This window comes from Danio aesculapii, chromosome 3 (genome assembly GCF_903798145.1).
Source record: "Danio aesculapii chromosome 3, fDanAes4.1, whole genome shotgun sequence".
NCBI classification, from domain to species: Eukaryota; Metazoa; Chordata; class Actinopteri; order Cypriniformes; family Danionidae; genus Danio; species Danio aesculapii.
The window spans coordinates 40,439,329-40,583,507 of NC_079437.1; the positions used below are offsets into that span (position 1 = coordinate 40,439,329).

The 144,179-nt window shown below is 35.4% G+C and overlaps 9 protein-coding genes across 10 annotated transcripts in view; 6 read left to right on the top strand and 3 right to left on the bottom strand.

Moving 5' to 3' along the window:
* Positions 1–38,695: 38,695 nt before the first annotated feature.
* On the top strand, positions 38,696–42,152 carry atp5mf (ATP synthase membrane subunit f). Its single transcript, XM_056451807.1, has 4 exons — positions 38,696–38,784; positions 39,825–39,932; positions 41,806–41,922; positions 42,013–42,152. Exons 1-4 carry the CDS (start codon positions 38,769–38,771, stop codon positions 42,039–42,041), a joined length of 270 nt encoding a protein of 89 aa, XP_056307782.1. The 5' UTR covers positions 38,696–38,768; the 3' UTR covers positions 42,042–42,152.
* A 1,413-nt stretch (positions 42,153–43,565) lies between these two features.
* On the bottom strand, positions 43,566–48,468 carry cpsf4 (cleavage and polyadenylation specific factor 4). 2 transcript variants are annotated; one of them, XM_056451827.1, is made up of 8 exons: positions 48,055–48,468; positions 47,898–47,948; positions 47,652–47,804; positions 47,350–47,445; positions 45,781–45,874; positions 45,601–45,673; positions 44,496–44,669; positions 43,566–44,404 (listed from the first exon to the last, which is right to left on the bottom strand). In XM_056451827.1, the coding sequence occupies exons 1-8, from the start codon at positions 48,155–48,157 to the stop codon at positions 44,336–44,338; spliced, it is 813 nt and encodes a 270-aa protein (XP_056307802.1). In that variant the 5' UTR covers positions 48,158–48,468; the 3' UTR covers positions 43,566–44,335. The 2 variants fall into 2 exon arrangements, with proteins under 2 accessions (XP_056307802.1, XP_056307794.1); XM_056451819.1 differs by having other exon boundaries at positions 44,496–44,672.
* A 1,827-nt stretch (positions 48,469–50,295) lies between these two features.
* bud31 (BUD31 homolog) lies at positions 50,296–53,920 on the bottom strand. Its single transcript, XM_056453982.1, has 4 exons — positions 53,724–53,920; positions 53,382–53,504; positions 50,643–50,809; positions 50,296–50,522 (listed from the first exon to the last, which is right to left on the bottom strand). The coding sequence occupies exons 1-4, from the start codon at positions 53,815–53,817 to the stop codon at positions 50,472–50,474; spliced, it is 435 nt and encodes a 144-aa protein (XP_056309957.1). The 5' UTR covers positions 53,818–53,920; the 3' UTR covers positions 50,296–50,471.
* A 230-nt stretch (positions 53,921–54,150) lies between these two features.
* Positions 54,151–61,523, top strand: pdap1b (pdgfa associated protein 1b). The gene is made up of 6 exons (XM_056453979.1): positions 54,151–54,451; positions 54,676–54,767; positions 56,319–56,414; positions 58,401–58,519; positions 59,269–59,420; positions 61,026–61,523. The coding sequence occupies exons 1-6, from the start codon at positions 54,439–54,441 to the stop codon at positions 61,088–61,090; spliced, it is 537 nt and encodes a 178-aa protein (XP_056309954.1). The 5' UTR covers positions 54,151–54,438; the 3' UTR covers positions 61,091–61,523.
* Positions 61,524–66,431: 4,908 nt separating this feature from the next.
* shmt1 (serine hydroxymethyltransferase 1 (soluble)) lies at positions 66,432–80,363 on the top strand. Its single transcript, XM_056453978.1, has 12 exons — positions 66,432–66,535; positions 67,786–67,884; positions 71,879–72,024; positions 72,189–72,304; positions 72,692–72,852; positions 72,957–73,038; positions 74,079–74,291; positions 74,371–74,487; positions 76,971–77,093; positions 77,345–77,461; positions 77,578–77,688; positions 79,937–80,363. The coding sequence occupies exons 2-12, from the start codon at positions 67,798–67,800 to the stop codon at positions 80,107–80,109; spliced, it is 1,446 nt and encodes a 481-aa protein (XP_056309953.1). The 5' UTR covers positions 66,432–66,535; positions 67,786–67,797; the 3' UTR covers positions 80,110–80,363.
* Positions 80,364–80,521: 158 nt separating this feature from the next.
* smcr8a (Smith-Magenis syndrome chromosome region, candidate 8a) lies at positions 80,522–87,673 on the bottom strand. Its single transcript, XM_056453983.1, has 2 exons — positions 85,208–87,673; positions 80,522–83,478 (listed from the first exon to the last, which is right to left on the bottom strand). Exons 1-2 carry the CDS (start codon positions 87,304–87,306, stop codon positions 83,031–83,033), a joined length of 2,547 nt encoding a protein of 848 aa, XP_056309958.1. The 5' UTR covers positions 87,307–87,673; the 3' UTR covers positions 80,522–83,030.
* A 377-nt stretch (positions 87,674–88,050) lies between these two features.
* top3a (DNA topoisomerase III alpha) lies at positions 88,051–107,148 on the top strand. Its single transcript, XM_056453984.1, has 19 exons — positions 88,051–88,435; positions 88,513–88,572; positions 90,085–90,158; positions 90,540–90,615; positions 90,712–90,820; positions 91,461–91,604; positions 91,693–91,863; positions 93,305–93,408; positions 93,526–93,600; positions 94,021–94,103; positions 94,188–94,395; positions 94,710–94,895; positions 96,972–97,101; positions 97,198–97,311; positions 99,353–99,518; positions 99,644–99,790; positions 99,884–100,006; positions 104,388–105,088; positions 106,886–107,148. The coding sequence occupies exons 1-19, from the start codon at positions 88,259–88,261 to the stop codon at positions 107,038–107,040; spliced, it is 3,003 nt and encodes a 1,000-aa protein (XP_056309959.1). The 5' UTR covers positions 88,051–88,258; the 3' UTR covers positions 107,041–107,148.
* A 4,088-nt stretch (positions 107,149–111,236) lies between these two features.
* Positions 111,237–138,798, top strand: flii (FLII actin remodeling protein). The gene is made up of 30 exons (XM_056453985.1): positions 111,237–111,365; positions 113,559–113,669; positions 113,768–113,839; positions 116,655–116,735; positions 116,953–117,038; positions 118,880–119,041; positions 119,200–119,303; positions 119,390–119,565; positions 120,447–120,604; positions 120,681–120,765; positions 121,866–122,013; positions 122,120–122,253; positions 122,331–122,543; positions 126,644–126,823; positions 126,915–126,997; positions 127,089–127,163; positions 127,252–127,335; positions 127,414–127,585; positions 127,666–127,770; positions 129,626–129,817; positions 129,908–130,096; positions 131,729–131,868; positions 132,058–132,265; positions 132,352–132,506; positions 133,785–133,845; positions 133,964–134,092; positions 134,177–134,283; positions 135,167–135,272; positions 135,368–135,433; positions 137,124–138,798. Exons 1-30 carry the CDS (start codon positions 111,303–111,305, stop codon positions 137,256–137,258), a joined length of 3,780 nt encoding a protein of 1,259 aa, XP_056309960.1. The 5' UTR covers positions 111,237–111,302; the 3' UTR covers positions 137,259–138,798.
* Positions 138,799–140,974: 2,176 nt separating this feature from the next.
* Positions 140,975–144,179, top strand: part of znf598 (zinc finger protein 598) — a 19,209-nt gene continuing 16,004 nt past the window's right edge. The window contains 3 exon segments of the mRNA XM_056453986.1: positions 140,975–141,180; positions 141,182–141,280; positions 142,318–142,430. Of these exon segments, the coding sequence (XP_056309961.1) occupies positions 141,106–141,180; positions 141,182–141,280; positions 142,318–142,430 (287 nt within the window). The 5' untranslated portion in view covers positions 140,975–141,105.

Genomic DNA, 144,179 nt, shown 5'->3' on the forward strand with positions numbered 1-144,179 from the left:
ACTAAACTGGAAAAGGTGTGCAACATAATAACTTTGGAAACATAAGGTCTGAACGCGTAAGCTGTATTTAAATTCAGAGGATGCATCCTATTAAGAACAGACCTGCAAAGTGTATCTTCTGAAGTCCACGAACTGAATTACTTTGGAAAATAGGATTGTCTACAATTGGTTGTTTTTGTTGCCTAGCAACTTGTGACAACATGCCATTGATAAAAGCAGTAATGTTTGTACTGAACTTTTTAGATTGATATTAAACTGACATTTAAATTCTCTAAAAGCAAACAGTGTTTAAAAGCTGTCTAAATATGAAAGCATATGAGTAGCATAATTCATTGAATTACATTGACAGAACCAAAACGCACTGTAATGCAAAGCAGAAATAAGTATTTCTAGAAGATTCCAGTAAATGATTATGCACACATGATGCACTCCATACATGCGCACACATGATATATACTATATATATATATACACATGAGAGACCAAACATATACACACAAGTCAGGGATAAAGGTGAGTCACATAACCAATGAGCTGCTGTGAGTTGATGAACACATACAACGAAAAGCAACTTGCTTGCACACATGATACAAATACACACTCTATACATATGCACACATACACACTTGTCATGGTCTGGAATAGAACCCGGGTCTCTGGCGGGAGAGGTGAGTGACGTATCATTGAGCTACATATGCACACAGGATACCCTCTCTACATATGCAGACAAGGCAGACTCCATATATACAGTTGATTATACACTCTATACATATACACACCATACTTATGCACACATGATGCACTCCATACATATGCATGCATGATATGCTTCATACATATGCGCACACATGATATACTCCATACAAATACATAATAACTCCATACATATACACACATGTCAGGGTCTGGGATAGAACCCGGGTCTCAAGCGTGAAAGATGAGTCACATACCTACTGAGCTACCAGAGGTTGATGTACCCACGTAACGAAAGGACATGATACACTCTATACATATGCACATTCTATACACACATGATACACTCCGTACATATACAATCATTACATTTGTACACTATGCATATACACTCATGTCAGGGTCTGGAATAGAACCCCGGTCTCTGGCGTGAAAAGTGAATCACATACCTACTGAGCAACCAGAAGTTGATGTTCCCTTGCAACGAAAGGACATGATACATTCTATACATATACACACATGTGAGTACCAACTGAGCTACCAGAACTTAATGTACCCTTGATACATTTGCACTCCATACAAATACACACATGAAACTCTAACACATAAGCACACATGATACATTCTATACACACAATACATATGCACACATGATACACTCCATACAGATGCACATATGATACATTCTATACACACATGATACACTCCATACATATGCACATATGATACATTCTATACACACATGATATACTTTATACATATACACACTATACAGATGCACACATGATACATTCTATACACACAATACATATGCACACATGATACATTCTATACACACATGATACAAGCCATACATATACAATCATTACATATGCACTCATGTCAGGGTCTGGAATAGAACCCGGGTCTCTGGTGTGAAAGGTGAGTCACATACCAACTGAGCTACCAGAAGTTTATGTACCCTTGCAACGAAAGGACATGATACATTCTATACATATACACTATAAACTCTATACATATGCACACATGATACACTCTATACAGATGCACATATGATACATTCTATACACACAATACATATGCACACATGATACAATCCATACATATACAATCATTACATATGCACTCATGTCAGGGTCTGGAATAGAACCCGGGTCTCTGGTGTGAAAGGTGAGTCACATACCAACTGAGCTACCAGAAGTTGATGTACCCTTGCAACGAAAGGACATGATACATTCTATACATATACACTATAAACTCTATACATATGCACACATGATACACTCTATACAGATGCACATATGATACGTTCTATACACACAATACATATGCACACATGAGACACTCTATACATTCTATACACCCATGATACACTCCATAAATATGCACACATGATAAATTCTATACATTCTATACACCCATGATACACTCCATACCTATGCACACACGATACACTTATACATATGCACACATGATACATTCTATACACACCTGATACACTCCATACATATGCACACATGATACACTCCATACAGATGCACACATGATACACTCCATACAGATGCACATATGATACATTTGCACCATACATACATTTTACCATACATTTGCACACATGATAAACTATACACTCCATACAAATACACACATGAAACTCTAACACATAAGCACACATGATACATTCTATACACACAATACATATGCACACATGATACACTCCATACAGAGTTACATATGATACATTCTATACACACATTATATACTTTATACATATACACACATGATACACTCCATACAGATGCACATATGATACATTCTATACACACAATACATATGCACACATGATACATTCTATACACACATGATACAATCCATACATATACAATCATTACATATGCACTCATGTCAGGGTCTGGAATAGAACCCAGGTCTCTGGTGTGAAAGGTGAGTCACATACCAACTGAGCTACCAGAAGTTGATGTACCCTTGCAACGAAAGGACATGATACATTCTATACATATACACTATAAACTCTATACATATGCACACATGATACACTCTATACAGATGCACATATGATACGTTCTATACACACAATACATATGCACACATGAGACACTCTATACATTCTATACACCCATGATACACTCCATAAATATGCACACATGATACATTCTATACACACCTGATACACTCCATACATATGCACATGATACACTCCATACATATGCACACATGATACACTCCATACATATGCACACATGATACACTCCATACAGATGCACACATGATACACTCCATACAGATGCGCATATGATACATTTGCACCATACATACATTTTACCATACATTTGCACACATGATACCTTCTATACACACCTGATACACTCCATATATATGCACATATGATACGCTTCATACATATACACACATGATACACTCAATACATATGCACATAAGATACACTCCATACATGATACACTCCATACATTGTGTGAAAGGTGAGTCACACATGATCACAAGTCACAAATGATACGTTCTATACACACAATACATATGCACACATGAGACACTCTATACATTCTATACACCCATGATACACTCCTTAAATATGCACACATGATAAATTATATACACCCATGATACACTCCATACCTATGCACACACGATACACTTATACGTATGCACACATGATACATTCTATACACACCTGATACACTCCATACATATGCACACGATACACTCCATACATATGCACACATGATACACTCCATACATATGCACACATGATACACTCCATACATATGCACACATGATACACTCCATACAGATGCACATATGATACACTCCATACATATGAACACATTATACACTCTATACATATGCACACATGATACACTCCATACAGATGCACATATGATACATTTGCACACATGATAAACTATACACTCCATACAAATACACACATGAAACTCTAACACATAAGCACACATGATACATTCTATACACACAATACATATGCACACATGACACACTTCATACATATACACACTCTGATACACTCCATATATATGCACACATGATACACTCCATACATATGCACAGATGATACACTCCATATATTTACACACATGATACACTCAATTCATATGCACACAAGATACACACAATACCTATGCACACATGATACACTCCATATGAAACTCTAACACATAAGCACACATGATACATTCTATACACACAATACATATGCACACATGATACACTCCATACAGATGCACATATGATACATTCTATACACACATGATACACTCCATACATAAGCACACATGATACATTCTATACACACAATACATATGCACACATGACACACTTCATACATATACACACTCTGATACACTCCATATATATGCACACATGATACACTCCATACATATGCACAGATGATACACTCCATATATTACACACATGATACACTCAATTCATATGCACACAAGATACACACAATACCTATGCACACATGATACACTCCATATGAAACTCTAACACATAAGCACACATGATACATTCTATACACACAATACATATGCACACATGATACACTCCATACAGATGCACATATGATACATTCTATACACACATGATACACTCCATACATATGCACATATGATACATTCTATACACACATGATATACTTTATACATATACACACATGATACACTCTATACAGATGCACATATGATACGTTCTATACACACAATACATATGCACACATGAGACACTCTATACATTCTATACACCCATGATACACTCCATAAATATGCACACACGATACACTTATACATATGCACACATGATACATTCTATACACACCTGATACACTCCATACATATGCACACGATACACTCCATACATATGCACACATGATACACTCCATACATATGCACACATGATACACTCCATACAGATGCACACATGATACACTCCATACAGATGCACATATGATACATTTGCACCATACATACATTTTACCATACATTTGCAAACATGATACCTTCTATACACACCTGATACACTCCATATATATGCACATATGATACGCTCCATACATATACACACATGATACACTCCATACATTGTGTGAAAGGTGAGTCATATACCAACTGAGCTACCAGAACTTAATGTACCCTTGCAACGAAAGGACATGGTACATTCTATACATATACACACATGAGACAGTCCATACAGATGCACACATGATAAATTCTATACACCCATGATACACTCCATACCTATGCACACACGATACACTTATACATAAGCACACATGATACATTCTATACACACCATACATATGCACACGATACACTCCATACAGATGCACATATGATACACTCCATACATATGAACACATTATACACATGCACACATGATACACTCCATACAGATGCACATATGATACATTTGCACACATGATAAACTATACACTCCATACAAATACACACATGAAACTCTAACACATAAGCACACATGATACATTCTATACACACAATACATATGCACACATGATACACTCCATACAGATGCACATATGATACATTCTATACACACATTATATACTTTTTACATATACACACATGATACACTCCATACAGATGCACATATGATACATTCTATACACACAATACATATGCACACATGATACATTCTATACACACATGATACAATCCATACATATACAATCATTACATATGCACTCATGTCAGGGTCTGGAATAGAACCCGGGTCTCTGGTGTGAAAGGTGAGTCACATACCAACTGAGCTACCAGAAGTTGATGTACCCTTGCAACGAAAGGACATGATACATTCTATACATATACACTATAAACTCTATACATATGCACACATGATACACTCTATACACACATGATACAATCCATACATATACAATCATTACATATGCACTCATGTCAGGGTCTGGAATAGAACCCGGGTCTCTGGTGTGAAAGGTGAGTCACATACCAACTGAGCTACCAGAAGTTGATGTACCCTTGCAACGAAAGGACATGATACATTCTATACATATACACTATAAACTCTATACATATGCACACATGATACACTCTATACAGATGCACATATGATACGTTCTATACACACAATACATATGCACACATGAGACACTCTATACATTCTATACACCCATGATACACTCCATAAATATGCACACATGATACATTCTATACACACCTGATACACTCCATACATATGCACATGATACACTCCATACATATGCACACATGATACACTCCATACATATGCACACATGATACACTCCATACAGATGCACACATGATACACTCCATACAGATGCGCATATGATACATTTGCACCATACATACATTTTACCATACATTTGCACACATGATACCTTCTATACACACCTGATACACTCCATATATATGCACATATGATACGCTTCATACATATACACACATGATACACTCAATACATATGCACATAAGATACACTCCATACATGATACACTCCATACATTGTGTGAAAGGTGAGTCACACATGATCACAAGTCACAAATGATACGTTCTATACACACAATACATATGCACACATGAGACACTCTATACATTCTATACACCCATGATACACTCCTTAAATATGCACACATGATAAATTATATACACCCATGATACACTCCATACCTATGCACACACGATACACTTATACGTATGCACACATGATACATTCTATACACACCTGATACACTCCATACATATGCACACGATACACTCCATACATATGCACACATGATACACTCCATACATATGCACACATGATACACTCCATACATATGCACACATGATACACTCCATACAGATGCACATATGATACACTCCATACATATGAACACATTATACACTCTATACATATGCACACATGATACACTCCATACAGATGCACATATGATACATTTGCACACATGATAAACTATACACTCCATACAAATACACACATGAAACTCTAACACATAAGCACACATGATACATTCTATACACACAATACATATGCACACATGACACACTTCATACATATACACACTCTGATACACTCCATATATATGCACACATGATACACTCCATACATATGCACAGATGATACACTCCATATATTTACACACATGATACACTCAATTCATATGCACACAAGATACACACAATACCTATGCACACATGATACACTCCATATGAAACTCTAAACACATAAGCACACATGATACATTCTATACACACAATACATATGCACACATGATACACTCCATACAGATGCACATATGATACATTCTATACACACATGATACACTCCATACATAAGCACACATGATACATTCTATACACACAATACATATGCACACATGACACACTTCATACATATACACACTCTGATACACTCCATATATATGCACACATGATACACTCCATACATATGCACAGATGATACACTCCATATATTTACACACATGATACACTCAATTCATATGCACACAAGATACACACAATACCTATGCACACATGATACACTCCATATGAAACTCTAACACATAAGCACACATGATACATTCTATACACACAATACATATGCACACATGATACACTCCATACAGATGCACATATGATACATTCTATACACACATGATACACTCCATACATATGCACATATGATACATTCTATACACACATGATATACTTTATACATATACACACATGATACACTCTATACAGATGCACATATGATACGTTCTATACACACAATACATATGCACACATGAGACACTCTATACATTCTATACACCCATGATACACTCCATAAATATGCACACACGATACACTTATACATATGCACACATGATACATTCTATACACACCTGATACACTCCATACATATGCACACGATACACTCCATACATATGCACACATGATACACTCCATACATATGCACACATGATACACTCCATACAGATGCACACATGATACACTCCATACAGATGCACATATGATACATTTGCACCATACATACATTTTACCATACATTTGCAAACATGATACCTTCTATACACACCTGATACACTCCATATATATGCACATATGATACGCTCCATACATATACACACATGATACACTCCATACATTGTGTGAAAGGTGAGTCATATACCAACTGAGCTACCAGAACTTAATGTACCCTTGCAACGAAAGGACATGGTACATTCTATACATATACACACATGAGACAGTCCATACAGATGCACACATGATAAATTCTATACACCCATGATACACTCCATACCTATGCACACACGATACACTTATACATAAGCACACATGATACATTCTATACACACCATACATATGCACACGATACACTCCATACAGATGCACATATGATACACTCCATACATATGAACACATTATACACATGCACACATGATACACTCCATACAGATGCACATATGATACATTTGCACACATGATAAACTATACACTCCATACAAATACACACATGAAACTCTAACACATAAGCACACATGATACATTCTATACACACAATACATATGCACACATGATACACTCCATACAGATGCACATATGATACATTCTATACACACATTATATACTTTTTACATATACACACATGATACACTCCATACAGATGCACATATGATACATTCTATACACACAATACATATGCACACATGATACATTCTATACACACATGATACAATCCATACATATACAATCATTACATATGCACTCATGTCAGGGTCTGGAATAGAACCCGGGTCTCTGGTGTGAAAGGTGAGTCACATACCAACTGAGCTACCAGAAGTTGATGTACCCTTGCAACGAAAGGACATGATACATTCTATACATATACACTATAAACTCTATACATATGCACACATGATACACTCTATACAGATGCACATATGATACGTTCTATACACACAATACATATGCACACATGAGACACTCTATACATTCTATACACCCATGATACACTCCATAAATATGCACACATGATAAATTCTATACATTCTATACACCCATGATACACTCCATCCCTATGCACACACGATACACTTATACATATGCACACATGATACATTCTATACACACCTGATACACTCCATACATATGCACATGATACACTCCATACATATGCACACATGATACACTCCATACATATGCACACATGATACACTCCATACAGATGCACACATGATACACTCCATACAGATGCGCATATGATACATTTGCACCATACATACATTTTACCATACATTTGCACACATGATACCTTCTATACACACCTGATACACTCCATATATATGCACATATGATACGCTTCATACATATACACACATGATACACTCAATACATATGCACATAAGATACACTCCATACATGATACACTCCATACATTGTGTGAAAGGTGAGTCACACATGATCACAAGTCACAAATGATACGTTCTATACACACAATACATATGCACACATGAGACACTCTATACATTCTATACACCCATGATACACTCCTTAAATATGCACACATGATAAATTATATACACCCATGATACACTCCATACCTATGCACACACGATACACTTATACATATGCACACATGATACATTCTATACACACCTGATACACACGATACACTCCATACATATGCACACATGATACACTCCATACATATGCACACATGATACACTCCATACAGATGCACACATGATACACTCGCACCATACATACATTTTACCATACATTTGCACACATGATAAACTATACACTCCATACAAATACACACATGAAACTCTAACACATAAGCACACATGATACATTCTATACACACAATACATATGCACACATGATACACTCCATACAGATGCACATATGATACATTCTATACACACATTATATACTTTATACATATACACACATGATACACTCGCACCATACATACATTTTACCATACATTTGCACACATGATAAACTATACACTCCATACAAATACACACATGAAACTCTAACACATAAGCACACATGATACATTCTATACACACAATACATATGCACACATGATACACTCCATACAGATGCACATATGATACATTCTATACACACAATACATATGCACACATGATACATTCTATACACACATGATACAATCCATACATATACAATCATTACATATGCACTCATGTCAGGGTCTGGAATAGAACCCGGGTCTCTGGTGTGAAAGGTGAGTCACATACCAACTGAGCTACCAGAAGTTGATGTACCCTTGCAACGAAAGGACATGATACATTCTATACATATACACTATAAACTCTATACATATGCACACATGATACACTCTATACAGATGCACATATGATACGTTCTATACACACAATACATATGCACACATGAGACACTCTATACATTCTATACACCCATGATACACTCCATAAATATGCACACATGATACCTTCTATACACACCTGATATACTCCATACATATGCACACGATACACTCCATACAGATGCACATATGATACACTCCATACATATGAACACATTATACACTCTATACATATGCACACATGATACACTCCATACAGATGCACATATGATACATTTGCACACATGATAAACTATACACTCCATACAAATACACACATGAAACTCTAACACATAAGCACACATGATACATTCTATACACACAATACATATGCACACATGACACACTCCATACATATACACACTCTGATACACTCCATATATATGCACACATGATACACTCCATACATATGCACAGATGATACACTCCATATATTTACACACATGATACACTCAATTCATATGCACACAATATACACACAATACCTATGCACACATGATACACTCCATATGAAACTCTAACACATAAGCACACATGATACATTCTATACACACAATACATATGCACACATGATACACTCCATACAGATGCACATATGATACATTCTATACACACATGATACACTCCATACATATGCACATATGATACATTCTATACACACATGATATACTTTATACATATACACACATGATACACTCTATACAGATGCACATATGATACGTTCTATACACACAATACATATGCACACATGAGACACTCTATACATTCTATACACCCATGATACACTCCATAAATATGCACACACGATACACTTATACATATGCACACATGATACATTCTATACACACCTGATACACTCCATACATATGCACACGATACACTCCATACAGATGCACACATGATACACTCCATACAGATGCACATATGATACATTTGCACCATACATACATTTTACCATACATTTGCAAACATGATACCTTCTATACACACCTGATACACTCCATATATAAGCACATATGATACGCTCCATACATATACACACATGATACACTCCATACATTGTGTGAAAGGTGAGTCATATACCAACTGAGCTACCAGAACTTAATGTACCCTTGCAACGAAAGGACATGGTACATTCTATACATATACACACATGAGACAGTCCATACAGATGCACACATGATAAATTCTATACACCCATGATACACTCCATACCTATGCACACACGATACACTTATACATAAGCACACATGATACATTCTATACACACCATACATATGCACACGATACACTCCATACAGATGCACACATGATACACTCCATACAGATGCACATATGATACATTTGCACACATGATAAACTATACACTCCATACAAATACACACATGAAACTCTAACACATAAGCACACATGATACATTCTATACATATGCACACATGATACACTCCATACAGATGCACATATGATACATTCTATACACACATTATATACTTTATACATATACACATATGATACACTCCATACAGATGCACATATGATACATTCTATACACACAATACATATGCACACATGATACATTCTATACACACATGATACAATCCATACATATACAATCATTACATATGCACTCATGTCAGGGTCTGGAATAGAACCCGGGTCTCTGGTGTGAAAGGTGAGTCACATACCAACTGAGCTACCAGAAGTTGATGTACCCTTGCAACGAAAGGACATGATACATTCTATACATATACACTATAAACTCTATACATATGCACACATGATACACTCTATACAGATGCACATATGATACGTTCTATACACACAATACATATGCACACATGAGACACTCTATACATTCTATACACCCATGATACACTCCATAAATATGCACACATGATAAATTCTATACATTCTATACACCCATGATACACTCCATACCTATGCACACACGATACACTTATACATATGCACACATGATACATTCTATACACACCTGATACACTCCATACATATGCACATGATACACTCCATACATATGCACACATGATACACTCCATACAGATGCACACATGATACACTCCATACAGATGCACACATGATACACTCCATACAGATGCACATATGATACATTTGCACCATACATACATTTTACCATACATTTGCACACATGATACCTTCTATACACACCTGATACACTCCATATATATGCACATATGATACGCTCCATACATATACACACATGATACACTCAATACATATGCACATAAGATACACTCCATACATATGCACACGATACACTCCATACATTGTGTGAAAGGTGAGTCACACATGATCACAAGTCACATATGATACGTTCTATACACACAATACATATGCACACATGAGACACTCTATACATTCTATACACCCATGATACACTCCATAAATATGCACACATGATAAATTCTATACACCCATGATACACTCCATACCTATGCACACACGATACACTTATACATATGCACACATGATACATTCTATACACACCTGATACACTCCATACATATGCACACGATACACTCCATACATATGCACACATGATACACTCCATACATATGCACACATGATACACTCCATACAGATGCACACATGATACACTCCATACAGATGCACATATGATACATTTGCACCATACATACATTTTACCATACATTTGCACACATGATAAACTATACACTCCATACAAATACACACATGAAACTCTAACACATAAGCACACATGATACATTCTATACACACAATACATATGCACACATGATACACTCCATACAGATGCACATATGATACATTCTATACACACATTATATACTTTATACATATACACACATGATACACTCCATACAGATGCACATATGATACATTCTATACACACAATACATATGCACACATGATACATTCTATACACACATGATACAATCCATACATATACAATCATTACATATGCACTCATGTCAGGGTCTGGAATAGAACCCGGGTCTCTGGTGTGAAAGGTGAGTCACATACCAACTGAGCTACCAGAAGTTGATGTACCCTTGCAACGAAAGGACATGATACATTCTATACATATACACTATAAACTCTATACATATGCACACATGATACACTCTATACAGATGCACATATGATACGTTCTATACACACAATACATATGCACACATGAGACACTCTATACATTCTATACACCCATGATACACTCCATAAATATGCACACATGATAAATTCTATACATTCTATACACCCATGATACACTCCATACCTATGCACACACGATACACTTATACATATGCACACATGATACATTCTATACACACCTGATACACTCCATACATATGCACACGATACACTCCATACATATGCACACATGATACACTCCATACATATGCACACATGATACACTCCATACAGATGCACACATGATACACTCCATACAGATGCACATATGATACATTTGCACCATACATACATTTTACCATACATTTGCACACATGATACCTTCTATACACACCTGATACACTCCATATATATGCACATATGATACGCTCCATACATATACACACATGATACACTCAATACATATGCACATAAGATACACTCGCACCATACATTGTGTGAAAGGTGAGTCACACATGATCACAAGTCACAAATGATACATTCTATACACACAATACATATGCACACATGAGACACTCTATACATTCTATACACCCATGATACACTCCTTAAATATGCACACATGATAAATTCTATACACCCATAATACACTCCATACCTATGCACACACGATACACTTATACATATGCACACATGATACATTCTATACACACCTGATACACTCCATACATATGCACACGATACACTCCATACATATGCACACATGATACACTCCATACATATGCACACATGATACACTCCATACAGATGCACACATGATACACTCGCACCATACATACATTTTACCATACATTTGCACACATGATAAACTATACACTCCATACAAATACACACATGAAACTCTAACACATAAGCACACATGATACATTCTATACACACAATACATATGCACACATGATACACTCCATACAGATGCACATATGATACATTCTATACACACATTATATACTTTATACATATACACACATGATACACTCCATACAGATGCACATATGATACATTCTATACACACATGATACATTCTATACACACATGATACAATCATTACATATGCACTCATGTCAGGGTCTGGAATAGAACCCGGGTCTCTGGTGTGAAAGGTGAGTCACATACCAACTGAGCTACCAGAAGTTGATGTACCCTTGCAACGAAAGGACATGATACATTCTATACATATACACTATAAACTCTATACATATGCACACATGATACACTCTATACAGATGCACATATGATACGTTCTATACACACAATACATATGCACACATGAGACACTCTATACATTCTATACACCCATGATACACTCCATAAATATGCACACATGATACCTTCTATACACACCTGATATACTCCATACATATGCACACGATACACTCCATACAGATGCACATATGATACACTCCATACATATGAACACATTATACACTCTATACATATGCACACATGATACACTCCATACAGATGCACATATGAAACTCTAACACATAAGCACACATGATACATTCTATACACACAATACATATGCACACATGACACACTCCATACATATACACACTCTGATACACTCCATATATATGCACACATGATACACTCCATACATATGCACAGATGATACACTCCATATATTTACACACATGATACACTCAATTCATATGCACACAAGATACACACAATACCTATGCACACATGATACACTCCATATGAAACTCTAACACATAAGCACACATGATACATTCTATACACACAATACATATGCACACATGATACACTCCATACAGATGCACATATGATACATTCTATACACACATGATACACTCCATACATATGCACATATGATACATTCTATACACACATGATATACTTTATACATATACACACATGATACACTCTATACAGATGCACATATGATACATTCTATACACACATTATATACTTTATACATATACACACATGATACACTCCATACAGATGCACATATGATACATTCTATGATACATTCACTCGCACCATACATACATTTTACCATACATTTGCACACATGATAAACTATACACTCCATACAAATACACACATGAAACTCTAACACATAAGCACACATGATACATTCTATACACACAATACATATGCACACATGATACACTCCATAAAGATGCACATATGATACATTCTATACACACATTATATACTTTATACATATACACACATGATACACTCCATACAGATGCACATATGATACATTCTATACACACAATACATATGCACACATGATACATTCTATACACACATGATACAATCCATACATATACAATCATTACATATGCACTCATGTCAGGGTCTGGAATAGAACCCGGGTCTCTGGTGTGAAAGGTGAGTCACATACCAACTGAGCTACCAGAAGTTGATGTACCCTTGCAACGAAAGGACATGATACATTCTATACATATACACTATAAACTCTATACATATGCACACATGATACACTCTATACATATGCACACATGAGACACTCTATACATTCTATACACCCATGATACACTCCATAAAAATGCACACATGATACCTTCTATACACACCTGATATACTCCATACATATGCACACGATACACTCCATACAGATGCACATATGATACACTCCATACATATGAACACATTATACACTCTATACATATGCACACATGATACACTCCATACAGATGCACATATGATACATTTGCACACATGATAAACTATACACTCCATACAAATACACACATGAAACTCTAACACATAAGCACACATGATACATTCTATACACACAATACATATGCACACATGACACACTCCATACATATACACACTCTGATACACTCCATATATATGCACACATGATACACTCCATACATATGCACAGATGATACACTCCATATATTTACACACATGATACACTCAATTCATATGCACACAAGATACACACAATACCTATGCACACATGATACACTCCATATGAAACTCTAACACATAAGCACACATGATACATTCTATACACACAATACATATGCACACATGATACACTCCATACAGATGCACATACTGTATGATACATTCTATACACACATGATACACTCCATACATATGCACATATGATACATTCTATACACACATGATATACTTTATACATATACACACTATACAGATGCACACATGATACATTCTATACACACATGATACATTCTATACACACATGATACAAGCCATACATATACAATCATTACATATGCACTCATGTCAGGGTCTGGAATAGAACCCGGGTCTCTGGTGTGAAAGGTGAGTCACATACCAACTGAGCTACCAGAAGTTGATGTACCCTTGCAACGAAAGGACATGATACATTCTATACATATACACTATAAACTCTATACATATGCACACATGATACACTCTATACAGATGCACATATGATACGTTCTATACACACAATACATATGCACACATGAGACACTCTATACATTCTATACACCCATGATACACTCCATAAATATGCACACATGATAAATTCTATACATTCTATACACCCATGATACACTCCATACCTATGCACACACGATACACTTATACATATGCACACATGATACATTCTATACACACCTGATACACTCCATACATATGCACACATGATACACTCCATACAGATGCACACATGATACACTCCATACAGATGCACATATGATACATTTGCACCATACATACATTTTACCATACATTTGCACACATGATAAACTATACACTCCATACAAATACACACATGAAACTCTAACACATAAGCACACATGATACATTCTATACACACAATACATATGCACACATGATACACTCCATACAGAGTTACATATGATACATTCTATACACACATTATATACTTTATACATATACACACATGATACACTCCATACAGATGCACATATGATACATTCTATACACACAATACATATGCACACATGATACATTCTATACACACATGATACAATCCATACATATACAATCATTACATATGCACTCATGTCAGGGTCTGGAATAGAACCCGGGTCTCTGGTGTGAAAGGTGAGTCACATACCAACTGAGCTACCAGAAGTTGATGTACCCTTGCAACGAAAGGACATGATACATTCTATACATATACACTATAAACTCTATACATATGCACACATGATACACTCTATACAGATGCACATATGATACGTTCTATACACACAATACATATGCACACATGAGACACTCTATACATTCTATACACCCATGATACACTCCATAAATATGCACACATGATAAATTCTATACATTCTATACACCCATGATACACTCCATCCCTATGCACACACGATACACTTATACATATGCACACATGATACATTCTATACACACCTGATACACTCCATACATATGCACATGATACACTCCATACATATGCACACATGATACACTCCATACATATGCACACATGATACACTCCATACAGATGCACACATGATACACTCCATACAGATGCGCATATGATACATTTGCACCATACATACATTTTACCATACATTTGCACACATGATACCTTCTATACACACCTGATACACTCCATATATATGCACATATGATACGCTTCATACATATACACACATGATACACTCAATACATATGCACATAAGATACACTCCATACATATGCACACATGATACACTCCATACATTGTGTGAAAGGTGAGTCACACATGATCACAAGTCACATATGATACGTTCTATACACACAATACATATGCACACATGAGACACTCTATACCTTCTATACACCCATGATACACTCCATAAATATGCACATATGATAAATTCTATACACCCATGATACACTCCATACCTATGTGCACACGATACACTTATACATATGCACACATGATACATTCTATACACACCTGATACACTCCATACATATGCACACGATACACTCCATACATATGCACACATGATACACTCCATACATATGCACACATGATACACTCCATACAGATGCACACATGATACACTCCATACAGATGCACATATGATACATTTGCACCATACATACATTTTACCATACATTTGCACACATGATACCTTCTATACACACCTGATACACTCCATATATATGCACATATGATACGCTCCATACATATACACACATGATACACTCAATACATATGCACATAAGATACACTCCATACATATGCACACATGATACACTCCATACATTGTGTGAAAGGTGAGTCACACATGATCACAAGTCACATATGATACGTTCTATACACACAATACATATGCACACATGAGACACTCTATACATTCTATACACCCATGATACACTCCATAAATATGCACACATGATACCTTCTATACACACCTGATATACTCCATACATATGCACACGATACACTCCATACAGATGCACATTTGATACACTCCATACATATGAACACATTATACACTCTATACATATGCACACATGATACACTCCATACAGATGCACATATGATACATTTGCACACATGATAAACTATACACTCCATACAAATACACACATGAAACTCTAACACATAAGCACACATGATACATTCTATACACACAATACATATGCACACATGACACACTCCATACATATACACACTCTGATACACTCCATATATATGCACACATGATACACTCCATACATATGCACAGATGATACACTCCATATATTTACACACATGATACACTCAATTCATATGCACACAAGATACACACAATACCTATGCACACATGATACACTCCATATGAAACTCTAACACATAAGCACACATGATACATTCTATACACACAATACATATGCACACATGATACACTCCATACAGATGCACATACTGTATGATACATTCTATACACACATGATACACTCCATACATATGCACATATGATACATTCTATACACACATGATATACTTTATACATATACACACTATACAGATGCACACATGATACATTCTATACACACATGATACATTCTATACACACATGATACAAGCCATACATATACAATCATTACATATGCACTCATGTCAGGGTCTGGAATAGAACCCGGGTCTCTGGTGTGAAAGGTGAGTCACATACCAACTGAGCTACCAGAAGTTGATGTACCCTTGCAACGAAAGGACATGATACATTCTATACATATACACTATAAACTCTATACATATGCACACATGATACACTCTATACAGATGCACATATGATACGTTCTATACACACAATACATATGCACACATGAGACACTCTATACATTCTATACACCCATGATACACTCCATAAATATGCACACATGATAAATTCTATACATTCTATACACCCATGATACACTCCATACCTATGCACACACGATACACTTATACATATGCACACATGATACATTCTATACACACCTGATACACTCCATACATATGCACACATGATACACTCCATACAGATGCACACATGATACACTCCATACAGATGCACATATGATACATTTGCACCATACATACATTTTACCATACATTTGCACACATGATAAACTATACACTCCATACAAATACACACATGAAACTCTAACACATAAGCACACATGATACATTCTATACACACAATACATATGCACACATGATACACTCCATACAGAGTTACATATGATACATTCTATACACACATTATATACTTTATACATATACACACATGATACACTCCATACAGATGCACATATGATACATTCTATACACACAATACATATGCACACATGATACATTCTATACACACATGATACAATCCATACATATACAATCATTACATATGCACTCATGTCAGGGTCTGGAATAGAACCCGGGTCTCTGGTGTGAAAGGTGAGTCACATACCAACTGAGCTACCAGAAGTTGATGTACCCTTGCAACGAAAGGACATGATACATTCTATACATATACACTATAAACTCTATACATATGCACACATGATACACTCTATACAGATGCACATATGATACGTTCTATACACACAATACATATGCACACATGAGACACTCTATACATTCTATACACCCATGATACACTCCATAAATATGCACACATGATAAATTCTATACATTCTATACACCCATGATACACTCCATCCCTATGCACACACGATACACTTATACATATGCACACATGATACATTATATACACACCTGATACACTCCATACATATGCACATGATACACTCCATACATATGCACACATGATACACTCCATACATATGCACACATGATACACTCCATACAGATGCACACATGATACACTCCATACAGATGCGCATATGATACATTTGCACCATACATACATTTTACCATACATTTGCACACATGATACCTTCTATACACACCTGATACACTCCATATATATGCACATATGATACGCTTCATACATATACACACATGATACACTCAATACATATGCACATAAGATACACTCCATACATATGCACACATGATACACTCCATACATTGTGTGAAAGGTGAGTCACACATGATCACAAGTCACATATGATACGTTCTATACACACAATACATATGCACACATGAGACACTCTATACCTTCTATACACCCATGATACACTCCATAAATATGCACATATGATAAATTCTATACACCCATGATACACTCCATACCTATGTACACACGATACACTTATACATATGCACACATGATACATTCTATACACACCTGATACACTCCATACATATGCACACGATACACTCCATACATATGCACACATGATACACTCCATACATATGCACACATGATACACTCCATACAGATGCACACATGATACACTCCATACAGATGCACATATGATACATTTGCACCATACATACATTTTACCATACATTTGCACACATGATACCTTCTATACACACCTGATACACTCCATATATATGCACATATGATACGCTCCATACATATACACACACGATACACTCAATACATATGCACATAAGATACACTCCATACATATGCACACATGATACACTCCATACATTGTGTGAAAGGTGAGTCACACATGATCACAAGTCACATATGATACGTTCTATACACACAATACATATGCACACATGAGACACTCTATACATTCTATACACCCATGATACACTCCATAAATATGCACACATGATACCTTCTATACACACCTGATATACTCCATACATATGCACACGATACACTCCATACAGATGCACATTTGATACACTCCATACATATGAACACATTATACACTCTATACATATGCACACATGATACACTCCATACAGATGCACATATGATACATTTGCACACATGATAAACTATACACTCCATACAAATACAAACATGAAACTCTAACACATAAGCACACATGATACATTCTATACACACAATACATATGCACACATGACACACTCCATACATATACACACTCTGATACACTCCATATATATGCACACATGATACACTCCATACATATGCACAGATGATACACTCCATATATTTACACACATGATACACTCAATTCATATGCACACATGATACACTCCATACAGATGCACACATGAGAAACTCCATACAGATGCACACATGATAAATGATACACTCTATACATATACACTATAAACTCTATACATATGCACACATGATACAATCCATACAGATGAACATATGATAGATTCTATACACACAATACATATGCACACATGAGACACTCTATACATTCTATACACACCAGATACACTCCATATATATGCACACATGATACACTCCATACATATACACACATGATACACACGCACACAAGATACACTCCATACATATGCACACATGATAAACTCCATACAATCATTACATATGCACTTATGTCAGGGTCTGGAATAGAACCCGGGTCTCTGGTGTGAAAGGTGAGTCACATACCAACTGAGCTACCAGAAGTTGATGTACCCTTGCAACGAAAGGACATGATACATTCTATACATATACACTATAAACTCTATACATATGCACACATGATACACTCTATACAGACGCACATATGATACGTTCTATACACACAATACATATGCACACATGAGACACTCTATACATTCTATACACCCATGATACACTCCATACATATACACACATGATACACACAATACAAATGCACACAAGATACACTCCATACATATGCACACATGATAAACTCCATACAAACAGACCATACATTTGCACACATGATACACTCCATACAGATACACACATAAAACTCTAACATATAAGCACACATGATACATTCTATACACACAATACATATGCACACATGACACACTCCATACATATACACACTCTGATACACTCCATATATATGCACACATGATACACTCCATACATATGCACACATGATAGACTCCATATATTTACACACATGATACACTTAATTCATATGCACCCATGATACACTCCATACATACAGACCATACATTTGCACACATGATTCACTTTACACTCCATACAAATACACACATGAAACTCTAATACATAAGCACTCATGATACAGTCCATTCAGATGCAAATATGATACATTCTATACACACAATACATATGCACACATGCCACACTCCATACATAAACAAACTTGAGACACTCTATACATATCCAATCATTACATATGCACACTATACATATACACACATAAATATACATACATATGCACTCATGTCAGGGTCTGGAATAGAACCCGGGTCTCTGGTGTGAAAGGTGAGTCAAATACCAACTGAGCTACCAGAACTTAATGAACCATTGCCACGAAAGGACATCATACATTCTATACATATACACACATGACACACATGCACACGTGAGACAGTCCATACAGATGCACACATGATAAATTCTATACATTCTATTATACACTCCATACCTATGCACACATGATACATTCTATACACACCATACATATGCACACATGACACACTCTATACATATGCACACAAGAATACTCAATACATAAACACACAAATCATACACATATGATACATATACACACATGAAACTCTAATACATAGAGACACATGATACACTCCATACATATACAATCATTACATATACAGTCATGTCAGTATGCACTCTCCATACATTAGCACACGTGATACACATACACACATTTTACACTCCATAGATGTGCACACATTATACACTCCATACATATGCACACATGATACACTCTATACATATACTCCATGCAGACTCACAAATGATACACACGATACATTTACAGACATGACACACTCCATACATATGCACACATCGTACTCCCTATACACATGCACACATGATACACTCTATGCATATACACTTTATACTTATGCAAACAAGATACACTTCATACATATACACACAAGTCATGGTCTTGGATAGAACTCAGGTCTCTGGCGTGAGAAGTGAGTCACATGAGCTACTGGGAGTTGATGAACACATACAACAAAAGGGAACTTGCTTACACACATGATACACTCCATACACATGATACACTCCATACATATACACACATAATACACTTCGTACATATACAGACATGATACACTCCATACATATGCTCACATGATACACTCTATACATCCACACTCCATACATATGCACACATGATATACTCCATACATATGCACACATGATACACTCTATACATATGCACACATAATACACTCTATACATAATCACACATTATACATTCTATACATATACACACTCCATACATTTGCACACATGATACACTCCATACATACAGTTGATGATACACTCTATACATATACACTCCATACTTTTGATACACACATACACACACATGATATACTTTAAACATATATATGATACATACTTGCTTTCATACATATACACTCTATACATATACATTTGCACACATGTTTCACGCCATACATATGCACACATGATACACTCTATACATAGGCACACATGATATACTCCATACATATACAAATATGATACACTCCATACATGATACACTCAATACATATGCACACCTGTTACATATACACACTTGACATACTCCATGCATATACAGACATGATACACTCCATACATATGCACACATGATACACTCATGTATACATTCTATACATATACACTCTAAAAATATGCACACATGATAGACTCCATACATATACACACATGATATACTCCATACATATGCACACGATACACTCTATACATAGGCACACAAGATACATATACACACACTTGATACATATACAACATGAACTTGATACATATACAGACATGAAACACTCCAAACATATGCACACATGATACAATCTATACATATACGATACACATATGTCAGGGTCTGGGATAGAACCAGAGTCTCTGGCGTTAGAACCCGGGAACTTGCTTCCATTCATAAACACACATGATACACTCTATTCATAGGCACACATGATACACACACTCCATACATTTGCACACATGATACATTCTATACATATACACACACTCTATACATATGCACACTTGATACATTATACACATATACACACTTCATAAATATGCACACAATACACTCTATAAATATGCACACATGATACACTCTATACATATACATATACATATACATATACATATACATATACATATACATATACATATACATATACATATACATATACATATACGATACACATAAGTCAGGGTCTGGAATAGAACCTGGGAAGAAAAGTGCAGTGTGACCACAGCTAGAGACTCTATCATCTGATGTCCATGGACTGAATTGCTTTGTAAAATAGAATTGTCTACATGTGGTTTATTTTGTTGCCTAGCAACTTGTGACAACATGCCACTGATGAGAGGCAGAAATGTTTGATATTAAACTAACATTTAAATTCTCTGAAAACAAACATATACCTTTACATCTAAAATATGAACCCACTTAGTCCTAAAATGATTATAATATTTGTTGTTTGTATTTTTAGCATCTGCATTTTTAGATATCCAACTAAAATGAAATGCAAAACTTGTGATCTCATTGTTTTTATTTGATTATTTTTGTCAAAATGTACAGTTTTTCAACTGCACACAATGAATCCTGGGTATTCTGGGCCACAAATGATCTGTCAGTTGTATCCTTTATTACCCAGGAAACAAAAAAACACACATTTCAAGGCCACATTTACAGGAGGTTTTGAACTGAGACAGCCCTTTTTCCTCCAAAATTAAACGAAATTTATTTTTAGCAATATTAACCATTTTTGACATTTTCTAGATAATCAATGTGTTGTACTCCTCAAAACATTATAGGGCAGCATTCAGATGTCCAGACAGACAGCATTACTGGGAGAGCTCAACAGGGACAGTCGATTGGGAAGGGCCCTATGATAGATTGCTTTATTTGCAATATTGATGCATATCATTTTTTAAATTATATTTAATTGTATATATATATATATATATATATATATATATATATATATATATATATATATATTATTGATGTTTTGAACAGTTTTTACAAGCAGGTCTAAATATGTAATCATATTGTTTGTTGTTTGTATTTTTAGCAGATGTAATTTTAGACATCCAACTAAACTGAAATGCAAAACTTACATGCAAAATTTTAATCTCATTATATATTTTACTTTAGTCAAAATGTACTGTTTTCAACAGCACACAATGAATACTGGCATATTCTGGGGCACAAAAGATCTGTCAGTTGTATCCCTGCAGGCACAGGATGTCAACATGAGGTCATATTGACGTTGTATCCCAACGTCATGGGGCGTTGGATTTTGTTGGGAAATGAAAGTCAGGTTGACGTCAGACCCCAACATCAGGCCGATGTCAATGTCCAACGTCCAACCTAAAATCAACCAAATATCAACGTCTAATCATGTTACACCTTGACGTTGTGTGGACGTTTTCACTATGACATCTATCAGACGTTGGATTTTGGTCACTTTCCAACCCAACCTAAAATCTCCCAAATATCAAATAACATTGTCCATAGACGCTGGCTAGACATTAAAATTTGGTCACCTGACGTAATGACCTGTATCTAACTTAAAAGATGTTGTGTGCCTGCTGGGATCCTTTATTACTTAAAAACAGATTTGAAGTCCACATTTGAACGAGGCATGGAATTGAGACAGCTTTGTCCCTTCAAAATGAAACAATATACATTTATTGTTAGCATTATTAACCGTTTTGACATTTTTTATATAGTTAATGTGTTGTACTCCTCAAACTATTACAGCATTCAGCCTTGAACTTAATTTTGCAGTAGATGTCCAGACAGCATTACTGGGGGAGATCAACATTGACTGTCGATGGGGAAGGGCCCTATGATAGATTGCTTTATTTGCAATTTAAAGGAATCAATGGGACACCTTTGCATATTGAACGTACTGACTCCACATGCTACATGCATAATACACAATACTACTGAAGTGTCTGTGATCACCTATTGATTGAGAGAAAACAAGTTGAGCGTGCAGTGTTCAGCTGTCAAATGACCTGCCGAAAAAAAACAATGCGTTATAAAGCACTCTCTGTGTAAACACAGAATGACTTTTGTTTCCTGTGTATGATAAACAGCATATCACTCTTGTTCTGTCACTACGTAAAAGTGAAAGTCAGCTTTATTTTTCTTCTTTGAGGTAAACAATTCAATCAGCTATGAGAAACTGCAGACAGATTTCAAGCTCAGATAACAAAATGTAAAACTGCTTTAAGCTAAATTGTGCATTATTAATCCCTCGAAGATGGTCTACATTTAATCACACTTATATAGTCATCAATTTTCATCAATTTTAACTTCGTTTACTGTTAACTGTGAAAATGGGCAGTTCTGAGATTCAACAGTGCAAGGTAACCATCTTGTTTCCATGCATGATTGATTCACAATATCACTACCCACATGGAAAGAACCCATATGAGGATGCATGCTCGTATATGAAACCTATGTGCAGTATATATGCACATATATGATAATATGCTGCATATATGTGTATATATGCCACATATAGGAAGAATTGAGGTGCATATATGTGCATATACAAGCCAAATAGGTCTCTTGTATTGCTTCTTCATATCCACATATAAGCCTTTTATATTCATACATGTGTCCTATATAGCTCATATCTCACTTTGGCAACTGTCATGCATGATGCCTTGCCTATAGGTCATATTTTCTATTATCAAAGCAGTAACTACCCAGATAGCAGAGTGGCATTAATTCACTGGTGAAATTCTATCAGAATCATTATTTTGGTTGAGGTTTAATATTCAGCATTGAATTAAATTATTCACTCCCCATTGTTGTAAACTCTTACATCGAACCAATGTTGATAATTTACACATTTCTTAGCACTGAAAATACTTGCATTGAATTAACGTTGATATTTTTGTCATTTACTTGTTGGAAATACTGACATTGAATCAACATTGATAATTAAATCATTTAGCCATTGTTGAAAATACTGATATTGGATAAATGTTGATAATTTACCCATTTCCCAACGTTGAAAATACAGTGAATCAATGCTGATAATTCAATAATTTGCCTTTGTTGAAATGACTTACATTAAATAACTGTTGATAATTTACCCATTTCCCAACATTGAAAAATACGTACATTGAATCAACAATGATAATTCAACAATTTGATGAGTTTTAACATTGTTTCAGTGATAGTTTGGTCGATGTTTTAACATTTATTCAATGTTAATTTAACTTAGGTCTGCTATCTGGTTAAGAACTGACTTTAAAAAAATGCAAAAAACTTGTGTATGTGCCACTTAAATTTGGTATCGCTTGTAAATGGCATGTTATGGATTTTAACTATGGCAAATAAGTGAGAGGAGATGGTAAGCTATGATGTCTACTTGTTTTCCTGAAACATTTACAAGGCCATTTCTTTCTTGTATGAAGATAGTGGAAAAGAAAGAAATGTATAACAAAATAGTTTGTCTTTTTTTTTCTTTATTGTTGTTTTTTTTGCCTTATTTTTGTTCTTGTACTATATATATATTTCTTGTATTATTTGATTAAGTAAATAAAAATTTTAAATTATTTTAAATTATGTTGTCCAGCAGCTGTATTTTAATACTTTTACAAACATATAGGCGAACATATATGTACCCATATATGTGCATATATGTACATATAATATAGGAAAACTGCCAATTATATATATATTTATATTTTATACATATATCAAAGACCTATATCAAAACCTATGTTAAAACATATATGATTATATAGGTTCTTTTCATGTGGGTAAAAACTCATGTGGCGATTGTTTTGTTTGGCTGATTGATAGGAAGCAAGTCAATATCATTCAGTCAATAAGTCACCAGTCTATATATTTCCTTCATTTTCACATGCAGCATTTGCAAGCTTAATGAACTGGGGAAATTAATCCTTCCATGAGTTAAATGAGTGCGTCCTTACTCTAGATGCTATGTTAACCCAGTGGGAATCTAATTTCCTTCCCAATGTCATTTCCCCAGAAGGCCTCTCTGTGCTTGTGTATTCACAAAGCTGACTGGGCTGTTTCATTAACTCCTCTATCACCTGCTCTGTTTTGCTGTGTAGTGTTACCATACAAAATAGCTTAAAGGCATTTGCCCAAAGGCATTTTGAAGATTTCATGCCAGATGGTAATGCCACTCTTTACTTTAATTTGTATTTTTCCATATTCATATTGACAGAACGAATATTGTATGTCTGTTTGTTTCTTTATTAAGACTTGGTTATACAAGAGAGAATAAATAGGTGTTTACACCATGTGAAAATAGAGCCTAAGGATTAAACTAGAGTCAAATATTTGGACATTATGGCACAGTAGGCAAACAATCAACATAGGCTCATTCTGAAAATGTAGCCCTATATACGTTTCTGGAGATCACTAATTATGTAGCCAGAAGTACGTATGACTGCATTTCATTTTTAAATGTTGAACACATACAGGGCGGTTTGACACTGTTCCTTTTCACGTTTATCAGCTGACCGCTTGCCTCCTATGGACGGCTTCCCTGCTGTTACCTGTTTGTCCAGTTAGCTCGCCATGTATGTCGGGAGACCTGAGATGCAGAGAGGAGTTGACCACGACAACGTGGTAAGACATAAACAAAAGTAAATAACAGGGTGAGACTGTGGTAAAATCTGAGAATGTGGTAAAAAACAGGCAAGGACTTTTCTTTTTCTGTATTGTTTTTGAAAATTGTTGGTTGGGTATGGGAAGTGGGTGGGTGGGTGGGTCAATCAATACAATTGGTTGGGTTTAAGGAAGGATGAGGGTGGGTCAGTCGATTGATCAGTCAGTCAAACAGTCAGTCGACAGCGACCTCTGGTGGGTTTACGTGAACAACAGGCGCGAGAGAAATTTAAGCTCTCAAAAAACATACACAGCGGCCTTTGATGGATCACGACAATACAAACTGCAAAAAAAGTAGCTCCTGGGACGTTTTTGGCGCTTTCCAGAGAAGTATGTAGAGGTACTTTTTCAGAATGAGCCTGGGTTGCAAACAATGAGAAGGAAATTAACCTACAATTTACAGTAAATAGACACATTTCAGGAATTAGTAAATAATAAAACCAACAGGACCTTCTCTAAACGTAGAGAAAAGCCACTCGTTTGATCAGAAATAACCAGCAATGAACTTAAGAAAAAGGGAGTAAATTAACAAAGCACATGTGGACACAACTGGTAACCATGGTAACAAACAAGAACACACTTGGAAAATAAGCAACCCAGGCTCATTTTGATTACGTACCCCTATATACATTTCTGGAGAGAGCAAAATACGTCCCAGGATGTACGTTTTTTTGCTGTTTTTGCAAATCCGCCAGAGGCCGTTGTGTATGTTTTTCAGATCTCAAATTTCTCTCGCAAGTGCCATTCGTGCCTGTTCTTCTTGCATAAATCCACCAGAGTTCACTATCTGACTGATTTACTGACTGTTTGGACTATTGGACCAAGTCTGTCGACGTACATGTCGAGCCATTGGACAAACTGCTAACAGCTGAAAAGCAGTCCTTACGGAGGTAAGTGGTCAGCTGTTAAATAAGAAAAGAAATGGCATCCCGTAGCGCTCATTTTAAAGACAAAATTCAGCTATACGTAGCTCTGGTTACATAATCTGTGATCTTCAGAAACATATATAGGGCTACGTTTTCAGACTGAGCCTATGTTAAAATAAAGGTTAGGCTGCTGACTTGTTGCCTCGCTGTTCTATCAGACATCTATGTTTTCACTCACCTATTTTTATGCACATTTTGGATTATCGCATAAACAATGTGCATAAACTAGGATGGAAACAAATTTACCGAATAAATTTCAGTATTTGCGTTAAAAAAAGCTATGTGATTTACTGTAAGACATCATATAATGATAAAAATGGGTGCAGTGGACAGCTATAATAGACAAACCAGCGGGCTGACTGTCATCACCGTAGTTCAGTAGTATTATTATTAGATTGGCAGAGATGTACACAGTGGCCTCTAGTGGATTTAAGATAAATGGCACATATGAGAAAACGTGCCCACGTAATTTGAGATTGTCAAAAATGTACATAGCAGCCACTAGTTAATTTGTGTAAATAAATACGGCACGAATATATAGTCCAGGCTTCATATTTCTTGGTTCTCAAAAATGTAGACCTGGGCACATATTTCCAATAAGCCTGGTGTGGAAAATAAAAATAAACTCTATGGAAAAGTTAAAAACACCATTTTATTTCCTCAAGAGCACATTCAAACATGGTTCTTATGAATAAAGTTCTATTTAGTAAGAGGTTTGTTACTGTTACACAAGCAGTAAACCCTATTTGGGATAGTTAAAGGGATAGTTCACACCAAAATGAAATTCTAACAAAATGTACTCACCCTTCACTTGTTCAAAACCTATTTGAGTTTCGTTCTTCAGTTGAACACAAAGAAAGATATTTTTTTTTAAATGCTAGCTGACACCCATTGACTTTCATAGTACATTTTTCCTATTAAGGACGTTGAACCAACATTCTTCAAAATATCTTCTTGTTCAATATGGGTTCAACAGAAGCAAGAAAGTCATAAAGGTTTAAAACCACACAAGGGAGAGTAAATGATGAGGTAATTTTCATTTTGGGGTGAACTATCACTTTAAAACTAATGTTTTGTGTGCAAGGGTTAAACACATAAAACTAAAGTATAACAGAACATAAGAAGTTATTTTAAGTTAAATTAATGGTTCCTTGATAAAAGCAGCTATATCAACCAGCGCACAATCAATCAATATTTAGGACTGCACATTCTACTAAAAACTAAAATTCAACTAACAAGGACCTGAGTTTATCTTAGTATATAGTTGGCCTCCAGCTGAGGTTTGAGCTGATTGCTTCTTATTTAGTTAAGTGCAAGTAGCAGGGCTGCTGTTTCAGCATATGGTGCTGCAGGAAACGAATGATGAACCAAATCATGCAGAAACAAGATCCAGATCTGCTAGAGAGTAATGAGATATAGCTCAAACACGGTGCGATCATTAATCGCATCTAACATTGTGGTTTGTAAGACATTCTGAGCTGAGCTGAAACTGGTACAAACAAAAAGTATATAAGCTTCATAAGCTACAACTTACCATTACAACATTTTCCAAACTGACTTCACATGTATTACAAATCCCATATATCAAAATGAAAAATATATCGTAATAACAATGTAAACACTACATGTAATAACTAAATTAGCATTCACGACAGCAGGCAAAATGTTTATTATTATTAGCATATTGTCGCTTTAAATGTTTGCAGTCTTTAGAGATGGATTATGATCGCCTGTGAGTGTTTTTATTGTACAAGAAAGAAGTTGTATTGATTAAAGTTCTGGGTAAAGTTAAGAGACAACACTACAGTACTTTTGGTGTCTGCTATACTCTTCAACATTTTTGGAATTATATCACTATCTTTATAGCTGTAGTTGTTATTATTAGTTGTTTATTATTGTCCTTGGTGTAAACAACTATTATAGTATGTTTGTTACAGCACTTTAAATAATAATTCATTCATAAACTACATTCATTAATACGAAGAAACAATGAAGAATTAATCTACATTCTTATTTATTGTTCCTTTCGACATTTGCCAGTGCATTTTTTAATCATGTGTGATGCAAATGAAATCAAGATTAAAGTTTTTCTGTGCTATTATCAATATGTTAGTCAAGGTGATGTGCTCCAAAACAGTGGCAAAATGTACATTCAGAAGATATAAATGTTCAAAGCTTGTAGTTTATCACTTACACCAAAATGGATCAACAAATTTCTAACGTCATCTTTAACTAATCAAATTTTCTGACAGAGCAAATGATTTCTACTCTCTGACATGCCCTGCCTACTTCAAGACACTATAAAGCATGAACACAAAACATCTCTGAGCCATTTGAATTACACAAAAACGTATTTTAAAGCAGAGAAATGGTCAGTATTGATATTACAGACTGTAGATATCATGAGTCTGATACACTTTAGCTCAACAGCTCTGACTGAGAGTGATATTAACTAAATGCTATTGGTTATTTTCAAAAAGGAGGAGGAGCATTGATTAAAATGCTTTAAACCAAAAATGTGCGGTTTTGGTGACTGTTGCTTTAAATTTAAATGAGGTTGTGCTCTTTTCAAAAGAGGGCGGGGCTACAAACACCTGTCCATCAGCAGAGCAGCAGATTTAAAACAGGACTAACCTTATTTCTGTGAAAAACTGAAAATGTTAAAAGAAGTGGCTCAGAAGAGGACAGTCTATGGAGACAGACATTTGTGCATCCTAAAATTACATTTATAATCCTTCTTAGGATATACGTCACTAATGGGCAGGACTTTGATGACACATACAAAGGGAGAATGTCAATCAAACTGTTTCTGCAGTTTCTTTTTATCAAGTGTGATTATAAAAAAAGGAATGAATCAATATTTTACCATTAGAGACTGGCTTTATCCACACACTGTTGCCACACAAGTGCGTTTATACTACACTATAAAAAGTTTTTTGCGTAATAGGTCACCTTTACCGTTTAAATAATAATTGAGCTGACTTTGTTGTAAAGTCTTACCAATAACACTAAAAAATAAGACATTATATATGACAAAGACAAATTATAAAACTGAAATACCCACTATTGTCACAATCAACAGCGATCTAATCCTGGCAGATCACACACAGATTACATAGAACTACAAATCTGCCATTATATGGACTACAAGATCCAGTCATGCACTTTACTCCCACACCTGGCCTAGATCCCCATGATTGCAAATAGATAGACACAGCTGAAACTGTTCAGGACTAATGACAGACTATTTATATACCTCTCAAACAAACACACATTGCTTGTTATACGTTACTGTGAACATTACGACACGTTTCCCTTGCCTAGTCTTGCACCAATCTTCGCTTTGTTTTGTTTGTTTATTCTTGTCTGCTGCCTGCCTTTGACCATCCGCCTGCTTTTTGACTACGATTCTGGATTGCCTGTATAAATCTGTATGCTCCTGTGTTGAATGTTGCTTGCCTGACCATTCTCTGCATAATAAAACCTGTGTTTGGATCCGTATGGATCCACACCCTTGTTGTCAGTGTCAATTCACATTACAACTATCATCAAACACTCAACAATAAAATTATATGAATTTACAAACAGTATTTCAGTGTGTTTGAGTAAATACTTTTGAATTAAGAAATATTACCTCTTTCTAGACCTTCCTCTATATTAATAATGTATTCTAAGCACTTTATGTTTATTATTAGCAATGTTCTGTAAACACTGCTTGCATAATCCTGCAATTGCAACTGCATTTAATGATTTTGTAACATTATATCACACTGTTGTGATTGTAAATCTCATTTTGATTTATTGTTACATTATTTTAACACTAAATATTGAATGGTGGTCCCCAAACAAAGCTGTGCCTGAGGCCCTCGCAGAACCACAATCCATCATGAATCTGAACATATACTCAGAGTGCAAGTAGACTTCATCAGAACAGTGTGAACGCTGCGGGGAATTAAAACATGGGTTCAATTTAAATCATTTTCTTAGAATTGAAATTAGGTACGAGGGCGTTAAGACTCCTAACAGCCTCAGGGAAAAGCTGTTTGAGAGTCTAATAAAGTTAGTCTGTGTACTATAATATCATTTGTGGGACTGTGGGAGGGTGAAGGGCTTTCAGAGGTGGCATTTATCATACTGTAGGCCTTGTTCATCCAATTTAAGCAGTCTAGGTCATTACAATATTTTTTTCATGTATATGTAATGAGATTGAATATCGTAAATTAAAAATCATTAAGCTGTGTGCGTTAATTCCTAACTCATACCAGTATTTAGCACATATGTTTTAGCATGTCACAAAGTACTCTAAATAAGTACATTATCAAGAATCTCATCCAAAAAATCCAATTCTGGATGTGTGTCTTGGAAAATGCCGTAGGACATCTAAGTGCCATATGCACAGAAAACTATTACTTTACTGCAACAGTAGAATGCGTAGTATGATATAACTGAGTTTGAAACAGTGCTAGCAAATATTACCAGAACGGTTCTGCTATTATTCAGCCTCTAGTTTGAGTTTCTTCTTCTGTTGACCACAAGGGAAGATATTATGAAGAATGTTGGAAGTAAAAAGCAGCAATTGGCTTATATAGTATTTTTGTTCCTACTACGAATGGCTGTTTTTTTTCCCCAAAATTCTTCAGAATATCTTGAAGACAATTTGTTGCAATACAAAAAGAACAAAAAAGATAAAGACAGAAAAGGCATTTCAATTCATATATTTTTCGTGTGGCAGACGAACAAGCTAGAACAATAACATTCCTTCCATTACCTCATATTCCTAATCATGGGGATTATTAACTTATTGAATTAGAGTCTGGAATTGATATTGGCCTGATCCTCCATCTGTCAGCAGACATCGTGGATGAACTAATAAACCCGGTCCTCTGAAAACGTAGATTAGCAATAATATTATTTTAAAATGTGATAACCCAACTATCATGTGTCCTGGAGCAATGAAAGAATAATATTTGAGCAGCAAACATACGGATAGAGAAAATCAGAACAGGCATGTGAATGATGAAATCAATATAATGTAACTGCACGCTGGACAGTTCTGAAAGCCTACCAACCCGGGCGTCCTTTGATGTCACTGCTGCACCATCTTAATTAAAATCTGAAAATTATCATTCTGCCTGGGATTTGTTTTTATGGCGGAACGGAGTAATGAATGGCACTTATGCCTTTGACCTCCTGTCTAAATGCATCCACCATAGTGAATCATGCAGCTGCGTGTGTCTCATCCATTCTAATGAGATCTCATTTACCCAATGTTATTATTGAACACTGGTGCAAAACCATGGAGAGAAGATATAAAGACAATAATCGCACATTTTGAATGTAACAAAACACCTATCATACTGTCTTAAGAGAGATTCCACCATACATAAATTGACATTGCACATGTTATTTAACGAATATTAGCATACATACAATAAATATGTTTTCTAAGATATCTTTCCACTCAAAGGCTTTCAGTTGGCATGAAAGCTTTTGGTCTTTTGCCATAAAAGAAGATCTATGAGCACCTAAATGCGAATGGCAATAAGAAAGACTTGGATTGAGGTTTACTCTGGGCCTTCAATTAAGGAAAGAGCCTATAAATAGCTATGATGCCATTTTTTGTCACCTGTAGTACTCTGTGACTTTGAAAACTTTATAATTATAAAATCTTGAATGTAACTCAACCCACATTGAGTCTAGGCGCTGAATCATCATGTTCAAACTCAAAAGATTTATTTATCAGATTTTTGTGACCGTTAACAAACAGAAAATAACGAATCATCACATTCTGTTACAGTAACACAACAAAATGAATCTTGTCCATATTTAATGAAGAGTACTTGTTTATTAACAAGTCTTATAGAAGATCCCAGTTTTAATAAGAAAGTGCAAAGAATATGCCTAGCCAAAAACCTCACCTACTGCAAAGTCATATATATATATATATATATATATATATATATATATATATATATATATATATATATATATATATATATATATATATATATATATATATATATATATATATTTGTGGATAAACAAAAAACAATCTGATCTGATTCTGCACAGACATCCGAAGGCACATGCCTGAGATCGTACTACAATAAACCAACCAGTATTTCGAATACTTATCAATAGGCACATGCTTTAGCACAAGAAAGATGGACGATATGTTTTGATTCGTTTTCCACATGCCTGTATTATCAACGAGTCTGGTCATGCGGTAAATATCTCCCTCCAGTGGTAACTGTGTATAAATGCAAGGCCTAATAACATTTTGTCCAAATGTTCCTGTCTGGTCCCTGTCCATAAAAATGTCATGTGTCTATGACTAAGTGTGTGTAAACTTAACTTTGAATAATAAGCTAGTAATATTTTTCTGATTTAATTTCAGCTTATTTTATCATTTTAGTTAACTAAGATTCATCCATCCATCCATTCATCTTCCTTCGGCTTAGTCCCTTTAGTCATTAGGGTTCGCCACAGTAGAATGAACTGCCAATTATTCCTGCATATGCCCTTCCACAGCGGATGCCCTTCAAGCTGCAACGCAGTACTGGCAAACATCCATACACACTCATTCACACATACATTACGACCCATTTAGTTTATTCAATTTACCTACAGCACATGTTTGGACTGTGGGGTAAACCTGAGCACCCGGAGGAAACATGCAAACTCCACACAGAAATGCAAACTGGCATAGCCGGGTCTCGAACCAGCGACCTTCTTGCTGTGAGGCGACAGTGCTAACCACCGAGCCACCGTGTCACCCTAAATAAGAAAACATTTTTATATAACAACAACAACAGTTCCATCATACTCTCTCTCTCTCTCTCTTATTATTTTAAATAAACCATATACATGATGTCAGAGACCAAAGTGCTCAAACACACTAGAATTTTCTTGTCATGTGTACCAAAGGAGATATATCACCCTACAAAAGGCACTTTGAAGTGAAAACAATCATGGCTGCCATAATGAAGTATCATTCTAAACCGAAGTTCTCAAATTGACCACTTCAAAGGGCCCTTTGAAATGAAGGATTTGGTGATGGTCACTTTCAGCCCCCTATGATCATTTCCAAAGAAAAGTCATGGCTGAGTTTCTTCCATGGTTTTTCTTCATCAATTGGTGAACTTTGTTCCGTGTTCCTTCACCTCTGGCTTGTTTTGTTGGGGCTGGTGAATTTGTGCATCTCTGGATTTACTCTTCTGTGGATCGTCAAAGTGGTCAATAAGGAGTGTAAACACTTCAGTTTTACAGGGGTAAACATTTCTGAAACACTTCAGGGGCGGGAGGGGGTGGGTGGGATGTGGTGGGGGGGGGGGGGATACGTCCCCCTCACTTTTAGAGACAGACCATTTAGAAACAGGTGATTAATAATTATATGAACCTATGATCTCAACCAGCCATCCCCCCCCACTTTTAAAATGTCCGCTACGCCCCTGCCCAATGTTAAACGTGATGCTTAGAATAAGGATAACCAGAAGATTGTTTTTCATGCAAACGCAGTGTGAAAAGCCTTTGCTTAATTTGTTTACTTGCATCTGGGATGCTTTTTGATGTAAGGCCCAGTTAAGGCAAAATAAAAATAATAATTAAGAATTATTAAACAATAAAAGCATGCATGCTAGATTTCTCCAAATCATACTTGCACTAGAAAATTGTAGAAAACATAGTGTATTATTACAGTATAAATTGTTTTAGGGCGACACGAGAAGGTCACTGATTTGAGCCCCGGGTCAGTTGGCATTTCTGTGTGGAGTTTGCAAGTTCTCCCAGTGTTTTACTCCGGGTGCTCCGGTTTCCCCCACAGTCCAAACACATGTGGTATAGGTGAATTGAATAAACTAAATTGGTCGTAGTGTATGAGTGTGTGTGTGAATGAGTGTGTATGGATGTTTCCCAGTACCTGGTTGCAGCTGGAAGGGCATCCGCTGTGTAAAACATATATGCTGGATAAGTTGGCGGTTTATTTCACAGTAGCGACCCCTGATTAAGCCGAAGGAAAATTAATGAATGAAATTATTGTTTTGCAGCCCTGTATGGAATTGTACTAGATAAGATATATTAACAGATAAGATCGTTTTACTTTTACTAAACTACAAGATGTTCCATAACATTATGATAAGATTTTCATACATCTCCTCCATTCAGCAGTCCCTCACCCTCACTCAATCGATCTCTAAACCCCGCCTCACAGCTTGTCCGTTGACGTCACTCCATTTTACTCCCAGCATTCCCCGCTACAGCTCTCATCTTGAGGTTCAGAGCAAGATGGCGGATAAAGCAGGTATGGCTCAATGAGATGTGCATAGCTTATTGTATTCCACTGTTTGATGCGATGCTTTTATAAAACTCTGCGTTTTAATTGTTCACTGCGCCGTGAGATGTGTTTGCAGTGAATCTTCAGTGTGTCGTTTGTGTGTAATGGCGCTGAAGGCCTCCATGAAGGCAGACGCGAGTCATGTCAAGGACTTTCAGTAACATTGACTGTCAGATTACATTAATGACTGAATATAAAGTCCAGGACGTGTATGTTTTCTTTTAGCGTTTGTAAGAGGTTGGTTAGTTAAGCCTGTTGCTTAGCCAATGAGATAAAGCAGAATTAATATGCTAACGTTAATGCTTGACGCCTTTCATTCAACATCTGAGAGTTTTAAAGCGACAGTGTTTAGTTTTGTACATTTTAAATTGTCATTGACTTGTGCACACGACTAAGTTCTATAAATGTTTATAAAATAATTATGCAAATGTTTGTATTTGTGGTCGAATTGTTTATTAATAATAAAAACATTATTATAGTCCATCTATTTACACTATTAAAACCATTATTATTTTAACCAAATAATACTGTCATGCAACAAACACACTTACAGTATTTATGATACAGTTGTTTGGATAATTTGCAAAGAAGTTTTTTTTTTCCATAAGCTTCAGTGTCAGTGTGACATTTCTTACAATAAATAAATACATACAGGGGCGTAGTGGACATTTTAAAAGTGGGGGGTGGGTGGCAGCTTTATGGTTTTGTACTGTGGGAGAAAACGGAGCACCCGGAGGAAACCCACACGAACACAGGGAGAACATGCAAACTCCACACAGAAATGCCAGCTGACATAGCCGGGGCTCGAACCAGTGACCTTCTTGCTGTGAGGTGATCGTGCTACCCACTTCGCCACCGTGACGCTCATAGCAATACATATTGTTTAAAAAAAAAGTTAGTTATAAACTTAATTTGGATTCACAAGGATACTATCTTACTGAGATAATAAAATTTAATACCCCTTTTTTTCCCTTCCTCCTTAAACTTAATTGTGTCTTGTTTGTTAGTGGCCCTGGCCGAGAAGAGGCTTATGGACGTGAAGCTCGGGCAACTGCCAGCTTGGCTCGGAACAAGAGACTTCACACCAAATGGAGTTGTTAGAGGAATTCGTGGAGGTACATTTCATTGTATTTCACCCTCATAACCCATTTGTGACTCTTTTGGATATGTAGGAGAGTAATAAATGGCTCAAGTTTGATTTAAAGAGTTTTAGTAAGATAATGAAGCTTTATATAAATGCTTTCAACCCAATTTCCATCAAATTACTTAAATCTTTTTTACAAAAAAGCGACACCATGTTCTGTAGTTTTATGGTTGTGAAATACATTTAGCCTTTATCCCATATCGAACATAGTTTTGGAATGAATATTGTAGATTAACAAATACACTTACTGGCCACTTTATTAGGTACAACTTACAGAACTGCCTTAATCATTTGTGGCATAGATTCAACAACGCACTGATAATATTCCTCAGATTTTGGTGCATATTGACATGATCGCATCACACTGTTACGGCAGATTTGTTGGCTGCACATCCATGATTTGAATCTCCCTTTTCACCACATCCCAAAGGTGCTTTATTGGATTGAAATCTGGTGACTGTGGAGGCCATTTGAGTACAGTGACATGGTTTCCGCTACATTCATTCTTCCATGGCAGCGCGCTACACCGAAATTCATCCGGCCATTGCTACATTACAGCTTCTCATTCAAAACATTCAGTGGTTTCTTTTACAGTTTCCATTATTATACTTTATAGATTAAGGTCTGTGGTTCTGCAATTAATTATTTTATCTTAATGGAGTTTATAGCCGTTTCACTTTACTTCAGGACGCATTAATGCCGCTCTGTAGGTCTATTGGAGACATTAATAAATATTCCTAGCAAGCCTGATAAGTCTTGGAGACGCACTCGTTATATAAACACACTGAATCGCATTTGAGCAGCATTTATTTGAGAGCGCACAAGAAAATCTGCACTTGAGCAGCGTATATTTGCACGAACAGAGGAAATTGAGATTCGCATGCTTGTATTACATGAATGCGATCTCAACTTGTAATACTGCACTCACGACATTTGTCATTGAAATAATGGCATAGGTAGTTGGTAGATCTGTGTAAAAGGCCTGCCGCCACAGCTGGAAAAAATCCTAGAGAAAACACTGTGTGAACTCATTGTCATGTTCAAGAAACCAGTCTGAGATTATTCACTCTTTATAAAATGGCATGCTATTCTGCTGGAAGTAGCCAGTCTGGCCATTCTCCTCTGGCATCAACAAGGCATTTGAGCCAACAAAACTGCCGCTCCCTGGATATATTCTTTTTCTGACCATTCTCTGTAAACCCTAGAGATGGTTGTGCATGAAAATCCCAGTAGATCAGCAGTTTCTGAAATACTCAGACCAGCCCATCTGGCAACTACAACCATGCCATGTTCAAAGTCACTTAAATCACTTTTCTTCCTCATTCTGATGCTCGGTTTGAACTGCAGCAGATCGTCTTGACCATGTCTACATGCCTAAATGCATGAAATTGCTGCCATGTGATTGGCTGATTAGAAATGAGCAGTTGGAAAGGTGTACCTAATAAAGTGGCCAGTGAGTGTATTTATGGCTAATATTGACAAATTCAACAAAACACTCATCACTTTTTCATTTGGAAACTGTTCAATTTGATATGTTAATATAGGTTTCTTAAACTTGGACTTTTGAGCAACCATGAGTAATAAATTCTGAGAAATATAATGATATAAAAAAATTCGGGTAATACTACTATGTTCATAATGATGATAATATTATGGCTCATAATTTGCATATAAAGAAATTCCACGTAAGTAATAAACATGCTGACGAGTTAAAAATAATCATACCTTGTGTCTGAGTACAAATTCAAACCGTACAGATTTTGAATGCATTTTGAGGATTACTATTAGACAAACGTCTTGATCAAAATCTGTTTGTCATTTGGCTGTGCTATAATCATTCTTAGGCTATGACAGATATTACAACAAATACATCAATGTGAAGAAAGGTGGCATTGGTGGAATTGCCATGTTCCTTGCTGGTTACGTTATCCTGAGCTACGCCTGGGAATACGACCACATCAGTAAGTACAAACCTAATGAAGACCGTTTTATTATCCTTCACTTTTGTCAGCGTCACTAAAGAAGTGTTTCCTTTTTCTGTTCATCTATAGAGCACGACAGGTGGAGGAAGTACCACTGAAACCAATGGACCACCGGGCCGCTCAAATCTATCTTCTGCAGCAGTGTGATCCCCTCTCAGCTTTCTCTTTGTGACTGTTGTGACCAAGAATAAAATGACATTTATTTAAAATGGACTCTTTATTGAACGCATAAAAATGCAGACTATTAAAGCTGCAGTTCACTTGAATGAAAAAGTTCCCACCTTTTACTCCAGTGGTTATAAACTTACGAATTTCTTCTGATATTTTAATAGAAGATATTTTGAAGAATGTTGGGGGGGAAGCAACAATTGACTTCCATAGTAAGTCAATGGCTGCTTTTTCTCCCCCAACATTCTTCAAAATATCTTCTTTTGTGTTCAACATAAGAAACTCAAACAGGGTTAGTACAATTATTAAATTTTTTGGGGGGTGAACTGTCACTTTAAGTACTGGAGCTTGACAATTCATGAGATTAATGTCTTGTATTATATAGGCTGGCTTTAAGATTTTTCTCTGGTGATTGGATAATTTCTCTGAGGGTATGTTTGCACAATGCTTGTGGGTAGGGGCGAATTTAACCAGTAAGCGAGGTAAGCGGCCGCTTAGGACCCCAGGAAATCTGTGGGTGCAAATTATACCTATAAACGATATATAATGTTGTTTTCTATCATATTTTGTATGGTAAGTGTCACACAAATAAAATACAGCAATTAAATATTATTTAATATAAAATAAAATGTCATATAATGTTATGTAATAATAATAATATTATAAAATATTATTACATCTGCACAAATTTGTCCCCAATCATGGAGCAGTCCAGCAGTCAAATGTATCATTTTTAAAATTGTTAGTTTAAAATCTACATTTAAAATGTACAGATTGCATTGAGATAAAATGTAGAAAATAAGTTCAATGAGTGATATTAAAACAGCTAAATAAATAAGTAGAAAGGGTGCATATTAGGACTTTTGGCCCCATGGCTGGAATTGCTTAGGGCCCCCAAATCCCTAAATCTGCCCGTTTGTGGGGCTTTAATAAAACTTTTGAATGGATTTCAAATAGTAATCTTTAATAAATATATATATATATATATATATATATATATATATATATATATATATATATATATATATATATATATATATAAAACTGATTGTCTTTATGTACATTTCAAAATTCTGTATTATGGCATCGTGCAAATTTGTATTACATACTGGATGACCCAAACAAGAAAGGTGGAAATTACATCAACTACTGTCATGCCTGTCATGAACACAACAGTTTAGTCTTTTTGATTAATTTCAACATTGAAAATATCCCAAAGGAAAACTAGTATAAAGTACATCATTGTCATGTAAATATATGCAGATTTTAAAACACACAATTCAGTAAAGTGCAAAATAATTTGTTGAGAAACACATGAACACTATTTTTAAGGTGAAAAAAATAGTCTCATATGTAAAGCACCAAGATCTGAAAGAGCGACTATCTTTTCCGAGATTAAAAGCTACAACATATTTCCAAATCATTGTCTAATATAGATAAAAACAAGACCATGGTTTCATAAATCCAGTTAATCTTTATTGTAAGTACAACCCAAACATCTGTTTTAAATGTAATTAATATAAACAAGCCATTTTGACACTGCAAAGTGGTCCTCTTCTTCAATTACAGATCACACTGGCTGCTACTGGCAATACTTCCCCAAAAGACTTTCATATATTTTGCTCTAATTTCAGAATTGCTTTCAAATTTAAAGAGATAGTTCACCAAAAAAGAAAATTCTGCCATCATTTACTTTCCCTAAAGTCTATTTGAGTTTCTTCTTTTAAACACAAAAGAAGATGTTTTGAGAAATGTTAGTTACTAGCACCCCATGACCTCCATAGTAATTTTTCCCCACTAAGGAAGACAATAAGTGATAGCAACCAACATTCTTCAAAATATCTTCTTTTGTGCTCAACTGATGAAAGAAACCTTTATTAAGGTAAAAAAAAATTGCATTAATTTCTGTGTGAGCTATCCCTTTAAGCATTCAAAATCCTTCCTGCTCCAAACAGAAGAGATTCGCATTTCAGAGCATGAAAGTGGGTATGTAAGGTTTCATGTGAAAGAAAAACAAAACTCAATATAAAAAGCGCTTTTACTGATCATGTTCTACCTGTTGAATGTGTTGTGACTGTGATACGCTTGGCACACGTGATGGTAGTGAGGTAGAGCCACATTTATGCCACACAACTACACCCTTCTCAGCGAAAGGTTAATGTACCAGGAATCAAATACCTCACGTTGTAACCACATTTATTGGAGATCCTCTTTACAGAAAGCTTCACTGTCCACTCAAAAACGCCAGGTGTCCTTTTGTGCATTTGTTTGCGTAATGGCCCTTTTCACCACACTGCAAGAAACAAGCAGACGCTGAATGTGATGGCACAATTGTGAGGAAAATAAGTGTGTATTTTATGCATGGAATCAAATAGAGCCTGTACCTTGTAACATGTAACTTGGTCCAGTGGGCGAGGGCCGCGAGCTCCACCCATGTGGCTGTTAGAGTGCACTATCCCTACAGCGTTTGGAATTCTCTGGTGGTTGTTGTTGCTGATGTTGGGGTTGGTTAACTGGATGAGTGACTGTGTTGACCTGTTCATGGGCTGCATGTTTTGCTGCTGGAGAATCAAATTTAAATGATAAATTTGTATTAAGGTAAGGGCTACAATCACCATGAAATCTGCTTTCTTTATAATTTATCCTTTTTAATAATAAGCTTAACAATAAATTATAAATAAATAACTATTTTAAGTTCATGACTGCTTATTATCTTTAAAGCGACGTTCCAATTTTTTTCATTTTACAACTCCCTAGAGCTGAACAGTTTGAATCCATTCAGCTGATTGATGAGCCTGGTGGGAGCACTATTAGCTTAGCTTAGCATAAATCATTAAATTGGATTAGCCCATTAGCATCTTGCTCATAAAAATGTTTTGATAATATTCCTATTTAAAGTGTGACTCTTCTGTAGTTACATTGAGTACAAAGACCAACAGATAATGAAAAGTTACTGTTTTCTTGGCCAATACGACTAGGCACTATACTCTTATTCTGGTGTAATAATCAAGGAACTTATTATTATTGAGCTGCCGTAGCATGGCTGCAGCAGGCACAATGATATTACACACTGAAATATCAAAATTCGTTGGCCATCTTGGAGTGAGAAGCTAATGGTCTAATCCGATTCAATAATCTATGCTAAGCTAAGCTAAAAGTGTTTCTGCCAGACCCAGAAATCAGTGAACGGATCAAAAAAATTGTCAAATTCAACTGTTAAATGCTAAAATTAGCCTATTTAAAAAAAAAAAACGCAATATGTTCCTTTAATTTAATCTAAAAGGCATTTAATGATGCCTTCTGAAGCAGGACAATAACAATCATTACAATCCTGAAAAACTAAATTAAGCCCCACCCAAAAACTCTCATTCGAGAGGCCGATTCATAAGCCATTTTTATATCACAGTAAAGAAGAAAAGATGATTACAACCTCAATTTTAATGCTAACTTTAAACACATTTTGAGGAAAAAAAAAAAAAGATTCAAAACCTTTTGCTGAGTCTGTGCTTGTTGTGGCAGTGGTGGCTGTTCAGTCGCACCCATCGGAAGTTCAAATCTTGGGCTAGGAATTACAAAATACAAATTCAAATGATTAATTGGAATGAATACAAAAATGTTTATTTAAATTACATATATGAATGTGCATAAGATGAAATCAGGGTTACTCACTGCATAAATTTGCACGACTTGCCCTCTGGACAAAAGCCAACCAGGTAATTTACACAAATGACTCTTCTAGTGTGTCTGTGCCTGCAATCCGGACCTTAAAGGAAGATGAGGTAAACAGATTTTATTTTGATACTAATTTCGAAATAATCTTTATGTATTGGTGAAATGAGGTGTTCCTCGAAGCTCTGTGTTAGCTTCAACCTAAATTTCAGTTTTTATTAATAGTAGAAAAATTCTAATTTATCCTATTGAAAAACAGGTGACACTATCTATATCATGCAGTATCATCATACAATAAAGTTAAAACGGTTAAAGACAGATTTCATATCAGTCAAGGAACTTTTACAGATTTAACAGGCCATGACTTTTAAATAGCAGGACATTTAAGGTAATATGGTACAGAATAAACCAATCACATCACACAGATGTACTTGAATGAATCAAGTGTTCTCTTGATAGGTTTTATCACTTTTAGAGCTTGAAAAAATCTCATTGAAACAGTTTGACCATTATTTACTTGATTCTCAGGTGTATAGAAATGCATACATTTTTTTTTATGTGCTACAGGCTCCATCTGATAGACTGATTACTAATGCAGCTTACTGAAAGCATCACTGATTATATTTCCTTTAAACTAAACATCACTATAGAGAGGAACTAAATTGGTATATTTTTTATCTATAAAGCCCTATGTTTGTGTATACACAAATAGACAATACAATCATATTATTTGGTAATTCCTAAAATGAGCAAAATTACACATTGAGTGTTTTTCACTGTGTTGCACTGATATTTAAATTAATTATTTGATAAGGTGTACTTTTATGCACATTATGGTTTTACTTTAAGTTCATCTGCAATTATTATTTATTTATTATAAAATAACTGTAAAATTACAGTTTAAGTTTAATATTTTAACAAATGTATTTACTAGAACATCATAAACACAATACACTGTTGTTATTCTTTCAGGTTTGACAAATGATTGCAATGTAAATATTGGAATTACAGGGAAAGTTCACCCAAAAACGAAATTCGTCATCATTTACTCACCGTTTACTGGTCTCACCTCTTTATGTTTGGTTTAACACGAAAGGAGATATTTTGAAAAATGTTGGAAACCTGTAACCATCGACTTCTATAGTGTTTGTTTTTCCTACTATGGAAGTCAGTGGTTACAGGTTTTCAGCGTTCTTCAAGAAATCTTCTTTCGTGTTCAACAGAAGAAAGAACTCATAAATGTTTGAAACCATTTAAGGCGGGAGTAAACAAGTGAGTAAATTGCATATTTGAGTGAACTATCCCTTTAATGTCTGCTATTTAAACATTATTAGTGTAGTGAACTAGCTCGAGGGGCAAATATTAATAATTAATCATAATTAGTTACAATTCATTATAAGATGTAGATAAGCTATATGCTTTTACTTGACATATTTGGGTGACACAAATTCTTACATGAGTTTTTTTGTTGTTGTTGTTGGTAATATTATTAAATGTTTTGACTTGCGTGCATATGAATGTATGTATGTCATCCTTGGCAATATCTGAAAATTGGAGAAAAGAACTTACCATGTTTACAAAAACCTCTATCATACCATGGACAATCTTTAATCTTAGATTCTGGGTCAATGTGCAAGAATGGACACTCTTTATTACTGCACTCCCCTGCAAAACAATACAAACATTGTATTAGCATTATTAACACACACACACAAAAGATGGATGGATGGATGGATGGATGGATGAATGGGCGGGTGGGTGGATGGATGGATGATTGGATAGATGGATAGATGGATAGATAGATAGATAGATAGATAGATAGATAGATAGATAGATAGATAGATAGATAGATAGATAGATAGAATACTAACCAAATTTAGAATAGAAATAACACTCAGGCATCTTAGTCATATCGTACTCGTGTAAAAATTCACATTGGTCTCCTTTCTTGCATAAGCCTCTAAGCCAATGCTTGCACACAACAGTCTTTTCTCCACTGATGTGTCTGAAGGGACACATTCCACCTGTCAAAAAAGGGTAAGTAGAGTCACTGAAGGTAAATAATAATCTGATTTGCACATGAACACTTCAACAAGCTTCAGAAACGCACAACTCACCCTTCATACAAGCAGCTCTCATGAAGTACTCACACACAGCAGCGCCAGATTCTGAAGAGAGAGAATATTTATCATTATTAAACGGTTTTCTGTACTTAATTCGTCTGATGTTTTGAAAAATAGACGAACATAACCAAATATTATTTCATTAACTTACTATCCATTCCTGGAAATGGCAACGGCTGAGCGCCTAATTGTTGTTCAACAGCGATTTCAAGATCAAACTTGATGTGATCGACAGTGGCGATTAATTCCTGCATTCTGGAATTATTTTGTGTTGTCTATATTATAGATATTTTAACCAGCAGCTGTACCTCTTCTCGTTATAACACTTGATCAGAAAAGTCTTAGTGGCTAACAAGTTATCAGTTAGGATTTGTTGTGGTTTAATATCAGACGTAATAAGAGAGAAATGCGGAGAAAGCACGCAGATATATTATCTATGTAAACGGGTTTTAATGTAGCGCATGAGTGAATCGGTAAAGCAGAAAAAACATTGTAAATAAACAGTTGGTTTCAGAAACGTCCACTTCCACAGCGCTGCTCGAGTGTGAACTCTGACCCACGAACTTCAGGCTCTATAATCGATCACAGCAAAATGGTGGTTTCTGGAAATGCAGGAGTGCGTTTTAAAACAGTTTGCGCAATTTTGTACTGAAAATATATTTAAACGTTATTTAATGTTATTCTGACAATTAATTGTTAGATGGTGGCATAAACAACACCGATTATGTGAAACGCTGCTGTTGATCAGTGTGTTGGTCGTTGATTAAAAGGTCTGCTGTAGTCACTCGCGCCATGCAGCATTATAAAGGAGTGCTGACAGTGGTGTGGCAGGAGGTTCCTATTGACAAAGGGAACTAGGATTTTAATCTGATAAATACGTTTGTATGTTAAACAAAATATGACAAAACGTAGCTTTATACAATCTAGAAGCTATTTTTCAATTTTTCTTCCAAGAAATCTATATTAAATTGTGTTATTGGGAGCTTATTAAAACTAATTTTGAAACGTATGTTGTATTTCTACACTCTAAGAAAAACTTATTTATACCTTTGGCTACTATTAATATTAAGATGGAAAGAAAACTTTTTTTTCAGTGGCATATATCTGTTGTGCATAAAGTAATAATGAAACCATGATAATCTCATCATTGTTTAATCAGTATTGAGTAAATATTATCAGAATGATGTAGTTATATTAAAATATGAAGAGTTTAGATGCAAAAGCCTCTAAATGGCGTCTGAAATTCTTAAAAAAAATTTTTTTTCAGGATCCTGTGCTTATGACCACTTATTTCTCTTTTATGATGACAAATATTTTATTTTTATTGACTTTAAAGTAAAATAACTGACCATAAACAGGAGACTGAGTAAGATGCAAATTTTAGAAGAAAATTTCAGACGGCAGACGGCTTTTGCATCTAAACTCTTCATAAATTTGCTATATTTATACATTTGCTCAGCTGAATGGGTGTCCTGAACTTCAGGATTTCGGAATTCCTGATCTGCTAAGTCCAGCCTACTTGAAATAAATGAATACATAAATGTATAACATAAAATAACATTTAAAGAGTTTTCACAGAAATCCCCATTTGTCTTATTTTTTTCCTAAGCTTGAACTTTGTTTATTCTAATAATAAAAAACAACAACTTTCGTCTCATTCTGAATCTAAAAAAAGGAAATACTATCAATGTATTAAACAGATGTAGCTGAACCCCTAGTTTTTAGTTTCTTTATTTTGAATGCAAAGGGGAATCTAATTGTAATAACTTTGTACTGTAAATATGGATCATGTTACATTTATGGCAGTGATTTCTAAACAGTAGTTTCATTTCTTTTCGGCTTAGTCCCTTTATTAATCTAGGTCGCAACAACGAAAAGAACTGCCAACTTATCCAGCATTTGTTTTACGCAGCGGATGCCCTGGAATCAATAGCCAAAAAGTTGATAAGGGGGAAAAAAAAAGTTTTAAATGGGTAAATGAGGAATTGTGTACCAAAAAAAATTTAATTGTGAAAAAAATCAGGGTGAAAAATGATAGAGTGGGTATGCAGCTATCAATGAAGACAGAAATGAATCAAGACTCATACAATCTACACATTTACAAAAAAAGAAACTGCTAAAGACACACTTTGCACTCTAACACTACTACTATGTACTTTTATCTAGAATTAAAACAACATTGTTGCTCTTAAATCAGCTTGGTTGTTTTTTTTCTTTTGTCCTCATTTCCAAGCCAGTGTAGGTAAACGTGTCTGCTATTAAACATGATGAAAATGTAAATATTTTGGTTTGTATAGGATGAGAATCCCCATCTTAACCCTACCTCATTCTTTTCTTCAGAGCAAAGCTATATAAAGCACATTTAAAGCACAAGATTGATAAACAAGAATGATTAAGATACAGCACAATTTAATAAAAATACAGAAAAAAAAAAAAAAAAAAAAAATGCATTCACAAACAATAATCATACGATTACAAGAGATCCAACGTCATAAATGACAAACCAATAAATGTATTAAAAATACAAAGCAAAAGTTCAGTAAAGTCAAAAAGCCTGTTCCTGCGGACTCATCCAGAACATCCTCTGCATCCGCAGTGAGTGCACTCAATGATACGACCCTTAGAAAACAGAGAACAAAACAGATTCAGCACACACACAGTTGTTAATAATAAAACTGAATTTCCAACACATGAATGCACTGAATAACTCTTAATTGTCTTTATAAATTCATAACTTACCACTTCGAGCTTGCCCTTAGGAACCCTACATATGCAGTTTGTTCCAAAGTTAGTGTCCCGTGTCTGAATGCACCGCAGACAGCACAGATTTTCATAGCCCTGTTTCTTCCATTTGGCGATCAGATTCTTGTCTGCATAACCCTCTCTGATGCAGTACTCATAGAGCTCTACAGAGGAAAATAAAAGATGATTTAACTTGCAAAAAACAACTGTAAGAAAAAAAACAGTACTAAGCAGCACCTAGCGTACTTTAGTTTGGAAAACCTTTACTTCACTACATTCCAAAACATAATCTCACACTTTCTCACACAAATAAATATAACAACATGTTTGTTTTTCATAATTTAAAGGGATAATATATATATATATATATATATATATATATATATATATATATATATATATATATATATATATATTTTTTTTTTTTTTTTTTTTTTTGACATCTTAAATAATTGTTATTATTATTTTCAATTAAAAACAAAATGATTTATTATCAAAGAATTAATTATTCTTTGTTGACGTTGTGGTTATTGATAAAACCTTACCAAAATATACAATTATACCTAACATTAGCGCTGCACAATACAACGTTTCAACATCGATATTGCAATGTGTGCATCCACAATTGTCACATCTCAGGATTTGCAATGTTGAGTCTGGATTATAGCTGACCAGGAGCTAGGGTTGGCCAATGTCGACCAATTTGGCATTGTACGTTGTCTAATGTGAAACATCACCATGGACGATGGCATCGTCGTCATAGATGGCAGTGAATTAATTATATGTAGCCTACCGTTTCAACTACCTGACCCGCATGGTCTTTGTTTTACCCATAACCAAATCAAAAATAAATAAAGACAAATTACATATTACCACCTGTCAATCACTTATTCCACTGTTCTCTGGCATGAATAGGCAGAGTGATCTGTGTCATTATAATGGCATCAACAAACTTGGTTGGTAAAAAACGTGCACAACCAACAGGAACCAACAGTATCTGAGGTTTTCACTAAAATGACTAAGTACAAGTGTGAAAGCGAAAGATTGATGCAGTGTACTGATGCTGTGACATGTTACCTGATGGATTCAAAAGACGTCGTCAGATAGAGACTAGATTAATTCAATATCACGTTTAACAACTATAGTGAGATGCGATCCAGCAGTACACCCTTGATAAACTGTCCAACGTGCACTGCTCTCTAAGGTTTTGTGCTCAAAGCACCCGCTGACTGCCTGGAGCTCAGACGTGTACATACACTGCAGCTCATGCACACGAGTGTATGTGTGGTCAGGTGATGTGCGTTTTCAGCAGTTTAGTGTGGAAGGAGGGCTTTTCAGAAAAGCTAGTTGAAAGGCCAGTGTGGACGTGAATCGTTTTTATTTTAAAATGCCATTTTAAAACTAAGACGTATTACTGTAAACGGGGTCTAAGTGTGTGTTTTTCACGAGCGGGATGCTCCTGCAACGGGGGTGGAGGATTGCGATGCTGGTTCAGAGATACCCGGAGCCACAGATCAAAACACATGAGATTGCAGAGACACTGCAGAATTAGACCATGATATAGTGTTTTAAGGCCTGTTACTGTGTGAGCATTTTAAGAGAGTTTAAAGCATTTTAATAACACAAGAAGCTAAATAAAGATTAATTTAATTATTCATGAAACTTATCCAATGTTATTTTACATTTTATTATACACTTTCTGTGCCTGAATACAGTTAGACTTAAAATACAAAGCACTGTTTATTTCACTTTATTATTTGCTCCATGGTGGGGTTTTTTTCTGACTGTAGTTTGTTTGTTATATGCATATAATATATTACCCTACAAAATCATCACAATCAATCTAAATTAATGACTTTCCAAATAAAACTACTTAAGTCATCTGGTGAAATTGTATTTATATTGCAGAAAAAAATATATTGCAATGTCAATTTATGTTTCAATATCGTGCAGCCCTATTAGGCCTGGGCCAGTATAAGATTCTGATGGTATGTTAACCTTGGATAAAAATATCACGGTTTCACTGTATTGTGATTACTAGGCATGGAACGATAATCGTTTTCAAGCTATACTGCGGTTTAGAAAAGTCAAGGTTTTAAAACGTCAAAATTTTATGTTATACTGTTCCTAAAGCATAAATAAGGTTGTTTCAAATGTTTTTTTTTTATTTGTGTTTTTTAGACAACAGTATATCCAGCAGAAAAGATGTCGTTATAATTGTTAAGAGATCTGTGTTTTTGAAACTAATGAATACAGCAGAAGTCAATGATTCATTTTATCATTTACACTGACATGTTTACTGCTCAAAAATATTTTAAAAGTTTCTCGAAATAAAATATATTGTGTTCAAACGGGAAAATTGTTTTAGTTTTTTTACCCAGACATTTAAAAAGAATATATTTCAGAGCAGTAATCACAATACCGTCAAATTGTGATATTTTTATCCAAGGTTATCATTCCATCAGATTACAACAAAAGTACATTTGTAGTCCAAAAGAATATATTTCAGAGCAGTAATCACAATACCGTCAAATTGTGATATTTTTATCCAAGGTTATCATTCCATCAGATTACAACAAAAGTACATTTGTAGTCCAATTACATAAAAAATGGTACATAATATTTTGACGGGAGCAATACTTTAGATTTATTAGTCCTCTTAAGAAGAACTTGATTTGTGCACTTCGTCCCCCACTGATAAAACTGATGTCGACAAAACTCAACCGAAATTCATACCTCGACTGATGGCCTTCCTCTTGTAGAAAAGGTCGAAGATGTAACGGCTACGTTGGTGGTGAAGTCGGAAGATTGGCCACAGAGACTCAACTTTACGTTTGCCTTCATGTGGCTCGGTTTCAGCTGGGAATTGAAAGCTTCAGTTAATCACTCAGTAGCAGACTCAAAATATGAAATCATTCATATCATTACAGTCTAATTACCTATTTTATTCAACATGCTAATTAGCCTATAGTTTTTCAATTGCTCTAACATTCGGTCTAGTAATCAACAATCAAAATCAAGTAAACAATCGTTAGCGCTTGCTAGCATTCTGGCAAGCTCGTCGATGGTAAAACAAACCTTCGCGCATTTTCTGATCCAGCTCGTCAAGAGTCGGTTCTATAAGCTCCCACCCATCTGGAGGAGGTTTTCTACTCCTTTTTACTTTCGGCATTATTTTATTTTCGGAATTTACAATCAACTCGACGCTATTAACCAAAAAAAAACGAGCTGCTGCTCTAGAACATCCCCGATCTCAGGCGCAGAGTTATGGCGTCACACCAAAGGTCCTTTCAGTATTTCATTACACTAAAGTTACGTCATCAAGCTGTCTTTGTTCTTACACATAAAAAACCAACTACAATTATTGTCAGCGTTATATTTTGACGCATCCAAAAGCTGACATTGTTTGTTATAAATTCCAGACTATCTCAGATATCAGTAACAGTTTTATTATGGTACAGCTGTAATAGTTATTATGTGGTCCACCATATTGCATCAGGCTAGGTGTCTGATCGTGTGCCTGCATGTAAATATAAGAACATGGACCCGCTGGCTAAATGCTAATCGATGACTACCTACATAATCGTGGGATTTTGTGTTGGTGTCATTTACTGTATATCACCCGAGCCGATTAAAAACACGAGCAATTAAATACTGGCATTCAGTACTTAAGTTAAATACGCGAGGTTGTGGACTGTGGCAACCTGATATCATCAGTGTACCAAGCCTTTATTGGGACTGCTACTGTGTTTAACTCGATTATTTTTATATCAAGTCAAGTTTATTCTTCACTATGCCTAAAGGAGGTAAGAGATTGTTTTGTTTTTTGTGTGGTCAGTGACTGAGCACGTTCACACGGTACACGTCATGAGCTCGTGCTCGTGAACGCTCTGCTGTCACAGTCTGTTGTTATGACTGATAATACGTGGAGACTATATAGATATATTAACTTTTTACTGCGTTGTATGAATGTTTTCTAAACTTGAAAACAATGTCGTTTGAAAATGGTTACCCATGTGTTTTACAATAGGGAAAAAAGGTGGCCATAAAGGTCGCATGAGAACCTACACAAGTCCCGAAGAAATTGATGCTCAAATGAAAGCAGAAAAAGAACGAAAGAAGGTCAGTTTGTGTTGAAGAATGAGTGACATTTAGCATTAGCATTTATGGGAGAGTGTTAGTATTGAGCAGTATCTCTCAGCATCACTGCTGTTTAAAGTTGCCATAAAATGGAAATTCACTCTGATTTTCCAAATGCTTGTTATTATTGGTAGATACAGTCACTTATATTAGTTAATTTCATTGGTCACACTTTGTGTTATTTGATTTCAACTTCTATGTACATACATTAAATGCAACATGTTGACTAATTCAAGTTGTTCTAGAAAGTTCCAACATTTAGTGGTAACTATTATGTATCGATATACAGTAGTCAGCATTTGAAGTGGGTCAAAATATTGTTACAAAAATGTCCAAAAAGAATGGGCGTTGTTCATATGTTGAAATGTGATGATCCACTTCAGATGTTGACTACTATATATATGTGCTAGGCATGGGCCGGGATAAGATTCTGACACTATGACTCGGATAAAAATATCACGATTTCACGGTATTATGATTACTGCTCTAAAACATATTCTCGTTAAATGTCTGGGTTAAAAAACAAGAACTTTTTCCCTCTTTGAACACAATATATTTTATTTTAAGAAACATTTAAAATATTTTGGAGCAGTAATCATTTCAGACTAATTAATTCAAAGCAATCATCGACTTCTGCTGTCTTCATTAGTTTTAATAACACAGATTTTTTTCACCATTTAAAATGCCATTTTTGGATATCTTTTCTCCTGGAGAAAGTGTTGTCTAAAAACAAAACAAAACATGTAAATAAATAATTTTACAAATACCTAAAGAGCATTATAGCAGAAAATTTTGGCGGTTTTAAAACCTTGACTTTTCCAAACCGCGGTATACTTTGAAAACAGTTATCGTCCCATGCCTAATATGTGCTATCAAATAATTAAGATAATTTAGCAAATAAGTTAAGATAGATATTAAGCATGAATGTGTCATTTTTAAATGTTGTTCTTATCACATCATTTAAATCAAAATGTGAAATTATGCAAATAGTCTTTTAGTTACTTAAAATGAACTTTTCCTGAGTTTTTTATGAGTTTGTTCTGAATGATACTGTATTCATATGGTTAAAATAAAATGTGTCAAATGTTTTTTGCATTTATTTCTAAAGAAATACCAATTTGGATCAATTTTCTTCATATCGCATCCTCTTTTGGGCCAAAATTTTGATGATTACCAATTATATATCAATAATAATGTATATTCCTATTGACAAAGCATAGCAGCAAAAATATTAATCACAACTTTTAGCTGAAAGTGATAGCTACGCAGTTAAAATAAATGTATTTTCAAAACAATATTTATATTATTTGATCATTTTTTGTCAGAAAAGTTTTTTTTTTTCTTTGTTAAGCCATTGTGAGAATTAAATCCACACGAGTTTAATTGAATTCCAATAATTCCAATAGGGCTAATACTGATTTGTAATGTGTTGTAATGAATTTCAATGATATCATAAAATATTTGTCTTCTCGATGATCAAATCAGCTAAGCTAATTCATTGCTGTTTGTGTCATGTTGAACTGTGCGTCGTAGAATGAAGAAGAAGAAGGTGCAGCAGTGAATGACAACCTGAGTGAAGACAAACTGACAGCATCGGGCTCAGAGGACAGTGACGATGATGGGTCTCAGGTACACTATATCTCAGAATTGAATGAGTACGAGGATGTTACTATCCATACATGTAGACTAGGCATCTATCTCAGATTTATTTACAATATAAGAGACCAGTGTGGCAGTATTTGAACCTTTAGCCAGCTTCTCCAACATCACACAGTTAAATGAAACATGTTTGGGTGGAGCAGAACATTGTTTTCTGATTAGTCATTGATTAGCCGCTGTCTCTATAATGTAGCAATTATAAATGTGTGTTTCAGTGGTCTTATGGATGAAGATTGGCTTTGTGATACTCAAGCAGCTGCAATATTAACCCTGTCTTCTATTGCACACTTGAATTATATATACATTTGGTGGGTGGACAGACTTTGAAATTAAACCTAAACACACAAAATCTTGGGTTCAAACCAGCTTACTAATTGGTTGAAATAATCCTCAGGAAATCCGAGGATTCCCCTTCCTTTCAGCAGTGGCCACTGTGCAGTATAGAATTAGCCAAAATGGCTGCTTTGGTAAAAATAGCATATAAGCTGATGGACAAAGTATACTTCTACTATAAACATCGGTTCAAGTACTTAAACTTTTTGGAAATGGGATGGGTCAAAGATTGAGAATTGTTATGACAGTGTTATCTGATGGGTTTATAAGAGCTGATTTCATTTATTAACCTCATTCATTCATTTTCTTTTCGGCTTAGTCCCTTTATTAATCTGGGGTTGCCACAGCAGAATGAACCGCAAATTTATCCAGCATATGTTTTACGCAGTGGATGCCCTTTCAGCTGCAACCCATCACTGGGAAACATCCATACACTCATTCACACGCATACACTACAAACAATTTAGCTTACCCAATTCACATGTTTTTGGACTTGTGGGGGAAACCGGAGCACCAGGAGGAAACCCACGCAAACATGGGGAGAACATGCAAACTCCACACAGAAATGCCAACTGACCAGTGACCAGTAACCAGTGACCTTCTTGCTGTGAGGCGATTGTGCTACCCACTGCGCCACTGTGCTGCCCTTTATTATCCTAATTTATTGTCATATTTATTCTTAGTTGATTTTTTTTCTTCTTACTTTCTGACTTTTTATATTAATTTTATTTAATTATAGCCAAGTTGTGACCTTAGTTGGGCTTTAGTTTGTTTGGGTTTGTTAACAGTAAGAGTTTGATTCTGTACAGCGATACTGGATTCGATTCTGTGTTTTACTTAATGATCAATAAAACTGTTAATCACTAAAATTATATGTACATATGATACATGTATAGTTTGTCAGGATAAGTTCAGGTTTAGACAAGTTTTATTTGTATTGAAAACTGTTAGTTAAGGTGTTAAATACTCTTGAATATCATTATAATAATTACCATCCCTAAATATAATTTTTGTAATAACACACATTTTAATTTTGCTTTCAATTGTATATTTCTGTTTAGCTTTATGTTGTTTTGTCAGCCTTTGTACTTTAGTTACTTGAACTTAATTGAATTCAGATTCAGATGCTAAATTTATGATTTTAGTTTAACTTGTTTTTCCCCCAAATATGTTTATTGATTTTTTTTTCCTTTTTCTCCCATCAGCTAGGCATACAATAACAATGCAGCCTACAAAGCAGCACATTTACACAACCTTCTTACATATATATACACACACACACACACACACTTATAAACATTCAAATGACATAATAAAATAAGTAAATAAAATAATAATAAATAAATAGAAATAATGAATTGAAACACTGAAAAATAGATAATGACAAAATAACAAAAACAAAATACAATAAAAAAAAAATAAAATATATGTTTACAAACACACAATTTACATAATATTTATATATGGTTCCTAAAGATAGTCAAAGTCCTTCTGCTTGCCTGTTTAGCTCGTTTTTCTTTTTTTTTTTTTCTTTTTAGTTTTATTTTAATTAACAAAATTAGTCAGTATATTTTATTTTCAACGTTAACATTAACAACACTGGCAATCTCAATTTGGTTACAGAAAAGAAAGGGGGTCGAGGGCTTGATAGAGATCGAAAATCCCAATCGAATCGCCCAGAAAGCGAAGAAAGTGACAGAAATAGAACTCGAGGGGCCCAAACAGCTTTCCAGAAGAGAAAGGTAAGAGACGCTGGGGTGAGTTAAGCCAATCTCATTAGGTGTGTTCATGCAATGTGGTGATTATTATAATTATTATCATAATTATCATGAGTTTTTTTTTTTTTCCACTTTTGCCAATTGGTGAAGTTTTTTTTCCCTCTCCGCCGACACCACTAGCTTGCATGGTTTGGGATTGGTAGAGCTGCGCATCGTTGGATTTGCTCTTCAGTGTTTGGACTCTCAGTAGTGATTTTTAAACCACACTGAACTGAGCTAAACTGAGCTTAAACACTACAAACTGAACTACACTGTTCCAATTTAATATGACCTATTATGTGAAGCTACTTTGACACAATCTACATTGTAAAAGCGCTATACAAATAAAGGTGAATTGAACTGAATTGAAATTACAAGATACCAAGGAGATTACATGCTTGGTGAAATTGTATATACAACTGGAAGTCTTCTAAAAGATATGACTTATGACATGTGTTGATACTGTCATCTGTGTTCGTGGACATCAGCAGTTCTGAATTGAACATCATGAACTGTTATCGTGAAATTAAATTATGATTATGGAGTGTTCACAGCAATTTTTCTTTGTGTACTCTATCTTTATTACAGTAATATATGTATCGGTTTTATTCATTACTGCTCACACTTTGCTTCATTGTTTAAAATATTATATTATACATTTAGACAAATTAATAATCTCATGTCCATGAGTACTTCTTCAGCTCTTTTAATGTGTCTTTTCTTCCACATTTCAGAGAAGAGATTGAAAAGCAAAAGGCGAAAGAGAGGTATATGAAAATGCATTTAGCAGGAAAGACGGATCAAGCTAAAGCTGACCTCGCTCGACTTGCCATTATTAGAAAACAGCGTGAGGAGGCTGCACGGAAAAAAGACGAGGAACGTAAAGGTAAATAAGCAGCATTCGGTAGCATTTAGACATGGAGATATTCAATAACACTGTTAATTGTGATAATGAACATGAATGATGTTGTTATAATAGGCCATTTAAAGTACAGTTAATAATTATTTGTTATTTAAACTCTTTTTATAATCTATGTAAAAGAGTTGACTAGAATCTAGGGGCAGGCACAAAATGTACTGCATTATAACTGAAATGACAAGTTATGCAAGTAACCGGTTTAACTTGTTAGAGTAAACGTACAAAAAAGATGAAAGCTTGACTTAATTATTTCATGATAATGGAAGCTGAGTGTGTGATTCAGAGGCAGAGATGGTGAAAATAGGTATAGTGGGAGTCTATATATATATATATATATATATATATATATATATATATATATATATATATATATATATATATATATATATATATACAGTTGAAGTCAGAATTATTAGTCTCCCTTTGAATTGTTTTTCTTCTCTAAATATTTCCCAGATGATGTTTAACAGAGCAAGGACATTTTCACAGTATGTCTGATAATATGTTTTTCTTCTGGAGAAAGTCTTATTTGTTTTATTTCGGCTAGAATTAAAGCAGTTTTTAATTTTTAAAAAAACATTTTTAAGGTCAAAATTATTAGCCGCTTTATATATATTTCCAATAGTCTACAGAACAAACGATCTGTATACAATAACTTGCCTAATTACCCTATCCTGCCTAGTTAACATAATTAACCTAGTTAAGCCTTTAAATGTCACTTTAAGCTGTATAGAAGTGTCTTGAAAAATTTCTAGTAAAATATTATTTACTGTCATTATGGCAAAGATAAAATAAATCAGTTATTAGAAACTATTTTATTTAGAAATGTGTTGAAAAAAATCTTCTCCTTTAAACAGAAACTGGGGGAAAAATAAACAGGGGGGCTAATAAATCTGGTATATATATGTATATGTATATACATATGTGTGTATATGTATATAAGTATGTGGGTATATATATGTATATAGGCCCAAAAAATAACACAACATGGAAGATTGAATGAATTAAAGAATAAACTAAATAAATACATCAGATAGTCTCCTATTAAAAGAGATCTTAAAATATCGATATACTGATTTATTGTGATAATTCTGCTTCTGCGCAACATCATTGGTGTATCCAAGTATCGATATTTATTTAAAGGTACGAAAGATCTGAATTCATTGATCAGCCTTCCACTGCTACTGTTAACTGCAGTAAATGAGGTGGCACTTTTTTTTGGAAAAATGGGCCAAAAGTAGAATAAAGCTCCTACAAAATCTACTCGGCTGGTTTCCTAGTAAAACAGATCTTATCTAGTCATAAGATACCATAAAGATCTCAATAATAGCCAATATAGGGCTTCAGGTTTTATCAGTTATTGTAAAAAAAAAGTTTTATCTTGGAGACACGAAACATATACCCACAATTCTAGAATCAGCAATATGTGTTCATTTTGTTATTATACATGTTATAGAACCCATGTTGCAGCTTAACCGATACTATTATATGCCTAGCAGTGTAATAGAACAACTATTTAAATGTATGAAAATGTCTGAAACTAGAAATTGATGTTTTTTTTTGTCATTGCAGCAAAAGAAGACGCAGCAGCGGCAGCAGCAGCAGCTAAAGGACTGCATACATTGTCTCTCAAATAATTTAAATAGCGGATTCTCAGAGGTTTTGTGGACAGTATACGGTTCTATTGACAATGTTATTTTTTGAAGAAAACGCAAATGATAGTGAGGTATGCGACGCAAAACGATGTAACACGATGTTCTAATGAAAGGGAACATTTCAGAGTATATTAACCCAGAAAGTGGGCATCGTCCAAAAACAAAACGCCTTTTGAGAGCCCAGATTTGTTCAATTTTAATGCTTGCTTTCACTCAATGATATTAGGAATATAGTTATATTTATTAATATATTAACATATTGCCACATGTAACTGAGGGGATTGTACAATATAAAGACGCCATAGTCTGTCCTCAGTTGTAAAGGACCTGGGGTAATTTAGAGCGATGTTCTGATGGTATTCTCTTAAAATAATGTAAAGGATAACAATAAAGTGTCAGAACTTTTTATTGAAAACACATCTGTTTTAGTTTGTGAATTGTTTTGTTATTCTCAATAGCATTTATGAAGACCTTTTTTTAAAGGTGAAGGTTTGAACCTGAATGTACAGCTATGGGGAGAAAAGAGAGACTCTAACTGGATTTATTGGGTAAGGGTTAATCTTTGTTTTAATATATAAAGGTTTGAGAACTTTTTTTCAAATTACAAATACGAAAATATTGCTACATATTGGCCTTTTAAACATTTATTTACAGGAAATCACAGTATAACAATTTTTCATGCTATGATTGAGAATCAAAGCTTTTGCACCTAATATTAAGTTCCTCCAAATTCTACACACAATACCCCATAATGACAATGTAAAAACAGATTTTTTGAAATTGTTGCAAATTTATAAAAAATAAAAAACCTGAAAAATCATATGTACATAAGTATTCTCAGCCTTTTCTCAATACTTAGTTGATGCACCTTTGGCAGCAATTACAGCCTTAAGAGTTTTTGAATATGATGCCACAAGCTTGGCACAGCTGTCTTTGGGAATTTTTGCACATTCCTCTTTGCAGTACCTCTCAAGCTCTATCAGGTTGGATGGGAAGTGATGGTGTACAGCAATTTTCAGATCTCTCCAGAGATGTTCAATAGGATTTAGGGCCTGGGCTCTGGCTGGGCTACTTAATGACATTCACAGAGTTGTTGTGAAGCCACTCCATTGATATTTTGGAGGTGTGGTTTGGGTCATTTTCTTGCTGGAAGAACCGTTACCCCAGTCTGAGGTCAAGAACACTATGAAGCAGGTTTTTTATTCAGGATGTCTCTGTACATTGCTGCATTAGTCTTTCCCTCTATCCTGACGAGTCTTCCAGTTGATATTACAGACCACTACCTCTTACTATATAAGTTGTGTTTACCTGAAATGAGCAGATCCTCTCCAAAATATTGCCTGAATAGAACTATCGTTCCGTCCACCAAAGATGAATTCCCAAATAAACCTACCTGATCTTTCTCTATTTCGAAATGCAAACGCAAATGACCTTGATGTAGTAACCAGCAGTATGGATGCCATCTTTACTAGCACACTAAATACTGTGGCACCAATCTAATTAAAAAAGGCTAGAGAGAATAAAACTACACCATGGTATAACAGTCATACCCGCGCTCTCAAAACAGAAACCCGTGGCCTGAAACGTAAATGGAAAAAAAAAGAAGAATTGTAGAAGAATTCTTTAGAATTGCGTACAAAGACAGTATGTCCAGCTATAGGAGGGCTCTAAAATCTGCCAGGGCTGAGCACCTCCGCAAACTGATAGAAAATAATCATAACAATCCTAGATTCCTATTTAACACCATTGCTAAATGAACAAATAATCGGTCATCTTTGAAACAAAATGTTCCACCGCAAATTAGTAGTGATGACTTCATGAATTTTTTCAGTGATAAAATAGAAGGCTTTTGACAGAAACTGTCATCACGGAACAGAAACTGCATTAGTGAAAATAACCAATGATCTACTCTTAGCTGCTGACCTAGGGTGCATCTCGCTATTAGTTTTACTCGATCTTAGTGCGGCATTTGACACCATTGACCACAATACCCTCATAAATCGCTTAAACTCTACAGGTGTCCAGGGACAGGCTCTACAATGGTTTAAGTCATACTTAGCTGACCGTTACCAGTTTGTGAATATTAATGGACAGCCTTCACAAGTCAGCACAGTAAAGTATGGGTGCCTCAAGGATCAGTTTAGGCCCTTTGCTGTTTACAATTTACATGCTACCCCTGGGAGACATTATTAGAAGACATGGGATCGGTTTTCACTGCTATGCAGAAATCCTGTACACAGCATATCTCACAACTTGACCTGCAATTAGAGGGATACAAAGTTAGCATTAGCTGTACTATAAAAGATCTGGGTGTCATATTGGACAGCAATTTAAATTTTGAAAATCATATATCCCATGTCACAAAAACTGCTTTCTTTCATCTGAGAGATATTGCCAATCACGAAGTATGCTATCCATCTCAGATGCAGAAAAGCTAGTCCATGCTTTTATGACTTCAAGGCTGGATTACTGTCTGCCCAGCATCCTCTATTAATAAACTTCAACTAGAACAAAATGCAGCTGCCAGAGTTCTTACCAGGTCTGGAAAATTTGATCACATCACCCCAATTTTATCCTCCTTATATTGGCTGCCTGTTAAGTTTCGCATTCAATTTAAAATATTGCTTCTCGCCTATAAAGCTTTAAATAATCTAGCTCCTGTTTATCCAACCAACCTTCTGTCTCGCTACAATCCAGCTTGCTTTTTAAGATCTCAAAACTCAGGTGCTTCTGGTAGTACCTAGAATAGCAGTCAAGCAAAGAGGTTCGAGCCTTCTCATTTAAGCCTCTTAAACTCTGCAATAGCCTTCCTGATAACGTCCGAGGCTCAGACACACTCTCGCAGTTCAAAACTAAAGACCTATCTGTTTAGTAAAGCATACACTCAGTGCATCACTTAGCAGTATGAGACATGAATGTGTTCCACACAGGTCTCTGCATCTTGTTTATATACACTATGAACAGCAGCTACGCTAATTATTCTCTTTATTCTCCATTTCCACCTGGGGATACTCATCCTGAGACCCTCAGACCACGCAGCGCCACTGATTCGATCCAAGACCAGCGACGAGATGATCCCAAGGTTTCCATAATCCTGGACCAGGCCGTATTCTGAGCAGCTACTCTGGTGGTCATGGAGGAGTGGAGAACATGAGACTGATTCCTGTAACGCTCCAGGGACAGACAAGTCTTCGCTAAGGTCCAGCTTCCAGCCTCCGGCACTTGGACTGCAGCTCTGCACAAAATTTTTATCCAGTGGAGAAATGGTCATGCCCATCTGAGCCTGGTTCTTTCAAGGTTTTTTCTTCACCTTCGCCAATTGGTTAAGTTTTTTTTCCTCGCTGCTGTCGCCACTAGCTTGCATGGTTCGGGATCTGTGGAGCTGTGTACCGATGGATTGCTCTTCAGTATATGAACCCACAGTAGTAATTATTAAACCACACTGAACTGAGCTAAACTGAACTGAACTTAAACTTTGAAAAATGAACTACACTGCTTCAATTTTTACTATGATCTTTTTAGGGAAAGCTAGCTTCTTTTGGACACAATCTACGTAGTAAAAGTGCTATACAAATAAAGGTGAATTGAATTGAATTGAATTCCCTGCTGCTGAAAAACATCCGCACTGCATGATGCTGCCACCACCATGCTACACTGTAGGGATGGTATTAGCCTGGTGATGAGCGGTTCCTGGTTTTCTCCACACGTAACGCCTGGTGTTCACTCCAATGAGTTCAATTTTAGTCTCATCAGACCAGAGAATTTTGTTTCTTATGGTCTGAGAGTACTTCAGATGACTTTTGGCAAATTCCAGGCAGGGAGTGGCTTCCAACTAGTCACTCTACCATACAGGCCTGATTGGTGGATTGCTGCACAGATGGTTGTCCTCCTGTAAGGTTCTCCTTTCTCCACAGAAGAATGCTGGAGCTCAGACCCCATGGATGATTGAGATCAATGTGCTCATTGGAACTTTCAGAGCAGCAGAAATTTTTCTGTAACCTTCCCCAGCCTTGTGCCTCGTTAGAATCCTGCCTTGGAGGTCTACAGACAATTCCTTTGTCTTCATGCTTGGTTTGTGCTTTGACATGCACTGTCAACCCTGGGACCTTATCTAGACAGGTGAATGCCTTTTCAATTCATGTCCAATCAACTGAATTTACCACAGGTGAGACTCCGATTTAAGCTGCTAAACACTCTCAAGAATGATCAGTGAAAACAGAATGTACCTGAGCTCAATTTAGAGCTTCACTGGAAAGGCTGTAAATACTGATGTGACATGTGATTTTTCAGGTTTTTTATTTTTAACAAATTTGCAACAATTTGAAAAGATCTTTTTTTCACATTGTCATTATGGGGTATTGTGTGTTGAATCTTGAGGAAATAAATAAATTTTATACATTTTGGAAAAAGGCTGTAACATAAAAACGTGGAAAAAGTGAAGCGCTATGAATACTTTCTGGATGCACTGTATAGTGTAAAATCTCTTATGTCTGACTATAAAACACTTTTTTTTTTTATAAACATTTGAAATTTTGAAATTGGCATGTCATTTTATTTTTTATTTGGAAGAAATATCTTGTAGTTTTCAGAATACAACACATTTAATTTTGCTCATAATTCCAGAAAAAAAAAAAGAATTGACTTTTTCACCATTCAATATTTTCACATTTGTTATACATCATTATATTATACATTATATATTTTAACGTTCAGTAATTCATATCATGTCATCTCAACTGCATAGATATTGCTATATGTTTGTGTGTATAACAAGCATTGCAAAGTGTATATATGTAAATCTCACACACACACACACACACACACACACACACACGTATACTATATAGTGGTAACATTAAAATATTTATTGGTCATTTATTAGTATTAAAGTTTTAATGTTAACAAATACAAATTCACTATTGCAAACTTAGTATTTACATAGCGTATATCATATTTACATAGCGTATATCATATATGATCTAATTTTAGGGAAGGAGCTAACATGAGCCAACAATGAACACTTGTATGTAAATCATGAAAAATAAGCAGTGTGACAAATACATTCACTATTAGTTAAGTGGACTGATGCATTAATTCAAACTAACAGACCTTTCTATAAAGTGTCAACTATATTTCAATATTAGCATTAATAATATTGTCCAGGAAATCTCAGGTTGTCTTTAAGTCTTCTATGGCATAACGTTGAATGTGAGTAATGTGAGTCCGCATCAAAAAAAGCACACACAATGCTTTGTTCAGAAGTCGCTCTGTGTGTGTTTTTTCCTCAGTGGGCGGAGCAGGAACTGCCCGAGTAGCCACGCCCCGGAGACGCTCATTGGTCTCCAAATTTCGCGGACTTTGGCACGAGGAAAGCTGAAAGAGACCACAAAGTAGGTTTGGGCCAAACTGTCTGACACATTTGCGAAGGTAAGAGAAAGGTGTTTTTAATGTAAGTGTTAATACTTAAACATAAACTGTTTGAAACGGCTAACGTCAGCGTGAGGCAGAGTTTTAACCGAGTGTGTCAAATCAAACCCTTGTGACTTTCTGCATGTGCTTTACATTCTCGACCGATGAATGTCAATCTGTTACTGTTGTGCAAACCGTTACATGACGAACGTGTAAAACATCGCTATATGATATTTTAAGTTAATCACACCACGTTTGTTATTATGAGTTAATCATATGTAGCCATAGTTTGAATCGCTGCTAGACGTTATCGAATGTATTTCGCGGCAAAATTATAATCTTAAAGGTAGTCGTTCTGGTTAATGTGTCGCTACTTTTAAATCTAAAGTTATATACTTGTGCATGAAAAGCACTTCTCAAAGATGTTTCATAAGCTGTTACAGGCGTGCTGTGGTCTGGCAGCTGCAGTCAGTTGCATCATTTGATTGACAGCTGAGCAGTTTTTTTTTGTGTAATATCCATTGTCTTATAATACTATAAGATCTATACAATAAGATCACATTTGTTAAAAGTAGTATAATGTTTTAGTATTATTTGCTTTAATGATTATTTGATTTTAATAATGTGTTCGTACGTGATTAACTGCTTTTATTTTTCATTGTTCGTGTTAGCTAATGTAGTTATTGTAAAGTGTTTTAATGTCCATTTATTACTTCTATAACACGTTTCAGGTAAAAAATTTCCACTGTTTTTGCAAGTGTGTCTTTATTTAATCTAATACGTTTTATTATGTATGGGTGGGTGGGTGTGTGTGTGTGTTTATTTATTTATATATATATATATATATATATATATATATATATAATATGTATGTATGTATGTTATGTATGTATGTATGTATGTATGTATGTATGTATGTATGTATGTATGTATGGATTAGTATGTATGTATGTATGTATGTATGTATGTATGTATGTATGTATGTATGTATATATATATATATATATATATATATATATATATAATATATATATATATATATATATATATATATATGTATGTAATGTATATGTGTATATACACATTTATTTTTTATTTTTTCAATTGAAAATCATGAATATTAGTAGTTGTATTTGATAAATACTGCACAAATGCATACATTCCCTGCATTTGAGGCAAAAATATGCAAGTTTAAAAACAGAGGTAAGTTTATGCAGCTGTCTTTAATTTGGCAGTCGTCTTATATTTATTAATAATGTTTATTCCAGAGTTCATCAACCATGTCCCAGCTCAACGGTCATACTGAGAAAACATGGGAATCTCATAACAAGATGATGCTGGAGCCTCTGAGCACAAATGATCCTGAGGTAAGACGATGATCATTTCATGGACCGTTTTGAAGGGACTGTCCATACAAACATGAAAATTACTCGCACTCATGTGGTTCAAATATAACTTTCTGTCTTCTGTTGAACACAAAACAAGATATTTTAAAGAATGTTGGAGAACAACAGCCATTGACATCCATAGTAGGAACAAATATACAGTGGAGCTTAATGGGTGCTTTTATCCAACGTTCTTCAGAGTATCTTTATATTCAAAATATCTTTATATTCAATACTGTGCAGCAGGATTAAATGATGGCAGAATCTTCCCTTATTTTATTAGTCCTTTTAAGCACCAAAATAAAATTAATACAGGTAACTTTTTTTTTTTTGCACATTAAAAGTTTTTGTTTTCCCCAATTAAATCACCTGAGCAAAAGTAATTAGACATTTTACCATGATTTACTAAAGAAGCCACCTTTTGCACTAAATGGTAATGGAACACTTTTTCACCCATTTTTGACATTTTTAATTTTCTAAATTCAATGGAAACATTAAAGCAGACACTTTTTACAGTTATTATGCATTACACAAAATACTTGTAATTAACCCATAGGTATAATTTAGGCTCGACTTTATTATTTTGATTGCATGTAGTGAATCATAAGTAGTAATTTGCTATGGAAGAGAAAGTAGAGATGCACCAATGGCTATTGTCTTGCTTCTGATTTCGATCTCCATGTTTTGGTAAGTGTGACTTGCTGATATTTGCAGATTCAAATTTATTTTTTCTTCTAGAAACCACGATTGACAGCATGTACACACAAAAATATACTCATTTAACATGTTTTTAAATAATAAAAAAATAACAAAATTATAAAAAAAAAAATTCTATTAAGTCCAGAGACTATAAGCATATTCTTACAAATATGAATCAGAACCTATTTTATATGTATAGGTTTGTACTATTGTTTTTGTAGATGCTTAATTTGTGACTATATTTAATCTTGTCCGGGTTAACCACTTGATTACAACTTAAACAAGAATTTCTCACTCTCACAATTTTGACATGTCTATCAGAATGATTTACTTGTACAGCAAAAAGTTTTAAATGGCTTGAAAGGAAAAAACTATGAATTAAATGGCATTTATATTCATTCATTTACCAGATGCCTTTATCCAAAGTGAGTTACATGTGAAGATCAAAGGAGCACTTCAAATGATCAGAGATCAGCAATACATAATTGCTACGACAAGTCTACTTTAGTTTAGATTTGTTTTTATTTATTTATTTTTTGAACAAATTACATTTTAAACCATTTAACTCAAAGTATAATTCTGGGTTCACACATCAAACAAGGAATTAAGCATTCCTGCAAGTAAATTGCATGCAAAACAAATTATCGCAGTGTTGTGCAAATCATGCAGCGTAAGTCATGGAATTTGCCTCAGTCACGCCTACCGTGCAAGTTCAATTGAACTCAAGCAAAAAATTCACATGAGGGAGAAAACATCTCATGAGTAAACCAGAGCAAGTGATGCAGTGCTTTGTTTGTGGTGTGAACACAGCATTAGCTAGAACAAAATTCTAGCTCTGTTAATGGGTAACCGGTCAAAATAGCCTTGAACATAGAAGTCTGCACAAGTGCAGTGACAACACGGCCGTTAGCAATCAGAATCAAAGAGAATCAGAATGAGCTTTGTTCTCCAATTGTGCCGCAAACACACACAAAATGTTTAGTTTTTTCAGGAGCTCAGGATACATGCAGTACATAGAATCATATTAACACAAGAACACAGAATGACATTTAAAAAGGTGGAAAATTAAGTAAACAATAAAATTCTGAAGTTATATATATTTATATACATCAATTTATAACAATGAGTGGCTGGAATGACTGGTCAGGTCAATAATGTTAAAACTGGCCAGTTCTGGTGTTTGGTTGATCAGTGCATCTCTAGAGCAAAGGGCTGTTTTGGGAGTTCTGATGAAATCACGTCTCTTAGACTATGATCTGCCCTTTGATGTGGATCTGCAGAGTGATTCATATCGGCTCAATCTAAACAGCTTCTATCTTTGCTTTTCTGTTAATACCTGGACACAGTGGAATCAAAGACAATGAGGAAGCAGACTCTGCTGCAAAATAAATACTATTGATGAACCCCAAAATTATCCACTTTGTTTAGATCCGAGAATTTGATTGGGTCAAAGCATGTTTTGGATCTAAAACCAACAATTTGTCAATACATAAATAACAAATGGCAGAACACTGTGATCTACATACAAATAACAAACTTCATAAAGTTAACCCTAATGTTAGTAAAAGAAACCTTCCAACTTGTGTGATCAGATTGTTTTTATCTGTTGTAGTCACATGCTCTTTTTGTGAAAGCACTTAACTATGAAGCATGTTCCAGTGGATTGTGTTAGTTTTAATTCTGTGAGGAGTTGATTTCGATCAGTTCATTCTTTTGAAGCAATTTTTAACAGTGACTAAGTTTACATGGACATCAGTAATTGAATTATTTGCATTAATCTGAATAAGATAATACTATGATTAAGGTTGCTTTTTGAACAGGGTGTCCACATTGTCTTAAAGTATTAAAATCTGATAAAATAATTTAGAGAAATTTAAGGCCCTTAAAATTAAGTCTTAATTGCTGTTTTACAAGGTATTACATTTTGTACCATTTTTGATTTGTACAATTTATAGTTTCCTAAAATTTGCCTGAGTTTAATCTCAAAATATTGCAAATATATCAATAAAATCCTGCTAGATTTGAGACCACTGCTTTGTTTACCGCAGTAACTAAGGCAAGCCCATTATTTCTGCTGTTTATAGGCGCCACCTGCTGGTTTAGCATTTTTATTCAATAAATAAATAAATAAATAAATAAATAAATAAATAATGTTTTAGTTTAGGATTAGTTTCTTTCAATCAATAATTAGTAAAAATACTGTAAGTTAAAATGTTGCTAATGTTAGCAGTTGAAAGCTAAAGTGGCGATTAGGTCTTAATGTATGGAAAGAGTCTTTAAAAAGGTCTTAAAAGGTATTGAATTGCACTCTCTGATACCTGTGTATATACTCTGTTGAATGGTTCTTTCATGATCCCGTTTTACATGTTCTAGCACAATTCAATTATTGTCACTGTCACCACACTATTCCTCTGGAGTTTCATGTAATTTGGGGTGTTTATTTTTAATTTGTCGACTTTACCTGCAGTTTGGCACTTTCATTTCATTCAGGAACATTTCATGCATGGCCCCCCCCCCGTGACAAACGAGATACTAGATATTGGAGTATGAATTGCTGGAGGAGTGTTATTTTAATAAAGTTTTGATACATGCACCCCATATTGGGAAAATTACCTCAGCATTCCGCTATGCAGGTGTCTGGGGTCCTTCACTGACTCGGTAGGTGCAGAGAATAGTGTCAAACAGCCGTGTGTGGATGGACTATCCTGTCGCAAAATGCGGTGAAAATATTACATGACGGTAAATCCTTTAGGTGTTAACATATCTGTACTGCACTCAATAATAGCACTAAAATCTGCATAAATTGTAAATCCTTAATTCTGTCTCCAGTATACATTTTCTTTTTATGACAATGGGCACAGAAGCTGGCATGGCGCTAAACACAAATAATCAAACAAACTAGCTATTATTCATTCATTCATTTTCTTTTTGGCTTAGTCACTTTATTAATCAGGGGTCGCCACAGCGGAATGAACCGCCAACTTATCCAGCACATGTTTTACGCAGCGGATGTTCTTTCAACTGCAACCCAACACTGGAAAACCTCTATACACACTCTTTTACACACATACATTATGGCCAATTTAGCTTATTCCATATACCTGTACCGCATGTCTTTGGACTTTGGGGGGGAAACCAGAGTACCCGGAGGAAACCCACACGAACACGGGTTGACCAGAGATCTTCTTGATGTGAGGCGATAGTGCTACCCACTGCGCCACTGTGACGCCCAGTTATCTGTTAATAGTATTTAATATTTTTTCCTGTTTCTCTTCAGGTGTTTGACATCATAAAGAAGGAGAAGAAGCGTCAGACGTATGGGTTAGAGCTCATTGCTTCTGAAAACTTCACGAGTCGAGCTGTTTTGGAGGCTTTGGGTTCCTGCATGAACAACAAGTACTCTGAAGGTTATCCTGGCCAGAGGTGATAGTTCTGCATTGTTAAATTACAGTTTAATGTTGCTGTTGTTGTAAAGCAATAGATTAGCATTATGTAATGAATTACACTTTGTTACTTGTCCTTTGCTCGGACACATTTTAGAAATAGCCTTGTGTTAAACATCAGTAAAGCTCTGTTTAATGTTTTAGGTATTATGGAGGCACAGAGCACGTTGATGAGCTGGAGCGTTTGTGTCAGGACAGAGCTTTGAAGGTGTACGGCCTTGACCCGGAGAAATGGGGAGTGAATGTTCAGCCGTACTCTGGTAGGTTTGTTTCTGTGTCACTGGACCGTTGTTGCTGTTAGAGATGATGTAATCATTTAAAGGGACCGTGCAGCCAAACATGAATATTTACTCGTCTTTTGCACAAAAATGTCCAAACCCTTGTTGGTTTCTTTTCTGTTGAACACCAAAAGAAGATATTTTGAAGAATGTTGGGAAGCGGTAGTCATTGATATCCATAGTAGAAAAAAAATTGTTTTGAAAATCAATGGCTACCAGTTTACAACATTCTTTTGTTTTTAGCAGAAGTAAGGAATTTTAAGCAGGTTTTTTACTGGTATTAATTTTCAAGTGAACTAAATCTTTAACTCAAGCTGTCATTGTAAAGATAGTTATTACTTTTTATTCTCTCTCTCTCTCTTTCTTTAGGGTCACCTGCAAACTTTGCCGTATACACAGCCATAGTGGAGCCCCATGGGCGAATCATGGGCCTTGATCTGCCAGATGGTGGTCATCTCACTCACGGCTTCATGACTGACAAGAAGAAAATCTCTGCCACGTCCATTTTCTTTGAGTCTATGCCTTATAAGGTGACCATGTGAACTCTGAATTTAAGTGGCCGGACAAAAATGATCTGTAATGTGCCAGTGTATTATACCTTTTAAAAAAAATAAAAATTGTTTTATTTGTATAGGTCAATCCAGAAACTGGGTACATCGATTATAACAGACTTGAGGAGAATGCTCGTCTCTTCCACCCAAGACTAATCATTGCAGGTCAGTGTTGTTTCTTATGAAATCTGAGGAAATAATTTTAATTGTTGTTTTTTTTTATCTAAACCCTGTCATTTTTGTCTTTGCTTGTTTTTTTTTTTTTTTTTTGTTTTTTTTTAAATAATTCAAGAGTTATGATTGGTCTGTCCTGTTTTGTTTTTGTGTGTTAAATTATGTATGTATATGCCAAAAAAAACAGGATAAGATTACAAAATCAAGAGTTTCTTTATTGATTATTTTGGATGACAGTTGATTATAAAGTCTAATTTGTTAGTCAGATTTTGTGGATATTACTTACAATAATATTTAGCGACTTTATCTTACAACATTCACAACACCGATTTTAGTATTATTTAAATAATAAATATAATTGAAAACAATTTTTGATTTTGGGTAAATGTTAAATACAAGTTTAATTGCTGTAGAAGTATTGTCAATTCTTAATTTGTTTTATATAATATAGTTAACTAATAAAAGTTAACTAAACTAAGTTTAATAAGGTTCCATCAGTTAATGTTAGTTAATATATTTACAGACATGAACAAATAATAAACTATTTATTGGTCTAATGTTAATTAATAAGGTTGTTCATTGTTAGTTCCTGTCGACTCACAGTGCATTAACTAATGTTAACAAGCACAACTTTGTATTTTGACAATGTATAAGTAAATGTTAAATTATGATTAATAAATGCTGTATAAGTTGTTCATGTTAGTAAATCCATTAAATACTTGATCCTTCTGGTAAGGTATGAGCAAAACTGTTACTGAGTATCTGAATATTTAATTTCTATAATTTAACAATGCATTTTAATTAATATTTTTGTTTCCTTATAGTTCATTATGTTATATGCAGCATTTTATTCAACAGTCTGTTGTTAATGGTGTTTAATACATCTGTTATTTAGCATAAATTATTTGTGAAACCCTACAACATAAAAAAATCTCTTTCCAGTGTTGCCAAAATGAGAAAAAGAATAACTAAAATGTATAAATATTTGTATAAAAAAAAAACTTAAATTTTTATGTGTGTAATTTGATAAGGCACTAGCTGCTACTCCCGAAACTTGGACTACAGTCGGCTGAGGAAGATTGCGGATGAGAACGGAGCGTATCTTCTGGCAGACATGGCTCATATCAGCGGTCTGGTGGCAGCAGGAGTCGTTCCTTCTCCGTTTGAATACTGTGATGTTGTTTCCACCACCACCCATAAGACCCTGAGGGGCTGCAGGGCAGGAGTCATTTTCTTCAGAAAGGGTGAGTTTGGTTTGATTGTTTTGTCAAACTGAATCAAGGTCAGAGATGCTTTAATGACTCGCTGTCTCTTGTATTTCAGGAGTTCGTAGTGTTGATGCAAAGACCGGCAAGGAGACTCTGTACAACTTGGAGAGTCTGATTAACCAGGCTGTGTTTCCTGGACTGCAGGGCGGCCCACACAACCATGCCATCGCAGGTAGCAGCTGCGCTCCATGTCTTTTTTTTTTTTTGGAAAGACATGTTTACATTTATGGTTGTTAGATGCTGAAAACATTGCCTTCACAGTCCTCGTGAAAAATACACACGTGGGCGTGTTTACACTAATACGTTTTCGTTTTAACATGGCATTTTAGAATGAAAACAATCCACGCCCACACTAGCGTTTCACCTAGCTATTTGCAGTGGCGGATCTAGGAATTTTTAAAGGCAGGGGCCAGGGTGGGGCCACAGTTTACAGAGGGGGGCCAAGTTATTCAATTGGTGCTTGCACTTAATGTTTAGAACATATAACTCTCTTTGTCCTATTAAAAATACAGTATAAATTACTATATTAGTTCACCAAACTGAAAAAACTTTGTATTCTGGCTTAATCACTTAATGTTCAAGTGTGTTAAGTCCTAACCTGATGCACAGCTATCATGTGTGGTAAATGTCATGAATGATGCAGCTATTAAAAAAATAAAAGCGGATTTTTTTTTAAGACGGGATGTTTGTCATAGATATTAGATATCAGATCACGTTTGGTAAACGATGTCTGTCATTTTGAAAGATTTGCCCTCACAGTTGTTCTATAACTTTTAAGTGATAAAGCAGAGTCATTTTAAACAGTATCCGTGTTGCACCATAAATGACAGCGCAGAAGCCGTCTTTGCTTTCGCTATCGATTTCGCCATGACGCGCACCTTTACCGTTGACATAACAGCTCAAAATGTTCATTTAAGATAATGCATTTATGACAGCTATGAGCGGATTCGTGGAAAATAAACCTTGTAACTCTGATCAACGAATGACATGTTTAGTCTGCTCGCATATGGCTATCAGTTTTGGTCCGTTTTAAAGCATTCCATTTTAAAAGCGAACCGTACGGCAAGCAACATTGTAACTATTTTAATCCCTGTTTCGGAACAAACCAGTCAATCTGCAGGGATGAAAGCACTCGTCATACAAGACAAATCGCTGAAGTAACGGGTATCACCGGCGTTCGACATGAGTTAAAGCGCATATGTCCGAACTTGGATATAAATACTTAGAGGAAAGTGCCACAAAAGGGGCCAAACTGATTTAAACGGGGGCCAGTGCCCCTAGATCGCCCCTGAATTTCTGAAAAGCCCTTTTTCCACACTACTCCTGAAAACGCACATCACGTGACCACACACACCCACACACACTCGCTCTGTCATGCTGCAGTGTATGCGCGCTTCTGAGCCCCAGTAGTCAGCTTTGAGCACAAAACCCGAGAGAGCAGTGCACGTCAGACAGTTTATCAAGGATTTATCGCGTCTCACTGTTGTTAAACGTGATATTTCATTTTTTCTCTCTATCTAACGACTCTTTGGTCTTTTGAATCTCTCAGGTAACATGTCACAGCATCAGTACACTGCTTCAATCTTTCGCTTTCACACTTGTACTTAGTCATTTTAGTAAAAACCTCAGATACTGTTGGTTCCTGTTGGTTGTGCACTTTTTTTTTTTACCTACCAAGTTTGTCGACGCCATAATAACGACACTGATCACTCTGCCTATTTATGCCAGAGTCCAGGGGAATAACTGATTGACAGGTGGTAATATGTGTGTAATTTGTCTTTGTTTTACCCATAACCAAATCATAAATAAAGACCACGCGGGTCAGGTAGTTCAAACGGTAGGCTACCAATAATTAATTAGTTATGAATTAATTAATTATTCATAAATAATTCATTCACCAATGCCTACAACGATGAGGCTATCGTCCATCACGATGTTTCACATTAGACATCGTACGATGCCAAATTGGTGAACATCGGCCGACCCTTTACCTCAGGTCTGTTAATAGTCTGTAATATGATGACCAACTTAGGAAATCAAAAAAATATATAAAATTCACTGTTTACTCATGAAGTAATATGCACACAAATATATCACATGCATATACAACTTATTTCATCCTTTTTAAATAAGAAAAAAAAACTAAAATGCAAAAAGAAATAACAATGTAATATTTATAACATAATATGTAATATATTTATATATATATAAATTTTACAGTTCTCCGGATATTAATGGGTTATAAAATGTGAGACAGCCAATCATGTATGCTCTTTTGTAATTGACGTCCAAATCTGAAATTGTATTTCATTTTAACCAGATATATGACTAAATAAACGGTAAATAGATGAATTAATAATTTATTTTGGCAATTCAAAATTATTTTATAATCTTACATTTTGACACCCTCAATTTGGATTTTCTAAAATCTAAAATAAAATAGTGAATATATGTAATAAAATAGTAAATTTATGTAATAATTTGCATGAAAACTGTTCTCGTTCAAATTAATTTAATTTTAGATTTGTGAATATTTCTGAATGCTGGTGTATTTCAGATTTACCTATAAAAGATGTTTTAAATAATGTGTTAAATCATTTGAACCAAATGTTTTCTACAATTAATGTGCTTTGATTAATTTATTGTGATTCACAGGTGTCGCTGTTGCTTTGAAGCAGGCGCTGACTCCTGAGTTTAAAACCTATCAATTGCAAGTTCTGGCGAACTGCAAGGCTTTAGCCTCCACCCTGATGGACAAGGGCTACAAAGTGGTTACTGGTGAGTTTCTTAAGGATTTAGGTGTAAATTATAGATAAATATAACCATATACTAAGGGTGATATAACGTATTCAACATTTGAAGTGGATCATCACCTTTCATCAAACTTGTCTTAAAACACTCATTCTTGTTCTAGGACAGTTTTGAAAGATGTTTTTGATTCACTTTGACTACTGTAGATTGGAAACAGAAAGGCAGCATCAAGTTTATTCTTTTTTTATTATTATTCTTTTTTTAATGTTTTTAAATAGGCGGCTCTGATAATCACCTCATCTTGGTTGATCTGCGTTCAAATGGAACTGATGGAGGAAGAGCAGAGAAAGTTCTGGAGGCCTGTTCCATCGCCTGCAACAAAAACACCTGCCCAGGTGCACAATTTATTAAAGAAGAAAAAAACGTTAATAAGACTTGCATTTCAGCTGAATGTTTATTTTTCTTCTGCTTTTTGTTTCCACTTAACCTTTTACCAAATTCTGTTTCGAAGGTGATAAAAGTGCCCTACGGCCCAGCGGCCTGCGTTTAGGCTCTCCAGCTCTAACGTCTCGAGGAATGTTGGAGGAACATTTCCATAAGGTTGCAGAGTTCATTCACCAGGGTGAGCTTGTCAGTAACACAACACTGAATCTCTGTTTTTATTTTGGTATTTAGGCTGTTTCAGGTCTGTCATGGGTAATAAGTATGACACTTAAACCTCTAATAGCTGGGGGAAATCCCATCTTTTATGAGGGATTCATTGATTCAACAGAGTATCCATTCAAAAATGAATAAATAGCTGTCCCAGTGTGCATACCATCCACACTAGATAGTATTAGTGTCTAAAGTACAATATGCCAGAAGTTACCAGAGGGTCTACTGATTCTGGTTGGATGTGTTCATGCACACTCTGTCTTTGTTTTATGCATTTATTTTTGTTTACGTTGTCAGGTACAGGGAAAGGAATTAGGGACTTTCATAAGAAAACACTGAAACCACGCTGCCTACTAGCATTTAGGAAGTGTTATTGCTAAGCAACACAGAAGTTTATTCAAAATGGCGACGCTATTATCAAGATTTTTACTTTTAATAAAGCATCATTTGGAAGTAATAGATTATTTTCTGTCGTGTTTTGGACAACTGTAAAGCAATGTTTTAATAGGTGTGCCAGATTGTAGACTCTGGAATATATGGCAACTAGCATGATTGGCTAACAGTTTATATTTTTACATTTATCAACACTTCAAAAGTTTGAAAGGATGGCTGTACGACCACTGATAATAATTCTGCATGTGTGTGTGTGTTTGACGGCCTACCACCTGCTTTACTTGCATTTGATGTCAGGGTAAAAAAGCATGAATAAACATTTATTCAAGGTTATCCATGTTATATTTCATCTTCGAGTATGTAAATTTCATCGGCGCAATAGCCTAGTGGTTAGCGCGCCGACATATGATGCAGTAGCACGTCAGGGCATCCTGAGTTTGAATCCCGGCTCGAGGACATTTCCCAACCATACCTCCCACTCTCTCTTCAACTTCGCTACCTGTCTCATTAGTGTCCTCACCTATTAAAGACGAGAGAAAAAAAAACTATGTAAGGATCTGTAAGCATTCATTTAGCCTTTTAAATACATCGATTGACAATTATTTTCTCCTGCTGAAAGAGCAAAGGCTGGCTGATCAGTTTGCTACTTTTTTTTTTTTTTTCTTTCTCCCCAATACAGCAGGAAATGCAATGTGGAGGTTGTTAACTGGGACAAGATGATTGACAGGGCAGTTTACGTGGACGGGATGCACTTTACTATGAGTGTCTGTTACAGCAGGGCTGCCAACATTCGCGCATTTGACACTGTTCTCACACTCTCACGCCACACGTCTAGTTTCACACACAGTGCCAGTGACGTTTGTCTGTAGGATGGCCAGACATCCTGTTTTTCCTGGGACAGGGCTGCATTTCAACATTATTATATAAAAAGTGATTTGTCTGGTATTTCAATGTCTTTATTGCTGTAGTAGTCTAAAGCTCTGCTCACACTGTGAGATTTTTGTCACGATTTTGTCATCGGAGACAAATTTGGGAAATCCTAGGCTAAAATCAGTGATCTTTGATTGTTGGTTTGGCATGTTCACAGACAGCTGCTTATTGCCCGTTGTGATCAGATTTGTCCTCTGAAGTTCTGGCAGTGTCAGAAGATTTCAGACACTTTCCTGCAGAGTAACAACAACTGTGAGCGTCAGTCTAAGAACCAACAGTAGCTCAGAATCTGATGACGCAATCCATGCGACAGTTCAAATGACTGCGGGGAAATGTCAAAACTGTTTTTTTTGTTTGTTTGTTTTTTCTTCCTGGTTGCTGCTACTGATTGTTTGTTTGGTGCGAGGAATTAAACAGTGTGACATGGGAGCAACGTTCGTGCAGTATGAGATGCTACAGTCGTTCAGGATTATAAAAATAATAATTACACCGTGTGAGCTGGCCTTTAGGCGAAATGGTCAACAATTGTAGTAAGAGTTAGAATATTCAATTCGTATGTTTGGTGTTTTTATTTTTTACAATGAGTGTTTAATGCCTCATTCAGACTAGCAGTGACTTTGTAGCTACTTGTTGCTCTGAGTGGCGACTGGTTGTTAGATCGGATATGGCTGCGGCCACAAGTTAATGAGAATCATTTATATTTATAAAATTTTCCATTATTGTATTTTATTAATGTCTACCCTCACCCCAACCCTAAACCCAAAACTAAAACTATATTATTATTATTATTATTATTATTATCATCGTCATAAGTGGAAAATATCATATACTCTTCTGATATTAAGCAAAGTTACAGCCTAGCTCAGAGACTGACGATGTGAATCTGCTTTCAGGCATTGCGTTGACTTTGGAGATCCAGAAAAACATGAACCCTAAAGCAACATTGAAGGAGTTTAAGGAGGAACTGGCTCAAAATGAGAAGTACCAACTGAAAATAAAGGAAATCCGAAAGGAAGTGGAAGACTTTGCTGGAAAATTCCCAATGCCCGGGCTGCCAGAGTTATAACCAATTCGTGCCTGACTTTTCTGTCCTAAAGATTTGCTTTGCCTTTGTGCACAGAGGCTTCAGTACAATCAGCACAATCAATCAGATGATTTCCCAATTATACAAGTCATTTAGATGACCTCTTTTTCTAAATGTCAAACATTGGGGTGGTTTCTGTAGACTTTTATTCTTGTATGTGGCTGAACTATACTGTAACCTGAAACGGCTCAACCAAGAACTCCAATGAATAAAGCTGGAAATATTGTAAATGTGAACACGTGACGTCTTTCTTGATGACTGTGTAGAATTTCCTCCTAATGGTTTTACATGTGCAAGTCATTACCAATTCAGAATGAGACCAATCATGTGCCTTAACCATGTAATAAAGGAAAGGATGTTTCCACCCAAACATAAGACAGATATAACACAGTGAGCCAAATCATAAATAATTTAATGAAATTGAAGGTAGAGTATTTTCACAGTGGGAAGCAACTTAGATGACCCTCAATTTAATGAACATAAATACTTAAGCATGAAGATTACACCTCATCCCAGACAAGCTCACAACACTGACTCAAAATAGATTGGAGAAAAGTAGCAAAGCATGATTTACACAGAGCAATAAAGATTTGTTCGGGAAACCTTCTTAGAAGATAATGTGCACATAATGGTATGGCTTATTCTCAATTTACATTCAACAGACTCCACAATTAGATGCTGATACAATCTGACTTAAAACAGTTACGAAGGCCGATAATTACTGGGTAGCCAAAACAACGCCATATTAAAACACACTTGCATCGGAAACACAGCGGTGGCAGTTCAGATCTGTAATTTGGACTACGACTGCGGACATGCAGTAGTGGGAATAACAATTACAGACGATGGGTTTCGGCGACAACCACCATTCTCGTTCATGTCACATCCTCACAGTTACTCATGCTTGCACACAACTTAAGACAGAGATTTCTAACCCTTTTAAATATATCTAGAAAGTCTGAACAGTACAACACATGATACTATGGAAGTGCCATCTTATTCGTCATTACATTGAGTTCTTCAAACATGCAGGAGGTCGTGTAACAGCTCTTCACAATCTTGACATGCAGTACATTCATTCACCGTATCACACGATTACATTAAAACACAGAGGGCGGTTGGCTCCATTTTTGTTCGTTTAGTATCTTCAACCTTTGTATTATTATTATAAAAAAACAATAGGAAGGGCAGAAAAAACGATTACTTAGCAAGTTTTCCCCCTATATTAATATTAGCACATTAATGATTTCTCAAGTCAAGAACACAAGTATCAAAACAACTAAATCACTGACCCATTTCTGTGCTCATTTAAATACATATGATGCTAATGTGTTTTATAAAGGCTGTTGGGTGAAGGTACAGCAGTTAGAGTGTTATGTCACAATTATGCTTGTGATTTCCATGCACCATCACTCCTTGTAAAGGCAAGTATTAATTATTAAATAAGCCACCAGGAGCAGATCAATTAAATCACGATTAGAGATCCTCCTGCTGTTTCTTTTTTCCGGTGTAGTGAATGGAAACTACACACTTAAATAATGGCCTCTTTCGAAATCAGTCTACTTGCTGAATCTGTGGTTTTCACACCACAAGAGGAGCCTATTTCCTCTATTTAAAACAGTTTGGCAATATATCGAAATTGAAACCTCTTCTAGACTAAACAAACAGTCAAGACCACTTTTGTAACACCAAACGCTCAACCTGCCGCTTCCTGGAATGCCATGGGAAGAATGCTCGCATATTAAAACATGAACAAAATGCAAGCGATTACATTCGATACATTTGGTCTCCTGATTTTAACCAGGGTTTAAAAAAATAGTTCAGCCAAAAATGAATATTTGCAAACTGTTTGCTCATCCTCAAGTGATCCCAAACCTTTATGGAGTTTCTTTAGCCTCTTGAACAAAAGAAGATACTGTGAAGAATGCTGAAAACCGGTAACCATTCACTTCCATTGTAGGAAAAACATATTATGAAATTCAAATGGTTTCCAGGTTTAAAATATCTTCATTTTTGAACAGAAGAAACTCAACCAGGTTTGGAACAAGCAAAGAGACTGAACTTTCAGTTTTTGTCGAACTATCCCTTTGATTCAGTGCTTCCCAAACCTGTTCCTGAACACACACCAACAGTACATATTTTGGATGTCTCCCTTATCTGACCCAATAACTTCAGGTTTTGGAGTCCTCTAATGTTCTGATGAGTTGATTTAGGTGTGTTTGACTAGGAAGAGGTTGAAAAATGTGTACTGTTGGTGTGCCTTTAAGAGCAGGGTTGGGAAACCGTGCTTTAATGTAGAGCATACAGTGGACACATTTGGTCTCCTGATTTTAAATGGGGTTTAAAAAAAAAAGTTCAGCCAAAAATGAACATTTACATTGTTTACGCTTCCTGAAGTTATTCCAAACCTTTATGGCGTTTCTTTAGCCTCTTGTACAAAAGAAGATACTGTGAAGAATGCTGAAACCTGGTAACCATTCACTTCCATTGTAGGAAAAAACAAATATTATTAAATTCAATGGTTTCCAGCTTCAAAATATCTTCATTTGCGAAAAGAAGAAATCCAGCCATGTTTGAAACAAGCGAAGACATTGAACTTTCAGTTTTTGCCGAACTATCCCTTTAATTCAGTGTTTTTGGAGGTCTCCTTTATCTGACCAATTAACTTCAGGTTTTGGAGTCTTCTAATGTTCTAATGAGTTGATTTAGGTGTGTTTGATTAGGACGAGGTTGAAAATGTATACTGTTGGTGTGCCTTTAGGAACAGGGTTGGGAAACATTGCTTAAATGTGGAGCGTACAGTGGACACATTTGATCTCCTGATTTGTTGTTTTCTTTACACTGTTGGTGTGCCTTTAGGAACAGGATTGGGAAACGTTATGTCAAACATAAAGTGGACACATTCAGATCTTGTACAAATAGCTGGTGGTATAATTAAAAGAAAAAGACGGGTTGCCCACTTTGGAGGACCCGTGAATGTAATGCTGCTTGATGAGCTCACTCAGGTACTGGATGATTTTACTTTCCTCCACAGTGTAGCCGAGCTGCAACAAGAAATTAGTCCTGCGTGACGTTACCGAGCCCTGGTCGTTGATGTCCATGGGAAGGTGAATGTGATGGCAGAATGTATAAAGGAAGGCCTTGGCTGTGAGCTGAGTCAACATACCCTGAATGTGGAGGAAGTAGGTGCTGCCACGTTTGATCTGAGTCCTGTGGTCTGCCAAATGGCTTATTAGTGTTCCCTTGTATGGTGGACACCGGAGGGTTTTGTTGTCACAGTCCAAAATGCTTATGTAACGGCTGTATCGATTCAAAGAGTGGAGGATGCTGGATCCAGCCGGAGAGGCAGCTCTGGAAAATAATAATAATAATAATTGGAAATACAATAAATCAGACGCTGCACTTTTGGAAAATGATTTGAAGCATTGCAAGCAAACTGATTTTGAAAAATGACAGAAATAGGGCTGAACTATATATTGTTTGTAGTTATATTGCTGTCCCATACGTCCCATTGTCATATACGCAATGTGTGTATATGAAATAGTCACACCGCAGGATTAGATTATTTATTAAAGATTAAAAGATAAATATTGTTTAAATGTAGGGATGCACTGATATGGATTTTTTTTGACCGATATCGATAACCGATAACTTAAGATTTGGAGGCCGATAACCGATATATTAGCCGATAAATATTTCAAAATGTTATATTTTATAGAGTGAACAAATGATTTTATTTTAAAAAACTTCACTGTTCTTATAAATTGAATAGCCTGCTCAGCAAAAAAAGCAATAATTTCAAAATTGCTAGGTGATTTTATAGACCTATATTCACGATTATAAATTATTTCCTTTTCTTCGCACAGCAAATAAACATGCAACCTGACTCTTTCATAAATAATAGGTTAAAAAACAAAATGGGATTTAATTAACAAACAATGTAAATAAATATATTTTAAATAAAATTAAAGAACTAACTGAAACCAGCTCAACCCAGTAACTTATGGAGTTATTAACACACAGCAATACCACACAAAGAAAGGACAGACGTTGAAGAAATAAACAATGCGAGGAAAGCTCCGTTATAGTGCACTGGACAAGTCTGAACAAGTTCGACCCACGCATGCGTAAGGTAGGCAGCTCTGTACAATCGGCCTAATTCTGACATTGGACCGATAACGAGAACATTAAAAATAGCATTTATCGGCCGATATCGATATGGCCACCGATATATCGTGCATTCACAGTTAAATGTTATTTATAAAAAATTATTTATACAATGATGACCATGTTTGATTGTTTGATTGTTAATCCACTATCCTTAACTAACAAGCAGGGGCGGATTTAGTGATCTGGGGCCCTAAGCAATTCCATCCATCTGCCCAAAAAAGTTCTGAAATGAACTTTTTCTACTTTAATAAATTTTTAATTGATTTATTTTGCTGTTTTGTTTTTCTTATTTCACTCAATCACTCCTTTTCTACATTTTGTCTTAATGCAAAAGAAGAAGAACAACATGTAAAGCATCTTGTAAAACTTTTTATATGTTTTGTTTTCTTAAAAAGAATTCACAACTAAAGATTGTAAATTAAATATTTCGTTTTTAAAATTAAATCTTTACCTAATTTGATTGCTGGACTTCTCAATGATTGAGGGTGGGGGATACATTTCACAGATGTAATAAACATCAAATTTTTATTTTTTTTAGACACTTATACAAAATATATGACAGAGAATTATATAATTTATACTTCTAGCTATTTATTTGGGGGTTCTCTGCTTTCCTGGGGCCCTAAGCAGACGCTTTTCTTGCTTATTGGTTAAATCCACCCCTGCTAATGAGACTTAATTGTAAGGGAGTTACCTACTGTACTTTATAACATTTTGGCAATTTGACTTGGTGAATATTTATCAACAATAAAGGAACACACCAAGTATACTTTGTCATTATTACTGTTACAGTAATCAGTTTTTGCAGGTCAATATTGTGATAATACAGTATACCGTGAAAAAAGCTTCAGCATTTAAATCACAACAAGAAAATTTGATAGCAGCAAATGCCTAAATACAGTCATTTTACCTCTGCAATCCAATAAGTTTCCATCTCTGCAGGTCTGTAAGCTGAAATGGCGTTGAGAGCCACGGCTGGACGGTTTCACCATACTTTCCCAGATTTGGCACAAAAATGAATAAAGCGTTCACCAGCTTCCTCACCGTGCCCTCATCAATTCCCAAAATAACAAGCGTTCGGCCACTCAGAAGGCAGGAAATGGCTTGCTGAGCAAAGGGGTATTGCCTGATGAAGCGAAGAACGCTGTGTCCAGCTTTCTTCTTCTGCTTTATGGTCAACACACTGCCGTAGGTGAAAGGAGATACAGCTCGGTCAGAACTTGTAGAGGCACTCATGAAGCTGGTGCGATCAAAGACATCCTCGATGTTAATTTTTGCCACCTCCTCAGAGAGAACGCTAGTGTTGAGTTCAGAAAAAGTCAATCCCATGTTGGGGCTCTCTTCCAAAATGTAGTCCATCTGTAAGGCAGGATCTCCATGAAGAAGAGACAGAGGCTCTTGGTTGACCACGGTGTCGCCGCAACACTCCTGAGCAAGCTCAGGTAAAGGATCCTCAAAAATAAAACCATCATGTCCAATACAGCAAGCTGCATCCATCTGTACTAGATTCCCATCAGATCTCCTATGTGGGACAGCAATAGAGCTAGATGCATTTTCAGAATAGGATGCATTGGATATCTTGCTTCTCCTTTCAAGGCCATCAAAGAAATTTGTTTGTAGACTGGAAGGACTAACACTTCCTAGAGCCTCTATGCTCTTGTCGCTACTAAAACTGCCTTTGGTCTCGGTGTCGGCGGCTTCAGAGGTCTCCTGTGTGATGTCAGATGTGCTGGACTCGGGAGGACCTTCCCCAGACTCCACACCTGGCTTAAGGTGGTCTACGTCTATGCAGGTGGTGTAGGAGTCCAGACTCAGCGGCTCGCCGGATAAGTTCAGGATGGGGATTGTTGGGTTGTTGGAAGGAATACTGAAGTTCTTTGAGGTTCCTCCGTCCTCCCAGTCGTGTTCGGCTTCGAAGAGAAAACTAGTAACTCTCTGTTTGCTCACAAGAGCCCTGTCGATCTGGCTGGTGTAAATGAGGCACAGATCTCCTCGGAAGGACTTCTCCACTGCGTTTAGCTGCTCTAGAGTTTGGAGGAAAAAGCTAGTGTCGCAGAGCTCCTCCAGCGTTTTCAAGCGTTTATCAAAACACTTTGCAGATTTGGCCTTGATGAGCTGCGGCGTGTAAGAAGACTTTCTACTTTCTGTGTTTTCTGCACTGTCAGAAGGATTGCTATTTAGGGTCTCGTCCAATACAGGGGGTTTCTCTGCCTCACATTGTACAGAATCCACATCTCTCTTTCTCTTGGAAGGATAGGATGTGATTTGCCTCAGCAGATCTTTGTGCTCATAGATGGACTTCTCCACATTTGCTAATTCATTCGCCTTCTCGATGGCTTGTGTGGAGTAACAGCCATTGTTCATTTTCTGCAGCTCTGTCTCTTTGTGCAACACCGATCTGGTGTACTCCAGGTCTTTTAGTTTCTTTTCCAGCTCGTTTGCGAAAGCTTTCCTATTTCCTGATTTCAGACATTCTGAGGCCTTTGAAAACTCAGATGACAGTTCCTGGAACTGCTGCATGATCTTCCTTTCATCTGCAGAAATGTAGGCCATACAAAAGGGCCGTACAAATCCACGAGCCTCCAAATCATACAGCGTCAGGTGATGGACATAGGCGAATGCGCCTTCCTTCGAGTCACCCAGAACCACTTTTGAGTCCTCCACAAAATTAAGCTTTGGGTAGTTACTCCCAGGAGGATGACCGACAAAAGACGCCTGGTAGTCCACAGACATGATGCGAAGCGAGAAGTAGTTAAGGTCAAATGTTCCACACACCTTGGGGTCACTGGGAATGGTGAGTAAAGGCTGTGGACCCACCTGCTCTGAAAATTCAGAGATGAGAATGAAGTCTTTTGAGAATTTCGCATAGGATGTCTTCGTCCATGGATTTGCATTGGCAGCATGAGTAAACAAAGGCACAGAAAACTCCTCTGGAAGTGACAACGGATCTGAGAAGTCCCCAAAGTCATCTTCTTTGGTAAAAGCCACCACATCTGGTGAGCCAATCATGTTCTCTGAGTTTATAAAGAGGCATCAGCAGAAATACCTTTCAGTTGTCAGTATATCCACTGATAAAGACATGATGTTTCACAAAGACATCGTTTTGAAGTCAAAATCATTCATTCGAGGACTCTCTCTGTATACAGCAGGGCTGTTTGAGTCCACTGAGCCAGATCACGATCTGCTGAACATGAGATGAAGGCGATGCTCGCCAGAATGACAGACCTTTGACGTCACCTGCCATACATCCGACGCATCCATCAATGGCCACCGCTTATTTAAACCGCTTTATATTCAGGCGTCTACATAATATATCTCAGCGAAGACACCGCTGTTTGACTGTAATCCAGCTGCTCAATAAACTGACATCCTCTAACAGCAGCCATATTTAAACGATCGTAACCTCCCCATGTGACTGTCCTGATGAGGAAGTGGCCGCGTTTCAAAACCTAGTGAGCTTACTAGCTTACTAGGATCTCCAGTCAGCCGATTGGGTTGGCGCTCGTGAGCCTAAATATGCTGTCTAGATAGGTATCTACAAATGTTTTGGGATACAGCCGATGCATTTGTTATGATGTGTTTTGTGCCTTTTTTCCAGGAAAGGACTTACATTTTTCGTATCGTATGATATGTTTGTGGTTTATTAAATATCTGTGAATTCATTATTTGGTTTTATATTTAATATTGAAACGTTTCGAATGTAAAGTACACAGTACATCATTCTGACACATTGCTTTACGGTATTTTTACGACAATTTCCGTCAGGCGCCGAAATTGGAAGTTTTTAATGTCGTCCCCCTTCGCTGTGATCACAGTTTTACAGATATACTTTACGATTGGGTTCATATGTTTTTATTTCATTTAACGTACAAGTTGTCAGTGTTTTTATGCTAGTTTGGACGCTGTTCATTTGATGTAATGTCCGGAGTGGACTGTTATCATGCGCCGTTAGATCACAGTTATGAACGTTTTGTTTAGGGCACTAAGAATTACTGTTAACAGTCGGTTTTATAGACAGATATCTGTAACGTTAAGCATGATAAGACGCACTCAGATTAAGAAAGTGCTGTGTGTGGCTGAGAAAAACGATGCAGCTAAAGGCATAGCAGAGATCATGTCAAATGGCAGATCGAGACGAGTGAGTGTTGACTGTTGTGCTGCTGTTTTGATTTATTTTGTTCATGATGTTCACCATGAATCTTGTTTTCTTGACAGAGAGAAGGCTGCTCTGTTTACAACAAAATATATGAGTATGAATACAACCTGTTTGGCCAAGTAAGTTATCTTTACGATTATATACTAACTGTTTAAAATCAACAGAAACGTGTCTGAAAACATGAGACATTTTTGTTATTTTATGTGAAGGAAAATGCTCATTTCCCAGTGATGGGTTGCAGCTGGAAGGGCATCCGCTGTGTAAAACATGTGCTGGATAAGTTGGTGGTTCATTCCGTTGTGGCGACTCTTGATTAATAAAGGGACTAAGCTGAAGGAAAATGAATGAAAAATACTCAGCATGATAACATTTTTATTTAAATTTAGAAGAAACGTCATTAGTAGTTGACAGAATAAAATGTTTTACTCAGAATAGGTTGTATCTGAAATGACTGATTAGGTTATACAGCATAAGTAAGTACGCGCTGTCAAATTTTTCAGAATTTGGACTTTTAATGAGATGATATACAATGACATATTTGTGCAAATCTCATTGTTTTTACATTAGTTTAGTCAAAAGCAAAACTGAAGCTTATGTTGGGATAGTTTTCAGTTTAAACTCAAAGAATTACCAGTCTATCAGATGAAGAAGAGTCAGAGATTCAAATAAATAAAGTTCACTGAAGATAGTTTGCAGTTCACACTCGCTATGAGTTCCTAGGCCGCTCTGCTTACAATCATAAATCAACATCAGTTATACTCTCACATAACATCATTGACTGCGTCATACATATAGGTGTTTAAACCTGATTGGTTAAAACACAGATAGAGTTCCCACGTGGGTGCGTGCCTACAATTCTGAATTATATCTCAATCTCTCAAGTATATAAACATCAGACATCCACTAGACTGTTTAGAGCTGACATCAGACCTGTGAAAAGGATCTACAATCGAATAACACACACACACACTCAAAGTACAATCTGTTTCTTACCCAAGGCTGAGTTTACTTTCAGCCATCTTTATCAAAACTGGTGTAATCTGCATTCAGGCAGTTATAATATCTTTACTACACAAAGTATATCTGAATAAAAAGGAAAATCACTTTAAACAGAATTAACACATAATACTAATAATAATATCAAAATCTCTTTAGACAGTATTAACACATAGCAATACAAATAGGAAAACAGTTGTTTTCAATCATCAAGTCCTTCAGTTCCACTCAAGGTCTCTATGTCCTCTGACCTGGTCTGGTGGCTCCTAAAAATAGAGTTACAAAGAGACAGGCAAATGCACTGAACATTCTTATATCATATTAAGCAATGTGTTAACTTTATTCATCAGTCAAAATCATTTCAAGATTAAAAACGGATTCAAATAATCATTAATAATGTAATGAGGTAGAAGGATAAACATTGATCCATGCTGTGATGGATTGGAAGGCTGAAATATGAATCCATCACTAATATAAAAAATTACTTAATATCATGGTGCAAAAATGAGTACACTACAATGAATATGTTAGGAGAAAGTCTGAAACAAAATCTGAACAAACCGGAGGCATCAAGAAGGCTATGCAAAATATTAAATGTAGTTAAATATTTTGATTATTTTATTTCTGTTTTACAGAATGTAACTGTAAACATGACATCAGTATCAGGGCATCTCTTGGCTCTTGAATTCAAAGCTCCTTTTCAGAAATGGTAAGTTTTTATACAGTTAAAGTCAGAGTTATTCGCCCTCCTTTGAATTTTTATTTCTTTTTTTTTTATATTTCCCAATTATTGTTTAACAGAGCAAGGAAATTTTCACAGTATGTCTGATAATATTTTTTTCTTCTGGAGAAAGGCTGATTTGTTTTATTTCGGCTAGAATAAAAGCAGTTTTTAATTTTTTAAAATGATTTTAATGACAAAATCAATAGCCTCTTTAAGCTATATATATTTTGATAGTCTACAGAACAAACCATGGGGGCTAAACATGGGGGCTATTAATTCTGACTTCAACTGTATATTTTTATAATATAACTTTAATAATAACTAACTCAGTGGAAATATTTAAACATATTGGCTGCTGCTTCACAGGCATAGTTGTAGTCCAGTCCTATTGTTTGATGCTGAGGTGGAAAAGTACTGCCCTGAGAACTTTATACCGATTAAGGTACTCGTTTCCAGTCATTCAGAATATATGTATAATTTTACAATGTGAGGTTGTTGTTTTTATTCAGCAAAAATGTTGTATTTACACACAATCTAGAGGACTTTGGAGAGAGAGGTGAGGCAGTGTCAAGCTCTGATTGTTTGGACTGATTGTGACAGAGAAGGAGAGAATATCGGCTTTGAGGTCATTGATGTCTGCAAAGCAGGTAAGTAAAGGCTGTTGTTTTCATTGTACTGTTTCTGTATTTGTTGTTATTAAAGGGTAATTCACCAACTTGTATGCAACAAAAAAAGAAGATACTTTAAAGAATGTTGATAACCAATCAGTGAAAGGTAAGACTGACCTCCATTGTGTTTTCTTTTTTTCTGTATTGTGGAGGTCAGTGGAACCTGAAGCTGTTTAGTTACCAGAATTCTTAAAAAAATAATTTTGGAAGTCAGAAAAGTTTTGAAACAACATTAAAAGGATAGTTCACCAAAAATTTACTCACTATTTACTATTTATTCACTATTATCTCGAATGGTTCCAAACCTTTATGATTTTCATTCTTCTGTGGAAAAAAAGAAGATATTTTGAAGAAAGCTGAAAACCTGTATCTATTGACTTCAATAGTAGCAGATACAATGGAAGTCAATGGTTACAGGTTTTCGACTTTCTTCAAAATATCTTCTTTTGTGTTCCACAGAAAAATGAAGCTTATAAAGGTTTGAAACCTTTAAATGGTGACTAAATGATGACATAATTTTCATTTTTTGGGTGTACTATCTCATTAACAACAGTTTAACACTGACAGTATGTATAATCAGCTGAATAATCCACCTAACTTGTGATATCTTTTAATTAAGTGAAGCCAAACATCCAGGTCTTCCGTGCACGGTTCTCTGAGATAACCCCAAACTCCATTAGGAGAGCCTGTGAGACTCTCACTGAGCCGGATATCAATGTTAGTGATGCGGTGGACGTGAGACAGGAGCTTGATCTTCGGATTGGTAAGCGTTTCACTATATCTGATGACACAAACACTTTCTAGACAAGATAACCTGTTTAACATGTGTACATTGTGTTTTTTTTTTTCAGGGGCATCCTTTACCAGGTTCCAGACTTTGCGCCTTCAGAAGATATTCCCAGAATCTCTCTCCGATCAGCTTATCAGTTATGGCAGCTGTCAGTTCCCCACCCTTGGCTTTGTGGTAGAACGATTTAAAGCCATTCAAGCCTTCGTCCCTGAAACATTCTTCAAAATCAAAGGTACTCCAATTTTTGTAATTTGCACACCTTACATTTAAAGGCACAATATGTATGAGTTTTTATTAAAATATTGAAAAACCACTGTAACGGTGTTATATATTTTGCCATGCCCTTTGTTCAAAATGTTTTGAAGAATGTTGAAATCCAAATAAATAAGCACTTTTAACAAGTGACATGGACTGTGTCATGCGTCGCCGTGCCAATGATGTCACACATCCTTGAATTTACAATTTGGTTTTATAGAAAACAATGAAAAACACCAAAGATGCTTTAATTTGTTGTGTGTTATATTAGACTGCATAGAACAGCATTAAACAGAATCTTAAAATGTATTTACAGGGTGTCCACTGAGTCTTAAAAAGTATTAAAAATCCATTTAGAGAAATATAAGGCCCTTAAAAATAATTAAAAAGTTTAGTATTTTTTATCATTTTTGATTATGCTATGTAGCTAAAGCCTGAATTTAATATGCGAATATTGGGGTACTGTGTAGTTTATGAAATCCATATAATTCTGCTAGATTTGACCTCATGCCGTTTTGTTTACTGCAGTAACCAGGAAAACTCAGTTATTAAATACATTTTTTAAACAGAAAATAGTTATTTCTGCTGCTGTATGGGCGCCATCTGCTGGATTAGCATTTTTATTCTGTGTTAGTTAATTAATCAATTCATTCATTCATTCAGTATTTCGTTCAGAATAATGTTTTAGTTTAGAGTTAGTTTCTTACAATCACTATTTAGTGAATATACTGTAAGTTAAAATGTCGCCAATGTTACCGGTTGAAAGCTAAAGTGGCAATGAGGTCTAAAATGGATGAAGTCTTAAAAAAGGTCTTAAAAGGTATTGAATTGCACTTTCTGATACCCTGATTTAGTATGATATAACAGTGCTGCTTTTTCTTCACATGATGATGATGATGAAGCCTTTATTTGTCACTTACACTTTTACATGCAGCAAAATAGGACAGTTTTTGATTTTTTAAAAACCATTTTAAGGTCAAAATTATTAGCCCCTTTAAGCGATATATATATTTTTTGATAGTCTACAGAACAAACCATACCAGAACTTGCCTAATTACCCTAACCTGCCTAGTTAACCTAATTAACCTAGTTAAACATTTAAATGTCACTTTAAGCTGTATAGAAGTGTCTTGAAAAATATCTAGTCAAATATTATTTACTGTCATCATGACAAAGATAAAATAAATCAGTTATTAGAAATGAGTTATTAAAACTATTGTGTTTAGAAATGTGTTGAAAAAATCTTCTCTCTGTTAAAGAGAAATGTGGGGAAAAAATAAACAGGGGGGTTATTAAATCTGACTTCAACTATATCTATATATATATATATATATATATATATATATATATATATATATATATATATATATATATATATATATAAACGCTTTATGTAAAAAACAAAATCTGTTTTTTAGTTGTCCACGAACCTAATGAAGAAGAGTCGGTGGAATTCAACTGGAAAAGACATCGACTATTCAATCACACAGCATGCCTTGTGCTGTATCAGATGTGCATGGAGGTCTGTGATAAATTGTGTTTTTATAAAAAACATAGCCTTTTTAGTTGTTTTTTCATTAATTTTAAAGAAATTCATTATTGAGTCATTATGTGAAGTGAAATTTCCGTATTTGTTTAGGAACCCACAGCAAAAGTTATATCTGTATCAAGTAAACCAAAAAGCAAATGGCGACCTTTACCCCTGGACACTGTGGTAAGTTTTTGTGGTAAAACTTTTTCTATGTAAAATGAAAGACTGGATATTTCGATAAAAATGCTTCAATTCTTTGTACTCACTGCTGTGAAATGTTACAACATGATAGCCATTACTTCAGTCTTCAGTGTCACATGATCCACCAGAAACCATTCTAAAATGCTGATTCGAACAAGAAACATATCTTGTTATCAATGCTGGGAGAAGTTTTGCTGCTTATTATTTTGGTGGAAACCATAATGTTTTTGAAGAATTTTTTTAAACCATGAAAAATAAAAATACTTTTTTTTTTACAATAGAATTCTTATAACAACAATAAAAATGCCTTAACTGTTTAATTTATTTTTGTTTTTACATATGTTATAATTTATGTAAACTTGTGATTTACATTTAGTTGTTAACATGTTAACTTTTGTTCAGGAACTTGAAAAACTGGCCTCCAGAAAATTGAGGATAAGTGCCAAAGAAACCATGAAGATTGCAGAAAAGCTGTATACGCAAGGGTATGTTAGTGGCTATTTCATCAACTCTTTTTGTGGTCTGCATGATAAGCCTCATCACAAATCAGTTTGTCTGATTCCCTGCAGTTTTATCAGTTATCCTCGCACGGAGACCAACATGTTTCCACAGAACCTGGACCTTACCCGTCTGGTTGAGCAACAGACACAGGACCAAGAATGGGGAAATTTTGCTCAGCGTATTTTGGAAAGCGGTGGACCCACTCCTCGTAATGGAAACAAATCAGATCAGGCCCATCCCCCCATTCACCCCACCAAATACACCAACAGCTTACAGGTGAACATCTTCTGTGCTAGAAACATTACAAATTAAGCACAATTTTTATCAAAAGTAAACTTAAAATAGACTTTTTTATTTTTATCTTACGTATTTTTTTATTGCAGTTGATGTCTTTTTATTGTTTATAATATTTTTTTATTATTATAGAAAAGTAATTTTTATAAAATGTTGTACATTTTTGTCATAAAATAGCCAGAGAAGCTGATATGGCAATAAATTCTAAACTCTCTCTACAAATTAAGCTTTAGTTAGCTTGTAATCAACACCAATTACAGTGATTTTTAATAATTATTTTTTCTTTTTTTTAATAGGGAAATGAAAAGAGACTTTATGAGTTCATTGTACGTCACTTCCTGGCCTGTTGCTCCAAAGATGCTCAGGGTCAAGAGGTGACAGTCGAAATTGATATAGCGGAAGAGAGATTCTCTGCTAGCGGACTGACGATCATTGCTCGCAATTATCTGGAAGTGTACCCTTATGACAAGTGGTACAATAAGGTAAATAATGCTCGTAACATACTTTATAGGTAAATGTATGGAGTTTTTGTTTTCTCAACAAGGGCACTATATTTTATAGTAAACTTTAAGTGCATGAGTATTTATAACAGCATAAATGCTTGTGGATATCCCAGTACTAATGGGAACAATATGTAAAAATGTGCTGCGCCTTTTCATCCTACTAACAAAGTAAACAACAAAAATGACAAAAAAACAGTTGTTTGGAAAGCATCTGGTCAAGTCAAGTCACATTTTTATGTAGCACTTTTAGATACAAGTATAGTTCACCCTTAATGCACTTGAATTGTTCTAACCCTTTATGAATTTCTTTCTTCTGTTGAACACAAAACCCGATAATCTGGAAATTGATGGGATAAATAAGCCATTGACATCCATAGTGGGAACAGGAAATAGTATGGAAGTCAGTTGCTGCTGCATTCCAACATTGTTCGGTACAGTGGGGGAAATAAGTATTGAACACGCCACCATTTTTCTCAGAAAACATATTTCTAAAGGTGCAGTTGACTCAGCACCTTTAGAACATCTGTTCATCAGATATTCGTAACAACCAAAGAGATCCATATATGCAAAGAAAACAAATCTAATGTCATGTGTAATAAAAAGAAATGACACAGGGAAACACATGAAGAAAGGGAGTTGTAGAGTTGTAGAAAGGCAGTGAAAACCCAGACAGCAGCTGAAATCTCTCAGTAGTTATTCAGTAACACTCTGCCCTTTGTCAGTGTAAATTATTAATAGCTGCTTTAGTCCAACATCTACATTATCAGGATGATGATGAACCCAGAGTGGATACTTCAGCAAGACAATGATACAAAACACAGCCAAGGAAACTCTCAGATGATTTCACAGAAAGAAAATCACGCTGTAAAATGGCCCAGACAATCACCTGATCTGAATCCAATATAGAATACAAATTAAAGATCAGCTTTGATAGACGAGACCCACAGAACCATCAAGATATTTACACACTGTTAAAATCTGTGAATAAAATCACACCTGAGCAATGTATGTGGCCATGTGACTTAATTCTCCATATGAGAGTTGTCTTTAAGCTGCCATCACCAAAAAAGACCTTTTATGTGTATATATAAAGTATTAAATGGATTTCAGTAGTTCATCTTTGTTGTCAAACATGACAAATTTGACAGTTTTAAGAAGTGACTTTAATTTCCACAATGAAGCAGCTCTCAGTGCGTTTGTGTTTTTACTTCTGGAAATCTGACCTTGATGGGCTGAACCGAAGAAAAGAACTGGATAACACTTTAAAAAATTGGAGCCTCAGAGACATTCTTTTGTAATACAGTACATAATCAACACTGACCAATGTAGTTTAAAGATATTGACCAGTTGGGGCAAACCTTTCTGTAATGGTTCACTTTAGTTTGGTTTGAAACTCAAAGGGCCCTATCATACACCCGGCGCAATGTGGCGCAAGGCGCGACGCAATTGTTGTCTGCTAGTTTTAGCTCGGCGCAAGAGTCGTTTTGACATTTTGCGCCACGTGGATTAAATAGCAAATGCATTTGCACTCATATGTGCGCACATAGGCGTTCTGATCTAAAAACGAGGTGTGTTGAGGCGCATTGCTGGTGCGTTGCTATTTTAAGGAAGTTAAATAGACGGTTCAATAGATCAGGCTCATCTCTCATTCTCGTGCTGTAGATGCTCTGTTTAGCTGTTTTATTGCTAGTAAAGCATTCAGTTTTTCCACTTACAAAGTCTGCCATGTAAAAAGCAAATGCGCTATGGCGCAACTGACTCTTAAAGGGAATGGAATATGAGAATCTGATTGGTTTATTCTCAAAACACACCTATAAATCATTAAGAGAATAAGCTCAACCCTGTTAGACCATGCGCCATGGCGCAAAGTAGATTTTTCCGTCCTTAAAATAGCAAAAGTGGATTCTGACACGCCCTTAATGCGTTTGTGCCCTGCCATTGGACTTTGCGCATGGATCATCAAAATAGAGCCCAAAATGTTTCACCAGTTTATTCTTCAGGTTGCTTTAAAGTATATTGTGGCCTTAATGATTTATTTGTTTACTTTTTGCGCAGGTGATTCCTTCATACACCCCTAACACCACATTCCAGCCCACAGCGATTGAGATGGTGGAAGGACAGACCAGTCCACCACAGCTTCTGACAGAGGCAGATTTGATATCACTCATGGAGAAACACGGCATCGGTACTGAAAACTATCAAACTTTGTAACTTTGAATATTTTACATGGTTTTTGAAGAACAGTTAGTTATGTAGCATTCAACTTGGGTTGTTACTACAGGTACTGATGCAACACATGCTGAACACATTGAGACGATAAAGAGTCGCATGTACGTAGGGCTGACGGCAGACCAGAGGTTTCTTCCCGGAGAGCTCGGCATGGGTCTCGTTGAAGGTAAAACATCAGTGGTATATTATAAGTGCCATAGAATGAAAATCTAGATAGATCTAGACATAGTTGAATATTGCGAGTTCAGTACATGGAAATTATATACCGTGAGCCTCAAACATTGTTTCATTTGTGTTATGTAATTGTAAGTGTAAAAACCCAGTAAAAAAAACAGAACCGTCTGAACAAAAAACAAACTCTGACAATCCACATGGGATCATTAATATGCACACTCCAGGCAGCGTTTGATTGGCCACAACTTTCCTAGTAAGATTACAACAATGGTAAATTAATTCTAAGTTTGTCTAAATTTGTATTACACTTGCTATGTATGTGGCACACTTATTCTGAAATGGAACAGGTATTAAGGAAGAGTATGCAATTCTGTAAAGCAGGCAGCCATGCTTGACCATGGAGTCTCATCTGTTTACACACACAAAACGTGGGATATGCAAAATCCAAATTTTTTCAGTGCACCCTGAAGTGGCCATAAGGGCTGTCTAAATGGTTCTTTTTGTTAGTTTAACATGTATGTTCTGAAATTTGCCACTGTAAACAGACACATGTAGACTGCTGAATATAAGTTTTCAAAGCAGATTTATGCATTCTTATTGTGTCATTCACAACACTACTCAGGAGCGAACTAGGTTACTCTGGTGGATTAAAGATAGCTCATTCCTTCTAGCTAAAATAAACTTCTTTACCGCTTAAGTTAAAATTGTCATTTAACAAGCCATCTTGCACGTGTGGATTTTAGAGAACATTACGGTGTCTGTGTCTGTGTGTGTGTGTGTCTGTGTGTGTGTGTGTGTCTGTGTGTGTTTGTCTGAATGTGAGTAGAGCTCATTAATATACATGACCCTTCCAAATATGGTCAAAAACCAATCGTAGGACATTAGGGCCAATACCTAGTGTTGGAAATGGACCTGTAATGGACCATTTCTGGAACATCCATTCTGTTATTTATCAGAGAACAATTTAACATTGAATCAATGCATTCTATTGACGCTTTAAATGATGGTTCACCCAAAAATGAAAATTCAGCATTAATTTACTGTCTTATGCCATCCAAGATGTAGGTGACTCTTTTTTTCCTATAGCAGAACATTTAAGAATTGTTTTAGCTGTAACTGAAATCCTTGGTGATTTCAAAAAACTAAACATACAGGCAAAAAGAAAAAATAATAGCCTACCTGCTTCTCCTGATGATATGTTGAGGTCTTATAAAGACAATGATTGATCTATTTAAGAAAATGATTACAAACTGCAAAAGTCTAGAGCAGTGGTTCCAAAAAGTGGGGGTCGGGAGACAATGAAGGGGGGTTGCTTGGTGATTTCCTAAAATCGAATTCATTTTATTAAACCATTAGAATAACCATATTTTATTCCTAAAGTACTGAAGATAAAAATTGTAATTTATTGTAACAGCCTTTTAATTTAAGGGGTTTTTTTCTATTGGATTGTGACTTGGGGTGATTACAATATGTTAAAGACATAGCGTATAGATGCAGCACATTGATTTTATGGTTCCGTTTTTTCCATTTTATGGTGATTTTCTGGCACATTTATAGCACTCGCATTAATTAAAAAAGGAAATAATCAAAGAATAGACTTGGGCCTATTGTTATGTGTGCACCGTTGCATGCAAAGTTTCTATATTTATTACCACCTCAGAGGATATTGGGGGTCGTGAGTCACTGGCATTGTTATTTTGGGGGTCGCAGGCTGAAAAGTTTGGCAACCCCTGGTCTAGAGCATGAGCTTTCTGTTGTATAAAAATGCACACTTGAGTTAATGCTGTTTGTTCACTCATGTGTGAGTTTGAGCCTGCACAACACTAAAATCACAATTGAAGCTCACTTATGACTCTTTTAAACACATGTAGGAGCAGTTGCCAGATTGATGTGCTGTCTGGAACTCCGGACTAATTAAAAAACAATATTTTTTTACTTAAATCACACTAGTTCTGTCTTAGAAGTATTTAATAGTCCTGAAACCTTCAAATAATTGCTTAATATCAATAATTTATGTAAATGTATTGTTTCAGGGTATAATTCTATGGGATATGAGATGTCTAAGCCAGACCTGAGAGCGGAGCTGGAAGCAGACCTTAAACTTGTGTCAGAGGGCCGGAAGAATAAAGCCTCTGTCCTCAGTTATCATGTGGCTAAATACAAAGCCGTTTTCATCGAGTCTGTGAGGAAGGCAAAGAAGTGAGTCTTTTATTTCTACATTAGGTACACTGGAGTCATTAGATTTGGTTTTGTTTCTTTCAACTATACTTACATTTCTATATGCAGATTTATGCTGATTTTAATTGTTGTCTTAATGTCTCCAGATTGGATGAGGCTTTGTCCAATTATCTGGGTCCGGCTCAGGAGATTGCCGAACAGGAGCAAGTAGAGTTGGAGATACCATTGCCTGTGCGAAAGTGTCCTCAGTGTAACCGGGACATGGTGCTGAAGAAGAAGAAAGACAGCACAGGGTGAGACGACAGCGTGAGTTCATTTACCAACTGATCTGAAATGGAATGTAGTGTATTTACTAATGTTGTGCCTCTTCTGTGTTTTTACTGCAGGATGTTTCTTTCATGCATGGGATATCCAGCTTGTAAAGCAGCAGTGTGGTTTCCTGACACTGTCCTGGAGGTCAGCAGAGATGAGAGCATCTGTCCAACTTGCCGTCCACATCCGGTGCAGATGTAAGGATTGTGGCTCTTATGTTGCTTTGTAGTTTTGTTTTATGTCATGAACCCTTTTAAAGCTACAGTTCGATTTAAATGAAAAAAAAGCTTAGTATTTCATTGAACACTAATGAATTATTAATGTTAGTGAGGGTGGTGCTGTGGCGCAGTGGGTAGCGCTGACGCCTCACAGCAACAGCAAGAAAGTTGCTGGTTCAATCCTCGGCTGGGTCAGTTGGCATATCTGTGAAGAGTTTGCATGTTCTCCCCGCGTTCGTGTGGGTTTCCTTTGAGTGCTCCGGTTTCCCCCACAGTAAACCGGAGACATGCGCTATAGGTGAATTGGGTAAGCTAAATTGTCCGTAGTGTATGTGTGTGAATGAGAGTGTATAGGTGTTTCCCATTGATGGGTTGTGGCTTGAAGGGCATTCGCTGTGTAAAACATATGTTGGATAAGTTGGTGGTTCATTCCGCTGTGGCGACCCCAGATTAATAAAAGGACAAAGCCAAAAAGAAAATGAATGAATGAATGAATGAATATAAATTGAAACTAAATAGATTGTTGGGTGTTTTACAATATGCTATAATACATTTTAGCTTGAATTGTTTTTTACTAAGCATATGTAGACTTGAAACACTAGGTTTAAAAAAAAAAATCTTGAAAGTCATGGAAAAGTCCTGGAATTTTAGTAGTTAAAATGTGTATGAACCCTCAATATGCAATTCAGCATCTTCGAGTATTTTCTTCAAGGTCATGTGATGCTGGAGTAATAATGCTCAAAATTCATCTTTGACATCATAGGAATCCATTACATTTTGAAAACGTATTCAATGTAATTACAGTTGTTTTAAACTTATAATGTTGCACAATAGTGTTGTCAGTAATATTAATATTTCAATAAGTATCGATAATGGAATATATAAAATGAGACAATCTTGCTTTTGGTTGGTAGCAATAACGACTTCGCTTTCTCACGCTCTCATCCTTGCAGTATTGAAAATGGTATCGAATGTCGATGTTTTTAAAGGTATTGTATCGAAGTTAGACATTCCAGTATTATGACAGCATTATTTCAGAATATTACAATCTGGACTATTTTGATCAAATAAATCCAGAAAAGATAAGAGACTGTCATCAAAAGCCTGAAATATCTCACTGTGTGGTAAAACTTTTACTGTACTGTCTTATATGTTAACTTTAGTTTGTGAAATAACTATTATAAAATAAATTTCCAATTGTATAGTTAGGGGCGACAAGGTGGCTCAGTGGTTAGCACTGTCGCCTCACAGCAAAAAGCTTGCTGGTTCGAATCCCGGCTGCATCAGTTGGTATTTCTGTGTGGGTTTTCTCCGAGTCCTCCGGTTTCCCCCACAGTAAACCGGAGACATACGTTATAGGTGAATTGAAGAAACTAAATTGGCCAAAGTGTATGAGTGTTAATGAGTGTGTGTGGATGTTTCCGAGTACTGGGTTGCAGCTTGGAAAGGCATCCGCTATGTTAAACATTCATTCATTCATTTTCATCCGCTTTTCCCGGTCCGGGTTGCGGGGACAGCAGTCTTAGTAGAGAACCCCAGACTTCCCTTTCCCCAGACACTTCCTCCAGCTCCTCTGGAGGGATCCCGAGGCATTCCCAGGCCAGCCGAGAGACATAGTCCCTCCAGCGTGTCCTGGGTCTTCCCCAATTCCTCCTCCCGGTGGGACATGCCTTGAACACCTCCCTAGGAAGGCGACCAGGAGGCATCCGAAACAGATGCCCGAGCCACCTCAGCTGACTTCTCTTTATATGGATGAGCAGCGGCTCTACTCTGAGCTCCTCTAGCATATCAAAGCTCCTCACCCCATCTATAAGGGTGCGCCATGCCACCCTGCAAAGGAAACTCATTTTTACCGCTTGTATCCGAGATTTTGTCCTTTCGGTCATGACCCAAAGCTCATGACCATAGGTGAGAGTAGGAAGGTAGATTGACCGGTTAATCGATAGCTTTCGACTCAGCTCTTTCTTTACCACAACAGACTGATACATCGACCGCATTACTGCTGCCACTGCACCAATCCGCCTGTCAATCTCACACTCCTTCATTCACTCGCTTGTGAACAAAACCCGAGATACTAGTACTCCTCCACCTGGGGTAAGGACTTTCTTCCAACCTGGAGATGGCAAACCACCTTTTTCCGGTGGAGCACCTTGTTGGTGGTTCATTCCACTGTGGCGACCCCTGATGAATAAAGGGTCTAAGCTGAAGGAAAATGAATGAATGAATGATTGTATATTTATAGCATTTCATTAATATTTATTTCTAAGCCGTATTAATAAATTTATACAACACAGTAAAGCCGGTTCTAGTAAAACACCAGCAATGCTTTAAGATGGAGCAGAGTTTACTACACAGAGTAAATGGGTTTGAAGAGAATCGGTTTAAATTCTTATTTAGTTTAATCAGTCTAAAATGACATCAAGATAATCGTTCTGCAATAATAACAGCTGTTTGCGTCGCTTCTCAATGAACTACGGCTGTAGTGAAAGCTGTAGGTGACTTTGAAACATATAATAACATGGTTTTACTCTAAAATCACCTTGTAAGTACAGTCAAGTGTTTGGATGTTGAATTGGACATTCAAGGTTGACTCATTTATATTTATTGAATAATGAAAAATCACTTATATGTAATAACTGCCAGACTGCTTTTACCATAAATCATATTTTGTTGGAATGTATGTAATGTAAAAGTTTAAATTTCCATTAGGCAAATATTTATAAGGAGAGTACTTTGATGGACATTTTTAATAAGGTACCACCAGGAAGAGTTTTAAATTATTTATCAAAAATTGAGCTGAAAAATCATATTTAACTTTGAATAAATTTTGTGTAAATTTTATCTATTTATATTATATATATTTGTCTAAGTAACTTTTTTAGTGTAATATGAATTTGTTTTATCATGTAATATTTTATATATGTCCATTTTGCCATGAAATAGCCATAAGTTGCTGATGTGGCAATAAATAAATAATAAATAAAGAGTCAAGTGTTTGAAATAAATTCTTCTGTGAGATTATTCCCAAGTCGTGTGTTTATTACGCACACTGAACCAATGAAACAAGTTAAATCTTCTGTTTATTCAGCAACCACTATTTTTCCGGTAGATATTTACATTAGATGTCACCTACGCTGTTGTTGTCTATTGAAAGGAATGCGTCAATAGAGCCGCCATTTTAGTACAGGGTAGCGCTCCTTTGAAATGAATGTGGGACCAAGGTGCAGTAATAATAATAGTAATGTAATAGATATATAGACATATATATACACATATCTATGATCATGAGTTTTACCGGTGGTCAGTATGCAAATATGTTATTAAATTATGAAAAGTATAATTTTACATCACTTTTCTACATCATAGGATAAGTGATCGCATGGGCATTGCTGACAAAGTGCATGTGTTTGTGTGCATGGAAATGTATTATCCTCCCTCCCTGTTAAATTTGATCTGATCCATGTCCTGAACCACTGCCCCTCTCCTGCTTTCACTTCTCATTCTAACAAAGGGAGCGATTCGTTTGTCAATGAATCTCCGTTATGAACAACTAGTATGAACCATCGATATCTCTGCATCTCAATGTGCATGTCTACCTTTCTAATCTAAATGGTAAATAACATTTATAATGTTCAATAATTTAGGGTGGACAGTATGCGCATTGAGGCGCAGGCACTGTTATGGTATCAGGCACCCTTATAAGTTACTTCTAAAACTAGCCGTTACTTCACTTAGTCGACAATAACACAAGTTTCTGGCAGCGCAGTGTCTTGTTGTCATATTTCATTTACATTGTTTGCTGATTTTATTCAACAAAACTAGCAAAAGCCTAAAATTTAGTGCAAGTGGGTGCAACTTTGCCTTATGGTCAGTGCAGTAACTGTATTATCAGTAACATTGCTTTAGCACAAAAGTAACATACAAAAACTAAATATGATATGTTCTGTCTTTGTGCTTTGTTTTTTTGTTTTCTCGTTACTTCACCTGTACACAAGTCCAGCGTCTTCAGATTGGCTTGACTAGTACAGTTGAATGACTTCTGTCTTGGGAGCACTGTACAAATGTGACTGCGCTATTGACGGATGCTCAGGGCCCGTATGTGAAATCTAGTGTATATATATCTATTTATTTTTCTTAGGACATTCCTTGAGTTTCTTCATGTGTACAGTTTGGCGGGTTTCCACAAGAGCGCCCTCTGACCTTCAAAGGAGATTTACTATATTCACGCCATGCTTCTTTGAGAATATGTGCATGAAAGTCAGCTTTGCTCAATTGTCTTTACATGTTCAATTTGATTAATCGCTCAGTCCTAAGTAAAGCGTGTAATTTTTAGCGCTGACTCTGGTTTTATCGTTGACAGGCTAAAGTTTAAATTCAAGAGGGGAAGTTTGCCACCTATGATGCCTCTTGAATTTGTTGGCTGCATCGGTGGATGTGACGAGACTCTCAGAGAGGTTTTAAACCTGAAATATCTGAGAGGACGAGATGCAGATTCTGCCCCTCAGGCCAATAACAGCTCTAGATCCAATCAACACCACATACAAAGGACCAGCTCGGCACCTCCTCCATCCAGGGTGGAGAACATTAGACCTCCAGCACCCAGGCCTCGAGCTGATCCCAGTGTGCAACCTCCACCTTCGACCCAGGGCGGTGCCATTGTGTGCAACTGTGGTCAGGACGCCTTACTTCTCACCGTGCGCAAAGAGGGTCCCAATCAGGGGCGCCAGTTTTACAAGTGTAACACAGGAGACTGCAAGTTCTTCCTGTGGGCCGATCAGCCACCTGAACAGGGGGCGCCCGAAAGAAACAGAGGGCCCTTGAGTCAAAACATCCAGCCTCCCAGACCTTCCAATGGGTTTGGGAATGTCCCGCAGCAGAGGCAGAGCCACAGAGGGTCTGGAGGTGATGAAGGGGAAACTATGTGTAACTGTAATGAGCCTGCAGTCACCAGGACCGTCATGAAGGAAGGATCAAACAAGGGTAGAATGTTCCACACCTGCGGGAAACCCAGAGATCAGCAGTGTGGCTTCTTCCAGTGGGCCAATGAAAATGTGGCACCAGGTATGTTGACGGTCGTTTTGTTGGAAATAATAGCCCCTTTCAGGGCTTTGTGGAAAAATACAGTTAAATTTTTTCTGGCAATTTTCCAAACAGAGAAGTTGTAACATTACCGGTAATTTGCTGGAATGCTACGCTGTGTGAACGCAGAAGGAAAATTGCCGGAAAGAGCAAGTTCACGATTAGAACGCGCTGACATGAATCACAATCAGCAGTCAATCAGAATATTCAGACATATTCACATCTGCGCTGTTTATGAAAATAAAAGCCTTTGAATATTTTTCAGACACATTTAGCTGCTAGATGTTAGATGCTAGATGTCGGATAATGTTTCTCTGTTCCTTCTTAAAGCCAACTGTGCAAAAAAATATCGATAAATGCTTATGATAAACCGCTGTTTTTTACCTTCAAGCTCCGCTTCCTTCAGTTGGTTGACGCGTGTGCACGTGAAGCAGCCGGTGAGCGCCAGGACACACATATATTATGTACATCTCGACATGTGAAAGTGTTCCTGCATATGTTTTCATCGAAGTTGTTCACAATACTTATCCATTCACAGAGTTTGTAATGTTTACAGATACAAGCGTAGCTGTTTTGAGACGTGTGAATGGTCTTTTCTGGAAAAATTCCGGAACGTTCTTGCCTGTGTGAACAGCGCTTTTTTGAATTTACCGGTAAAGTCATTCCGAAAATTGTGTCACTGTGCGAAAGGGCTATGGATAGCAGTGGAATTTATGGTTTCTAGTTATGTGTTTGAGTGAAGTGTTGTTTTTGTTTTGTTCTGTTAAGTGCATTCATTTAAATGTAAAATTAAAATATTGTAGTTTAGAACATTGAGGGTTTTTTTAGCATAAAATGAAAAAGGTGCCAGTACAAATCTTCAGAAAAGTTAAAAAGTTAGAAATATTTGTAGTACTTTTTGCATTTATTATGATAGGGCAGCATATATTCAGGGCTGTGATAAATACTTTCTACCATATAAATATTTCCGTATTTTCCGAGCTCAATGGGGCGACCCCTGTTATTTGCGTAAATCCGTTTAGTTTTTTTGAGGGAGGTCTCAGTGATGTTCATCGTCATCATTTGCGACTATGTTGTTCATCATTTGCACAAGGAGCAGTAACTGCTTAATTCCGGACCTCATTTAAGGATGTAATTGTAAACCTACCTAGACTACTGTGTATATAACATAATGATATTTTGTAGTTTTATAATGTGTGCGTATGAGGAAGTCGCTGACAATATTAAAAGATTATGAAATCGATTTGAATGCGTGCGCGCCTGTGTATCCTTTTTTTTCCTCTTTCTCATTTGCATGTCACGTCCACGTGCGCTTTATGTACATTATAAATAAAGCCACAGAATGCACATAATGTAACTGGAGACTGAAGTAATAATGCTGAAATTCAGCTTTACCTCAGTATAAATTCATTAAAGATCTAGCCAGTTTGAAAACATGTATTTTATTTTATTGTAATATTTTACTGTTGTTATTTATTGGGACACACCCTAGTGAGTCTTCTGTTTTATTTTTTAACATTTGTTATTATCCTCTGCAAGTCATCTGTTCTTATGTCTTATTTATTCAGTTCTACAGCTTAGCACCTGAAATGTAATACCTGAATGTTTCTTAAGTTGTATTGCAAATGTATAAATAAAAATATATGTAAATTTAAATTAATTAAAACTATGAAAAAGCAGCATGTAAGCTGAAGCAAAGAGAAAGTCTATCTAACTATTATTATTATTATTATCTTAATCATTATTTTAATCATTTACTTTTTCTATCACTTTCTTCAGCCACATCGTTTTCTGGAGGAAATGGTGGTAAACCATCTGGGAACAAAAAAGCCAGCACTACCTCAGGCAAGCCTCCCACTGCCAAAAGGCAGAGGACCTGTGGAATATGTCATGAGCCAGGACACACCAGAGTGACCTGTCCTCAGGCCCAGTGAAACAAAATATGTAAATAAAATTAATTTGTCTCATGCATATTTAATGTTGTTTTATGAATATTGTAAATTTGTATTGTATTATGTAAAATAAAGTTATTTTTAGGTTTACATTTTGTGTGTGTGTTTGTGTGTGTGTGCGTGCATGCGTGTGCGTGCGTGTGTGTGTGTGTGTGTGCACCTTTGTGTGCACCTTTGTGTGTGTGCGCCTGTGTGTAGTTTGTTATTCTTATTTAACATGTACCGGGTTTCTTACAGAAGTCTTAATTTTTAAGTTCAAAGTTAAAGACCTTAAAATGTATTCATTCAGAGCTGAACTTTATAATCAATATTTTAGTTTTCCAATAGAAATATCTACACAAGATGCTTTTGTTTTTTATTGAAATAAGATTTCCGGACAAATATTTGTCAGTGGGATGAGACAATTGCTGTTATTTACACAAAATAAATGAGTTTATTATGTTTATTTATTTGCTGTAAAATGAAATTACAGTTATGGAGATTTGTACAAAATTAGATTTTTGAACATTTGAAGTGTGGCTAATACATCCTGCTCTCTCCTTCCATTTGGAGAAAATGTGGATAGTGTTAATGTATTGTGCCTCCTTGAAATGATATAAGAGTCTTGTTATATAAGTTTAGTTCAACTTTATAAAGCCTATGGAAACCCTGATATTACCATTTAATCTTTTTCTAAATGTAAAATGTTGAACTAAATGATCTGAGAATGGGATGCCCCATATGAGAAATTGTTTTATTTTCCGCTTTTTAGAAATGTGGTTTTCAGAAACCTCTAATGTGTAATAATGTCCCATTTCTCCAAAGATAAGTATATAATATGAAACATCCATTATAAAAACTGTCCATTGCTTTTTTCTACCTCTCAGAAATGTGGTCTTTATAGCCATCTAAAGTCTAGTTTTGTTCCATTTCTCATATGACGATCTGTAAAGAAACCATTTTTAAATGAAGACCTTTTTCAATATTCTGTAGTGAAATAAAGATATATTTGTAACTCAACTATTTGTTGGACTACTTTATTTACTGTTGTCAGACCACGTTATATAAAAATGAATTCAACAGTGTAATACAGTAGGCTATATACTGTATGACAAATAACACAATCCAGGTGTTTACAAAGAACGTATTTATTCTGTGAACTGAAGACAACATTCTGAAATGTAAACTTTGAAGATTCAATTCATCTTTATTTCTAAAGCGCTTTGACAATATGTAGATTGTGTCAAAGCAGCTTAACATAGAAGCTCTAATAAAGTCCAGATTTCAGAGTTGAAGACAACCCTTTTCATAATAATATGCGCGCTTAGTATATACTTGACCATGCAGTTGTGAAGCGCAGTGCAACATAAAGTTGAAGACAGTCTTCTTTGCTCAAAAAACAAGACAATAGAAAACATCACAACAAACATGCAGACCATTAAAACATTACAAACCCACTACCCTCCTCCTGTGTTTCCCTCAGTGTCCTCGGAGCCCCATGTAGCACCCTGTCAAAGTGTGCACTGGCTGCCTCACCTAAGGGAGTGCACGAGCAAACCGGACGCCAGTCTGTGTCAGATACTTGGAATCTTACTCGACGGCACATTTCGAGCAACAAAGACAATATTCTTTGCGTTGTTCTCTGCAAACAGCCATGAATTGAAATTTCATCACACCTTTCTCATTTTATCCTTTTTCAATTACCTCTATTCATCTTTATATTCCTCTAATAATATATAGATTTCTAAAACGTTTTAAACTGAATAATGTCCTGACATTGCTCGAGAATCTGTTCTAGACTGTTCCATAATTTCACACCACATACAGACATACACAAACTTTTCTTCGTTTTCTTTTTTCTTCTCCTCCTCCTAAGATTATGTTCCTCTCTCAGATTATTTCCCCTTGTCTTTCTTCAAAAAACGGTTGCATGCATTTCGGAAGTAATTTATTCCTAGCTTTAAACATAAATTGTGCTGTTTTAAATTTAACCAAATCATTCAACTGAAGTATCTTTCCTTTAAAAAATAAAGGATTTGTATGCTCCAAATATCCCACATTTTCTATCAGTCTAATTACTTTTTTTCTGCAAATTAATAAACTAGATTTATATGTATTCCCCCAAATTTTAACACAATAACTCATATATGACAACATAGGTGTGTTATATAATACATACATTGATTTATTGTCCAGGATACATCTTGCTTTATACACTATTGCTATAGTTTTTACTAATTCTGATATCACATTATTTATTTGCGGTTTCCAACTATGATCCAATACAGCACAACGTAATTGCATATACTCTTTCTATAGCTTCATTATCACTTTTTAAATCTATATTATGACTACTTTTTAATTTCCCACTTAACATCAACTTTGTTTTATTTATATTTAATGACAATTTATTTGTAAAACCACAATTTCAATTGATTAATTTCTGTTTTAATCAACTCCATAAGTTTTAGTAAATTATGCCCAGAACAAAAGATACTTGTATCATCTGCTAATAAAATAAACTTAAACAACTCTGATATCTTGCACATATCATTAATGTAAATTATAAACAATATTGGACCTAATACTACTCCTTGTGGTATGCCACAATTTACATTTAGGTATGAAGATTTATGGTTGCCAATTTTCACAAACTGTCGCCTTTTTTTTTTTTAAATAACTGCTTATCCAATCCAAGACTACTCCTCTAATACCATACCTTTCTAATTTATTTACCAGAGCAATTCCATGCAAATGTCAAACTTGCCATGAAAAAAAAAAGTTTTCACCAAAATAGAGAAACATTTTTTACATTTTTTGTGTAAGCAATTATTTTACAGTTTTGGAAAATATAAACAGATGTGTCAATATAATGTTAACGTATACATTTTTTTTTAATCTGAAATTTTATTCACAATATTTTAAAGTTTTAGCCAGCCTAACCACATGGACTTGAAAACCGATGGCACTGACGACCAGGCCCACCACAACTAAACATCTTGAGCAAGCTTGAACATTAAGTATGCGCATGCTACGTGTGGTATGGCAAAAACAGTGAGACTGTGAGGTGAAGGGATTTTTCCAGAAAGAAATCAAGTACAACATTTTACCTGAGGCCATAATAACACTGTCATATACAAAATTAGTGGAGGATCTGAGCAAAAAACTTTCTATGTGAATTTATGTTTTGAGTTTTTACTGCAAATGTCACATCCATTATGCTGGAATCGCTGACCAATATATTATGATTTATTGTATCAAATGACTTATATGTCATTTATAGGTCTCTCTCTCTCTCTCTCTCTCTCTCTCTCTCTCTCTCTCTCTCTCTCTCTCTCAATTCAATTTAATAATTGCTTTATTGGCATGACAACTGTTACAAATGTTTTGCCAAAGCATTTATTAAGTTTACATTAAAAACAACACACACACACGCACACACACATTCATTTACAAATTCATTTACAATAATATAGATGTGTGTGCATGTGTGTGTGCAAGTGCATCACTGATGTTTTTATTGGTCTCCCTGTCTTTTTTTGACAGGCGTTAATGTATTATGTTGCTAGAAACAGAAATTCTCTCTCTCTCTCTCTCTCTCTCTCTCTCTCTCTCTCTCTCTCTCTCTCTCTCTTTAAGAGCCTTTATGGGACAGGGAGTCATTACAAATCCACTGAAATGACTGACACACTTGAAAAGCTTGTTTAAAAGCCTTTACCTAAAACTGCTTAATTTTTTTTATTTGTTTATTGCATTATGGGTTCATTACAACGTGCACGTGTTAATGTATAAATATTGTTAACTCCTTGTCAAATTAATTTTGGTGCTCTTATGTTACATCAGGTCAATGCAAAAATGTAATATAAATCTATTATAAATACTCCAAAAAGAAGGAAAAATGACCAGTGCCATAAAGTGGTGGTTGAACAACTGGGAATGTTGAGGCCCTGAGATAAAGGGGGCCCCATCATCACATTTTTGTCCAGGACCTGTCAGTTTCACTATAGCGCACTTTAAATGAATCATAAATGAGTAGGTTCTGAGTCAGCAGTCAGAAACTGTGAAAGATGTAGTTTTCAACCCGTTTTGGGCGTGAACAAAAAGTGGAAGTGTTCGGTTTACAGAAGCGGAAATAACTTTTTCAGCGTATGAGTGGTTGCTAAAACAGTGGGCCGCACCGGGCGCGCGGGGGGCGGGGAGTGTTTGTTCCACCAGCCGCTGCCAAACAGAAATAGGTTGCTCTGTTGCCATATCCCGAATTAGACATGGCTGCGACCGGAGTTCTCCCCTTTATCCGGGGAGTAGACCTGAGTGGGAATGACTTTAAGGTAAGAGTTTTACCTTTATAGGTCTGTAGATACATGGCGGTGTTCATAAATCATCCGCTTACTCGAGGGAAGTGATGTAGGTTATTTAGCGTGTCGGAACTGGTTGAGAGATGATGAGCTAGCAGTGCTAACTGTGCTAGCTCTGGGCGTTAGCTCGCGACTTGTCAAAATTTGTTGCAGTCAATCAAGCTCAGGAAATAACGAGAAGTTAGTTAGTGGGTCAGCTGGGTTGGTTGACACATTGTCATGTTTGTGGCCTCGATAAATGAACTGCGCTGCTAACACAAACAGAAGCTCCTTACAGACTAGAAAAGAGTCCAACATACAGTACGCATGACAAAGAGGTTTATTTTAAGCATTTGTAAGTCATTATTGGTTAGACCAGTGTTACACAGTCTCTCAAGTGTGTCAGTTCACTTGAGTGAATTTCTGCCGATGCTCTGTCTTATGTAAAGCCACTTCAGTCAGTCTTGAGATGATCCTGTGAGCAGAATAGAGTTTCTTGTATTGAAGTGACATCACTCTACCAAGTTTAGCTTGATTCATATCAAGTGCACGCAGGGCCAAGTAGGATTTTATGGCATCATGGTAGTTAGAAATGTCAGAGAATTATATTTAAAATGATTAAAGTTAAAAAATAAACAACAACAATGATAATTATTTTGGTGATAATGATAACTCAATTGATAACTCTCATGGTTATCAATATTATAATGGTTTTGTTGAAATGTGCTCAAAATGTTCAAATAATACTGATAAACAGACATAATTAAAAGCATTTTAACCAAGTTTCCTTTCTGCAAATGCACGCAGCAAATAAAATCTGCAGTTTTGTAAGCATTAAACAATAGAGAACTACACGTTTGCCGAGTGCAGGTTTTCATGAGCAGTATACCTTTTAAAATTTTAATCAAATGTACATTTGTGACCCTGGAATACAAAAATGTCTTTGTCTTATATTACATTGGTAAATTTTTGGCCATAGCCAAAATAAATATATAGGTCAAAATGATTATTTTTATAGTAATACAAAAATGATTAGAATATTAATTACTGATTCTGTTTCATGAAGATATTTATTCAATTTTTCAAATTAGTTCACCCAAAAATTTAAATTTACTCACCATTTACTCGCACTCAAGTGGTTCCAAACCTTTATGAGTTTTCTTTTTTTCCACAAAAGAACAAAAGAAGGTATTTTAAACTATTGACTTTCTTAGTAGGAAAAACAAAAACAATGAAAGTTGGTTTTGAACATTTTTCAAAATATTTTCTTTTGTGTTGAACAGAAAAAAGAGACTCAAACGGGTTTTTGACAAGTGAAGGTTACGTAAACGATGACAGGATTGTCAGTTTTGAGTGAACTGTCACTTTAATTTAGACAACTTTAACTGTGATTTTTCCTTTCTGTTTAGGTTTTTTTGAACCCTCAAAATCCATAATTTCAAATAGTCTCTATTACAAATATTATTGTATCCTTACAAACCATTAATACATAATATAACCATATTATGTATTACTTAATACAAGAGAACGCTTTTTTCAGCTTTCATATGATTTTGTTTCCAAAAACCGACACTTATGACTGGTATTGTGGTCCAGGGTTACATATAAAACAAAACAAGTGAAGCTTATACATGTACTAACACAATTTTAATCATATATTTTATTTCTTACATTATACTCAAAAGCACCACATTATAATACACTGATCTGTGTCTTGTATCACCGTGAACATGCTCTCTTTCTTTACTGAAATCAAACTTATTGAATATATTGAAAATAGAAGCAGACGAGTTCAGTATTAAGATAAACGTTTTATTACTATTTCACGTCTGGATATTATTTATGTAGTGAAAATCTGTTATAACTGCACATTTTCTTTAATATCATCCTTTTTTTGTAAAAGATTAGTTAATTTTAAGTGAGATACAATCTAAACACCTATTTTGACAACATTACATGCTGCGTCTACATGAAACTGATGCTGGCACTGCAACATTTACAGCATGTTTTTATAACGGCAATAATCAAACACTATTGTAATGGCAATATTAAACATTAGAAGAAGGTTTTCCATGGTAATCTTTCCATCCCCAATAGTAGCAGTCAGATCCATCAGTAACTGTGTCACTGGCTGGAGTGAGCCATAAATTTAGATTGTAATACTCGTATGTTTCGTGTTTTCAACAGGGGGGCTATTTTCCTGAACATGTCAAGTCTATGACCAGTTTGCGATGGCTGAAGCTGAACAGAACGGGCCTTTGCTATCTTCCAGAGGAACTAGCCTCCCTACAGAAACTGGTGATTGTTTGTTACTCAGCTGAGTCACAATTTCATATATTGCAGCTGGGATTTGTCAATGTGCTAATGTTCATTTTTGGTCTTTTCTGTCAAATCAGGAACATTTGTCTGTGAGTCACAACAGTCTCACAACGCTGCATGGAGAATTGTCAAGTCTTCCCAATCTGAGGGTAAGTGTGATTTGAAAATATTGTGAAATATGTCACATTCCTCTACTTGCACTTTATTATTAAGTGTATACAGTAGTCAGCACTCAGCATTTGAAATGGATCAAAGCGTTTCATCAAAGTTGTTCAAAAACTATTCAGCAACACCCATTCTTGTCTTAGGACAATTTTGAAAATCTTTTTTTGGTCCACTTCAAATGTTGACTACTGTATCTTAATATTTATGCAACCAACACATGAATCATTAAAAACGTTGTGGTCTGTGATACTTTTATGCAAGAAATGAATCATTTTAGTGAGCAATGAGGCTTTAAGTTGATCAAAAGGCATCGTTACAAATAACAAATAAATTCTGCTGTTCATCATTTTCTAATCCTCAATGAATCCTGAGAACACATGCATAAATGTAGCTTAAAAAATATCATACATGATAACTAATTTCAATATTATAAAGAAAATGGTTGTATTTGGTTGTAAAATATTATAATTTTACTCTATATCAGAGATGGCCAAAGTAGGGCCCTCGGGCCAAAGTTGGCCTATTGTAACCTTTGATTTGGTCCACCATCCCATCTGAAAGGAGAGTGAGAATGATTAGAGAAGGATGGAGGGAACGACTTTAACACAAGAGATTATCATTTCTAAGTTGATGTAATTTGTTTTATTCCTGAGCTACAAAAAAAGCAAACAGAAAAGAAATGTTTCAAATAATGTTGTAAATGAATCTGATTTTTTAAAAATGTTAATACTGTCATGAGACTGATAGAGGACTATGCAGAAGACATCGGTGAGCAAATCAAGACAAAAACTAGTGTAACTCCATTCTGTTATAAATGATATATACATTTGTTTTTACTGTAGTAAATTTATTATAAAATGTAAAAAAACACTATATTAGTTAATATAATGTAATGTTTTCTGGTAATTTTTTAAAATATTATTAAATAAATTAGGAAATCACCCATGGCAACTATATTTACCCTTACTATATTTTTTGGCCCTTCATAAGAAAAAGTTTGGGCACCCCTACTCTATATAGTGTATATTTAAAAAAAAAAATTAAAATGCAAATCTTATGGGCAGTTATCAACTTAAAATGATTAAATATCAGCCTGTGTATGCCTGCATTAAATAAATGTGCCTAAGCTTTATTCAAAAACATTTCTAAAGGATGTGACATTTGCAGTAAAAACTTCAGTTCACATAAGTTCACATTGAAAGTATCTGTTAACATTTTATTGAAACATCTGATTATGTTTTCCAAAGCAACTAAGCACAGAGTTATGGGATCAGAAAAATACCAATCTGTAATAGCTACACGATATTGCAAAAATCTGATATTGCGATATTTAATTTTTCTGCGTTAAATGTTGCGATCTGAAAATATGGTTTGAATAGCTCTATTTGGTGATTTTTCTGGTGAGTATAACTGTAATTAGATACAAAAATGGATAATCGCAATGCAAAAAAAAATGCTTTTCTTCCTTTGCTTTGTCTTGTTTCTAGTCCAAATATCTAAAAATTTTTAGATACTTCTTAGATTTTTAAGTAATAATATTGATTTGTTTTTACCTTAAGAAAATTTTTTGTTTTTTTTCCCCTTAAAGCAAGCTAAAATAATCTTGTTTTCGCTTTGAAATGTGGATATTTGGTCTAGATACAAGACAAAAATTGTTGTTAAAACTGCTTCATTCATTCATTTTTTTTCTTTTTGGGTTAGCCCCTTTATTAATCTGGGGTCGCCACAGCGGAATGAACCGCCAACTTATCCAGAATATGTTTTGCGCTGCAGATGCCCTTCCAGCTGCAACCGATAACTGGGAATCATAAATCGTATCAATTCTATATAAATAATTATATAAAATAAATCTTTGTTACACCTCCAAACTCATAATTTTTTGTGCTCAAATGTTCTAAACTCTCTTGAAATCTTTCACAGGCCTTAAAAACACATGCGAGCTCTGCAAATCACATGTGTTCTCTGGCTCCTAATCAACTATATTTTAGACTCAACATTACATATCTTGCGATGTGACTATTGCAGATGCGCACATTGCGATATCGATGCTGAAACTAAATATTATGCAGCTATAATCTGTAAACATTTTTATATATAAAATGAGAAAAATAAACATGCGTTATGGATGTGACAAAAAGAAAAAGTTTAGAGTATACAAGATATTTTCTAGAAATTTTGTGAATTAAGCTGCACAACCCCAAATAATTAATACTAATCAAAAAGATAAGAGTTGGCTCACTATAAGACAAACACAGAAAAAGTTTCGTTGTGGATGTGACGCTCTACATTATAGATATGACAGATGTGAAATTAGCACTTGTGTGACTTTGGTAAATCAAATATAAGTGTTTGAAAACATTGACCAAGACATTGTTTTCAAGTATTTTTAAAGTACTGTAAAATACAAGCCTACACAAAAACTTGGGAAATAATAAATCGAAAATAATTGAATGAAAATAAAATGTGTGTCATTATTATTTAGTGTACCATATATTCATGTAATAATGAAAGGAACTACATGTTCTAGTTTGTACGTATTAAAACATGCTAAAGAATAAGCAATTTTACTGAATTATCATTATTTTAAATGATTAAAAACTTAAATGATGAAAAATAATACACAGAAACAAATAAAAGCTATATTACATTTGCATTGATCTATGCTTGAAAGCCTGTTTCCTCATTTGACCTGTACTTAAAATAGCTTTTTGTGATTTATGCTGCATTATTTTAATTTTACTGTAAATATTTCTGGTGGTGTAGACCCATATTTAATCCGCTCTTGTTGTTTTGCTGTAGGCGGTTGTGGCCAGAGCAAACAACCTGAAGAACTCCGGTGTTCCTGATGATATTTTTCAGCTGGATGATCTTTCTGTGCTGGTATGTTGAGAATTACCTCATGTTTATTTCTCACTTAGGAGGAGGATGAAGTACGTTCCTCCGTTAAGTGCAAAACTGCTGGCATGACTTAATTTTGTGTAAGCAAGCCTGTGGTTGACTTTTGAACAAAGTGCATATTTGTCATAGGTTAGGTGCTGTAATGATGGTAAAAGGGATGAATGTTTTGCTTATTGTTATCGTTTGCACTTTTATTTAGGATCTGAGCTACAACCAACTAACCGAAATCCCCCGGGACTTGGAGAACTCCAGAAACATGTTGGTTTTAAATCTCAGTCACAATAGGTATGTTTTTTTTGGTCAGTCTGTATTTATTTATTTATTTATTTCCAAGTGGAGAATCAGTCATGAAACCACTCTTTCTTTTAACATTTAGTTTACATCGTAATGCTATTGTCCTATTTTGGAAAGTGATTGCAGAGGATGATTTGGGTAATTTCAGTGTAGTAGTAGTCCAGTAATAGCTAGGCTGAGAGGTTCTGATGGAATGGGGAAAAATCCTGAGTTCATTAGACATGTTTTTAAAAGTTGAACTATTTTTGAACTTGACTCACCATCTTAGAAATGCTTTGTAAATGTTTTTTTAAACTGTAAGGCCCAGTGTGGCATTATGGTTCTCAAATGCTGGATTAATTTAGTTGCATTAAATATATGATGCATTTTAACCTTTCTATTCTTTATAAACCTTATAGATTTTCTAGTGATTTTCTTTTCATCAAAGTAATTAGAGTCATGGTTTCCCCCAATATGTTGTTGAAATGTTATTTTCACAATATCTTAATATAAGAAATGCTGACAATAATAATTATCATTTTTAAAATAATAATGAAAACAATAGTAATAATAACACTAATATTAGTAATAATACTTAAATAAATTATGGTTAATTGTGTATCCTATCAGTTTTAAAAATGGTCATTGGGGTAACTTGATAGGTTTATTATTATTTTTATCCTTTTACTGGTCTATAAATCACTAATTAGGCTACTTCATAGTATATTTAGGTTTTTCAATACCCTGTTTCTTCATTTAAAAAAAGACTAGTAGTTGAGGAGCTATAAAAGGAATAAATGTTGCTGATATAGTTCTGTAAAAAGTTTGCTGAGACCCCTATTGAGTTTTGACCCACTGGTTGAGGGCTTGTGTTTAAAATGTTTAGGTTTTGTTATGGTTACAGTTGGCGTCCACACTACTCCAGCATCTTCAACCCATGAAAACAGAGCTTCTTAAAAATGCAGAAGATCTCATTTTAGTTTGGAAATGGTGGTGTTCTATTTGATTATAGATAAAATAAAATGAAACGCAAACTTTTGAAATTGGAGGCAAGGCTATCCACAGATACTCTCTGACTTGTCTGTCCGACTATTGTGTATCATTCCTTGACTCATTCCTGATCATTCTTCTTATATGACCATTACACAACCGGTAGACTCCTAGTATGGATGCTGGGAATGTATCATGGGTAGGCCTACATGGAATCTGCGTGCAGAAATCCACAGATTTACACAGATTTTTAGCCCATCTAAAGGATTCTTAGCTCAGTGAAGTCTATTTATTTACTTGTAAATGTGTGTAAATTTATATCTATTTAGTTTTTAGTTAATTTCAGGAATTTTATTGACTAATATAATGTTCATGGGATTTATTTACAATACAGTTTGTAAATATTTTCTGTCTTTTAGTAGATATATTATATGAGAGGCTTGCTTTGATTACCAAATAAGTGGGTCTAATTGGATTTGTATTCTAAAAATTTAAGTTAAAAAGATGTTATTTTTTATTTAATATATTAAGTTTTTTGTTGTGATACTCTTAAAATCATTCTACATAAATCTGCAGATTATTTACAAAATTCTGTGCAGAAAAAGCAAAAAATCATGGGTTTTAAGTTGTATAGTGTGGGCGAAGATTGTTTTTTTCTGAAACTCAGTAAAACGCCAGTGTAGACAAAACATTTTCTATCTAAAATGCCTTTTCAAAATGGAAATGCACTAGTGTAAATGCAGCGTTTATGTATGTCTGCTTAATACATCTAAATAAAACAACAATCTTACACTGTGTACTTAAGCGATAAAATTTCTTAATGTAATCGGATACAGTTCATTGACATTTACTCTTTCCCACAGCATTGATAACATACCGAATCAGCTGTTCATTAACCTCACTGATCTGCTGTACCTGGACCTAAGTGACAATAATTTGGACAGTCTGCCGCCTCAGATGAGACGCTTGGTCCATTTACAGACCCTCATACTCAACAACAATCCGCTGATGCATGCACAGATGAGGTAAGATAGATAGTTTTATAAGTTTCCACTTATTTTCATTGATGTAGCTAGCAGGCTACATTCAAGCGAGATGACATCACCGTGTTATCATCATCGTCATCATCATCACCTCAGTTAAACTCTAATCTGGGTCGATTGTGTGCACTTGTTCATTACAGGCAGTTACCAGCTATGGTGGCTCTTCAGACCCTCCATTTAAGGAACACGCAGCGTACTCAAAATAATATGCCCACCAGTTTGGAGGGTCTCCTCAATCTAGCAGGTGAGATCTGAACACGTTACTGCTCTCTATAAAACAATCTATTTGCTGTTTTTTTTGTGTGTAATGTTTTGTTGTGTTTTGTATAGATGTGGACTTGTCCTGTAATGATCTGACGCGGGTTCCAGAATGCTTGTATTCTCTGGCTAATCTTAAACGGCTGAATCTGAGCAGCAATCAGATATCTGAACTGTCACTGTGCATAGATCAGTGGACCAAACTCGAGACGCTCAACCTTTCTAGAAATCAGCTCACATCTCTGCCTGTAAGTCCATCATTGCTATATAAAGTCAAACAGAGGGACTTTAGGAGAAAGTGTTTCCACTTTTTTGAAAGTAGACTGATTTTACAGTTGGCCTAGGGTTAAATTAGGGTCTAGGGGTAGGGTTTACAGGTCTGATGGGGGTACTTTTAGCTTAGCTTAGCATAAATCATTGAATCTGATTAGACCATTAGCATCTCGCTCAAAAAAAAAAAAAAAAAAAAAAAAAAAGATAATTTTGCTGTTTAGGCTAGTCTCTTCCTTAGTTAAATTGTTTACTGAGACTGACAGAAAATAAAAGTTGCTGTTTTATGACTGATATGGCTATACTCTCATTTTGGTGTAATAATCAATAATCATTTTGCTGCCATACAATGGCCGTAGAAGACGCAATGACATTACGCAGCTCTTGAAAATAGTCCCCAGCTAGGTAACTAGGTAACAGTGCTGCGTAATATCATTGTGGCTGCTGCAGCCATAGTACCATAGCGAAGTCCCTTGATTATTACACCAGAATAAGAGTGTAGTTTCTAGCCATATTGGCCTAGAAAGTAGCAACTTTCCATTTTCTGTCAGTCTTTGTACACCATTTAACTACAGAAGAGTGAAGCTTTAAATAGGAAAATTATCAAAACAATTTTTTGCTTATTTATTTGATTGAGATGCTAATGGTCTAATCCATTTCAATGATTTATGCTAAGCTAAAAGTGTTACCGCCAGCCCCCTAGATCAGCTGAATGGAGTTCAACCGTTTAAGTCTAGAGGAGATGGAAAATAAGCAAGACAATGCTTAATCAGATTAGAAATTTTGTCATTCAATTAGTATTAATACATTTGACGGCTTGTCACTAATCCTACCTCTTCTTTTTCCATTTTTAATGCAGTCTGCTATTTGCAAGCTGTCCAAGCTGAAGAAGCTTTACGTCAACTCCAACAAAATCGATTTTGATGGCCTTCCGTCTGGTGTGGGAAAATTATCTAACCTTGTTGAGTTCATGGCTGCAAATAATAATTTGGAGCTTGTTCCAGAAGGGCTGTGCAGGTGAGAACTGGCATTGTCATTTATGTACATGTATTCATAATATGATTATGCTAATATGTGGCGTTTGGATTTTCAGGTGTGGGAAGTTAAAAAAGCTGGTTTTGAACAAGAACCGGCTTGTGACCTTACCAGAGGCCATCCATTTCCTCACAGAGCTGGAGGTAAAACATAATTGTTGTTGTAATAATTCTTTAGACCGCTGTTAATGAAATAAGTGTGCATTTCCAAAATGACCTGTTATTATGAGAAACATTAAATATGGTAATATCAATGACATGTTTCTTAAAGGGATAGTTCACACAAAAATGAGTATGGTCTTCATTTAATCTCCCTCCGCTTGTTCCAAACCTTTATGACTTCCTTTCTTCTACTGAACAGAAAAGAAGATATTTTAAAGAATGCTGAAAACCTGTAACCATTGACTTTCATTGTATTATATGGAAGCCAATGATTTCTGGTTTTCAGCTTTCTTCAAAAGATCTTCCTTTCTGTTCAGTAGAAGAAAGAAAGTCATAAAGGTTTGGAAGCACTTTAGGTTGAATAATAATGAGCACATTTTAATTTTTGGGAGAACTATTCTGTAAGTACCAACAAAACATATTATGATGATTCGTAGTAATTCTGATTTCTAAAGGATAATATGATTGGAGACTGGAAGTAATGGATGCTTAAATTGAGCTTTACTATCACAATGTGTTACTTCTAAAAAATATATTCAAACAGAAATCAGGTTATTTTAAACTGTAAAATGGTTGCTCTCAATTTGTCATTATATTAACATATCACTGGTGATACTAGGGACATGAAGAAAAGTTACCACAGTGATTGCTATTTTCAAAAGGCTAATGCCCAAATAAATGTGTGTGTGTATATGTATGTGTATAGATATGTGTATGTATGTATAAAGATATATATATATATATATATATATATATATATATATATATATATATATATATATATATATATATATATATATATATATATATATATATAAATATACATACATGCATGCATACATACATACATACATACATACATACATACATTCATTCATTCATATATATATATATATATATATATTCATTCATAGATAGATAGATAAATGTCTGTCTGTATTCAAATGTGCAGTCATTTCAAATATTCTCCATTTAATAGCATGCATGCACTGTTCATATTTATTAGAGAAAGATTTATGCTGTGTCAGCATCTGTGCTCTTCAACATGGACGTGATGTTGTCTTTGTGATGCTGATGTTTAGGTTTTGGACGTTCGTGAGAATCCAAATCTTGTCATGCCCCCTAAACCAGTGGACAGGACAGCAGAGTGGTACAACATAGACTTTTCGCTGCAGAACCAGCTACGATTAGCTGGTGCTTCTCCAGCCACTGTAGCAGCAGCTGGTGGAGGTACAGTATTTTGTTTTATTTTCCAAGATTTATTTGAGTGTTATTATGATCTATCTATGACGATATACTGAAAATATGATTAAGTACACATTTTGTGTGTTTACAGGAAATAGTCCAAGAGACCATATGGCCAGGAAAATGAGGCTGAGGAGACGCAAGGACTCAGCCCAGGATGATCAGGCTAAACAGGTGCTGAAGGGAATGTCAGACGTGGCTCAGGAGAAGAACAAATCCATTGAGGTGAGGAAATAGCCAGAAATAAACAGTACCTTTTTTTTTCTACAAATGATAATGGTGTTCATGTGGGTTCATTTTAGGAGAACGGAGACTTGAAATACTCTGATCTGAAAACCAAGCGCTGGGATAAAAACCTGGAGAAGCCTCAGCTGGATTACTCTGAGTTCTTCTTGGAGGATGTGGGCCAGATCCCTGGCGTTTCGATTTGGCAGATAGAAAACTTTATACCCATCCAGGTGGACGAGGCCTTCCATGGGAAGTTCTATGAGGCAGACTGTTACATCATTCTCAAGGTCAGTCCTGTGCAAGTCTAAATGAGCTTTTCCTAATAACCGTCGTAATTCTAAGAACACTGTATTTTCAAAACCGCATGCGGTTTTGCTGTTTGTCCACATAAAAACGAAGGATCAGGTGACTGAAAATGAAACTTTCTGAAAACTCCTGTCAGGGTGAACATTTTTCTAAAGTCCGTATATAGAGTGGCCGGGTGTACACTACAACCAGAGTTTTCGTCTCATGACTTGAGCATGCATGCTGTTTTCTGCTTTCTGATTGGCCAACACGGCAGTTCACACCAGACGCGAATGAGGAAAATTCTACACTTTCGCAGCAAATGTATTGCATTGTTCGACTATGGGACTGTAATCCTCCTCTGTTCTAATGTTAGCATTGACTTTGAACTTTTGGACATTTGACTTGAATTAGCTCGAGTAATATACTTAATTGCTAGTTTGGTGTGAACTTTTAAAAGTGTTATTATCTCCACCTGTTGGGTCGATGTGTGTTTCATCACATTGTATTTTTGCGTTTTCACGAAAGCGGATAAACTGTTTATAAAAATACGTGTGTATACACATGCACATGGCCTAAGACCCTGTTGCTAAAGTGGATCTAAATTTTTATGAATTTCTTTCTTTTAAACGCAAAACAACTTTTTTTGAAGAATGCTGGAATAAAGCAGCTATTGATACTCATAGTAGATTAGATTAGATTAGATTCAACTTTATTGTCATTACACATGTACAAGTACAGAGCAACGAAATGCAGTTTAGGTCTAACCAGCAGTGCAATAGCAGCAAGTGCAGGATACAGGTATAAGTTATAAAGTGCAGTTATAGAAAAACTATAGTGATATTTACAGATGGATGTACTATGGACATTATATACAGGTTGTATCAATAAACAGATTTACAATAAATGAATATATGTACAGGATACTATTGATAGCAGAAGTGTGCAGATAAACATAATTACAAATGTCCATGTGCAGTGGGTATGTCCAGTTCAAATAAATGAATCAGTGCAATGAATATGTGCAAACTTTAAATGTGCAAATGTTAAATAGTGCAGTGATTGTGAGGAGTATAAGTTAGAGGAGAGTGGAGGGTGTATTGGGGGGGCAAAAGAGTCAGTGAGGGGCAGAGTTCAAAAGGAAGGCAGCTCTGGGGAAAAAGCTGTTCCTCAGTCTGCTGGTTTTTGTCCGGGGGAGCCTGAAGCGCCTGCCGGAAGGCAGGAGAGAAAACAGTCTGTGAGCAGGGTGAGAGGTGTCCTTAAGAATACTGCGTGCTCGGCGCAGACAGTGTTTCTTCTGGATGTCCTCTATGGCTGGCAGTGTAGTCCCTGTGATGCGTTGGGCAGTTTTCACCACCCGCTGCAGTGCCTTACGCTCAGCAACAGAGCAGCTTCCATACCAGACCGTGACGCAGTTGGTCAGGATGCTTTCTATTGTGCAGCGGTAGAAGTTCACCAAGACGGCTGATGAAAGCTGGTTCTTCTTAAGTTGCCTCAAAAAGAATAGGCGCTGGTGAGCCTTCTTGACCAGGCTGGAGGTGTTGGTGGTCCAGGAAAGGTCCTTAGAGATGTGGGTCCCCAGGAACTTGAAGGATGAGACAGGCTCCACGGCCATCCCATTGATGTGGATGGGATCATGTGAGCCTGTTCGTCCCTTCCTGAAGTAGGAACACAAAGTATAGTCAATGACAATTTTTACTCCAACATTCTTCAGTTTGTCCTTCTTCGAGTACAGCAGAAGAAGAAACTAAAACAGGTGGAGGAGTAAATCATAACACAATTTTTTTCTTTTGATGAACTCTACCTTTTTAAGAAAGAATGTCTGGACACTCATGTAGGTTTATTACAAATTGTTATAATGCCCCCCCTATAATCTTCATTAGCTGCCTAAAAAAACAAAAACTCTTTGCTCGACCTTTAAACACTGTAGTTGAATTATGATTAAGTTCTTGTTGTAGACGGGTCAAGAAGACTCAAACTAAATTAATTTTGTTTTCACTTCCAATAGACTTGAACTCAAACTAAACTTAAAATATCTCTTCATCATTACTTTTTATCTCACTGGTGTGTGAGTGCCAAGAAAATGAGGTTCAGATGTGGTAATGGGTGTTTAGTTTTTCAACACATCCTGTTAACTGATAATCCTATCAGTCATAACTATAGGCTCTCAGAAAGGAGGAGTTTAGAGACACCAGATCCTTTCAGACAGGGAAAATAGTGATTTCTGCAATGTTTATTATGAGAGAAGTAGTGTTTTGTTTGTTTTTATTTGTTTTTAGTTAATACTAAATCAGGAAACTTTACTATAGTTTACTTTACTATAGTTCCTTTACTGCGAGTGCCACTTTTTTGTTGTAAAATTTTGTTTTATTTAACATTTATAAGACATTTAACAAAAACCGTACAAGACCAATAAAAAGAAGAAAAAATAGTAAAGAATAACTTGCATTATTACCCCCGCGCCCCCAAGGGATTGTCTCAGTTACCAAATATATATATATATATATATATACATACAGTACAGACCAAAAGTTTGGGCACACCTTCAAAGAGTTTTCTTTCATGACTATGAAAATTGTAGATTCACACTGAAGGCATCAAAACTATGAATTAACACATGTGAAATTATATACATAACAAAAAAGTGTGAAACAACTGAAAATATGTCATATTCTAGGTTCTTCAAAGTAGCCACATTTTGCTTTGATTACTGCTTTGCACACTCTTGGCATTCTCTTCATGAGCTTCAAGAGGTAGTCACCTGAAATGGTCTTCCAACAGTCTTGAAGGAGTTCCCAGAGATGCTTAGCACTTGTTGGCCGTTTTGCCTTCCCTCTGCGGTCCAGCTCACCTCAAACCATCTCGATTGCTCCGGTTCAGGTCCGGTGACTGTGGAGGCCAGGTCATCTGGCGCAGCACCCCATCACTCTCCTTTGTCAAATAGCCCTTACACAGCCTGGAGGTGTGTTTGGGGTCAATATCCTGTTGAAAAATAAATTATTGTCCAACTAAACTCAAACTGGATGGAATAGCATGCCGCTGCAAGATGCTGTGGTAGCCATGCTAGTTCTGTATACCTTCAATTTTGAATAAATCCCTAACAGTGTCACCAGCAAAGCACCCCTACATATCACACCTCCTCCTCCATAGTCATGAAAATAAAGAAAACTCTTTGAATGAGAAGGTGTGTCCAAACGTTTGGTCTGAACAGTATATGCACACAACATATGTAGCATAAACATATAAATAAAAGATGACAATATTCACATTTTTACAAAGTCAGTATCGTGAATAAATAGGTTAGAGATGAAAATTTACTAACTTTTTACAAAAGTTCCCAAGAGTATTAAGATAGGTCCCCATGTGGTTTCAGCTATTTTCTGAGAAGTTTCAAGACGTAGTTGTTCCATTTGAATGACATAAAGCAGCTTGTTCAACCATCTCTTATAACAGGGAGCCTTTGGAGATTTCCAATTAAGTAAGATGATCTTTTTAGCTGTAATCATGCCTACCATCAGGGCTTGCTGTTGGGTTAATGGAAAGGTGTCCATTATATTAGAATATCCAAAAATAGCCATATTGCAGTCAGGTTGGATATTGGTTCTATAAGCACTGGAAAACAATTCAAAAATGCTGGACCAAAACTCATAAAGAACAGGACAAAACCAAAATAAATGTGCCAAAGTCCCTTCTGCCCCACAACATCTGTCACATTTAGGAGATGCAGAGGGAAACATTTCACTTAATCAAGTTTTAGAGAAATCTAGGAGATGTAAAACTTAAAATTCTCAACAGGGCTTCTTCCCAAATTTCATCAGCCACTTCATTCAAATCCCTGGCCCAAACTGTCTTAATGTGCTTATTGCATATTGGTGCCTCAAAAGCACAAACAAAGCTTGATATCAGATGTCTAGTATTAGAGTTCGAGGATAGAAGATTCTGAATAATAGGACTTTCTGGTTTATTAATAAATTACACGAGTGGCACTTTAAATGAACCATAGTTTAAATATCGTTTCTTAAATTCTGTAAGATTTTCCCCCAGTCTGCATCTTCAATGAATAATAAACTATCAATTAATGCGTTGTAATGCACTTTGACAGACATTCTTGGATGAAAATGGAGCTCTAAACTGGCAAATCTTTTATTGGATTGGGCAAGATGCTACTCTTGATAAGAAAGCCGGCTCTGCCATCCATGCTGTCAATCTCCGTAATTATTTGGGGGCAGAGTGCAGGACTATCAGAGAGGAAATGGGAGACGAGAGTGAAGAATTCACTGCGGTCAGTAAAACAACCTTTTCCTTGCACTAAAGCATGCAGTTTTTTTATTTTTGCATTCCCAGCACATACTTATGTTTGTCCTGCATTTCAGGTGTTTGATCATGAAATCTCCTACATTGAGGGCGGAACAGCCAGTGGATTTTACACAGTAGAGGACACGCAATATCCAACCAGGTGAAACACCTAAAACAACACCCAGGACAGACTTTACACTTCATCCCTGTTCTGACTTAGACTAATCCTGTTTGTTGTGTGTTTGGGGCAGGTTGTACAGGATTTATGGGAAAAAGAACATCAGATTAGAGTCTGTGCCTCTGAAAGCGTCATCACTCGACCCACGGTGAGTTTAGTCCGCTGTTGGATCTATTATAAATATTTTGATGTAAATTAATGATACTAATCATCACCCTCTTTCTATTCTTTTTAAGATTTGTCTTTTTGTTGGACACTGGTCTTGAAATATATATTTGGAGAGGAGGCAATGCAACACTCGGTGGTACTACAAAAGCAAGGTAGCATGCAAATATGATGAGAATTATTTTTATTTATCTGTTTGTTCAGATTTGTTACAGCACCTTTGCTATTTACAGGTTATTTGCTGAGAAAATCAACAAAAATGAGCGAAAAGGCAAAGCAGAGATAACAACTTTGATGCAAAATCAAGAACCGCCAGAATTCTGGGAAGTTCTTGGAGGACAGCCGGAGGAAATCAAGAAACATGTGCCTGATGACTTCACTCCTATCAGACCCAAGCTCTATAAGGTGAGGGAATGATCTGTTTGGTGACGTATGTTTTTGAGTTGATCAGTCTGTGTAATTTAGTTTGTGCTTTTGTTTGTTAGGTTGGCTTGGGCTTGGGATACCTTGAACTTCCTCAGATCAACTACAAACTCTCTGTGGAGCACAAAGACAAGCTCAAACTAGATGTTGTCCCAGAACTCAGACTGGTAATGTTTAGTTTGAAACATATTTGACATTAACATCAACATTAAACACATTTTAGCCACAATAAATAAACAGTAAAAATATACACTGCAATTCAACAGTGGAGTCAGTGAGATTTTTGGTCTATTAAGTGATCCCCTGAAATGAGAATTCTAGGTTAAATCTGAATAATCAGGATACATTTGGCTTTAAACTAAACCTGAAGGTGACTTTTTGTAAAAGGAAAAAATACAAAAGTCAATGTTTTTGTATTAATTGTATCAATTCAAAATAATTATTACTTAATTACTGTAAAGTATTTCTGTTTACAGTAATAAAAATGTAAAAATTAGTTAAATACATTTATCAGATTTAAAAATAAAGTTTAATCAATTTAATTATAAAGGTTTATTCAGTTCTTTGTACACATTTTAATTTGTAATAAAGGTATATTTTATGATTTTCTTAGTGTATTGTTTATTTGGCAAATATGGATTACATTGACAATTACATTGCAAAAGTGCTTACAGATAGTCTCTTTGAAATAAATTCTAATCTTTAGAATGTTCTAATAATGAAAGAATCCGATAACAAAAAGGGTTGCACAACTTTTGCAAAACGTTTTTTTTTTTGTCAAATAAGTTTTATTGAAGACGCCGATTCAGAAAGAAAATAATTCTCTGTTTACATATTTAGTCCACATATAACATAGGCAAAGAAAATAAGAAAAAAAGGAAAAACAATATGAAAATCATAATTATAAATTTAAAAAACCCACCCACATAACAAGCAAACCTGTTTGAACAACAGAGTATGATGACAAAGCATATCAAAACATTACAGAAACTATGCATTTTTATGAGAGGTTTTTTCAAGGTAACTGATAAAAGGATGCCAGATTTTGTCAAATTGTTCAAGTTTTATTTTAAAATAGTGTCTAATTGGCTCCAAATGTAACACAGAGGCAATTTCTTCAAGCCACAGTTTACATGTAGGGGATTTCTTTTTTTTTTTTTTTTTTTACAAAACAATAGCAGTAGCTTCTTGGCAGTAGTTAAACAGTATGGGAGCAGTATATATTGTGAATTTGACAACAAATGCGTTTTTTCAGAGAATCCCTGAATTAAAAGCATTGGATCTGGTTGTAATTGCAACCTCGGAAAGCACTTTAAAAATTACATTCCAATAATTCTGTATCTTAGAACAAAAAAAATAAAACTGTGAGATAGATCGGCATCTGATGAATTACATTTGACGCAGAGGTGAAATATTTTGGAAGATTCTATAAAATTTTTTCTTTAAATTATGTAACCTATGAATTATTTTACACTGAATAAGACAGAATTTCTAGAATTAATAGTGTTCATTAATATCCTCCAAACCTGATTGCCACATTTCTTCCAAAATTTCCACTTACAATTCTTTCTCCCACTCTTCCTTAAAGCATTTTTTGGAGGGAGAAGTAACGAATTGTAGTTCATAAATTATTGATGATGCTTTTTTACTACCTTTTTTACTATATTTTTCGAAAAAATATTTTATCAAATGATCTTTGTAGAATGATTTCTGAAGGATCGTGTGCTACTAAAGTCTGTAATAATGAATAAAACTTAAGTTTTAAGCAACAGGAATGCATGATATATAATATATTGTAAATATTTTGTAATAATATTCAGGTTTTTAAATGCCTTTGTGAGTATTTTAGACTTAATTTCATAAAAAAATAATATACGCATACACACAAACACACATACAATAATATTAATAATAATAATATAGTTGTTTTTATTATTATTATTTTTATTTACTTTTTTAAACCATATTCTTTTTTTTAACAATCCCTAAAATACCAACTCATGGAGTATGGTCTTGTCTTAGGTACAAGGTCTTTTGGACACTAAAGGGGTCTACATCTTGGATTGCTGGTCTGATGTGTTCATTTGGATTGGCCGTAAGTCTCCGCGTCTTGTAAGGGCAGCTGCGTTGAAGCTGGGTCAGGAGGTTTGCGGAATGCTCCATCGGCCAAAACATGCTGTGGTCATCCGTAATCTGGAGGGCACCGAATGCCAGGTAAAATTGACAAAATAAGAGATTAAAAATACAAACCTGTATATACAGGGATACATTATCACATCTCTTATTTTATGTTACACTTGACAGGTCTTCAAATCCAAGTTCAAGAATTGGGATGATGTGCTGAAGGTGGATTATACCAGGAATGCAGAGAGCGTGAAGCAGGAGGCAGGTTTGTCTGGAAAAGTGAAGAAGGATGCAGAGCAGAAGGACCAGATGAAAGCTGACCTGACTGCTCTGTTCCTGCCTAGACAACCAGCCATGCCCCTCACAGAGGTGAGACTTCAGTTATCTTTGACTTTTTCATACTTGAAGTGGGGGGGTTGGTTACTCTAAACTTGTGAAGTTTAGAGGGGGGTCTAAAATAAATACATAAAACTATTTAGACAGATCTCCATCCAAGAGCGAATGCATGACAGTTCTCTTGGTTTGACTTGCTTATTAACCTCGGTGTGACATGCTTATTAATAAACGCAGCTTCATTCCACCCAATCGGCAGTACCCAAACCAACCATGGGTCACACCCACCATAAACAAACCAAAGAGCGCAGGCTGCGAGTCAGGAAAATATAGCATTTTCCACCCAGAGCACAGAGATAAACAAACTTAGAATTTATTATCATTTTAGTCAAAGATCATAGACCCCTTTGCTAATGAACAGGAGGTGATGATGATGATAATAATAATAATACATTTTTATAGCACTTTCATAGCACATCACTCCGATTACGTTGGGAAAACCAGCGATCGCTGCAAATTGCGTTTTAATGTTTGGCTGGTCAACTGCATGGTATGGAAACCTTATTTACCTGCTAGACATGCGGATGATCCCGTCCCATACAGCTGGCATTGCACGGCTCAAAGACGACTGCCTTACCCCGAGCAGTCTGCCAGTTCCTTTTGGAAAGAACCAGTTGCCAGGATACTTTGTTGGTGCAGGATACATAATTGCCTCTAGGAGTCGTCAATGGAAAAAAACAAACACACAAGAAATACACGTACGCCAGACATGAAGTTGGCGTGGACCAACGCACATTCTCACATTAATTTCATCGTTAGTAAATCCAAACGTGAGCGTGAAATCTGGCTTATGCAAAGTTTTTGTGCGTACGCTGCATTGATGCTTGAGGCCCCTGACCTATGTTTTATATTATTAAATTATTATTATTGTAGACTGAAGTAATTGACCGCTATGTTTTGTTCTATTCTTGGTAAAGGTTATAGGGTTTGTGAATGGATATATTTGAAAATTAATACAAAATATTTAAACAAAATTATTATTAATTGTATAAAATTGTAATAATTTTTTGTTAGGGCAAGTGAAAATCTTTTCTAACTAGGACATTTAAAAAAATCATTAGCATTTAGCCTTGTACAAGTCTAAAATTTCATTCATAATGGTCTTAAAATATCTTAAAGTCTTAAATTTAACTTTGTGAAACCTGTAGAAATCCTGAGTGACCACACATTTATACTCTTATCGAAGTTTTTGAAAATCTTGGATGGAGTTTTAAGTGAAGTTCCACAAACTAATTTAGAGAGGAGCAAGTGATATGAGCGACTGCAGCCGGTCACCCATCTACAATCAGATTAATCCAAACTCACTTTAAGTAGCCTAGCTAGAACTACTCCCTTACCTTCATTTTCCGAAGAAACCCCACATCCACCCCTTCTCCTCCTTTCCTCCTTTACCACGGGGAGCTCTCGAGAACCACCTGATCTCGTACTCCCCTTACATGCTCGATCGATCAGGCGGGAGCCCTGGGCTCAACTATCTCCAAGCTCAGGGTTCTCTAGCGACAGTGCCTTGGATGAATACGATTTTGAGTACTAAATGTCATAAGTGAATGTATTATTAATTCATTAACATTAATTCTGTTTTTGTGGGTTGGTTGTAAATTATGACAGGCGGAGCAGATGATGGAGGAGTGGAACGAGGATTTGGATGGCATGGAGGGATTCGTTCTGGAGGGGAAGAAGTTTGCTCGTTTACCAGAAGAAGAGTTCGGTCACTTTCACACTCAGGACTGCTATGTGTTTCTCTGCAGGTTTGTCAGATCACTGCACTAATACTAACTGCACAATTTGTAGCCACATTTAGAAATCATCATAGAAATCATGTGTCTGTGGCAGTTTTGCTGGTGATTTACACAAACTTCTTTACCTTGCAAATCATTACAATACAGTGAAAATGAATAAGAAGCAATGGGATGATGGGAGTTTTGCGTCTGTCTCAGGTACTGGGTGCCAGTGGAGTATGAGGATGATAAGGAGAAAGGCAAAGAGAAAGGAGAAGAGGGAGACGATGAGGACAAACAGACTGAAGAAGACTTCCAGTGTGTGGTTTACTTCTGGCAGGGCCGTGAAGCCTCCAACATGGGCTGGCTGACCTTTACCTTCAGCCTGCAGAAGAAGTTTGAGAGCTTGTTTCCAGGAAAACTAGAGGTACCGCATGCTTGTTTGGTTAAAACTTGGAAGTATAAAATTGGGTGTCAGTGTTTAGGAGACCTCATATCTCTTGTCTTTGTCAGGTTGTGAGGATGACGCAGCAGCAGGAGAATCTCAAGTTCTTGTCACACTTCAAGAGGAAGTTCATCATCCATAAAGGCAAGAGGAAGCTAAAAGTGGACAGTGTGCAGCCAAGCTTGTATCACATCAGGACAAATGGAAGCGCACTATGCACCAGGTAACTATATAACTTGGGGTCAGACAGAATCTGTAAAAATGTTTTGCTATTTCTGTGGAGAATTGTGTAGCTTCTTAATTTTTATTTAATGTTTATAGCGCAGATCCAATAAGATCCACTTATTTGGCAAGTCTCTTATTTAAGATATCAACTAAAAATAAAACTAAATAAATCAAATAACATTTTCATATTAGTCAATAATGTTACTGAAATTAATATAAAAACTGAATAAATATAAATTTACACAAGTAAATAAATAGATTCAGCTGTGGGCTAAAAATCACCTGTGTGGGCCTACTTATGACCAGGTAGTATCTTTCCAACTGCTACAGATGATGGCAAACTTTTTAGCCCTCTTGTGACATTCATTCTTGTAAAAAAATTTCCCGAGTAATGTTTAACAGATCAAGGAAAGTTTTTTTTTTTTTTTTTTTTTTTTTTTTTCTTCCAGAGAAAGTCTTATTTATTTTATTTTATTTTATTATTATTTTATTTTGTTTTATTTATTTTATTTATTTATTTTATATTTTTTTATTTTATACTTTTTGCTATTTTGTTATTTTATGTTTAATTTGTTTTATATATTTTTAATTTAATTTATTTTAATTTGTTTATTTTTTATTTATTTATTTTTTTTTTATTTATTTATTGTATTTATTATTTTATTTTATATTTTATTTCATTTATTTTTTGTTTTATTTCTTTTTTTTATTTTATACTTTTTGCTATTTTGTTATTTTATGTTTAATTTGTTTTATATATCTTATTTTATTTTATTTCATTTATTTTTATTTATTTATTTATTTTTTTTATTCTATTTTATTTATTTTATTTTTATTTATTTATTTTTATTATTTTTTATTTTATTTAATTTTATTATATTATTTTTATTTATTTAATTATATTTTCCCCTTTCAGTTATTTGTTTGTTTTCCTCAATTAGTCACAAAATCTAATGACTTGACAAATTGACTTATTAGCCTAATTAAACAAATTAACCTAGTTACGCTTTTAAATTTAAGCAGTTCAAGCCAAATCCTAATATCTTGCAAAATAACTAGTAAAAAATTATGTACTGTCAAATACAATAAAAATGTTATTATAAATTATTAATTAAATGTATTGTATTTAAACATTTTGAAAGAAAAATCATCTCTATTAATCAGCACTTAAAAGGAAATACAGTTTCACAGGAGGGCTACAAATTTTTCCTTTAACTCTATATCTATACTCTATATATACGCATTATGTTCATGTGTGGTTCTTTTTTGTTTTTAGGACTATTCAAATAGCCACAGACTCCAGTAACCTAAACTCTGAATTCTGCTTCATATTGAAAGTAAGCTGGCATTAAATGTTCATTATTACAAGTTTCTAACGTATGGCAACTCCTCAAATAATATACATGCATATTTGCAGTGCACTTCTTGAATCTAATGTTCTCTTTTTTTGTGTAGGTGCCATTTGAAAGTACAGACAATCAGGGAATAGTGTACACATGGGTGGGCCGAGCAGCAGATCCAGACGAAGCCAAACTGGCAGAGGACATCATGAACACCATGTTTGATGACACCTACAGCAAACAGGTATACACCAGCTGTAGAAATCAGTAGCTTCATCTTTTAAATGCATCTTAAGTGCGTTTTTAGAGTTTTTCCATTCTTCTTCAGGTGATAAATGAAGGAGAAGAGCCAGAAAATTTCTTCTGGGTTGGCATTGGCTCACAGAAAACGTATGATGAGGATGCAGAGTACATGAAATATGCTAGATTGTTTAGGTAAGGAAATTAATTAAAAACACTACACAACTTTATTTTATGAACGCACACTAAAATGATATTCAGCGGAACAGTAGTTTATATACTATAAAATCTTGTTAGGTATAATTATTTATTTATTTATTTATTTTATTATATATATATATATATATATATATATATATATATATATATATATATATATATATATATATATATATATATATATATATATATATATATATATATATATTTCTAATCGATCTCCACTGATTTCCAATATAAAGTGGGTGTTTGATTGTACACGAAGCACAGCATTAAATTACATTTTTCCCCGCCATGTCTTTAAAATATGAACGTTTATTTTACCCCAGTATATTTAATGGAGCTTCTGCGCTAGCCTGATAATTCTGATGGGCACGTGCATGTAAATGGCTTTTCATCTCGTTTTATGCTTGAGCAACTAAATGAATGCCAAAGTTTATTTAACTGATTGTATTTTAATTACATTACAACATCGATGCTGTAAAAGGAACAGTAAAAAACATTCACATTAATCGTTCACCGGAAGTTTATCAGTATGGGAAGAAACACTAGCGCTGCATATACCCTATAAACACAGCAACAGAAAGAAGAGGGACAAGAGGACTTGTGAGGGATCTGGTGCGCTCTTTTATCCTGGGTGGTCTTGGCTTATTGGCCATGACGTCAGAGTGACATCACCGTGGAGGAAATTATTGACAGATTGATTGACAAATGAATGAAACCTGAGAAAATGAAGCAGAAAAAAACACGACACAAACACGTAATATAATTTCATGTTCACAAAAATTGTAAGTAATAAATGCACCTCTCTCCATTTACGATAATCTTTTAAGTAATCACATTTTTCCCTATATCTCAGGTGCTCAAATGAGAAAGGCTACTTTGCTGTATCAGAGAAGTGCTCAGACTTCTGCCAAGATGACCTGGCTGATGATGACATCATGCTTCTGGACAATGGGAAAGAGGTAGAGCTTCATGCTTTCAACCAAGCACAGTTGTTTTTTTATTTTCTTTTTATTTGTATTTATATGGCTAAAATATTTGTTTGCCTGTTTCGCAGGTTTACATGTGGGTTGGCACACAGACAAGCCAAGTGGAGATTAAACTGAGCTTGAAGGCTTGTCAGGTTAGTTTTACTGTACACAAGAGGCCTGTTTCACAAAAAGAGTTGAACAAACTCCGGGTTGACCAAACCAAACAAATTCAGCTGAAAAGATGTTATTCATATTAATATAATATAATTATAATATGAATTGACAATTCAAAACTATTTGAATAAATTATCGAAAATATAAATAGTTATAATTCAGATAATATAAATCATTAGCAACAAAAGACAATTTAGACTCTAATGCTTTTAGTGTAAAAGCAAAAAAGATGCTAAGGGATTAGGAGTGGCTTTGTTGAATCAGATCTATGTCACTTTACTCAAAGCTGATTGGTCCAGTTTGGGGTTACAATCTCTAAAGCTGCCTTTCCACTGCACATGACAAACAACAAGCGACAGACCGGAAGTCATTTATTTCCAATGGAGAGTTGTCCAGGAGCTGCGTGGAGTTCTGATCATCTCCGTATGCGGAAAATACAGATCCAATTTGAGCTGCAGATCTGCTAAAATATTTGTACTCCTGCAACTAGACCGTATGCGACCGACCGACCAGATGTGATGCATTCCAGTGTTGTCCAAGCAGGTCCATGTGCGCAATATGAGAAATAAGAGTTTTTCGCTTTTTTTTTTGTTTGTTTTTTTTTCAGAAAAAGGCTATATTTAAAAAAAAATATTATATTCATAAATGAATAATAAAAAAAATTATTATTTTTAATCTTGTCTTCACATTCCCTCCAAACTTTTTAGTCTATGATAAGTTTGTAGTATTCATTCATTCAACCATGATGAATGCACGGAGAATAAAGGCTCTTGCTTTTGCTCTCCTTTATTTCGAACACCACCGCGATAATCAGCTTCCCATTATGCACAACAAAACTGAATATTCTGTTCGAATGCCACAAGGGGCGTATTCCGACAGTCGTGTCTGAATGTGATGTGCAGTGAATAGGCGGCTTAACCCACATTAACCCTAGTCTACTGTTTAAATTTACCCTTCTCTTTATGTTGGTGGCTGGTTTTGCCACTTGGAGATGAGGTGCTTATTTAGATTTTCTCAGATATATCAAGTTTACAAAAGTCTCTCTCACACTCCCCCCCCCACACACACACACATACACACTAACACACACACTAACGCACTATACTACATGTAAAAGCTAGAAACGAAGCTTTTTTGCACGGTAACTGATGATCAAAATTAAACATTTTACTTCTTCCCAACAGGGAAAATCACAAACAATTAAGAACGCATGGTTCTATGCTGTCATGCAATTTAAAAATGGGGCAAAAACAGCCACTAAAATTTTGCCCGGAGTGTAATGTTGAGATTTTTTTTTTTATTCCAAAGTTTTTTTTTTTCTAAAATATGTGTCCAGATAAGATTTGTCAATAAAAATCATTCCATTTGCTGAAACGCAGAGCAAGTTGTGACCAGATTAATACTCAAAATCACCTTAGAGTGGATGAAAACTTCCCCAACAGTACACAAGGGTTAAATACTGCTTCTGAGTAGGTTCGCTTTGTAGCATACGTTCCCACGGAATCAAAACCAACCCAAAAAACTCAAGCTAAATGTGATCTTTAACTGTGTAAAAACCCATTCTGGCTTTGTGCAACATGCCTGTACACTTCAGATTTCCATTTTTGGGCTCACAAGCACACACATGCACTCGCCTCTGTGCCTACTCAACATCTGTGTCCCCCTCAGGTCTATATTCAACACATGAGGTCTAAGGATACGGAGCACCCCAGAAAACTGCGCCTGGTTCGCAAGGGCAACGAGCCTCACTGTTTCACCCGCTGTTTCCACGCATGGAGCGCCTTCAAGACGGCCCCCGCATAAATCAGCAAAGTCTGTCTGAATACAGTACGAGCATTCAGAAAACAAACAGCACACACACAGCAGACTCTCCATTATTAATGTGCAATGCATCACTCTCTTTAAAAAGCTCACGTACGTGTTTGCTAGTTGAAGCAATATTATCGAATTTTTATATTTCTGGGTAGATTTAAGAGTCTAAACGATACAGCACTGGGGGGGTAAGTACCCAGCAAGTTTTTTTGTTTTTAAAAGATGTCTAATAGACGTCTAAACATCGTCTTAGCTAAAACAAGGCTAAACTTGGGCTGTCAGTGACAATCTAATAGACATCTAATAAAAATAGGCCAAAACTAGACTAGTCATCAAATAAACAGAAATGAATGACTATACATATGAAGTCTGTCTATTTGAAGTCTAGTTTTTGGCTAATCTTAGACGTCTATTAGATTTTCACAAGTTTAGCCTTGTTTTAGCCACTCTGTCTACGTTTAGATGTCTATTAGACATCTATTAAACAGAAAAGTGTTTGCTGGGGCATTTCCTCGAGAGATTGGATGCTGTATTCCTGAAGGGACGAGTTTTAGAGGAACATATCGATTGAGGGAGAGTCTACTTTTTGTTTTAAAAGCCGTCTGGCTGCACAATTGTTGTGAATTGTCATCTGTTTACATTTTCTAAATTCTGCAGCAGATCTCTTCAAGATGGCTCATATCATTTGTTCTGGGTTCATGTTCTTAAGTTTTATTTCGTAGATGCATATCACACTTATTGCCAAGGCTTTCAGGTATTGGAAGTTCAACACCCGGGTCAGTTTTTGTTGCTGATTTGGTGCCTCTCACAACAGTTTTTTAATGATGTTTGCCTTTGAATGTTTCATTCCATCAGCCTGATCTATATTTCGCTTCACTGTTGGGATGTTGACTTGCCAATGCTGATGGAACAATGAATTGCACAGTTCATGTGGGATGTTATTTCATTTATGATATAGTTTATGCTTTTATGCCCTTAAACTGCCCTGTACATGTACATCCATACCAATGCAGCAGTCGGCTGGGTTGAACCCGTCGATTTTAATTCAAATCACAATCTGTAATGGCTAATACCGACGATACAGTTTGGTCTTCACATATCAAGGCTGATTTAGCCGTTTAGCCGACACTGTTTCATCAAACGCAGATTGTGCTGTTTTTTTTTTTTTAATGAAAGAAAAACTTCATGGTCCTATGTACGGATCACTTCATAGTTTTTGCTTTTTTGAGTATTTGTTGATCTTGGACAGGGAAATTTGTTTAGCCAAGGAAATGAATATTCTTATTTTAATTATGCTAATCAAATTTATGACGGTCATAAAAGGGATTAGGTAGAGGTAAAACGCGTTTTTTGATATTGAAGGTGAGTTCCCCTGTTCTGTTTCTTTTTGTCACAGCAGCTTTTTTTGTCTGCATAATATATATAAATGTATTTCTATGTGTACAAATATTTTCTGCCACTTATTTCACCTGCAGATGCTCTATTTATGTATTTTGTATTGAATAAAGTTTCATCGCACATCTGTATGGAATCGCTTTGTAAACTTGCAAACCTGTCATAGCCTCAGTTTGCAAACCTGTCATAGCCTCTGTTGGTTCAGTTTTATAAATGCAAATATATATATATATATATATATATATATATATATATATATATATATATATATATATATATATATATATATATATATATATATATATATATATATATATATAAAAACACATATTTCAAGTATTTATCAAATCTGTAATTTGAGTAATGTTAAATTGAGCTAGGTGTTTGCAGTGGTGGAAATAGTACTGAAGAATCATACTCGAGTAAAAGTACAATTACTTGCCTAAAAATGTAGTGTGAGTAGAGTAAAAGTATCTGCTGTAAATATTACTCAAAGTATGAGTAAAAAGTAGCCCTTTTAAAAGTCTTTAAGAGTAGTGAGTATTACGCTGGTAAATGCATCAGCTTTTTAATGTCATTTGTGGATGTGTGTAAACGTGACATTCTGTAGTGCATTTAGTTATTGCCCAGCAGGCACACAACGTCATTAGACTCTAATATTTGGTTAGATTTAAGTCGTGATGTCAGGTGACCAAAATTCAATGTCTAGCCACTGTCTAAGGACAAAGTTTTTTTGATGTTCAATAACGACGTGAAATGATGTTGATATTTGGTTGATTTTAGGTTGTGTTAGAAAGTGTCCAAAATGCAACATCAAGCGAACATCTTAAACCGTCATATTGACATCAAATACTGACATTTATCCATCAGGTGTGGCAACCAAAATCCAACATCTGAAAGCTGTTACATCATTAGACGTCGATATTTGGTTGATTTTTAGGTTGGACGTTTGACATTGACGTCAGCCTGATGTTGAGTTCTAAAATCAACCTGATTTTCATTTCCAAAAAAAACCCCCCAACAACGTCAATCTGACATCTTGGCCTGCTGCTGGGTGTTTAAGGCCATTTTGGTCCTCATACAATAAACATCTGTCATCTTCTCATCAGTGACATTCAGTCTAAACTAGACTAAAAGTCTATGGGTCAATGCATGTAAAGATTTTGGACATCTTCTTGGACACTTTTAATGCTTTTTAAACAGTTTGCTGCATGTCTTAAGGTAGTTCAGCATGATGCAATTTACTTTCTATGTGCGAATTGATTGGACAGGAATCACAGGACTGATTTTTCTAATCCCCATCGACAACAAAAAATAAAGTAGTGACTGCAGGTTGAAGGAAAATAGTGGAGTAAACGTACAGATACAGCACTCAAAATGTACTCAAGGGAAAGTAAAAGTTCACATTTTTAAAACTACTTAGTAAATTACAATTCCTGACAAAAACTACTCAATTACAGTCATTTGAGTATTTGTAATCTGTTACTTTACGCCACTGTGTGTTTGTAAAAGAAAAAAAAAAGACTTTTTTACTTTTACATTTTTACTTATCAAAGCTGTAAGGCAAGTCTTTATTTTGTTATGACTTTTATTTAAAAAATATAATTATTAATTATATTATTATATTATTAAAATATAAAATAATAATTTTTATGATTGGGAAATCATAGTAATATATTTTAAAATATATTTTAAAACGTATATTGTACGAAATTACATTGTAGGTAAAAATGCAAACAAATGTAAATTATTATATTAATAGAACATATTATTGTTTTTATGTATTACTGTTAATTGAATGTATATTATTGTTATAATTTACTTTGGTCAACGTTATTTTAAATTTTTTTTTTTATTAAATGTTATTTGCAATTTGTAGGAATAATAATTCTATAATCATCACTGTTATTGTTATTTGTTTTTATGTTATTGGTTTTAACTATCCAGTCAACATTATTTTAAAATGTATGTGTAGTAATATTTTTGTAGTCACCTTTTTATCATAATTTATATATTTTTTAGATATTGTTATTGACTACCAAATACATGTAATTGTATACCAAACATTATTTTTATGTTTTATTTATTTTATTGTAATGAAGGTGATGATGATCATGTGGATTTTTTTTTTTTACCAATTTAATATTATTATCCTATTTTCAAACCTTAGTCAATTCAATCATCTTTGTTATGTTAATCGCTATAATAAATTTGTATAGTTTAAAAATAATAAGCACGTTTTGGTCTATAAAAGTTCGACGTATCATAATAAAAGCTCTTCCTGTGGACGGCGAGTCGCCCGGTCCCCATAATGCATTGCGCCGAACGATTACGCACAGAGGAGCGCGCTTCTCCCGGCCTCACTGCCTGTACTGCCGTTCACAAACTCTCCAAATCCACCCGCATTAAACCGACAAAACCACACCACACGCCTTCGAACAGCATGGAGTCCGCCCAGAAGAAAGACACGGAGAGCACCTGTGTGCTGTGCTGCCAGGACATCGACCTGTTCGCGGTGGGGAAAGTGCGATCACCCGGTGTGTTACCGCTGCTCCACCAAGATGCGGGTGCTGTGCGAGCAGAAGTACTGCGCCGTCTGCCGGGAGCAGCTCGACAAGGTGCCGCCGCCTCTCATCCTCCAGGCCTCGGCTAATGCACACAGCAGATAAACACAGAAAACCGGCCTTGAGAAAGCGCTGAACCAGCTCTCTTTACGCTAGCATGGCGACTTATCATGGGAGCGGTTGCGTCTGACACGTTGTTGTCATTACAAAGTTTGGTTGAGTTGTGTTATCTTTTAAAAGTTAAATAGGGGTAGTTGTTTGACTTACTGTTTTTTATTTGGGTTGTTGTACAGCGAACTGTTACATTAATTCGAGCTTTTATGGGAGGCAGTTTAGCGTGGTAGTTGTGATTTATTACTTGACGTTTCCCGGGACGACCAGTTCCCGTGTTGGCTTTGCGAATCGTGACAGCTGTGGAAACTGAACTTTGTGCTCTTATGTATCCGAGAGGTTTTAATTACTGGATAGTACTGCTTTCGTAGGACTGTTCGGCTGAATTGTGCTGTTACATAACGAGCTTTCAGATAACTAACCGTTAGAAACTACTAGACGTGTAGCTTTTCTGACAGGTTGTCAAAGTGTGACGTCATGTTGACAATGAGTGGCTCACGTGTCAATCAGTCAAGAGTGCACAGTGATCCGTCACACAAGAATGAGACTTTACTCTTCATTTACTCGCCCTTGTTCCAAACTTGTTACAGTTTCTTCTGTTGAACGCAAAAGGAGGTATTTTAGTTAACTATTGACATCCATAGAAGTAAAACACGTGTATGTCAAAGGTATTTATGTTCAACAGAAGAAAAAAATCAAACATGTTTGGTACAAATGGAGTGTTTATTCATTCATTCATTCATTCGTTCTTTAATTCATTCATTCATATTTTTCCGGGGCCGGTGTGAGTAAATGAATGATACCAGTTTTCATTTTGGGTGAGCTGTCCCTTTAATCAGTAAATCCGTCATAAGCTTGTGTTCTTAGTTTTGATTAATATACGGGAATTGTTTGTACAGTTTGTTTTATGTAGACTTTAATTCATAAGATGTTGAGATCTGCAGTAAGTAAAATGTGTTTTTTTTTATTTATTATCTCAGGTGGTCTTCTTAAGGAAACCAGAAGCGTTTGCCACTCTGAACATTCATCATTATCAGTGTGAGAAGAAATATGACATTTATTTTGGAGATGGAAAGGTCCATGCACAGTTCAGGTACTTTACTTTTTTTTTTGTTTGGGTGCTTTTGACAATATTCAATTTAACCCATTAACTACCCCACCAAGACATTTTTTTGTATTGCATTTCTTAACTCCTAATGTTGCTAGTTAACACACTGCATGTATTTTTTAACACATCCCATCATTTTTTAAATATCATCCTCTACCAAATGGTAGATATGTCGGTTTAAGGTAAAAGTATCGCAATTAATACATCTACTGTGAAAATGTTGAAAATATTAAGTTTAAGACCAATTAATTTAAAAACAGAATACATTTTTATTCATTTTTAATACTAAATCATCTTTACCTTTTGAAGTATGCTATAAAACTTTAACATTCTCATTTAACACAGTAACTTGTACGTTTCTTGTTTTTTTATTTTTGCAACAGGATTATGTTTGTTTGATTTTCTTGTAAACCAACAATGCTGTGTCTGTAAGCCTTTATTTAATACAGTCATTCTTTAAATGACTTTAACAGTAATTATTTAAAACCGTCATTATCTAAATTAATTTAACAGTCATTATTTAAAACCGTCATTATCTAAATTAATTTAACAGTCATTATTTAAAACCGTCATTATCTAAATTAATTTAACAGTCATTATTTAAAACCGTCATTATCTAAATTAATTTAACAGTCATTATTTAAAACCGTTAAAACATGGTCAACCGTTTGGTAGAGCAGGCAGTTAAAGGGATTGTTGTTTTGCTCTAAAATCAGAGGAAATATCTCTGTCAAACATTTATTGTTTGCTAAGTATTCAGAATGATTTATCCAAGAATACATTTTTGCAGAAATTAAGGAAGAAATATATATTTATTTTTGTATATGCAAGCACCAATATTTATTGTGTCACAGCAATAATATAAAGGAATAGCTCCAAAAATGAAAATTGCTTTTAATTTTTTCATCCTCAGGCCGTCCAACATATTGGTGATCTTTTTTTTTTCTTAAACATACTTGAAGAGAAGAGTGTATGGGTGTTTCCCAGTGTTGGGTTGCGGCTGGAAGGGCATCCGCTGCATAAAACATATGCTGGATATGTTGGAGGTTCATTCCGCTATCACGGAATGCTGTATACTTGACTTATAACCACATTATAAATGTGCTTAATAATTGAACTTTCATAATTTGTGACTGGTTGATTTTTCATGACTAAATTAAGTAATTACATTATTTACAAACCATTTGTATTTAAGAGTAGTCAATGGTTTTTAAGATCATTCAGAATGAGTAAGTAAATTATTAATAAACTATTGAAATGAACATTTATATATCGTATTTTATTGTAACTCATTCTGAAAGATCTTTAAAAACACCAACAATTCATAAATAACTGGTTTGTAAATAATGCAATACTTAATTTAGTAATGAAAATGAATCATTAACAAAGTATGAAAACACAATTATTAAGCACATAATTAATGTGGTTGTATGTAAAGTATACAGCATTTGTAGCTGCAGTTATAAACTGCTTACTAACGTTTATTAATGTAGAGTTAATGCTTAACAGATAATGAATTCACTATTTGCTAATGCTTAATGAATGATTCATAGTGTGTAATTATTATAAAGTGTTACAGAAGTGTTTGCATCTAAACTCTTCATTTGTTATTCAAAAAGTCAGCAGCTACCTGCACTTCAAGAAATAATACTGGCAAAAGTAAATTCATTTAATTGGCTTGTAATGATACATGGAGGTTTTATGACGTGAATATTCATAGATAATTTGTTTGCT

Excerpts from the sequence above, each read along its gene's own strand:
- atp5mf (XM_056451807.1), top strand. Across the intron at positions 39,933-41,805 it reads TGTTAGAGGAATTCGTGGAG|GCTATGACAGATATTACAAC; the intron begins GTACATTTCATT and ends AATCATTCTTAG. Across the intron at positions 41,923-42,012 it reads CTGGGAATACGACCACATCA|AGCACGACAGGTGGAGGAAG; the intron begins GTAAGTACAAAC and ends GTTCATCTATAG.
- cpsf4 (XM_056451819.1), bottom strand. The coding sequence starts at position 48,157 with ATGCAGGAATTAATCGCCACTGTCGATCACATCAAGTTTGATCTTGAA. Across the intron at positions 47,949-48,054 it reads GCCATTTCCAGGAATGGATA|AATCTGGCGCTGCTGTGTGT; the intron begins GTAAGTTAATGA and ends CTCTCTCTTCAG. Across the intron at positions 47,446-47,651 it reads TTATTTCTATTCTAAATTTG|GGGAGTGCAGTAATAAAGAG; the intron begins GTTAGTATTCTA and ends ATTGTTTTGCAG.
- bud31 (XM_056453982.1), bottom strand. The coding sequence starts at position 53,817 with ATGCCGAAAGTAAAAAGGAGTAGAAAACCTCCTCCAGATGGGTGGGAG. Across the intron at positions 50,810-53,381 it reads GAGGAAGGCCATCAGTCGAG|AGCTCTATGAGTACTGCATC; the intron begins GTATGAATTTCG and ends TTTCCTCTGTAG. Across the intron at positions 50,523-50,642 it reads CTAAGGGCAAGCTCGAAGTG|GGTCGTATCATTGAGTGCAC; the intron begins GTAAGTTATGAA and ends CTGTTTTCTAAG.
- pdap1b (XM_056453979.1), top strand. Across the intron at positions 54,768-56,318 it reads CAGAAAAAGAACGAAAGAAG|AATGAAGAAGAAGAAGGTGC; the intron begins GTCAGTTTGTGT and ends TGTGCGTCGTAG. Across the intron at positions 58,520-59,268 it reads CAGCTTTCCAGAAGAGAAAG|AGAAGAGATTGAAAAGCAAA; the intron begins GTAAGAGACGCT and ends TCCACATTTCAG.
- shmt1 (XM_056453978.1), top strand. The coding sequence starts at position 67,798 with ATGTCCCAGCTCAACGGTCATACTGAGAAAACATGGGAATCTCATAAC. Across the intron at positions 72,025-72,188 it reads GAAGGTTATCCTGGCCAGAG|GTATTATGGAGGCACAGAGC; the intron begins GTGATAGTTCTG and ends TTAATGTTTTAG. Across the intron at positions 72,305-72,691 it reads GAATGTTCAGCCGTACTCTG|GGTCACCTGCAAACTTTGCC; the intron begins GTAGGTTTGTTT and ends CTCTTTCTTTAG.
- smcr8a (XM_056453983.1), bottom strand. The coding sequence starts at position 87,306 with ATGATTGGCTCACCAGATGTGGTGGCTTTTACCAAAGAAGATGACTTT. Across the intron at positions 83,479-85,207 it reads AAACTTATTGGATTGCAGAG|AGCTGCCTCTCCGGCTGGAT; the intron begins GTAAAATGACTG and ends ATTATTTTCCAG.
- top3a (XM_056453984.1), top strand. The coding sequence starts at position 88,259 with ATGAACGTTTTGTTTAGGGCACTAAGAATTACTGTTAACAGTCGGTTT. Across the intron at positions 88,573-90,084 it reads AATACAACCTGTTTGGCCAA|AATGTAACTGTAAACATGAC; the intron begins GTAAGTTATCTT and ends TCTGTTTTACAG. Across the intron at positions 97,102-97,197 it reads CATGGAGAAACACGGCATCG|GTACTGATGCAACACATGCT; the intron begins GTACTGAAAACT and ends TTGTTACTACAG.
- flii (XM_056453985.1), top strand. The coding sequence starts at position 111,303 with ATGGCTGCGACCGGAGTTCTCCCCTTTATCCGGGGAGTAGACCTGAGT. Across the intron at positions 119,042-119,199 it reads CTGATGCATGCACAGATGAG|GCAGTTACCAGCTATGGTGG; the intron begins GTAAGATAGATA and ends TGTTCATTACAG. Across the intron at positions 130,097-131,728 it reads CAGCCATGCCCCTCACAGAG|GCGGAGCAGATGATGGAGGA; the intron begins GTGAGACTTCAG and ends AAATTATGACAG.